The 144,179-nt window shown below is 41.9% G+C and overlaps 2 protein-coding genes across 4 annotated transcripts; one reads left to right on the forward strand and one right to left on the reverse strand.

Annotated features, from left to right (window-relative positions):
- The first annotated feature begins 19,286 nt into the window (after positions 1-19,286).
- On the forward strand, positions 19,287-58,394 carry MED14 (mediator complex subunit 14). 3 transcript variants are annotated; one of them, XM_068425182.1, is made up of 31 exons: positions 19,287-19,677; positions 21,580-21,606; positions 27,392-27,497; positions 28,893-29,066; positions 29,841-29,970; positions 31,752-31,880; positions 32,239-32,346; positions 33,213-33,345; positions 33,895-34,045; positions 36,723-36,834; positions 37,466-37,591; positions 38,482-38,560; positions 40,141-40,300; positions 40,691-40,885; positions 41,472-41,606; positions 42,031-42,107; positions 44,017-44,177; positions 44,459-44,605; positions 44,697-44,788; positions 45,932-46,084; positions 46,306-46,575; positions 47,890-48,045; positions 48,613-48,724; positions 49,372-49,503; positions 50,557-50,739; positions 51,413-51,648; positions 52,323-52,502; positions 52,702-52,809; positions 53,252-53,377; positions 53,994-54,183; positions 57,804-58,394. In XM_068425182.1, the coding sequence occupies exons 1-31, from the start codon at positions 19,496-19,498 to the stop codon at positions 57,875-57,877; spliced, it is 4,344 nt and encodes a 1,447-aa protein (XP_068281283.1). In that variant the 5' UTR covers positions 19,287-19,495; the 3' UTR covers positions 57,878-58,394. The 3 variants fall into 3 exon arrangements, with proteins under 3 accessions (XP_068281283.1, XP_068281284.1, XP_068281285.1); XM_068425183.1 differs by having other exon boundaries at positions 48,628-48,724; XM_068425184.1 differs by lacking the exon at positions 28,893-29,066.
- Positions 58,395-78,631: 20,237 nt separating this feature from the next.
- ATP6AP2 (ATPase H+ transporting accessory protein 2) lies at positions 78,632-91,965 on the reverse strand. Its single transcript, XM_068424902.1, has 9 exons — positions 91,811-91,965; positions 89,069-89,199; positions 86,843-86,971; positions 84,344-84,439; positions 84,020-84,157; positions 83,647-83,700; positions 82,105-82,254; positions 80,620-80,736; positions 78,632-79,742 (listed from the first exon to the last, which is right to left on the reverse strand). The coding sequence occupies exons 1-9, from the start codon at positions 91,878-91,880 to the stop codon at positions 79,548-79,550; spliced, it is 1,080 nt and encodes a 359-aa protein (XP_068281003.1). The 5' UTR covers positions 91,881-91,965; the 3' UTR covers positions 78,632-79,547.
- Between the last annotated feature and the right edge of the window lie 52,214 nt (positions 91,966-144,179).

The following is a 144,179-nucleotide window of genomic DNA, read 5'->3' on the forward strand; positions in this document are numbered from 1 at the left end:
AGTCCCTCACTGAAGTCTGAGGTCGGTGCATCCTGCCTCATGGCTGCTGTGTCCTGTATCCCTGGGCAGGCAGGAGACCTGCTAAGAGTTAAGTCTTGGTGATACTTCTCCACAGCCTTTCAGATATCACTGAGGGACTTCTTACCATACACTGAAATTGCCAGGCACACTCGGGGGGCTCAGGAGCACCTGTGATGGGTCGATGGCTGCAGGACTGGAGGATCCCGTGAGGCACTGGCCCAGTCTGGCCCAGGAATCCCAAGATTTTAGGAATCAGTGCAAGTCACTCGCTGACACTGGGCCTCCTCGCTACAGAAGCATCCATAAAAGCGCCAGTGTTGGAGGGGAAAGGAAAGAGTGAGTGTGAGAGAGGCAGGAAAGCACAAACACTTCTGTATGTAATGCCTACATTTCATAAGGCTTTCTGTTACCATGGCGATGAGCATGGTACAAATACCTAGACAGATCTCCCTTGTGGCAGTGCATTCTGCTGCTCCTATGCCTCAGGGCCAGTCTGTGTGCAGACATTTTGATGGGCTTCTTCAAACCCTCTCTGGTAAAACTGTCAATGAATTTGTTTAATCTCAAACCAATATTCCAGTGGACAAAAGTGCTCTTTCCACTTCATTCACCACAACTTACTTTCTGACCACTCCAAATAAGCAAATAATTTTTTTAACATAAAGATGGAGGACTGGATCCTTATTAATTTGTATTCAGGCTAAATAATCAATAGGAAGAGCTACATTGTGGTTGCTTTAGTTATATTTGAAGTCAGACACAGCACAAGCATTTCCAATAACAATTTAGCACAATCAAAACTGCTAATGCTGTTGAATTCTGAGTTGTAAAGGAGTTTTAACAGATCCAGGTTAGGCAGTCACAGAGAAGCACAGCCTTAAGCTAAGTGCAATAATTAAAAAAAAAAAAAGCACCTGTGTTTCATAACACAGAAACCCTTCAATTGATTTTTCCAGGATGTGTGCAGTCTTGCATGAGATGCAGACAGAAATAGGTGGATTTTGTTTTAAAATATCAAGCATGATCCTACGTATGGAATCTAAACACCTTATTTTAAAAGTCTCACTACCTCCTTATTGATTTAGCAGGTATGGTAATGGCAGTGACCAGATTTTCCAGGACATCTCTTTTCCGTTCACCCCCTGCTTTTTGAGTGCACAACTGAAAAGAGGAAAATGAAACAACAGAAAGATATATATCCTCCCTTATATTACATCTGTGCAGGAAGACAAACTACTTCAGATGGGGAAAGATCATGCCTTCATTTTGAAATGAGCTTTGCTGTAACACTGAGGTAGCTAATTCAAAGTCAAATCCAAGCTAGGACAACAGCATTGGTATTTTCCACATAAATTAGCTGGGTAAGGCACATACAGGAATCCCACATAGGTTAACCCAACCTGTTGCATGGAAAACACAATAAAAATGTCAAGCTACCTGATTTTATCTTATGATAGTTAACAGAAGATCAAGACAAGGCTGGAATGAGAGAAATGTGCCTTGAAATAAATCCATACTAGGATGAATTTCCTCCCATACTCTTCCAGTCTCTGGTAACAAGCGTATAATATGGAAATAGATGGGGCTGGGAGCATGAGAGTCATGGAAAAGCCAGGCAATGGGATGAAAGAAGCCTTCCTGGTACCAACACTGCATCACTTCTGACAAGTTGAAGTTTTCCAGAGCAGCACTTGTTCTCCCCTTAACTTCTGAATGATACAGGGAAGAGGTCAGTACAGCCCAAATGTGAGGGAGAAGAAGAAAAGCAAATGCTCCTTGTAGCTTAATTGGAATGGGTTCGCAGCTGGTATCATGAAGAATAATATTTCATTAATTCCAATTCCTTGGCCCTCTTAAAATGAGTCGAACTTCTTCCTCCAGCAAAAACATTGTTTCCTCACTCTTCATTTCTAAGGCAAACAATTAAAAGTAACAAGGCAGAGCAAGAAAGAGCACCAAACGAGTTTGGAAGAGGAAAATCTGTGTTGGCAGTGAGTGAGAGCTAGTCAAGATGTATGTTTATCACACTAAGAGTATTTGAGACACAGTTCTAATAGAATGGTACAGTAGTCGCATGCTAAAACAGCTTGTACAACTCTTCACACTAAATAATGTCCTGATCCTGCAGTACTTTTAAATTGAAAACTCATCCAAGAACTGAGAAACTAAATTGATCTTTCCTTGGACAGAGGAGAGGTGATTCATACAGTGACCGGAGGGGGAAGGGGACATTGCATGAGTCACTTCTGTTTGTTATATGACAAGCACCTTCTCCTAATTGGTTGCTTAACCAACTTTCATTTCCATCTGCTGCCCTTTGACCACGATAGAGCATGTAATCCACAGTATGTGGCTTATACTTACTTCTTAACGGTGAAATAGATTATGGAGGCTATTCAGTGGAGTCACACAACTTGAAAAATGAAAAGAAAATACTTGCTTGTGCTGACAAAACACTTCTCAGCTGTTGGCTTGTTTCTGATCTGAGACCTATCATCTCAGCTGAAGCCAATGGAGATGCAAAAATTCATGCAAAAATGGTTTCCTCATCACCTGGTTCTTTCAGGCATTAACCACTTCTAACAACAAATATCCCACAGAGTTAGACCTATAGTCTATCTAGCCCAGCACCCCTTTCTCCAGTAACGGCCAAACCTGGATGCCTAGAAAAGTTTAGAAAAACAGGGCAGGTATATTCCCAACATTTCCCTGTCTCTAGCAGTCTATAGCTCAAGGATTTGCCTGTTCTTATATTCCTGGGACATATTTCCATACTGTGAGGGTATTCTTTTTACAGGGACAAGTATCTGCCTGCAAACTGCAAGGACCAGAACTGCTCATTGCTTTTGCCCTGTGTGCACTTCCACACGCTCTCCTCAAGATCAGAGACAGCTTTTGCCAAAGAAGGTGAATGCCGCTCTGTAACTCTGAATGTTCAAGGAGTGCTCCTAAGAGACTTACCTTGTGCAAGGACTTTCCCTAGCCATTTGTCTAACGGCAGAGAAAAGGCAGTCCCTAAGAGCTGAGACTGCTGCTTTCATGAATGAAGTATGTACATGTATACGTACTGATAATGGCTCCATCATCCCAGGTGATGCCTGTTAAATCTGGGCACAGTCCACCAGAATGAAATGATGTTTGTTTGCAAATTGGGATATGCTAACCAGGAACATGGGAAAAAAACTTCAAAAACTTCAAAAACTATACTACACGTAGGCAAGTATTACAATTTTAAAAGTGTACATGTGGCAAATGATAAACAGAAAATACTAGGAATGAGTTGAAGGGGTTTTTTTAACATTTCCTTTCCAGGCGAGCAGAATGTTGTGTCCCTGATGTGCCAATATCACTTATACACTGAGAGAATTTCTCTAAGAAGCGTTTTTTAACTTTTAAGTCAAAACACATGCACCAAGGTGAACATGCTGTTGAGGTAGGAACACTGTCACTTCCCTAAGAGTGACAGTGTCACCGTTGTCTATCAGTGACACACTCTGTAAAAAGACATGTTCTTCCACAAAGCTTTCCCAGTAACTCTGGGAAGCTGCAGGCAGGATATCCTCTGATGTCACATAGTCTGATGTGCCAAAATCAAGGGCATAAAACCCAGGATGTCACAGATATGGTCTTGTGGTTAGCTTGGAGGCTGGGCAAAGTTACCCTTCGCAGGCTTTTGCCTATCTGTCAGAAATGGAACATGGAGCCCTGGAGTCTGTTAGAAAATGGTTTTACAAACAGCAAGAAGGGGAAAGAAGTGGAAGTCTTTCCTTTTCTCCATTCAATTTCAGGACTGTGGCTGAGTTGGGCATGCCTTGCCACAGTCTTTACAGTGAGTAAAGGCATTTTTTCCTCTGCTATTATCACCAAGAGGTGATATTCATGTGACTGCTCTGCATTCAGCTGGCACCTTTGACAGTCTTGCCTGCACTTTGTCCACCGGCACTTGGAAGTGGCCTGTAACCTCAGATTAAAGGGATGACTCTAAAGCGCCTGTTTGTGCTGCTGCCCGACGAGTCTTGCCTGTAGGAAGGTTGTGGTAGCCTGGGAGAGTACTCCTACATGTAGATAGGCACCTTCAGAATAACAGTTTGTGACTATCTGGGGAAAAGCCAGGACAGCCAGTAGAGAATCTGCAGCAAACTGGGACTATACCTGTGGGGATTAGTAAGAGAAACATTTTGCTTAATGTCAGACGAGATTTTAAAATGGACAGAGAAAGGAGAAGTAGTATTTTTTGCAAGATACTAAAACCTAAAAAAAGGAACGATCCATAAAAATATACTCCATAATCCAGGTAAGCGTGGTACGGTTCTCTCCTTACTGTGCTGTTACATCCCTTGACATTAACTATAAAGGCAGCAGTGTACGTGCGCGCATATGGGTGAGCATGACAGCACTTAGGAGGGTGAGAATGGAGCTCCTTTCTTTCTGACTGCCTTTTAATGAATGAAAAATGAAAATTCCATGCCTTGCTGTGTGATGCTGTTCTCCACATTTGGCATCTGGGATTGATTCTGCAGGCCTGCTGCGTGTGGATCCCCCTCCACAGCTCTGCCAGAGCCGCACACACACGAGTGCAGCATCCAGCCCCAGGTGCTGCTCTGTTCCTGCTGCCTGGGAATATCATCTCATGATAGCCAAGAGGAAAAACAAAACAAAAATCCAACTGGGCAGCTGAGGAATTGGCTTATAGAGTTACATTTTGAAATAGATTACAGCAATGCCTGACTACCAAACTATTGCATTTGCTAAATATTTAAGCAGATAATGCAAATAACTGCAGCTAAAAACAATTCTTTCTGAGAAAAGAATACGGAGTGACAGGACAGGATACTGTTTGGCTTGTGTTAGGCATATTAAATGAATCTTAGCTGGTGTTGATAAGTCTGTCAATCCACAAGAGGGAAAAAAAATGCCTTAAAGGATAAGCATAGCAGGAAAAGGAAAATTTGTATTCAGGATGGTGCTCTGGGTACTGGATTGCAGCACTGATGGAGACAGTGGAGGTGAAAGGGAGAAGCACATACTAATCCATATTGCTGTCCTGATTATCAGGCAAGGTGGCTGAGGCAGTGTGAATTATTTAACTTCAAATAGGTGTGTAAATAACAAGTAAATGTTATCACTGATCCTTTTAAGCTTTTTTAATAGCTTTTTTAGATTCAAGAATTGAGAAACATACAAGGAAGCTGACAATTATATACCTGGAAAAGAGTGCAGAGCAGCTACCTCTGTTGTTTCTCATGGATGCTGTATTCAACACAGTGACATGAAGATAATCCTTACCCAAAGGAGCAGAGGGCACTGACAGGGTGGTGTGCTAACTCCACTTCTTTTGTTCTAGCTGAGTAAGGTAGCGTTTTTAAAAGCATCCAAGTGCAGTTCTGGTTGAGAGGTCATACGTCTGAGTTAGCTCCAGACTTAATAACCTCTACTGAGAGCCAATGACACATTTACATGACTGTACAGGCTTCTGGACTGGAGCTGGATACTAAGCCTTAGAGTTATTAAGTGCCATACCAAAAAAATATTTAGACATGTACACATACAAATGCACACTTGATAGGCTTATAAAAGTGCTTACAGAGTTAGGCACCTACTTTTAAATCACTGTGAACCTTATATAATTAAATCCTTCTAGAAATCCCATGAAGCATGGTGTTTGGTCTTCTACCTAAATATGCTATAAGATCTGACCCACTGACTGTCACTGAGGCCTTAAGTACTTGTCTGGACTAGTTCTTTCTGAAAATGGGATGCAAAGTTCTGTGTCATGTAGACACTTTTTTTAATTCTATTGTTTTCAGACACGTGAAGAAGCAACCAAGTTGAAGATAATGCGCATAATCTCTAACAGGGCAGCATTTTTACTGCTGCCCATTTCAGCCTATGGCCAAGACTCACTTCCTCTTCCATTGCTTCAAGACCTTATGCTGTGAGGATGAACAGAGGATGTCCAAGGCAAGGAAAGATACAGAAAGATGGTGGCACATCCAGGGCAGCAAGGAGCACAGCTCCTGTGTCAGTACCAGCCACGGCCCACGGTCACAGGCTCAAAACCACTTGATAGGGCTGGCCATGCTGCTTCACAGCCCCTTCAGTCACCCTGGCACAAAGCCAGCCCATGTGGTATGTAAGTGATGTTGGGCAATTGGGTCCTACAGAAAACAGTATTTTCTGCAGGAGTGGAGGGCGATGTACTTTGACTTGGCAGAGACATTCACAAGTCATTCCTGGAGGCTCCCGGATTCACGTTTATGAGGTTTCTAGTGCAACTGCCCAGATTTTCCTTTTAATTCTCTCCTTTTTCTTCTCACATTAACTTAGGTAACCTTGGACTTACACACCTGCAACAAACTCTAGACTCAGTCACTGGGCTGGCTGTCAATAACAGTCAGATGACAGCCTGGCCTACTTTATATGTTAACAGCATCTTGCAGCTGAATAAAGGGTTGATTAAGAGCAATCACTGTAGAACAATCTGTAGAGACGGTTCTACCTGGGACTGATAAGCAGACTGTGCCTCTTTCTTACCATCTGAGGGATTTGCACTTGACCAGAGTTATAATTCCCTATTCCTGCATATACAATTGCCATGTTTAAAGTGAAAATTGATTCAGAACATCATATCTTCGCAAAGGTACAGCCTGCATCCAACAATACCTCATCCTTTATATCCTATTCTCTCCTCTGCTGCTACCCCAAATACTGCAAAAAATGGAAAAATCCTATTTTCCTTTCCAGTGCTCGCCAGGGGAGTGGATAATCTACCCAAAGGCTGGCTGCACAGCATGTCATTTAGTTCTCCCACACCACCTCCAATGGACAACTGTAAAGAGTAAGTTTGTGTCAGGGCGACAACTGGATCTTTTAGAAGTGATCAGGAACAAGCTACACTTGTTTTGAAGGGAAATTCAGGACAATTTCTTTAGCTCTAGCTCTATTATCTACCATTTGTGAGGGATACCTAGACTCGTATGAAGAGTGCTATAGAGCCACATACTTAGAAAAGGTGAAAGGAAACTGCATGCATACAAAATACACAGATATGGACACACATCTCCAAGCATTCTTTAAAAGCTGCCCAATCTACCAGGTACACTAATACAATCTTATACTCTGGAAATATCATAAAAAGCTTTGAACTATTTCAGAAAAAAAAAAAAAAGAGAGAGGACTGCTGCAGTGTTAGGATTGCTAAGTACTTACTGGAAACACCACTGATAATTAAACCACTTTTTTTTCCTATATTTATCCATTTGATAATGCAAATGTCTTTCTGCAACCAGTTGAGTTCCAGCTGTACATGCCCCATCCTGAAGGGCAAAGCTGTTGGCATGTGTGGTTCTTCAACGCAGCGCAATGGGCACATTTCATCTCTGGGGCAAGATGTGGGAAATCTCAAGGGAGCATTGCATCTCTTCTGCACTGCAGAGTTCACCTCATGCTCTCGTACGGAAAACATCCCAGGGTTCAGTGGCATGGCAATGGGCCAGTGGTTCAGCTATTTGATGAAGGTAATGGCTAGTGTCTTCCATGGAGAAAACGTACCTGAGAGGATACAACCCATATCAACCCTGAAATAACACTTCCAGCCTTGCTCTTGCAAGAGGGAAGTTTCTCCTGCGTTACTTTACCTAAAAGTCAGCAACTCAGTTGCACAGGCCCCTGAGGGTCCCTTGATTATTTTAAAAGGCTCCATGAAAGGTAATTATGGAAAGACTGGTTTCAGGGGAGAAATCCTTAGGGATCTGCACACTAAAAAAAGAGGCTGAAAATCACAGGGTTAGGCTGCTGTCCTGTTCTTCCCTCCTTGAAGCCTCTACTGGCAAGGTATGGTAATGCTTTCAATTATCTCCAAAAATGACAGAAGAGGAAGGCACTCAGCACCTTGCACAATCAGGTATTTAATGTCCTTCCTTACCCTCCCTGGGGCTCTGCCGCTGACAGCAAATGAACTGATAGCTCCTGCTGCTCCCACTAGCCTGGTTCTCTGTGTCATCCACCTACACACACTCACACATCCATTCTCTCCCTCATAATTTATTCATTCAATTTATTTATTTATGTAGGTCATTTTCAGTAGTAGTTTTACTAATAATGGCAGAAGAAGAGAGAAACAAAGTTAGGGAGAGAGCTGGTGGCACACAAGGAATGGCAGGGGGAACTGTACTCTGCTGAAAACAAGATGTACGCTGGAGGATTGTTGCTGATTTTCTCCCCAGGCAGAGCCTCAGCAAATTCCAAGTGACATCAGCTTCACCAGCCTTTGCTCGACGCTGACTTCACGCAGCCAATTTACCTGGTGCTTGTGCTCTGCTCTCTGAATTTACACGGTCTTTCTGATTGTACTTGAGGCCTTTTAGAGCTCTCAAAAGACTACTTCTGCATTTAAAGACCATTACTTTGGTTTTCCCAGCATTTAGTCATTTAGTCATTAATTGTGTTTTAAAGCTTTAATCCACAGGGGTCTTTGCAGTAAAGAACAGGCATATTTACATTGCCTAACCGATGTGTCTAAATTAGATTACCTCCCTTTATTTCCCTTTTAACAACGCTCTAAAGAAACTTCCTTTTCTACATTGACTCCATAGGAACTCTAAGGAAATTACCTTCCTAAAGATGTGATCAGAGAAGGTGAGATTAGCTGATCTTAGGGCTTTCTGTCATTGAAAGAAGCAGTCTTGTTCCTTCACGTGGCATGCTTTTTCCTGTCTTTTTCCTCTTCCTTCCCCTAATTCCATCTCTATGTTGCCCACTCATGCTTCCTTACAGCACTTTTGACACTCACCTGACCCCTCGCTGAGCTGATTCAGCTCACTGAACCGACAGAAAATAAATCCAGAGAAGTAAAAAGTAACAGTTTTCTGATGGGTTAATAAGCTGGATCAGGTCAGTGAATATGAAAGCCCAAAGGTGAGTCAGGATCATGTAGGAGGGAGTGTGAAGAGCAAGGAGGACTGACCCTTTTCACAGCAGAAAATGATCAAAAGAGCTCAGTTTGTCTCCACTAACAGTATCCCTAGTTGGGAATAAAATATGAGTGCCTGGAAATAGAGGGAATTTATCCTCACTGTTCTAGCTGTGCAGTAATTAATATTTCATTTTCTTTCCTTTCTATGCTGTATTGGGTTTGCATGGCATGGTTTTGGTAGCCAGGGGTCTACAGGGGTGGCTTCTGTGAGAAGCTGCTACAAGCTTCCCCCACGTCTGATAGAGCCAACGCCAGATGGCTCCAAGACGGACCTGCTGCTGGCCAAGTCCGAGCCCATCAGTGATGGTGGTAGCACCTCTGTGATAACATATTTAAGAAGGGGAAAAAGTTGCTGCATAACAACAACCTGCAGCTGGAGAGAGGAGTGAGAACAACTCTGCAGACACCAAGGTCAGTGAAGAAGGAGGGAGAGGAGGTGCCCTGAAGGGAGGGACTAAGGCTACTGAACAAAATTGTTTGTTCTGGGCTAGAAGACAGGCTTTCCTGCTTTGGGCAGTGGGGGGAGGGAAGGATGACAGCCCATATCTTCAGTGCTCTTTGCTACTTCTGCACTTTCTGAATATTGTGATTTATGCCTCTTATCGTAGGAGATAATAACGGCCCTGGTCAGGTTCAGCCGTCCCTGCTGCTATGTACACAGACACACACCTCCACTATCTGTACCTGTGCACATGTACAGGAGCAGTATTCACATCAGCTCGTTTGGGCATCAAGATTAGATCCAGTTCAGAGCATGTGAAGAGCCTAAGTTCTCCCATACTCAAGCACCCATGTAAAATACTTACAATTGATAAACACTTGCTATGTCATTCACTTGTCCTTTTGCCTCCCTCTCCAAGAGGTGGGTATACAATTACTAGCACAGTGAAGTCCTAGAAACAACTTCCTCATGTAATGTAATATTACAAACAATGCAGTAATATAATACAAACATAAGCTGTGAATCTCTGTAACAGACACTCTTTGGGGTAAAATGAAGGGAAAGCTCCACATGAGGGCTTGGACTAAGCACTCTTTGGGGAAGTTTTGTTTTCTTGTCACATTTTAGACTGATAAATACATCTTATGTGTAGAGATTTGTTGCCCTTTTCTGACTGGATTAACTGCAATTAAGCCAGAACTTCTTTGCATAGAGAAGTGGGTCTGACCAGCTATTCTGCAGCAGATATTCTGCACTAGAGGACCATGTGGTGTCTTTTCTTTCACCCTTTAGAAACAGATTAAGCTAAACTGCAAAAGGACACTCTTCGTATGGAATGAAAGGATCTATGCAGGGAAAGGTGCAGAATTCTCATGTTTTAAGCACATGTGTTCACTGATTTCCCAGCAGCTTTCCATGTACACAAATCCATTCCTAGGAATGTTAGTTTTCTTTTTATCTACATTCTAGCAAGCTGCAGGAATTGGTTTTGGTTTGCATTCCTTGTTTTCCTCCAGAAAATGTCCAGTGGGGCATTACTGTCCCTTGTTCTAAATTCTTACCCCTTGCTGTACTGGTATTTTATGTACTGTACCTCTGACTAGTGCTCTATGAGACACTAGAAAGTGGAAGAGGTTTTTTTGTGTATGTCTCTGTAAGTAAGCACATTATACATTTAGAAAAAAAAAATCACCAAAAAGACCCCTGTAAGTTTCTCTCTGCTCTAGAGCAGCCTTAACACATACAACCTGGTAAGTCTAGTTTGTATGCTTGTGCAGAGAACAGGTTTCCAAAGGCTTGTTCTGGAAACCCCTGATTAGATAATATGTAACAAAGAGAAAATACGGTTTAGAGGACTTTGTTTCCATTTGCAGCTCATTAGAGGCAGACCAAAGCTAACTTAAACCTCCTGGCTGGGAGATACTGGATGAAGATAAAACAGGCGCAGACAAAATAGGACTGTTTACACTTGATACAGCACTACCCTGAGTTCCCACGTGATGAAAAAATAATAAGCTGCCGAAGGAAGAGGCACTGTCTTCAAAAGCCTCAAACCCTATCCATTCAAATTGCTGTGATCCAGTACTTGCGGGGGTACTTGCACTACAAAACTGGTCAAGGGAGGTAGTCCTCCAGCAAAGCACTCCAGATCTACAAAGGTGACTTTACCCTCCTACAGTTTCAGATTGCAGGAGCTTCAACTAGACCGAACTCTCATCCCGTTGCAGAGGACAGACAGGGGCAAGCGGTGAAGGCAGGCTTTTACCAGTCCAACCTAGATTGCTACAAAGGGCACTCTTTACCCAAATTAAGAAGGCCACATTAGGGGAAAGAGAAGGAAGAGTGTGCATGTTTAACTAATTCCATTTCTAAATTAATTTAGTTAAATCAGTATAACTTTTGTGTGTGAGCAAGGCTTATTGTCAGAAAGCTAATTCTAAATTAAAATGAGAAATAGAGCGGTGTCATCCATTACAAAGGAGATACAGGCTGAAAGTACTGCTGAATTGCATGATGGCTTCTAAAAATAGCAGAATGCAAGGATTAAGTACAAGTGAGTTAATAAGGTGTTAGACTGCATTCTGAAGGCTGCTTAAAATTAGCTGTGAATGTGCTTTTGCTTGTCCTAAATACACTGCAGAAAGACACCTTTTTTTTGCATCTCTTTCAGTCTTTCTTTGAGCTGTCATACTCTGAAAAGTCTGGCTCTGGAGGCACTAGAGGGAGAGAGATAGCTTTGCTGTTGCTCTTCTTTCCAATCATGGTCTCAAGCCTGAAGGAACCAATTTTATTAAGTGACGTACAGAGGTGAACCTCAGTCATTTCCCCATATATTTTATTCAGTGTGCACTACAGTGCCATTGTACAGTGCTGTATGTTCTGTTGCAAAGGCATTTTCACAAGAAGTGCCCATTTTCAGGATCAGATAATTTTCTAAAAAACAAACAAACAAAAGACAGAAGGGGCTATAGCTTTCCCGGCTGAACCTCAAGTTAAAATAAAACGTTGCTTGGATTTACTGAGATTCTACTATGTCTTCTGCATTCTACGGCTGTGCAGAAAATGTAATAATTTTTAGCATTTTGCAGACTCATACAGCACTGCAACAAGCCACAGGCTGTCAATTACCTTTACAACCATTGGGGCTGGGAACCTTCTTCTTCTTCTAAGCTAAAATGTAACTTGCATGAATTGTGGCCTATATGCAGATCTCAGGATGTCGTCTGTGCCCCACAAAAATCTCTAAACAACTGCTAAGCCAGGTGCTGCCTGACCCCACACAAAGCACTGCATATCTCTCTGGCACAACAGGCTGTATTTAGTTAGGTTTGAGAAGTTTATGTTTCCAGGAGAACTAGGATCCTTGCACAAAGGTGATTCCACCCTCAACCTACATTGTCTGATCTTCCAAAACTGGCACTGGCCAGAATTGCTGCCTGTGTGCATGCCCCTATGGCATCTGAGAGCAATCTGCTCCTCTATTCCATAAGCAAAATATCCTATAATCCACCAGAGGACTAGTATTCCTGCATTGCTACAGATGTAACATTTTGCCTTTTCACTGTACTTTTTCAATTTTAATGGACATTGAGGAGTCTCTGGAGTTTACAGAGTCAATCAAGTTTGCAGTCACACAGCTAAACATGTAATCAGCTCTTCAGTCCCTCGAGCCAAACCCATTCTAGCATCCTCTTTTGTCAAAGCTGACATCTTGGAGTTTTGTGACATAGGTAGAGTTTAGGTAAGTTTCCACTTACTGCAAGAAAAAAGTGCTGGTTTATTCTTTCTGAAAAAAAATTGCCCATTCTAGAAGCTGTGCAAGAAGGAAACTTCTTGGATAGCATCTTAACCCAGAAACTTCCTTCACATCCAAAGTCTGGTTGGAGAATGGCAGCTCAGGCATAATTCTGTGTGTCCTTACTTCTGAGAGTGAGGGTCAGTATTGAAACATTATCTGACCACAGCTGCAGATCTACAAAGCATTTGCAATTAAGCACCTTCTGGTATCCACCCTTGTCTTTAGAAGAGCGTGAGAGTTTGCACTGTGTAAATGTCTTAGCTAGCAGCAGTTAAATACAATCGAGCTGTCTACTTTTAAGTTTAGGACAAAATACTTCACAGCTGCAGCCCTTCTCCCACTGGGTATGACTAATCAGATCTACTTCCCTGATATTCTCTCCATCTCTTTAGGTGTTTGTACACATAAATCCTTTTGGCCAAAAGTACTTTCATGTTGAAATAAGTGCTCACTTTGTATTTTTCCAGCATACATGTATTTTTTCAAATTCCGTGAGTAACACTCCAGGACTGTTAGACAGGGAGAAATCACAGGTTATGGATGGTATTGTCAAGTTGTTCAAGTCAATGACTGAACAGTGCAATTCGTCACTTCACTGCCATGCGCTAGATCAGGGGTTCTTTCTCCTTTGTTAGCTTTTCAAAGATGTGGGATCCAGAAAGGATGTTACTGTTTTGCTCCTATTTCAGAATTACTTGTGAACAAAGCATTTTTTTACCCACAGAAAAAATGCAACTTGTATGGTTGGAATAGTAAATTGAGTTGTAATTAACTTAATTACAATAATAATGAAAATATAGTCTTTTGAGGATAGCAAGGCCTTTAGCTAGCTGTAGTTCCAGTCTGACAGAGACAAACCAATTTAAAATTTACAGTGGATATCACCATTGTTAGTAAAGAAGCCCAAAAAGAAGCTCAGACGAATACGGCTATGTTCAACATTTAAAAAATAATCCATTTTGCATTATTATAAGAAAGGGGACTTTTGTAATTCAAATAAAATCAAAGATTCTATTTTATGACTTGGAGAATGTTTCTTTTCTTAAGTTGTTCACAACATATAATTAGAACTGTAGTGTACTTTACTACACACTGCACAAGAGATTCTCTGTCTCACAGTGGCACAGCGTCACTGAGTGACTGACAGAGAACTCTCAATCTGTTATTATATGTTTTCTACCATTCAAAAAAATAGTTGCCAAACTTAATCCTATGAACAAAGTAGATCAAAAAAGAGATGTAATTTATCTTTTTAAAACTTATATTTTTTTATTGGTTCCCTTTGTAGCCCTTTTAATAAACGGAAAAAAAAGCAGAGCACTTGTGCAGTAACCAGCTACGAACCCCCTTCCTCTAACACACACGTACTTTTGCAAAGAACGCTCTCCTGTAGGTCCAATAGCCCTGTACAATTCACAAACCAGTGATTTGTGTCATGAAGTACTGAGTTGCCAATGAATAACGTAATCACTAATAAAGATATAGGCCATAAAATCATTTGTGATTAAAAGGTCATCGATTTTTTTCAACCAGACTTTTATCGTGACATCATCGAAGAAGTCTTCTGTTCATGCAAGTGCTACAATGGAAAAGTCTAAGTATTTTTTGGCTATTGGTATGTGTTTGAGGTATAGTGATGCATGATATCTCATTGGAATTTAAATACATACCTTAACTTTTATTGAATACAAGGTTGAAGCTTTGTAAGTGCATAATATGCAGCATGGCAGTAACTGATATTATGCGTGGGAACTCTCCCACACCATATCTGATTCTCCGACATCTTCTGAAAAGGATAAAAGATATCAAACTCTTATTACTCGTAATTTATATAGGCATTTCGATATAACATTGCTAAATGTCGCACCACTTTATAAATCAAGTGATCAACAAAAAATCTTTGCACTATATTTGTGTGCTATTATTTTTTATTATTAAAAGTATGCTTAAATGTCAAGTCCAGGAGGTGCCTGTGTGATGAAACAGGTCTCTGATAAAAAAAATACTGACAGAGAAATGGAATGACCAAGCTCTAAAACACAAAACCACAGGACAGCTAGGAGGCTGTCTTGTAGAGTGCGATATGGTCTACCTCCCTCCCACTGAACATTTGCCCCATGGCTCCAAAGAACAGTAAATGTTTAACTTCTCTGGAAATAGAAAGTCATCTGCTGTCCTTCCCATTAGTTCAGTAACACTGTTTTAGCTCCACAGCTAAATATGAACAGGTTTTGATCGACCAACAAATCCCCATCTGAAGTTAGGCTTCTAGGCTCCCCGTTATGGTAACAAAGAGGAGCCAATTTAAAATATTTGGCTGCATCCTTGCATAAATATTCTTGTACAGAGGGGTGCAATCACTACTGTAGCTGTTTCACAAATGGGGAAGCTGAGGCCTGGAGAAGAAACGGCTTGCCTGGAGTCACAAAGTACATCAATAACAGTGTTGGAAGGAGAAGCTGATGTTGTGATTCCTCAGTGCTGTCTGCGCTGGAAAGATTTGGCAGTACTCCTGGGCTGGGAATGCCCAAGCCTTTCCTGAGCGCAAACCTCCTCTAAGCTAGACTAAGCAGTGTGTTACACCAGTAGTACAGTCCTAACGTAGTAGGCTACCATGTTGTTCATCCAACCTGGCAGACATCTATCACACAGTGGAAGACATGACGTACGTAGCAGGAGCTGGCCAGGCTGACGTCTGGAGACAGGTTGCAATGCCAGGCAGGCCCTCCATGAGGGCATCACCCCTATTTCCCTTTGTGCCTACCAGACCTCCCTGCCAGGCACTTCCCTGGTTCCCCTGCGGCTCTAAGACCTTGCCCATGCTGCCTGAGGAGATGAGCCAGGTAGAGCCAGTCATCAAGCTAAATGTACGGGCCAGATACGCTCCACACATCAGGTCACTCAAGGTGGACAGGGGTCCCAAGACTGCACTACATGTGTGTGTGAGGTATTGCCTGTCTGCAAGAAAGCCTGAGGCAAGAGCCAACTGCATGCATGAGACTTACCAGGCCTGTTCTCTTCCCATTACTACTAGAAAATTTGTCAATGGCTTTAAACGTCAGAAGATTGAAACCTGCTGAATTAAGAGAATGAACACAAATGAAAATATAGTAGAAGTCTGTATTTAAGTAGCCTGAAAAACCCATACAAACACAGCCATCCTTCTCTGCCCCACAAATGGGCACTGCCTGCCTCTTGGCAAAGAGCCAACAGGAAAGTGTGACAGTAATCTCAAAGACTGTTAAAATGTCACTGCTTTTAAAAAGTGCTCAACAGCAGATTCAGAAGTTTTGATAAAATATCATAATCCTAGTAACTAGGCAGTATAGAAACAGATCAACTATAGCTGATCAACTTTAAACAGAAAAATAAACCACACCTATCAAATTAAAGATTATATTTTATGCTGAATTATCCTCTTACCCTTGCAAACTGCAAAATTCTGTAACTCAAAATGAATCTCCCAGGGCACACAATTTAGTGACACACACTATTGTACAAAAGAATACAGTTTGGATTAAGTTTCAGCATTATTCGTTGCTTCTACTTGACTATTCTCCTGAAATGCACCATTGTATTGTACCTGGAGTCCGTTTCATTGTTTGGAGAACTGCATCTAGAGAGTGCAATTTACCTTGAAGTATTAATTTAAGACATATCGTTATCTACGCACAACAAATTTGCCCGTATAACGACTGCAGGCCTGACCTGCAGTCCACAATGCCACTCCACAATCAGATATACCATTTTTTATCCATGCACTTAAATGTTAAGAAATCGAGGATCTGTAAGATTGCAGGAACCAACAGCCCCAATCAGAACTGAAGCTTCATCATCCTTTTTTACAGCTTGAAAAATCCAACTCTGTTCATCACCCTTAGGGACAACGATGAGGGGGGTATCTATAGTCTACCTAACAACTGTGCAATTCATCAGGTCCATGTGAAAGCACTGTGCAGGGAGCCCTCTCTCCCCAAGAAGTCCTGTTACTCTTTCCAGCAAGCCTTCTGCCCCAGCTTTCTCCCTCCTCTAGTTTTGCCTTTGCCACCCCAATAGACTTCTGAAACCTATTTCCAATTTCTGCAAGCTGCGGTTTTGAATTTAGACACAATGCTCAGCCCTCTAAGAAGCGCTTGTATCAAAGAGTGGTAGTGCTACCAACCTCACAAAGGCAAGCAAACGTATATATTTCTTTTTACACGAGTATTGTGTAGGCCAGTCACTTGATTTTGAACTCCTAATACTCATCTCCAGCTTACTGTTAGAACAACTCATCTTGCCAAGTCTCCCAACAGCATGACTGTTGTGTGCACACAAGTGTAAGCCTTGAGCTTCTGAAATTTCTCTGCGGCTACTCCTCCTTTCTTTGAAAACAGTATCAAGAGCTCCTTTCCTATGCAGCCATGTGAGAGGAGAGCTCAGCATGATCCCTGCCGCACCTCTGATTAACCTCTCCTCTCCAAAAGGAGCGGAGAAATGCAGCCGAGGATTTCCCCTCCGCCTCCCCAGCCAAGGCTGAAAAACTCACCAAGACCCAAGCTTCTCCAAGCAAGAACAGCTCTAATAGGGGCAAAGTCAAATTGCATTACAACAATTTCACACCTGCTTCTTCAGTGACAAAGTCTGAGCCCGTGCCACTGAAATCAATAGGAATTTTATTACGCAATATTTCATTATGCGTGTTTAAGTTGGTATTTTCTTCAATGGTGCAACTAGTTGGCCATAAAATGGGTACACTGCATTTATTCATGCATGTAAAGGGGAAAAAAAATCAGAGTTTATTTAATACATTTGGAAAAAACCATCTTTGCAATGGGGAGGCAAGAACTTACAATACACTAAGCAAATAACTTGTTTGTATCACAACATGATCCAGAGAGATACTATTTGTCATTCCATCCTTTATAGATTTTTTTTTTTAAACAGAAACTAGGTATTTCTTTCACCTGCACTGAAAAAACCCCGCAGTCCTGCCCCTTCCCACCTGGACGGGTGAGGCACTGTGCTCCATTACAGGTGGTGTCTCTTCTCTCCTCAGAGCCAAGGAATCGGCTGGCAGCCTTTACAGCAACACGGGAGCTGGTGCGCCAGTGTGGACATAACAGTCCGTCTTGCTCAATACACCGTTCCACACTCCACAGAGGCTATGGGAGAGCTTGCCAGCCAGTGAAGCTGCTCCTTGTCAGCTGGCAACCAGCTCATAACCTGGAGCAAGAAACATGCTCCTCTTAGGAATGTAACCGACTATTCTTGTGGCCGGTGTACACATTTCTCATGCTGGAAAAAAATGTTTCCTTTTCTTGCTTACTTTCCCCTTGGAAAGAGGTGAGTAAGAGAGAGGTTTTTAAAAGTCTACATTTAATACAAAACAAGTAGGATTTTTTTTTATTAAGCTTTGAGAAGTTTGGATACTTATTGCCTACAACGTGCCTACTTTGGGGATTTCTTTGTAAACATAAGGCAAGAATTTATGATTTAACACTTGAGTGAATCACGACACAAAACGCTCAGGATCTGTACTGTTCTTTTCCTTACACAGTCCACTTTAGTAACCAGTACACAAAAAATCCATCTTCAGTTGTTCACAGACCCTCCCTCTCCCCTCACCCCCTTCAGAAGTGTCAGTTAATCTGAAAGACAGAAATACACAGAAGTTCCCATAGTTTTGTGTTTATCACCAGATCCCACCGACCACTCTGCTGCTCACCGCTCCTTTTCCGAGCTGTAACAGCGACTTCAAGGGAGGATGTATAGCCAGCTACCTCTAGTCTCGATTACCCGGCATCGCTTCGCACCCTTCACAAATGCTTCACATTTCCCAAGTCATTAGAAAGGGATTAGCCAACCCAGCGCCTAACACAGACCGTTGTTTCCTTGACAGCCTAAAGAGCCCCATCAAAGGCTCTCTGAGACGCTGAGTCTGCCACCTGGTTCTCCTTCACCCCGTATTTCGTTAACGCGGACAGATACAATGCCAGAGCCATGCTCGGTTTCCCCCCCCCCTTATCTTTTACAGATGTTTCAATCGCGGCGCTGCCGGGACGCCCCCCAGGGAAGGCAGCCGGCTCCAGCCCTTCTCCCAAGAGCTCGTTCCCGAGCAGCGGCGCCATTTGCCCTTCCGGCCGCTCTTCCCCTCCCCCACCCCGCCGTGCCCCACGACGAGGCAGCCAGGCTCGGCCCCTCCGGCCTCCCCGCCACCACACCGCCGCACGACGCGCAAAGCCGGCCTCCCCGGCGCCGGCCACCTTCCCGCCCGGGGCCTGAGGAGAGGTGTGCCGGGCCGGGCGACGCGCCAGCCCGCCACCGCTCCCGCCCGCCGCCCGGCCCCGCGCGCTGGCCCTCAGGGCGACGCCACGCCACGCGACGCCACGCCCCGCCCCAACGGCTCCGCGGCCGGCGCGCGCTCCCGCCGCCGCCACCTGCCGGCCCCGCCTGCTCAAGCGCGGCCGCGGTCCCGCCCCGCCCCGACGGAGGCTTTCCCGGAAAGGTTCTCTTTCCGGTATGCCACAGCTGTTCGCTTCCGGTTCCGTGCCCCAAACATGGCGGCGGCCCCTGCGACAAGTGGGCTCTGAGCGCTGCGGAGCCTTCTTCGGTGCTGCCGCCCCCCGCCCCAACGCCGGGGCCTGCACCCGCCTCCAGTCTTCCCGCTCCCTCCGTGCGGGGCGAGTCGGGCCGGGTGCCGGTGCCGCCGGGAGCACCAGCCGCCCCGGGCTGCCGATCGGTTCCTGCCCGGGGTTGAGGCGCTGCTGCTGCTGCCGCTATGGCGCCGGTGCAGCTGGAGAGCAACCAGCTGGTACCGGCCGGTGGGGGCCCCGCGTCAGCCCCGGCCCCGCCGGCCCCCGGGGCCGTGACAGCCGCCGCCAGCCCCGGCTACCGGCTCAGCACCCTCATCGACTTCCTCCTGCACCGGACCTACGCCGAGCTCACCGTGCTGGCCGACCTGTGAGTGCCCCCAATTCCCCCCGCCCGACCCCGCGCCTCTCCCGGCCCGGCGGCCAGGGCTGGCAGTGCCGCCTGCCAGCATCCCGGGAGGAGGAGGAGGAGGAGGCGGCCTCGCCGGGGATCTGTCCCGGACCCCAGCCGGGGCTGGAAGGGGGGAGGTGGTCCTTCCTTCCCCTTCTCCCACCCCGGGGAAATGCCCTGTTCGTGCAGGTCTGTTTCTGCATCGGGCTGTATCCAGGGGCCTGGTGAAAGCTGCTGAGTGATCTGTCATAAAGAGAGAAAATGATGGTGAGGAATGTAGGGCAGCTGAATGCGGATTGTCCGGTTAAATGCTTAAGTTCACCCCCAAGTTACTGTCAAAAATCCCAACTGTAGTGTTTGTACTGATACCAAAATACATAAAACTGATTCAGATGCTGCAACTCCTTGAGTTACCTGTGTACTTTTTAAAATACCATTTGATTATTTGCAGGGAATAAAATATGTTATTTACATTTACTTTATGATCTGCTGTGCTGATGTTGTTGTGTTTGAAGTGGCAAAACAAAGGAATGTTTTTGGGCCAAGAAAAACTTTCCTGAAAGCATTTGGACTCAGAATAAACCTGTTTCCCTTTTACTTTGTTTAACCTTAGAGGTTCTTGTGGGGAACCTGTATGTTTTAAGAAGTGACATACAGAACAAATGGAAAAAAATAGGTATAGTTCTTGTAAAATACCATATTGGGTAAGTATGCAAACAGACTTTTGCGTGACTTGGAGTTAAGAGTGTTCAAATTCTGGAAAGGATGAGGAGTTTTAGAATTTTAGTTTGCTTTGGAAGAACTTCCAAAATGTCCGTCAAGAAGTCTCTGCTGTATGTTTATGGTATGTGTAGACAGTAGTTGATACTGTATGCGTCCTTGTAGGAGCATGTGCCTGTGGTGTCTTTTATTCTTGTTTTGAGGTGTAGAACAGGTCCTTTTAACTGAAGTGTATAATTAATGTACAAAATAAAATGGGTGGCGTGAACAACACGTGGGAATGCTTCGGGCACTTTGATTCACCAAGTAGTTTAAAAGCTATGTGACGTCCCCTCCAAAAGCAGAGTGAGCTAAGTTTTTCCACTATATTTCCCCATAAAGTATGGATTTGGCTAGTAGAAAGTCCAGCTGGAGAGTATTCTCCTCCTTCCCTCCTACAAAATGATTTCTTATTCTTTTACCAGCACCAGCCTAGTCCTAGAATAAAAAAAAAAGTAACTTTTTAAATGAGATGCCTGTGGTACCTGTAGAACATTAGAGAAATACAGTCCCCTCTCTGCAGTAGTGTCTGTCACACAGGGTGTTGATAAAGTTCTGGAGTATGGCATTTCTTCACTTTTAGATTGATTAAAAAGGGAAGAGAAATTCATTTCACGCAAGTCAGGAAACAGCCAATTTTAACACCTGCTGCAGATGTTCTAGAATTGCTACTATGAATTAATTAACTCTAGTCATGGATGCTTAGTGAGAGCCATCAATTACAAAGCACAGGCAGTGATACTATGTGGCTCACTAGATTAGCAGAAATCTTGGGGTTTCAGCAGCCTTCCTCAAGCTTTTAAATTAATTTGACCAGTTCCAGCTTACCTGGTACAGAGTTGTGGCAGGTGCCCTGTGGTGCTGTTATACACCTGATTTTATTTTATTTTTTCCCTCCTTAACTATGCTGCTTTCTAGAGCTGTCAAGCCACTTCCTTTATCAAACATGTAATTTCATTGTATTTAGAAAATATTTACAATCGTAGAAATTTTGAAATGCTCTTTGTAGGTATGTAGAAGTTCTTCTTGTACTTAGTTTAAGGTTACTAACAAAATTTCTAGTAGTCTGAAATGTAATAGAATGTTATATAATACGTAATTTTTTTTTCCTTTTTAATATAGATTACCAAGAAAGACTGATATGGAAAGGTGAGTTACAGTAAGACAATCTGTAATGCATGTTAAAATATAGAACTTTATTTAGGATGTTAATTTTAGTATAGAACTGTTTAAATAAAATATTATTCTCCAAATTTTAGATTTTATGCAGGAAAATAAGCCTTGTCTGTCTTGCTGTCACTACATAGTTTCAAGATTTTTCTCAGCATCAGTGGCAATATTAGTTTTTGTTAGGTTTTGGTTTTGTTGTTGTTTGGGCTTTTTTTATTTGTTGCACTGTTCAGTAACATACTGTTGCTGTTATAGTAGGTGAACTCTGTTAAGGGCATTTTTCTCTTCATGAATCTTGAAGCAATGAAGTGACAGTAAATGATGTAAAATGGAACTGGAGAACCTAAATAGATTCTAGTTAGTGTGATAAAGAAACTTCTTGTTCAGAAGAAGCAGTTCAACAATGAAAACAAGGTAAAAACCTCTTTTTTGCTTTTTCCCGTGTTACCTGATCTTTCTTATCATGAGCACTGTTTTCTGTTTGTGTTCTATGTGTTTTTGAGGTGTGAAGCTTATTAGAGAACAAATGTAAGAGACCAGAATAGGCCTTTTGTTTTTTTCCCCCCTCCTCCCACCCCCCAAGATGGAAGAACTTTATTTACTTTTTTGTATCTTTGAATAAATTTTATGGAAGCTGTCAGAAAATGGTTTCCTTTATTTGTGTTGACCTGCTAATGGACCTAATTTTCTTTGGAGACGTATAGCAGCTATGATATTCCTAAGAATGTTAATAAAGATTTCTGTGTACCAGGATGGTCATTAATTCAGTGATCTCAAATCTTCCCAAGCTCTCATAACATGTTGTGGAATTAATCCCATTTTCAGGGAATCATAACCTGGGATGATTCCTTGTGCCCCTTTTCCTTATGCATAATATTTTATGAAGAGAAACAATCTGGGTTTTGTTGTTTGTTTGTTTGTTTGATTATCACTCTATTTGCTGAAGAAATTACATTCAGCTTAGGTCCAGAGCTCCCTCATGCTGGTGAGGGGGCTTCTCCCATCTGGATGTTTAGCATTTTTTGGTAAAGCTGGAATCTGCTTTGTGGGGCACACAGGTCTGGAGCAACAACTTAAGTCCTGATGGGTTACAGATAAAAGAAAATAAGACAGCCTTCAGTGGTTACAAAGAATGTCCTGCAATTGGAATTGTCTTGAAATTAAGTGTTCACATCCTTGTTAGCTTTGACTTACAGCTCTTCTTGGTGAAGTGGCTTTCCAGCTCTTGGAGGAAATCTGTAAGGAATGTAGTTTAACTATCCAGATTATTCTGTTTTTCCTAACTTTGAGAGCTGTAATGACAGCAGTAGTTGGGCTTCAAGCTCTGTTTCTTAAAGCTAGGCTGGTGACATGGCATACATTGGTAAAGATGCGATGGTATTATCCTCTAATAAAGTTCACATAAAATCTTAGTTTGTTACTACAGTGCCTAGCTAAAAGATGCCATAATAAGAAAAAGTGATAGGAAATCATGCATCGTAGTATAATATGGCTTTTCTTTGTAAAGGGTCACTTATTACTTGTCAATGACAGGAATAAATAACTTTTGCAACAAGAAAGAGGTGGTTGTATTAAAAAAAAAAACCAAACCAAAACAAAACATTAATACTGTGGTGTAAAATTAATACTGCTGAGTTCAGGGGGAAATCCAGGGGCTTGCTTCTTATAACGGAGACCTTTTTTTGCTCAGTATTCTTCATCCTTTCCTTTTTTATCTTCCAGTAAAGCGTAATATGTGGGAAACTTTTCTCTAAATACAGTAATGTCTGTATAAGATTTAACTGGAACTTGGATTATAATGACTTTGCAAGGCCCTATCTTCTGTTGTGGGGAAATGGAAGGTAAAACCTTATACCTGCGTTCCTGAATGAACAGTTCCTGATGGGAAGTATTTAAAAGAGAAGTATTGTTAAAATACTTCCAAGAACTATATAAACATACTATTTCCCCTAAAAAAAAGCAGTTTTCCTACTGGTTTTGCAGTAGTCAGTGAACAAGACTGTTACTTCTCAGACTTGCAGCAAAGACTCTATCATCTACACAAGATTGAAAAAAAACATTCAGAACTGTTGTAAAAACATGTTATTCATGACTTCAGCAACAGTGCAGTTACATACCTGATTTTTGTGAAACACTGAGTTCCATTCTTTTCTAATGGCTAAATGTTATTTCACTCCTTTCATAGACACGGATAATAGTTTTGGTTGGAATGGTCCTTTGGAGATACCTAGTCCAACCCTCTGCTTGAAGTAAAAGTTTCAAAGTTGGATCAGGTTGCTCAGGGTCATATCCAGTTGAGTTTTAAGTATCTTGAAGGATGGAAATCCTGCAACCTTTCTGGGCAGCCTCCTTCAGTCTTTGACTGCCTCACTATGTTTCTTTGTTTTCCTAATGTCTAACTAATTTTTCACTGGTTTAGTTTGTGTCTCTTGTCCCTTAGCCTTTTGCACTTTTGAGAAGAGTCCGGTTCCATCTTCTCTATAACACCTCTTTACATATTTGAAGATGGCAGTAGGATCTCACCATGGCCTTCTCTTCTTAAGCTGAAGCAAACACAGCTTCCTCAGCCCCTTCTTATATGTCATGTGTTCCAGCCCCTAAGCCACTTCTGTACAGCAGTATCTTTCTTGGCTAGGGAGTATAAAACCGGACTTAGTGTTTCAGATGTAGTCTCACAAATGGTGACTCAGGGTGAATAATCACCTTCCTTGACCTAGGCTGCACTGGTGCTAATAAAGTCTGTCATTGTTGCAAGGGTGCATTGCTGATACCTGTCCACTAGGACCCCCAGGTCCACTCCTGCAGAGCTGCTGCCCAGCTACTGCTTAGTACTCAGCCTGTGCTGTTGCATGGGATTGTTTGGTTCCAGATGTGGGACTTTGCATGTGGTTTTGTTGAACTTCATGAGGTTCCTCTCAACCAGTTCCTTCAGCCAGCTGGGATCCCTCTGTTTGCTGCCACCAGTTTGGCATCACCTGCAAACTTCCAAAGAGTGCATTCCTTCACATCACACAGGCTGTTAACGAAGGTGTTAAATTGTACTGGTCCCAGTATTGACCCTTAAGGAACACCACTAGTAACCAGCATTAAAGAAATCCAACTAGTAGCCAGTCTTTCACCTACCTTGTAGTCCGCTTAACCATGCCATATCTAACCAGCTTGGCTACAAGGATACTAGGGGAGATCTTGTCAAAAGCTGTGCAAAAGTCAGTGTAGATTCATCTGCTGTTCTCCCCTTGGTCACAGAGCTGGTCATACTCTAGAAGGCAATTACATTGATCAGGGATGGTTTGCCCTTGGCAAATCTGTGCTGACTGTTCCCAGGTTACTCATGTTCATTATTTATCTGGATATAGCTTCTGGGAGGATTTGTTTTATGAATTTTCTTCTTAACTGAGCTTAGGCCAACTGTACTATAGGTCCCTGGATCCTTCTTGGCCTTCTTGAAGAAGGGTATGATGTTCACTTTTTTTTCCAGTCATCAAGACCTTTGATCACCGTGGTCTTTTGAAAATCATAGAGAACAACTTTACAGTGACACTGGTCAGGTCCCTCAGCACCCTTGGATGCATCCCATCTACTCCAATGGACTTCTGTATGTCAAGCTTGCTTAAGTGCTCCTTAAGTTGATATTCTTCTACTGTAGCTAATACTTCACTCCTCCAGACTCAGCCACTAGTCTGAGGGATCTGAACTTACCAGTAAAGACCAAGATAAAGAACCCACAGAGTACCGTGGTCGTTAGAAGGCTTTTTAATATGCTTTGCTTTGCTTTTATAGGCCTTGTAAATTTACTATTTCACAGAATCACAGAATGTTAGGGATTGGAAGGGACCTCCTTAAGTTTCATCTTCCTTGAATAAAATTTTTTGTGCAGCCCAGCATAACGTCCTCTATCTATAATGAAGGACAAAGGAACACAGCAAAATTGAAAGACTTTGGGTTCTTAGAGAAGTAGATGGATGTGAATTCCCAGTGCAGTTGTCATTCAGGGATGATGGTGGTGGTTTGGGAAGCAGGATTCTGTCAAGTAAAAATAACAAGACTTCTGTAACTTCATGCATGTGGTATTAATGGAACAGTTACTGGAGTACTGTGTCTAGTTTTATCAATAATTTCGTTATTAAATTGCTGTGCTTTTTTTCGTTGTTTTTTTTGGGGGGGGGGGGGAGTGGATTGTCTACCTTTGATTTCCAGTCACGGAGCATCAGCTTGAATTTTCCTTGCTATTGTGCTGTTTTCACCACAGAAGTTTGATTGACATAACTACTACATTTTTGCAACTTCTCCATGGAATTTGGGAGATTACTGGCTTTCTGAAGTCTCACTGTAGATATCTTTCAAATCCCATAAAGTTTTTCTGAATCTTTCAAAATTCTCAACATCTTGTTCTCATAGTGTGGTTACTGTTAGAGCCGTATGTACATATAGCAGCTTGTCCAACACTTGAAATCTTAATATCAGGCTGAATGCCGTTCTAAAACATATGCTCTGGAATGCAGAGAAGTTACTGGCTTAATGCCCAAGTTCTTGGATGACGTTTGTAATATGTAATGCAAGAAACTGGACCAGATGGTATTAGTTGTGCTTCTGGCCTAAATGTTCATATGCTACAAGCAGATTATGCTTTGCTTATTGCACAAAAGAGTTAACCTCATTACACCAACACTTTCAGCAGAACAGGCTCTGTCTATATTATGAGTATGCATTTTACAGATTAGGATCAGAAGGAGGTGCAACTTCTGTTTGGTAGAGGCCAATATCTGTTGCACTGATTAATGGGGTTTTTTTGTCCAAATGCTTTTGTTACTTTAGAAAACTGTACCAGGAAAACATCTTGGGTTTGGGTTTTTTTCCAAAGTAACTAGAAAACCGTGGTGAAATCAATTAATTGAATGTGTAGAAAGGAAGGAAAACCTCTGTAAACGGTAGATGAAATGGTATTTCAGAGTGTATGGTATTACAGATCTGCATTGTAGATCTGCGTGTCTCATCTAATGCATCTACAGTGTAGATCTGTAATGAAGGGGGAAAATTTGGGTATGCCCCTGTTACATTCTCTTTTACGAAAAAGAACTCCTAAGACATGCAAACATACACTGCCTCATTTTTACTATCTCATGCAAAGCATGGTGGGAGGAGTACTGATTATCAGTAATTTATCCTTATCCCAATTTCTCTGCAAGGCAGGAGTGGAGAGGAAAGTAAAAGGGTGGGGGCATTTTTGCAGTCTTCCCCACCACCACCCTGTTTCCTGGCAAAATGGTAGCATATTGTAACACACTGTGTAAAGGTGTCTTAAAATTACTAGAGTGATATTTTGTTTCATATCTGACTTATTTCTTGTTTTTTAGTGAATGTCAATGTAATGTTACTGCCACGTCTTGTAACCCTTAGGTATATTGCATTGTCTACTTTAAACTTAATCATAAGCCCTGGGGAAATCTTGTAAAAGGTATAAAAATAATTCAGTTCACTGTGGAGTTGTTTCTCTTAAAAGCAGTGAGTCATTCATGTGAGTATGCTTTTTTGTTTCCCCAGACAGTCTTGGTTGGTTAGAATCCATGTGTGTTGTTAGCATTTAGGTATTCAGAACAGCGAGCTGCTTTTTTTCCCGTGTTCTAGTTAGACAAGCTGTATATTAGTGATGCCTCCATTAACACAATTAGAACTTATCATTACAGCTTTTTTATTGGCACAGTTAAATTGCATCTTTATTATATATCTGAGCACTGACTTAATGTACATTTGTTTTTTTTTCCAGAAAAATAGAAATAGTGCAATTTGCAAGTCGCACTCGTCAACTGTTTGTTCGATTGTTAGCCTTAGTCAAGTGGGCTAATAATGCTGGCAAGGTGGAAAAATGTGCGGTAAGTTAGCAACAGAGTTTGGTGTGAAATAATCTCTAAGTGATACGGGATTTTGGTACACCCTAAATTCTCCTTACTATAGAAGTTAGATTGAGAATGGATTGAGAGCAGCCCCGAGGGGAAGGAGACTTGGGGGTGATGGTTGACGAGGAGCTCAACATGAGCTGGCAAAGTGCGCTTGCAGCCCAGAAAGCCAACCATATCCTGGGCTGCATCAAAAGCAGCGTGGCCAGCAGGTCGAGGGAGGTGATTCTGCCCCTCTGCTCCGCTCTCATGAGACCCCACCTGGAATATTGCATCCAGCTCTGTGGCCCCCAACATAAGAAGAACATGGAGCTGTTAGAGCGAGTCCAGAGGAGGGCCACGAAGATGATCAGAGGGCTGGAGCACCTCTCCTATGAAGACAGGCTGAGAGAGATGGGGTTGTTCAACCTGGAGAAGAGAAGGCCCTGGGGACACCTTACAGCAGCCTTGCAGTACCTGAAGGGGGCCTACAGGAAAGCTGGAGAGGGACTTTTTACAAGGGCATGTAGTGACAGGATGAGAGGGAACAGTTTTAAACTGAAAGAGGGTAGATTTAGACTAGATCTTAGGAAGAAATTCTTTCCTGTGAGGGTGGTGAGACACTGGAACACGTTGCCCAGAGAAGTTGTGGATGCCCCCTCCCTGGCAGTGTTCAAGGCCAGGTTGGATGGGGCTTTGAGCAACCTGGTCTAGTGGAAAGGTGTCCCTGCCTGTGGCAGGGGGGTTGGAACTCAATGATCTTTAAGGTCCCTTCCAACCCAAACCATTCTATCATTCTGTGATTCTATGAAGTTAAAAAAAGCCTGTTTCATAGGCAAATGAATGTTAAATTATAAGCAATTTCTTCCTATTTAGAAATTGTATAATCTTGTCTCTTAACAGTTCATGTTCCCAAAACATGGGAAACATCAGTGGCAAAAAATGAAAGGCTTGTCTGCACATAGTTTCAGGAGTGCTTTAGGTGATAGAACAGTGAAGATGGTGATCTCAGTGTGTTAGTTCTATCACTTTCATCCTGCTCTTGGTTAAATAAGAATAAAGTCCAGAATGTTGCCAAAAACAAGCCCCGAGTGATTACAAACAAGTATGGTTGCATTCCAGTAGCAGTCATCAGATAAAGAGCTGTGAGGCTTTACAGATCCTCCACAGCAGCAGCAATAGCGTGTGGATTAAAAGTGTCCTTGCATAAAAAATGTAAGAAATGTCCAGAATATTCATTCTTTCTTTGTTTTATAGATGTGATTACTTGAATTGGAAGTGACAGATAAAATCATCTCAGTTATGTGCGCTAGATGAACTGAACATAAAGGGGCATTGATTTGTGCATATTTTGGACACATACCTTTTTTTTTTAATCCTTGTCCTCTACAGATGATATCAAGTTTTTTAGATCAGCAAGCCATTCTGTTTGTGGACACTGCTGATCGACTGGCATCACTAGCTAGAGATGCTTTGGTTCATGCTCGTCTACCTAGTTTTGCTATCCCGTATGCTATTGATGTTCTGACAACTGGATCTTACCCGCGTCTGCCTACCTGCATTAGGGTAAATAATGCTACAAGATGTCGGGGCAGGGGGGGAATTCCCTGTACAGTGTCAAATGCATGTTAATGAGACTAATTGTCTATGTGCAAATGGAACTGTAATTTAATATAGGCCTAGTGCCAAGTCTCTGTAGTGTCAGTTTCTCATGCAGAGCACTTCCTATTTGAACAAGCTATGCCTTCCCAGTAAAACATTCTCTCGATTTAAACTAATTCTGATCTAGAATGAGTATAGTGGCAACTCTTCTTCCTTGTTTCTTTAAGTATTTGCACGTGCTAAGCCACCATCCTAGAAAAATGAAGTGTGAAAAGGAGATACTGACATCTGTTGTTCTTAGAGGTTTTGCCTGTATTTGGAAATGTACTGAAATACTTAACAGCTCTCTTTAATGCTGCTGCCTTTGCTTACTGTTAAAATGCAGAATTGCAGGATTTTGTGAAGCAATATAAACAGTAGTAACTGTAGCTTAGATCTATAGCTAGAGATAAGGATTGGCTTTCAAATCTTAGTATTTAAAAACAAGTTTAGCCTGACGTAAAGCCCTGAATTTCTTTAATTGATCCAAGTTGAGCAATTTGTTCAGCGGTCAGTCTCAGGTAAAATGTGATCAACTTGAAAACAAATCTGAGTGTAAGATATAAAACTTCGCTCGTGTGTAATGGCCTGTGGTATTTATATTTTCAGACTTCTAGTCTGGTTAGTTTTCATCATTGCTACTGTCAATGTATTATACGTATTTGAGATATGTAGACTCGTTTGTGTTTATTTTAACAGGATAAAATAATCCCTCCTGACCCAATAACAAAGAGTGAGAAGCAAACCACACTTCATCAGCTAAACCAGATTCTTCGACATCGACTAGTGACTACAGATCTCCCTCCACAGCTGGCAAATCTTACAGTTGGTAAGAACTGGAATTACTTTTTGAAGAATACATTATTGTGGGCTGATTTAAAATTGTTGCTTTAGTGCTAAAGCAAAGCTAAAAGGTAGCTTAGGTGAGACCACTATGTATGCTTCATCTGTTACGACTGGGATCCAGTCTCTCTATGACATGAAAATATGTGTTTTCCCCTTTTGGAAAATGAGGGCACTGATAATAGTGCTGAAATTGAAGGTTGGACTTGATGATCTTAAAGGTCCTTTCCAACCAAAATGATTCTATGGATCTATGAAATATTATTTACTTTCAAGAAGAAATCCTGTGTAGGTAATAGCAAAAGGTTGTAGACATTGTCTTCCTCTTTCAGCAAATGTGTTATGAAAGAGTCTTAGGCCTAACAATGTAGCTGCTTTATCTTAAGTTAATTTTTAAATGCAATTTAATTAAACTGTTAGGTCTTTCTGTAGAAGGTCTCTGAACTTTAGCTTAAACAAGTGACCCTAATGTTGCTTTTTTAATCTGTTTTGATCTTTATCTTCATGCATAGAATTTATTCAGATTTATGGATGCCTTTTGTTCTGTGTCTCACTGCAGTACCAGATCTCTTAACCTGTTTTCAGATCTGTTTTCGTTTAGCCCAAATAGTGGTAGACATTAAGACAACCTTTTTTACAGGATGGATGGCTATAAACTGGACTAGGTTATTGCAGAATTGCAGAGAATAGGGCTGCAATGGAGGGGCTGTCCATGCTTTTAACTAAGGCAAGGTTAGCCATGTGTGAACCATAGCCCACAGACCTAGATTGAAGATAATTCTGAAAAATCTTAGTAATAGTTTTCACTGGTCCCTATGTGAACACTTGCAATATCAGTATTAGAGCCATTTTTGTCTAACGGAAGTGTAAGGGGATGTATGTCTGAACTCTTCAGATTTTTTAGTTCATTAAACATTCAATGACTATTAGTTTCTAGTTTGGGTTTTGGTTTGTTTTAAGAGCATGTCTGGGATGCTTTTGAAAATGAAACTTTGTGAGTTAAAATTTCTATAGGAATATTTCTATATGTCTATAATTGTAAAGGTATATGGCATATTTTGTTAAGTGATTGAGAAGAAGGTTGACCCGCAGGACTTGTACTAAATCGTTTTCTCTGCCACTCATTCTCTTTATGACCTTGCTTACATAGTTTTGACAGTCTTTATTCCCAGTTCTTGAAACAGATAGCAGTGTTCACAAAGGTATGAGGGTATGTATGTCAATTAGATAAATAGTGTACATAATCTTTGCTTGTGTGCATATATATAAATCATGCAAAAGATTATCTTCCTCACATGAAAATGGAGTTATAATATTCTAACGTTAAATAAACGGTTTGCAGTGAGATGTGTTTCCAGAGCTAGATTTCAGCCTGGGCTGAGGTCATGTTCTGAACCTCTTTTAAATATTGCTTGAAGTATTCATTGTTGATATAGCAAAGAGTTGGAAAAATTAAGCCAGACGTTTTGTTTGTGTAACTTGTCAGGCTGGCAGTCAGCTGAATGTTACTCTGCATTATAGTAGCACAAGTGTTAACAGGTTACCATGACTAAAGTACTGCTGTTCAGGACAGTTCGGTATGTCTGTCCATGCTGCTTATTGACACTGGTTCTGCTGTAGAAGCAACTGTGAAGTCTTCAGAGTTGCACAGAAACATATGCAACAGAGCAGAAACCATAGGGGAGTAATCCATTGTGAGAGCCAGGAGCTACCACACTGATATTCTGGGGCATCTTAGGAGAAATAAAACATTTTTTTCTTCCTTAGCCAATGGCCGTGTGAAGTTCCGAGTTGAGGGTGAGTTTGAGGCCACCTTGACAGTGATGGGTGATGACCCTGACATCCCCTGGCGCCTTCTCAAACTGGAAATTTTGGTTGAAGACAAGGAAACTGGTGGTAAAAAAAAAAAATCAAACCTTTACACTCTCTTTTAACGTGATGTTCACCTCTGATGCTGTATAAGTCTTGTTTATACTGGGTCTTTTGCATATCACTACTTAAGATAGTGAAGCTGTATATACTTGTCCTGTTTTCACCTTGCTCTATATGCTTTTAATACCTTAACAATGGTAGACTGTGACAGTGTAGTAGACTGACATTTCCAGAGTAAACTGAGGATTTTGGTATTTTGTTAGAAATTCTGGTATGGAAGTTGCTCAGTACAGTTGTATCTTTTTAATTTCTTAATTTATTTAATTATTTTAAATACCTAGTTTCCTGATGTCTAATGTGAATTACTTTTAATTCATGAAAGATGGTCGAGCTTTGGTTCACAGCATGCAGATCAACTTCATCCATCAGTTGGTCCAGTCACGACTGTTTGCTGATGAAAAGCCACTCCAGGACATGTACAGCTGTCTGCGTATCCTTCTGAAAGTTGCTTGTGAATGAGCTCTTTAATGTAGCCTTGCTCTTCCTAGTAGCTGGAGGTCAAGAAAGATGGATTCCCTGTTAAGCTAGGGAGAAATGTCTGGACATGGAGTAAAAATGATGGCCTTGGAAACAGTTATTCCCCCGTGCCAGCATGTAAAATTTGATTTTACACACTTAATCAGCAAAGGTAAAAGTGAGGTACTCAAAGACAGCAGGTTGTGTGCTAAATCAGTGCAGCAGCAGCTGGCTTCGTGTGCTGATTTCAGAGATAGAATACAGTGATGACCTGGAAGGTATGGGAGCTGACAATTCTTGCTACCAAGAACTGCAGTAAGGTGATGATGGTGTGTTAACTGTATTGCCCCTGTGTGAAATAATAAAATGAGATACAGCATGTGCAGGACGTAGTGCAGTGATTTTCTGCATGCAAAGGGCAAATTGCTTGACAATGTGAAATGGTTTTCAGTGAAACAGTTTCTGCAGAAACAAACAGAATAATGTTATTTTAGGGTGACCATGAGAGATGGGGTTAGTAATAACGATAGGGTGAATTGAATTTCTTTGTTAGTAATCTTATTTTCCCTAAAAGATTATCAGAGTTCAAATGTATAAAGCAAAGCTATTGGGACACTCTTGTCTAACACCCTGCCCTAGATAAGCATTTAAAAAAAAGCAAAAAAAAAAACCTTTGAGAAATATTTTATGCTGTTTATATGTCTCTATGTCTGGATTAGTACATTAGTGTGTTTTCAGACAGCACCTTGTCACAAACAGATTTATGTAATGTAGAGAAACAGATTTATGTAGCGTATAGACTTGTTGGAAGTCTTATATTTTCTTAACTCCGTTCATTAGACTCCTTCTGCTTAGCACTTCAGTTGGAAGTCTTGCATTCACAAACACTAATGTTGATTCGAGAGCGCTGGGGTGACCTTGTGCAAGTGGAGCGATATCATGCAGGGAAATGCCTCTCTCTCTCTGTTTGGAAGTAAGTTAATTTTAAAAGGGCTGTTAACAAACAATAAATGAAATAATAGGAGGGTTTTCATTTACTAAGCTTGAACCAGAATTTTCAGAATTGTACTTTCTTTTTGATGTGAGACTCCTAAATTCTTGTAATTAAGCACCTAAACATGTTGCTTGACTTGCAAAGAAATGAGGTATGTGCGTTAATGTACAGGAGAACAATGGATACAGTTATAAATCAGCTTGTATTTATGCAGATATCTAAATAAATTAATTAGTTTTTATCAGTCTTTTACAGTATTTATTGCTTGACTTGCACTAGACAAAATTCAAAAAAGCAATCCAAATGCCCTTCTGATTGTGTTGAATTTGCAGCCATCTAAAACTTCTTTACATAGTTATAGCTTGCAAACAGTTCTGCATTAAAATGTAAACTGAAGCAAATGCTTTTTTCAGTTCAGCTGTTATAATCTTATTTTTAACCAGAACTCTAAGAATCCAGGATTAGCTACTGAAAAGCATATTTTCTGCTATTCTAGTTACATGGTTTAATTATTCTCTTTGTTTTAAGTCAACAGGTGCTTGGCAGGAAAACAGGGACCGCATCTGTTCATAAGGTCACTATTAAGATTGATGAGACTGATGTCTCAAAACCCTTACAAATATCTCATGAGCCTCCACTGCCAGCCTGTGATTCCAAACTGATGGAAAGAGCCATGAAGGTAAAGGTTTGCTTTGCAGTAGGCATCTAGTTTTATAAATCAAAAACTTTCAAATGCTTTGCATTGTCGGTTTGTTTCACTTTGATTCTATTTAAAGAGCTGTTTCTAAGATTTCTAGGCAGCAGTTACTCTAGGTTGTGTTGTGTTTATGCTGGGACCTAAAATTGTTGTTACAAATTATTGGCCTTGACTCCATCTTGAAAATTACACCTGTTTCACAGTGCATTATATACCACCTACAAGACAGAATGCTGAGGCTGGGGGGAAACAACAGCAAAATTTCAGTTGTGGTTAGTGTTTGGCTTGAAATGCTTTATAGAGAGACAGTTCTTCCCTTTTCTGTCTTGGAGATGCTGTGTAAACTCCCTCTGAAAATCAGCTTCCCCATGTTGCTTGACTGGGCTACCCAGCAGCGCTATTCACTTTAGAAAATCTTATGTTGTGGAAATCTTGTGCAAAAGAGCTAATGTGGTTTACTTGTTGCAAGTGTTAGGTGAAGCTTGGTTTTACATTATCACTACCCAGATTATGTCATGTGGCCTATTTGAATGTGCCTTTCTGTTGTTCAAATTCCTGTATGTTAAAGGTGGCATTGTTGAAGTGATCCAAAATGAGTAACTGCAGTCAACTTCCTACTTGGATAAGGCTTCACTGGTGATAATTCTAGATCTTGGTTAATGATATCTAAGAGAAACTGCGTTCTAGGCTTTATAATGTCTTCTGTAAGTTCTGTAAGTCTGTCTGTGGTATGTCAGGATGTGTGTTTGTCATTATTTCTTACAGTGTTTGAGTTTTTTAAGAGAGCTAATAAACTGGAGTGAATGGTGTAGTTTTCAAACTTTCAGTACAGTTTTTCCACAGGGAAAAACTCCTCAGCTAAAATTCTTCACCTGTCTTACAGAACTTCCTACTGATGATAGCCTTCACCTACTGTACAGACTTTGTATTTGAGCCTCTTGGCCCATCTTGTTCACACAGTCTGACAGACAAGTCTCTATATGGCAAATGTCAAGAACTTCGTATGTTTGGCTTACAGAGGAATGTGGGAAGCTTAGTGGAGCATAGTAGCCGTCTACTCTACTTCTAGAGTAGAAATTCTACTATTAGTACAGTAAAGATATACTAAATTTACTCATTTAATAGCCTAAATTAGCATATTTAGGCTACTAAATATACAGTTAATTTAGTGAAGATACTGTATTTCTGCCTAAATCCAGGAAAACGTGCTTTATCTAGAATATCTGCTGAAGTTCCACTGGAGCTGACACAATCTAAGCTCGCTGAATCAGGTCTACAGACTGTAGATTAAGACATAAGGCCACTGTAAATTTGAGATTTATCAAAGGTAACGCTGACTCGCTTTGTAACTGCTTGCTCTGAGCTTAAAAAATTTATCAGCTATGGTATATACACTGCTGTTCTAGCATTTGAATAATGATCTCAGCTGTAATGACGTAGATAGCACACTGTTTCTGTTTGTTGAAGATACTATGTAAAACAGTGGCATGAACAAATATGTTTGTTTAAGCAGGTTATTATACATTAACCTACTGAAAATTGGATGTCGCTGTAGAACCTGTAGTCACAGAATCCAGAATCGCAGAATGGTTGGGGTTGGAAGGGACCTCTGAAGATCATCTAGTCCAACCCCCAAATCACTTGTTTGTGAGGCAGGTTTAACTCATAGCAGCTGCTGAGTTGAAATGCTCTTGTGGATGGATAAACACTTGATTTTTAAGGCCTTATCTTGGAAAGCTGGTCTTCAGGGGAACGTCATTCTGGTATATGCGAAGGCATGTGCTGAAATTCTGTATAATTCTGTTCTGGTATAAACCTCTATTGCATTTATTTCTTATGCTAGAATAAAATTTGAGTTTAATGCACCCTGAACAGTTTTCAAAGCAATTGTGACGTTAACTAGAGAAAGGTTTTGCAGTAATCTGTAACTTTGCTTATGCAAAGTATGTTAATAATATGACTATAATGTGAATGGATATAAATGCAAAAGCTTTAATTTAGGTTGCACAATTAAGCCATGGTGAATATAAGTGGTGGCATAAGCTTCAGCACTGGCAATGCAAATTCTTCTAGATGCTTTAGGTGCATGACTGTTAGATACTCCTGGGTTCAGTAGGGTTGCTCATATTCAGTGTCTGCCACTGCATCTTCGCTGCATTGTTACCCTGTTAGCAGGACTAAAACTAGAGTGTAGTATTTAATGGTACAATTACATATGTGTTTGTGTAGAGGCAACCATATTCTAATAGAGCGGTGTTCTTTGAGGTTTTGTATGTTTGGGTTTTTTCCTCCTTAGTTTAAGCTAGTTATAAACAGATGTATACTAAGCTGGAAAATGCTCCAGCCTTGATTCAGAACAAGTAGGTCTGCACAGGGAGTGGTAATAGCATATTTGTGAAACTTCTTTTCTTTTACATTTTCTTCTAGTCTTCTCTCAAAAACCCTCCCACTGCCTGCTACACAGACAGAATCTTATGTTAGTTTGTTCCATTCTATAGTGATCCAGATACACAAGTTAACAGTTCATTTGGTTCACCACAGTTCTAAACAAATTCTTTCTGAAGTGATTGTTTTATTAAGTAGCTTTGTTCCAGTGTGCTGATGCATAAAGTCTACATATCAAATTTGCACTTGCTCAAGTACATTCCTTTTTTTACAGATTGACCACCTGTCAATAGAAAAACTCCTAATAGACAGTGTCCATGCAAGATCTCATCAAAAACTCCAGGAGCTGAAAGCCATTCTTAAGAGCTACAACGTTAATGACAATTGTATGTGTTTTCTACTGAAGTTAGTTTCAAGTTAATTGCCATGTGTGCCTAGGAGTGGTTTCCTTTTTTCTTGACGTTTCTTGTTTTCATTAATTTAAATAAAAAATATTAAAAAATAAAGGGACATGTGTCCAGAATTAACAAGACTTAGCTTTAAACTGTTCTGCATTGATCATTGTAAAATACTCATACCTTTAAATGCAGTATAGTAGATGAAGCTGGTAGAGCATTATAGTCTGGGTTGAAGTGTTAAAAGTTTTCTACTGTAAAACTTGTACGTGTTCAGAATTGAAAGCAAATCCTTCACTGTCCTGAGCTAGCTTTGCATGAGACTTTGCTTAAACTGTTGTTGAAACTATTGGGATTTGAACTGAGCTTATAATCATGAAGCAGTGAGTTAAAAGATATCCAAGGATTAATATCTCCTTCAAATTTGGTCTCTTTTCTCATTGTTTTGTTACTAGCACTATTTTCACAGAGAAATTCTTATATTCAGTTCCCTCTTACGTTAACAGTGTAATACTGTGCAAGTGAAGATTGCTTCAAACAGATTCTGTGATTAGAATGGGCTGCGTTTTAATATGATGAGCTTGAATTTTGTGTCAAATTATTAACATCAACTTTTATGTAGCATTCGTTGAGACGGCTCTTCCAACTCTTGTAATTCCGATTTTGGAACCATGTGGTCGATCAGAGTGCCTGCATGTATTTGTTGATCTCCACTCTGGAATGTTTCAGCTGATGCTGTATGGTGTTGGTAAGTAGGTGGAAAACTAGGTTGTATTTAATATCTTGCAAGATTCCTGCATTATGAGGTAATTTTGTGTGAACAGTTCTGTCAAATCTCTGAAGTTCTGTAAGTAAATAAGGGTAATGCAAATGAACACTGCCCTTGGGTCATCATCTAGGTATTTGAGTTTGAGGAGCGGAGAAGTGGATCTTTGTGCTTAAGAGTCACAGTTCAGTTATGTATATTTTAAGAGGACAACAGACTAAATATTGTTAGGCATCATTGCAATGCATATTCTTTACGACTCATGATTCCTGGGTTGTGCTGTTGATGGATGCAGTAATTTCATATGGACCTGATTGCATTGGGTCACATAATACAATTCTCATGTTGAGTTACTGTTCAAGTCTTAACTTCAGGTTTCCGATTACTTAAGAAAAGAAGGAAAGTGAGTTCTTTTAGTTTATTTGCCTAATAACATACTGCTGTGGTTTTACAAGCATTATGGATCATTTCTTGTGTATCTTAATCTCTCTCTTCACAATGAGCCACACAGAGAAGACAAGGGGCAACAATTACAAGTTGCATCAGGAGAGGTTTCATGTCAATATAAGAAGGAAATTTTTTACAGTGAAAACAATCAATCACTGGAACAACCCCCTCAGGGATGTGGTGGAGTCCCCATCACTGGGAGTTTTCAAGGTACAATTGGACAGGGTGTTAGATAATCTCATCTAGGCTCCCTTTCCCACAAAAGGTTGGACCAGGTGATCTTTTGATGTCCCTTCCAACCAGGACTGTTCCATGATTCTGTGATTAATTGTTTGTTAAATCAGATGAGACACTTTCACTAAAAGGTCAAAATTTTGTTTGAAGAGCAGATGTTAAGACCATTCACTCGCCTCATGTCCTTGTAGATCAACTGACACTTGATGACATAGAGAAGTCTGTTAATGATGATATGAAGCGTATCATTCCTTGGCTACAACAGCTCAAGTAAGTGACTTGAATGATTCACTTAGTTTGCATAGAATGAATCACCGTATCTGTATTTTGGATGATCACACTTGCATGGCTTTGTGTTTTACCATGGTAGGGGATATATTTCCTCGCTGTTCTAAGCAACCTTGAGTATTTGCCATCTCCTCTAAATGGGTGGAGGAAATTCTGCTTTTGCTTGGAGTTGATTCCATAGTCCTCCTTTAGTCTGCCCTCTTACATGTAGCTTCATGCATTGCTATGTGCACAGTCTGCATGAAGTCTCTTCACTTTAAGTCAGTAGCAGACCACTTGCTTCCTGAGGATCTCATCTTGTGTTCCTGTTCATTTTCTGTCTCCTTTATTCCATTGTTTCTGCAGCTGACCTCTGCTTGTTTCTCAGCAAGAATGATCTCCCTTCTCACAATACAGAAGAAAAACCAGGAAGTGGCCTGGGATGATTTAAATAATATCTCTTTATCTTCTAACACTGAACCCTTGCTGGTTCAAACCTCTAATCTTCTTCCATAAAGCCCTGAGATTTAAGATACATTTGGCTCCCATAAGAGGTTGTAGCAGATAATACAAACACAGTTTGTATCTGCATGAAAACTAAGTTCCACCTGCTCTGTCGTTTTGGAAATTCCCAGTCCTTGGAGCTAATTGCAGGGTGAAACCTCTATTTGAGGAATTTTGCTTCTAAAAGAAGCATGATGACGCATGAAGCCCTGGCACCCTGGAGAAACTAATCAACCTCCCTTTGTTATAAATAATGTATTCAAGATAATGGCTTGGGTAGTGCTACAGTGTTTGAGGAAAGGCAGTCCTACAAAATGTCTTTTAGGACAGCTGTATCTAACATGTATCTATGAGAATAAATGTGATGTGTCGTGATGGAGAGATGCTGAGCACCCACACTTTCCACTGCTGTTTTCAGTGGAAGTTTGACTGAAAAACCAACCTACACATTTCTAAGCCCCTTTCAAGCCTAGCTAGGCTTTCTGGCCTTGCCACTATAGCCAAAATCCACTGGAGTAGGACAAAGTTTAATTTCAAACATTAGAATAAATTTGATGTCTTGCATGTGGTTCTTCATGTCCAAACTTAGTCAGGTGAATGAGTTTGTTTATAACATGGTCCAGAGTGACATCCAGCTTTGGTGACTTCTTTTACTGTATTGCTTTTCAGCATATGGGAACAAAGAGTTTCTTTTCTATGCCAAAAAATAATCGAAGATTCCAAGTTGTAAAATAACTCTAATGTGCGTGTTTTTTAATTTGTCCCTTGTTTTTTATATTGTAATTTCATATTGTGTATAAAAATTTATTTTTGTATTCCTTCAGCGAATAATTTCAGGGCTTTTTTTCTTAAATTAACAGCTGTTTGTTACTCAAGCTGAAGACAATATGTAAAGATAGTAAGAGAATACAAAGTCATTAAATTTTCTGTGTGATTTTCTGTATACAACTTGTGCAGTAATGATAGATGTTGACTTGGAACATGACTGACTCTTAATTTGACACTAATACTCTGAACAGCAGTATACTAGAATAACATAAAACAGTCTCAGGGTACTAATACTTTTATTTCAATCCAAGGTTCTGGCTTGGACAGCAACGTTGCAAACAGTCTATAAAACATCTGCCTACAGTGAGCAGTGAAACTCTTCAACTAGCTAATTATGCTAGCCATCCAGTGGGAAACCTTTCCAAACACAAATTGTTTATCAAACTCACTCGCCTTCCACAGTACTACATTGTAAGTATCTGAAGAATGCTTCTGTCTTTTGCTCCTAGTCTTGGATTTACCGGACAGTTCATCTGTTGTACTGTTAACTCTAACATTAGGAACCAAGTGATTGATGTAATCCTTGACTCTCCACTCTCCCTCCCTTCTCTCATTCGGTGTGTTTGTTAAGCAGTCAGGCTTATAGAGAGGAGGGGACATAAAGGTTTATTGCTCAGCAGCATTCCCATTCTCTTTGTTTCCTGAAAGTTTAGTCTTCCTTCTCGGATCCCTTTCCTAGCCACAGAATTAATATCTCAAAAGAGATTAATGTCTTTTCCTTGAGGGGGAGAGGATGGGAACTGATGCAGACATATTCTTAGCTTGAGGGTCTTCTCAATTTGTTGTTTTGTTTAAATACAGGTTGTAGAGATGTTTGATGTTCCTGGCAACCCCACAGAACTAGAGTACAAGTACCATTTTCTCTCTGTGAGCTATGCTGAAGGAGATGACAGCCCCGCTACTGCACTTTTACTACAGCAGTTCAAACCAAACATTGAAGAGTTGGTACTAGACACAAAAAGTGCGAAACAAATAAAAAGTGGTGTCAAGCGCAAGGTATGTGCTTCAAAAGCCATCAGGCTAGTTATAGAGCATGAAAGCTAAACACGTGTTCTGAGCATCAATACCAGCTTTAGTAGTGTTGTTTCAAAAGCTTGTATGGCTGACATCTTACTTATATTGCGGCTTGGTTCTCTGGACTGCTTCCCTAAGGAGATGGGAAACTATTTTGCAGCAGTTGTCTTTTAAATAATGCCAGGCCTTCTCAGCTGCTCTAGAGAGCCAAGGCACAGCACTGTGCTGAGGTAGCTAGAGTAGCTTGTATATGCAGAGCACTGGTATCTGCATGATATGCTTTGTGCCATGTAGGTGTAGTCTTTGAAAGACTTGCAGGGGCTGATAAGACTTACTTCTTGGGGTCAGGCTGACATGGCTTAGTGATATGTAAATACCGTTTTAAGGAAGGGATTGTAAAATTACTTTAATTGAATTGCTTCAGTCCTGAAGTGGACCAGATCCTTTCAGGATTTTGTGCTTAAGGTGTGATTCATTTGAAACTTGGATGAATTAAATTATTCTCTGATATCTTTTCAAAAAGTTTACTCCAAATGTGCAAATACATTTGTCTTTATTTTAATTCTAGTTATCTGGTGATCCATGTTCCATAGAACCTAAGAAACCAAAACGGTCGGGAGAAATGTGTGCCTTCAATAAAGTGCTAGCTCATATTGTAGCCATGTGTGATACAAATATGCCATTTATAGGACTTCGTATAGAGGTATGTATTAAAAAATATTTTGTTTCCTTATTCCCCTCTACTATTCCTGATTCTCTTGTCTAGATGTGGTTATTTGGCAAACTTGTGGTCATGTGTTCACTTTGGAGTTCCCCTGCCAGCTGAGCCTGGGTGTCTGACGTTCTACACTGGGTTGCTCTCGTCTTGTTAGAGCTGGTTCTCTAATCCGGGCACTGCAAAAAGATTGAAAAGTTGAGGGAAAAGGGAAAATAAGGGAATGAAAGACACACTTGTGGGAGGGGGTGGGAGACAACTTTATACCAGATTTGCACAGGCTGTTTTTTGGCTTTCCAGTGCTTGAGGATGTGAAACATCTGTCACTTACAGGAAAAAAAAGTCCCTTGAAAAAGTTAGTTATTTTGCTTGACTTTTTGCTTGGGATAACATTGTTCCTGTTCATTCCTAGTTATCTAATATGGACATTCCTCACCAAGGAGTACAAGTAGAAGGAGATGGCTTCAGCCATGCAATCCGTTTATTAAAGTAAGAGGATATGCTTCTGTTTTCAATTTGTTACTGTACATACACTTGAGAGGAAAAAAAGGATTGTTTGGAGAGTAACTAAAAGTATCAGGGTGGGGGGGATTTGTGGGGTTTCTTTGTTTTTTGTTCTTTTATCGTGTCATGCATTCTCATGTGAATCAGTGCTGGAGAAAGAGAAAAATCAGAGTAGACACAGAGCCAACTATAGTTTGCTTCCTTCATAAGCCTAAACAGGGGAGCTCTGAAAACAGTCTGACAGTCCTCAATCCTAAAATCCAGGCAGTGCTAAGGAAGATATGGTGATGATTCATGAACATGTAATTGCAATTTTAGATCAGATCAGAGGCCTACATACTCCATATGTTATTTGACAAGTACCAATATGTGATACTGCGGAGGAAAATGCAAGGTATCCCAGAAACGACAATTGCATGGTAAAAAACTTGTAGAGGAAACATCTGAGAACTGTCAGTAATGTAAGAGTGGAAGTGACCTGTGGAGGTCATCTGGTCCAACCTCCTGCTCAAAGCAGGGCTGAGCAGCTGCATTTTCCAATCTCCAAGGGTTTTTGTGCCCTCCCTGGGCACAGCGATCTCAAAGGCTGACTAGAGGGGAGTAGTCACTTGATTGTCTGGCTAATACAGCCCAAGATGGTCTGTCATTGCTGCAAGGGCACACTGCTGACTCCTGTTCAGTCTGTCTCCCAGGCCCCCAAGTTCTCTTTCTGCAGAGCTCTTACCCAGCCAGCCAGTCCCCACCCTGTGCTGTTGCTTGAGGTTATTTAGGCCCAAGTGCAGGACTTTGCATTTGTTTTTGCTGAACTTCATGGGGTTCCTGTTAACTCATTCCTCCAGCCATCTGAGGTCTCTCTGAATGGCAGCCCTGTCCTCCAGTATGTTAAGTGCTCCCTTCAGTTTGGTGTCATCTGCAAACTTTGCTATTCCTTTGCATCATGTAGATTATTGAAATTGTTAAATAGTATTGGCCTCTCTGTTAACCCCAAGGAATGCCAGCCACAAGGAGCCACTAATTGGACCTGTAACTATTGACCACAGTGCTTTCTACCTGGCAGTCCATCCAATTTTTCACACTTCTTGGAGCCTACTTCAAGCCTCACCAGTTAAACTTTGGATTGTGGTATGAAGTAAAAGATTATATCAGTTTACAACATTTTAAAAAACCCCAAAGACACCTTCTAGAGTAAAACCTTCTTAAGTTCTTTTATGCTGCAGAAACATACAGTGATATAAAGGCATCAGTCTCTAAATGCAGCAGGATCTACCTTTTTAACTCCACATATGAGCAGAGAAGTACTGAGAACTTGTGAGCTGAAGTTAAGGGTGGTACATGAAATTTCTGGATAGACTCTCAAGGGGTTTGAAAAAGCCACATGTTTTTACTTAAGCTCTATTTAGTCTGTCACCTGAGCTCAAGTCTCACATTGGGATATGAATAAATTAGTGGGTACTAAGATAACTGCCAGGTTGTTCATTGCGTTTAGAGTGAGCTTGTTCTAGAAGGTGAACTGATTTATGAATTCAGTTTGCCACAGAACTTATATATTTTCATGGTTTTTGGCATGTTGCTCTGTATAAAAGCTGTATATCAGTGTGCTCTTACTTTCATCAGGAGATCAGGGCAATTCAACAGATCCCTTAACAGTTTGTAATTTGCAGGTGTTGAATCCATATAAAAATGGGTCTTAACTCAGAGTGCTTTGGTAGCACACTTATTACAGTCCTTGAAGAGGAACAGGATGTCTCACTGTGCAGTCCAGCTATCATTGCTGTTGTTTTGTTCATTCTTTTATGTCCAGACTTGGAAGTTGTTCAGAAAATGTTAGAAGGGAGTATTCTTAGTTTTGGAACTGTACTGTGTATAATTGAGATCCTTTTTTCTTCGTGAATAGAATTCCTCCCTGTAAAGGTGTAAATGAGGAAACACAGAAGGCTCTGGACCGGTCTCTTCTTGATTGCACTTTCCGATTACAAGGTAGAAATAATCGCACATGGGTGGCTGAGCTGGTGTTTGCAAACTGTCCACTTAATAGCACTTCATCCAGGGAGCAAGGTACGTTTTATGTAGGAAGACTGGTAAACTTTGTTTCTTTGTGTTTTACATTGTCTGTTCTAGTAGTTCTAATATTTTACTGTTACTGGACAACTGTCTGTTCTTAAGCTTTCTTATAAAGCACAGTGCACCTGAATCAAAATTTTGACTGCTGAGTTGGTGCACTTTTATTATTTAAATGTGCTTCCTGGTCACTTGGCACAGTTCACTCATAGTCTGTAAGCCACAGCTCAGGAACCACTAGTTTAATCAGTATTTACCGTCTCCATTTACCACTGCAGGACCAACCCGTCACGTTTACCTGACGTATGAAAACCAGTTATCTGAACCAGTTGGAGGTCGCAAAGTTGTTGAGATGTTCCTTAATGACTGGAACAGTATTGCTCGGCTGTATGAATGTGTCCTGGAGTTTGCACGATCCTTACCAGGTACAGAAATAATCTCCTTTGCATTAATGTGATGTGTTTCCAGATTACTATGGTTTTCTCACTCTAACTCTTTTCCCTCCTCTCTTCAAAGACATACCCAACCACTTAAACATTTTTTCAGAAGTTCGTATCTACAATTACCGAAAACTTATCCTATGTTACGGAACTACCAAGGGGAGCTCAGTAAGTAACTCCTAAGTGCACTTGAAATGTATGTTTGAAAACAGAATGGGTTGGCCTAGAGTTCTCAGAATTGTGCTACAAAATATTTCCTTCTGTTGTATTATTGTGGAATTAATATTGATGAATGTAGAAAAGAGAGAAATAGAGAGTGCCAGATTAATAACTCGCTGGGTTACTAAATGCTCAGAATTTTTGAGAATTTGTAGAAGATGCTTCAAATCATGGGAAGGACGGTTGTGTGCTCCTGATTGATGAAAGCTGGTGTGGCAACCTTTTTCTGACAAACTTATGGTTAAGTGTTGCTAATGGTCACTGTTGTATACTGGGGTATATGGATGTATGGAAGCTGTGTACTTAATGCTGCCTTAGAAGAAACAACTCGTAGCATGTAGTACTGTGCTTTCAAATGAGGCGGTCCGTAATTATTTTGTAACAGTGCTGTTCCCTTGTTCAGAACTCTAGCTTACTCTTTGGTATTTGAATTTACAGCTTATCATCAGTTACTTTGATAACTGTGTACTTGCTCACACCCTTGCATTAAATGCAAGGTAGAGGAGGAAGTAAGTGCACATTTATTACAGACTAAGAATGTATTTTTGTGTGCAACCGGTGCGAAGTAGCTGATGCTCTTGAAATTTGCTTCCTGGAAGGTTTTTGTGTTCATGTTCTAAGCTGAATTTTTAAGAGTATTTCTATGGGCATTTTCTTGGGACAGTTAATAAGTAGCAAGAGTAGCCATATGGATTTTGCATGTCACTTCCTTACATATTAGCATGTCCAGTTCTCGGTTTTCTGTGATACAACTGAGAAAACCAGTCCACCTCCAGCAACTCATTAATCACTTCTCTGCAGCATGAATCTCAAGTTTGTTTTTCTCTAACTCACCTTTGGCAGAAAAGGCTTTTGTTCTTTCTGACTGACTTGCTGAAGTAATTCCCCAGTTTTGTGGTTGCCAACAATACAGCTAGCTAAATGGATGTTAAAGCTAACAGCACTTTTTTTTACAGAACCTCAACAACTTTTGAGGAAGGTAAGTTAGGAGTCTGTTGAGGTTTGATGAAAAATGACAGCAGACCAGCTTTCTTGTTATAACCTCGTAGTTGTTCTGGTTTCCAAGGCTGTTTTATGTTCTTGACATTGCAGATCAGCATTCAGTGGAACTCCGTACTCCAGAAGTTCCACATTTCACTGGGAACTGTTGGCCCAAACTCAGGTTGCAGTAATTGTCACAATACAATTCTGCACCAGCTCCAGGAGATGTTTAATAAAACACCAAATGTGGTGCAGTTGTTACAGGTAACGTTTTAAAGACTTCTCTCAAGAAAAGTGCAAGATTATTAAGAGCTGAATTCTGCTTAAACTGTTCTCTTCAAAATTACGTGTCTGTGTTATGATTGTTTATGGATCTCATTGACAGAAAGTGGCTTGGGGAAGATTGTATTCCCCCGATGCCCCATTTCCCCTGACCTTTACTTAAAGGTAAGCTACCTGATCTCTCAATATCTGTTCTCTCTCAGGTTTTGTTTGACACTCAGGCTCCATTAAATGCCATCAACAAGCTTCCAACTGTGCCCATGCTGGGTCTGACTCAACGCACCAACACTGCCTATCAGTGTTTCTCAATTCTGCCACAGTCACCCACGCATATCAGGCTGGCTTTTAGGAACATGTACTGCATTGACATCTACTGCCGGAGTCGTGGTGTTGTAGCAATACGTGATGGGGCGTACAGTCTCTTTGACAACAGCAAAATAGTTGAAGGTTTTTACCCTGCGCCTGGATTAAAGGTGACCCTTTCTGTGTTTTCTGGCATGTTGTAAATAAGTGAGCTTCTAACTTGAAGTATGGATCTGATATGAAGAGTTTTGTGAAACTTTTTTTTGTGAAGAGCTGCAATCCTTCCAAAATTCTGAGCACAGAAGGCATTTTCTGATTTATAAGTAGATTTGTTAATTAGTTTGAATTATAACATCTCCTTTAAGAAAACTAGCATCAAATGTCAGGGGTTTTTTCTTATCTATGTAATAAAGTAAGGTAGAGGCTACTTCAGGCATCCTTTTGTTAAAACTTGCTGAAGCTTTGTGACCAGGCTAGATGTATTCTCCAGGATTAACAACAACTGCTCCTCACAAACTATGTTGTGCGGCAGGCAAGTGCTCATATGTTGCAGGTGAGGAAATGCTCCATGTCAGATGATTCTAGACAGAAATTCCTCTTAAAATGGTTTCCATGGGTGTGTGGCCAGAGCCTGTGGCTTTGCTTCTGAATACAGTGGTGGTTTTCTCTCCCTGCAAAATTAATCTGTGCACACTCTTGACAGAACACCTTAGCTGAGGGCAGCTTGTACCACTGCTAGTTATACTGAAATATTGGAAAGTGGCACCCATTGTGAAACAGGGTAGTTTGCTAATTTTTTCTTCTGGTAGGATGCAACTGAACACCGATTCTCTGGTACTGCATTTAGCTGATCCTAAACATCTACCTCTTTCATGAATTCTAAGTGGAAGACTAATGGGAAGAGGAAGGGGATTGTAAATACCAGTGGAAAAGTGTAAGAGAATGAAATTGGGAAGGTAGAGGAGGAAGTAATTCAAGAGGGTTGGCACATTCCTCTGGGTACAAGAGAATGCTATGGAGAAGGTCACCTGGGCATTCTTACCCAAACAGGGCAGTTGTAGGTGTGATACAACAGCCCAGTAGGTTCTGGATACTGATGAGTTGTTCTAGAACAGCTATTTCCAGGTGTAGGCTTTTCCTTATTTTTAAGGAAAAAAGAAAAATGTTGGTATTTCAATTAACTACAGATATTTCATGTTAATGAGCAAGGTTTCTTGTTTGGTGGCCATGCAAGACCCCTTTTTTAAAAGGAGAAGGTAATTAAGCTTAAATATCCACTGAGAAGCTCTGTTTATGAATTGAGGTGTTTTGCAAACTATTCATCCTCTATGTAATGAATGCCCACTAGTAGTTAGTTCTAGAGACCTGCCTGTTTCTTATGTGCTGTAGCTGATAAAGATAGTATTAGAGCTCAGCAAATACTGTTCTCATTTATGTAATAAAATTTAAATGGGGAAACTGCTAACAAACTGTTTTTTCCACAGACGTTCCTGAACATGTTTGTTGACAGCAATCAGGATGCACGAAGACGATCTGTAAATGAAGATGATAACCCACCTTCTCCTATTGGAGGAGACATGATGGATTCGTTGATATCACAGCTTCAACCCCAGCAGACACCGCAGCAACCACAACAGCAGGTACCCTCCAGGCAAAATAAGAAATGTTTATTGTCTTCTACAACTGTAGGTTTTTAAGAACTTATGTTCTAAAAGGATTAGCAGTAAAAAATGGAAAGGAAGACTATGAAACTGCTCTACTGTGGAATTCCCCTTGGGGCAAAATGTATTAATTTATTTTGCCATTTCTCATTCCAGTGTAAACAGCCTATAGCATATGAGCAGCAGCTTTGGAAGGTCACATGAGACTTGTTGCCTTAGAAGCAAAAGACTGAGGGAGGGAAAGCATCTGTTGGGGATAAAAGATGGGAGGGGGAGTCAGGAGGCTTCTCTGTTACAGGGTGGCAGATAAAAAGGAATGAGGTGCAGAGGTATTATGTCTTGAGGAAAAACTGCAAAAAATCCCTGAAAAAAAAATAGTGAGCACTGAACAAGGTGATACAAAGAATCAAATAACTTGTGTTGATAGACCTATCAGATTTCATAGGTGGGGACCAAACTCTCATTAGTATTCTCCTGCACATACTTAACTTTAATTTTAGTACACAGTGATCAAAGATTTTTGTTGTCCTGTGTTGACAATTTCAGCCGTTTGCAAAACAGGCAGGAGCATCAGGAGCATATCCTCTTACTTCACCACCCACCTCCTATCACAACACAGTGACACCGTCTCCGTCTATGATGCACACACAGTCACCAGGTAAGATGGATGAGAGTTTGTGTGCTAATCATGTACTGGAAATACACATGCAGCTCTTTTTGTGTGTGCACACTTTTTCTATTATTTGAGCTGTGTTTAGCTCCAAGTTAGCTGAGAGAATGCACTTTCTATGGTGAAAAAATAGCAAAGCGAAGTCCTGCTATGCATGTTTTGGAAAGTACGTTTTGAAGCTAAAAAAAAAAACATTCAGTGAAACTGCCATCTTTAGCTATGTAATATTTGGGACTGTTTCGTTCTTAGAGCTTACAACTTGCTCAGATCAAAACCTGTTAATTTTAAATACCTGCTTTTTCAGAAAAGCTTTTCATCACCAAAGCTCTGCTTTCTGCTGCCAGCTGTTATAGTGCAACAGCTGAAAATATTTAAATCTGGGGAAGGGTTGGGGGAGGGGAAATGCCATTCTTCAAGCCAAGTAACTTGGAAAGTTTCCTGTGTGTGGTGAATCAATCTGGAAAATATAACACTCATGCATGTACAAAATACAGCCTTTGAGTGCAAAAAACAAATTCTCATTAATCTTGTTTGTCGTCTCCCTAAAAAGGAGATAGCTGTAGCAGTTGATAGAAAAAAAATATAACAGAAAAATGGGAAATTTGTATGTTGAGTGACATGATATCTTTGATTAGGGAATTTGCATGCTGCAAGCTCACCTAGTGGAGCTTTAAGAGCACCATCACCAGCATCCTTTGGTCCAACTCCTTCACCTTCCTCTCTTGGAATCACAATGGGACAAACAGCTAACTTTGCCAGCCCACATGGTGAGTTCTTTACTGGCAGGTGTATATATAGTGACAGGGAGAGCACATTTGCTTCTTGAAATTAAGTCTTCCAGAGCAGATGTAAGTTAATTGAGAAAAATTCATGTTTTGTAATTGGCTTAAGTAGCTGTTTTCATACATGTGGTGACTTTTAACAGTAGTCTAAAGTAAATGCATGGCACATTGAGGCGTTCCTAATGTTTTAAAAATTGACTATCAGTCACTCTTTCCTGGTTGCTAATGTGGGGAAATTCCATGTGGTATTGTAACAGAACAATGGCTGCAGCTTTTAATGAGCATTGTCTCTTGTTAGATTAGTTAATGTATTTTCACTGCTTACATTACAAAATAAGTAGAATAGGTTAGAAATTCAAATACTTGCAATTTGAAAAGGTTGTCAGAGTCATGCTGGTTTGACATACATATCTGTGAGCAACGTGCCTTTTGGTTGTTTCCTTTATTAAGTTTCTTTGGAAAGCTGCCAAAACAAGTGTTTGTTGTAATCACAGTGCATTGGAAACCATTCCATAGATCACAATAAATGAACAGTTCAGATTGTAATTTTAGCACACCAATTTAACTGTCAAGATGAACAAAGTGAGACAGATATACAACAGACTGTTTAAGAAGCTTGTTCTGATCAGTCTTTATAGCGGAGTACAAAACCAAAGATACTTCTCCAGAGAAAACTGCAAGATACTGAATAGATAAGGAACAGTCTAGCTGAGGCTTTCATTTGCTAAGGAGCAGTAGAAGTCCAAGTCTATAGGCAAGAGCTCTTTTTAGTTTAGACCCCAATATGTGCTAAACACACTGATTTGCCTTAATGTTAAATTTTATTTTACTTTTAAAAAAATACAACCAGAAAACCCTTGTATCTGTATCTTGATTCCCCTCTCCCATTATGTTTTTTTATATGGTTGTAAAAGGTAGTCTAAAAGGTTGCAGACACTTTCATGCTTTACAGATTTTAGTAAGCCTTTTTGTAGATTTCTAGATTAGAAAACCTTGTACTTCTTAAAAAAAATAATAACTGTCTTGTAACATCTGTAGGTACCATAGACCCAAGCTCACCGTATACCATGATGTCACCCAGTCAGCGTGCAGGGAACTGGCCAGGATCTCCCCAGGTCTCTGGTCCATCACCAGCAGCACGAATGCCTGGAATGTCACCAGCCAACCCTTCCCTTCATTCACCTGTCCCAGATGCCTCTCATTCCCCACGAGCTGGAACAAGTAGGTTTCTTTATCAATGTTATGAGTGTGAAACATTTCTAGTTCTGCTCTTTTTGGTAGTTTTGTGTGTCAGCATAACAGTCCTTACTGCCCTTGTGCAGTAAAATATCTAAGGAAATGAAGCCTTTATTCTGACCTTGTTCAAGTCTTCTGTAACAAATTGGAAAATGAGTTAAATCATGCAGCATAAACTTCAGCAGAATTGGTACGTCCTGTTGCACTGCAGAAATTAGTCTTAAACTATTGAGCTCTGTGACTGAGAGAAAATTCTTCAGAATGAAAGCAACGATAGGCATATTTGCCTACCCAAATACTAACTTTTCATATCATAGAGTTGTAATGCTGCTCTTGCACAACTGATTTAGCCATCTTTACATCTCATTGAGTTTGTTGTACAAACCTGATATCTGCTGGCATGCTGCAGAAAGAGGAAAAAGGTGTAGGATTTTAATGTTACTGAGACATTTTGCATGGGTGGGGGGGTCAAAACGCTAATTCTTTGACTTTGTCTATCTGTTGCCCATCACTAGGCAGCCAAATTCTTAAATAAGAAAGACGAAGCTTTGGTCCAGAGAACTCATTGCTTGTATAGTGACAACAAATAAAGTGAACAGATATCTTATGTTTCAGTTTAAATCCTTCCTTACTGCAAGTACTTTTTCTGTATCAATAGGTTCCCAAGCAATGCCAACTAGCATGCCTCCACCCCGTAAACTACCTCAGCGCTCTTGGGCTGCATCCATACCTACAATCCTCACCCACAGTGCCTTGAATATTCTGCTGTTGCCCTCTCCTACCCCTGGGCTTGTGCCGGGACTAGCTGGCAGCTATCTTTGCTCCCCTCTTGAGCGATTCCTTGGATCAGTTATTATGAGGAGGCATCTTCAGAGGATCATACAACAGGAAACGGTACAGTTTAGGTTGTTTTATTATTTACCTGTGAGTATGACTTCACAGCTTTTCTTTTTCATGCTTCGGTACTCCATGTCTTTCAAATCGGGCACAAACTGAAAAGCTTCAAATATAATAAGTATTTACTGTTGGACTTGTGCTATACGTCTGAATCTTGCTGTCTAAAGTGTCAAAACTTAGAGAAAGCATTTAATTCTGCTTCTTTTCCACACAAATTACAGACAGAAAACCTGTTTGGTCAGGTGAAATATGATAACAGATATGATAGCAAGACTATGACCAGATTTTCTGATGCCATGGCTTCTGTGAGTTTAGCATGTCTGTTGGGAGTTAACTAGAAGAGCCACAGGGTTACTGTGGTTGCCACTACTTGGCAGAAGTGCCCAAGAAATTAGTTACCAGTTGACGATAACTGTACTCAGTCATGAATGTTGCTTTAGGGTTTGGGACAGACAGTGTCCACCTCTTCACTTCTTTGGCATTGATTCAGTGACAGAGAAAGAAGCCAAAGCTTGCATAAGCTTCATTCTCAAGGCGATTTTACCTGTATATAAATATCACGTTTTTCTTTCTGGAAAGAGGGCAGATTGATCACTAGAGTCTTGGGAGTGAATGTGTATGTGTTCGTGCTGTTTAATGAATGACTGAATGTGATACTTCTTTTTATGCAGCTACAGTTAATAAACTCCAATGAACCGGGTGTAATTATGTTTAAGACGGAGGCACTCAAGTGCAGGGTTGCTCTCAATCCCAAAACCAACCAGACTTTGCAACTGAAAGTAACACCTGAAAATACAGGACAGTGGAAATCGGAGGAGTTACAAGTTTTGGAGAAGTTCTTTGAAACAAGAGTATGTACTCAAATCATTAATGATTAAATTTTTATGCATTGCTTTTAATCTCTGTTGGTGTTTTAAGTGGTTCTGCTGACTTTGATTGTCACGTGTAAGGGCTGGACAACATAAAATTAACAGCTGTGCATGCTGATTACCATACTAAATGATATAGCTATTATCTAAATAGGCAGTATTAAATAGTGTCTTTCTTTAGGTTGCAGGACCACCTTTTAAAGCGAACACCCTAATAGCTTTCACAAAATTACTAGGAGCTCCAACGCATATCCTCAGGGACTGCGTGCACATCATGAAACTTGAGCTGGTAAGTTAACCATTCTATTTAGTTTACCCAACTTCGGTTACTATATTTAAAAAAAAAAAAGGTGCGGTATCTTTATCTATAAACACATAAATTACTCTAAATTTATATAGATGTTATTTAGTATTAATAAAGAAGTTCTTGTTTTACTGTTATCTCTCCTGGAAACTCCCAAAATTTCTCTTTTAAACTGATGATTTTGAGAAACGGCAGGCACATTACTGCACAATAGGCCCATGCTTAGACTGGCTGGAATCTTTCTGCTTGTATTCTTGTTTACCATATGTTCAATTATTTCAGAATTATTCTGACTTGTGCTAAACCTGGCAACATCTGCAAGTTTAGCTGGAGAAGCACGTTCTGCTTTCTAAGACTTCCTTAGTTCATAGCCATCACTGACATGAGACCTTTGCTGTTCTTTCTTTGTACTGCTCTTTCTAAACAGTTCCCTGATCAGGCAAGTCAGCTGAAATGGAATGTGCAGTTTTGTTTAACAATTCCTCCCAGTGCACCACCAATTGCGCCTCCAGGAACACCTGCTGTTGTGCTGAAATCCAAAATGTTGTTTTTTGTAAGTAGAGCTATCTGTTTTAAAATGTTGTGGGCTGCATGTCTTTGAAATCATCACTGGTTAGTAGCAAAACATAAGCATGCTGTATCTGACAACGATAGTAGCTAAAAATATTCTGCTGTTTGGAAGCTTAGGTTTGTGTGCATCTCTTTTGTAATCAGTTCAGATAGTATTTCTATTCTCCCTCCTATAAAAACACAGCTACTCTTCATGTTTTGTGTTCTTGGAGAGATGTTGACAATATATCCTAAAGTTCAGTTCCATCTGGGCTGTGGGTATCTTCGAATGCTCAGCTTCTGGGTGTTTTGTTCTTTGAGTCACTAACCGCCTACTTTAAGTGATATACACACTAGTGGTGCTGGGAAAGGATAGCAGGAATGAGATGTTTAGAACAAATCTATATTAGTGTTGTCTCTGAGGCAATGCTCACTGTAGGGTGCTTTTAAGAATGAAATAGTCTACACCTGATTGATAACTGCTCTGTTACAGAATTGTCTGAAAACTGACAGGGTGGAAGTGCATGCTGTCTGTAGGTCTGGAGCATTTTAACTGTATCGGAAGTTGCGTTGAAGTACATGGTCATTCCATTTAACATACTTTTTTGTTTTTCCTGCAGCTCCAGCTAACACAGAAAACGACAGTCCCACAGGAAGCTGTTAGTATTATTGTCCCAATTATTTATGATATGGCTTCTGGTACAACGCAACAGGCTGACATTCCCAGGCAGCAGAACTCTTCTGTTGCTGCTCCAATGATGGTTAGCAATATTCTAAAGAGGTTTGCTGAACTGAATTCACCACGACCAGGTACTGTACATGTCCAGTAGATATATTCTCTTCACCCAGACTTCTGTGACAAATCTCCAGTGTAAAACTAAATCTCTCTTAAGTCTGAATTCTGGTTTCTATCATACTTCTTTAGCGATTACAAACTCCTGATGTGACAGGCAATACATAAATTAATAGCAAGTACTGTCAACACAGCAGACATTTATGCCAGAAGGTTACACTGATGATTCAGGCTGGATTTTGCTGTTCTGCCAAAGTGGTAGAATGCACCCCTTGTTGGCGCAGCTCTTGCTGCACAGTAGGAGTCATACTTTTTAATAAATGGGCCCAGAATGAGTCACAAGAAATATGCTATGGTCAAGTGTCAGTTTTCATGGTTAATTATGAAGTTATTGAGCTTAACAGTAGAATATAAAGGGATGTTAAAATAGTTATCGGAACTTGTCCACGTGCTGTGAATGATTAAAAAGTAATTGGAGTGATTGTATACTTCTTTGTCAGTGTGTACACTAACAAAGGCGCATACAGTTCTGCCCACCAATCGTGCTGTGAAGTGCTTGAGCTAAATAGGTTGTTCTGAATGTTCATTGGCCTGTAGGTAGTGCACTGTGAGCAACGTTGTGCTTTGCTTTCCCTCGTTTGTCATGCTTTTTGTTTATTTTTTTAATGTGTGAAACATGGAACAACAGTAGCAGGTTCTTTGGGCAGCATGTTGTCTGTAAGCAGTGGTTTGGAGTCCTAATGCACACAGATGGCTCATGAGAACAATAACTTTCAGTTCTGCTGTAGTTACACGCTGAAGAACAAAGCCTTTTTTCCAATAACCCAGTGAATAGATTGAAGTTGTGAATCCAGAGATTGAATTCTGCTTCTCTTATGTATAATATTCATCTCGTTATTATGCGGTAATTCTAACTATGCTTGATGGTTTATTTCGATTGCTAGAACACGAGCAATGTTTATCTTAAATTGGTGTGGATATGCATACATTTCTGAAAATTGTGATGGGATTAAATTAACATGCATTTTCTGTTTAATGTATAGTAATAGTGTAGGTAAATAGGAGAGAGAATAGCTTTGAGGGTGTGTGGGGTTACCTGTAAGAGTTCTGTATGTGGTACAGAACTGTTGTTTGTATAGCACTTCTATTTCAAGATACGTTAACTTCACTTCGGGTGTTTCTTTCGGAAGGTGCTTCCCACGGAGTTCCCCTAGTGTGGGGAAGGGTGGATACTTGTTTTGCTGTTTGTTGTTGCACTAAGTTGTGTTTTAAGGTAAACCCTACACAAAGTACTGCAGCATAGGGAGTAGTTGTCAAAGCTGCTCTTGAGTATCCCAGGTGAGATGTCTTCTGATGATCATTGGACAGATCAGGATAGACAATTTTTGTTTGTCATACAAGTTTTGAAGTAGTTTGGGAGTGCGCTACAGGGAGCGCAGTATAGACAGGGAAAAAAAAAGCATATAAAAAGAGCTTGTGGCCCCAAGCAGGACGTTATCCAGGCAAAGGAGAATGTAGCTAGCTGAGCAGAGGACATTGCTAGTAGTCTTTTCTCTGACTTCTTAAAGAAAGAATGAGTCAGTATGGGTTTATTTGTTTATTTATTTCCACCACCACGATGCAGCCAAAGCAGGGTCTTCCCTGAGAACACTTAAAATGCAATTTCCTGTGTTCTGATTGTCAAAACTTACATTATAACATCTGATAAAAGAGAACAGGATAGCTTATTTTCTTTGCCATTGAAAGGTGGTTTGAGAACCAACAGACGAAAGTGGGTAGTTGGGAGACGACTTTTACAAAGCAGTACATGGGAGATGCCGGATGCATATCCTTTCTCTTGTGGTGCTATTGTGCTGTACCCAGGATTTTCCTACTTGTGTTAGCTCTTCTGCTGCACTAATTGCCATTTGCTTGGTTAAGTGAATTTTTCACTGTTTTCAGTCAGAAAGGACCAGGGCTTCCCATCATGCACGTATGATACTACTGGCACTTTCATTGTAACCCATAATCAGTGTTGCCTCGTTTTGGCTGTATCTTTTTAATCTTTCTCTCTTTGTGAGAAAGTATTTTGTATTCAGCTTAATTTTCCTCTTAATAAAATGGTAGTGCCTGAAAAGTAAGTTCTTTTGGAAGAGTTTTCTTTTCAGATCTGTGGGCAAACACATTCTGCTGTGTTTAACAGTAAAACGTTGACTCATTGTGAGTACACTGTCTTTCTGAGATCACTTTACCTATGCCTCCATGGGAAAAAGAATGTTTTATTTTGGGGAAATAATTACATGAACTGAGATGGAATCAGTGCCCTGGAATAATAGGGTTAAACTTGAGCTGTAAGTCTACAACCTGCATTATGTAGTGGACATCAATCTGGTAAGGAAAAAAAAGTCCCTACAGATGCTGGAGGTGACCCTTCGAGAGGAGCTCAAGGGACTCCTGATATTTCTTAAAGCACTTCACGACTAAGCATTTCTCAGTGTCTGGTTTTCAGTGATGCAGCAGATGGTATTTAAGCCCAGATTTGTGGCTTTGATATGATAATGACTGGCCCAATTTGGGAATCCCTAATTTGGCAGTTAGGATTAATGCAACCCAACAGGCTCTGCTCTTATCTCTTTGCTTGCACTGTCGCTCCTTCAGCAACAAAATTCAATGTCTTCTGATGTCTTCTAATTGATGTTTCTTGAAGTATGCAGGAAAAATTCAGCCCGCAGTGACCAGGGTACGATAGTGGCTATTAATTGTATTCTTTTATTAGGAAACAGTAGAAGAAAGTCACAGCTGCCTAATACTTCGCCTTTTGTTGTTCTGATTAAACCCTTTTGATTCTATTGATTTTAACTTTTTTAAGCTATTTCAGAGTGTGTGTGTGTTTTTTGTCAAAAAAAATGCTGGCATTCAAAACTTGAGACAGCTGTGGCTGGTTTTTCCTCTCTGTATTAGACCTCAGCTGTTTGCAACAAAAGTCCATTTGCTCTGTATTTTATTTTGCAGTTTAGATGTCAAAGGTAGAGCCAGAGCAATTCAGTTGAAAAAAACAGATTTCTGACTTTCGCCCAGTCTTGGAATTAGAAATGTTTCCAAAACTGAGTTAGGGAAAAAAAAAGTCTTCCAGCTGTTTCAGACTTGAATCTTTTGAAATGTTTCATTTCTGCTCTTAATCAATACAAATAGAACTTGAAAAAGTTTTTTTTATATAAGATGTAGTGCTTTTAATTAATAATATACAGAAAAATTCTGATTGCAAAGGGTTTTTGTAAGATGTCGTGCTTTTAATTAATGACGTACAGAAACATACGGATCACAAGTGCCACGTACGATAAATTCTAGCATAGATTCAACCTGACAGTCAAAAGCTACTAAAAGTTAAGAGCTTCTTGCCATTTCATGACCAACAAGAGCGGTCAGACCGCGAAAGCCAGAGCCACTGCAGTTCAAATAGCCACAAATCGCGACGCCCTCGGAGGTCGCGGGGGTTTGCGAGTCGCAGTCACCGCGTATCGTCCACCCGTGCGCCCGTACGGGTAGCAGCCGTGCCGGCGTGGTCGGGGTCGGCGTAGCGGGCTGCCTCGCGAGGTGGTTCGGGTGAAGGCGGCCTGTGGGTGGGGCGATGCTAACCTGTCTCTTTTCCCTGTTCCAGGTGAATGCACAATATTTGCAGCCGTTCGTGATTTGATGGTTAATCTTACGCTGCCCCCTGGTGGGCGTCCGTAGACACTTTTAAAAGAAGGCTGAAAGTGAGACAAAACAGCAAAAAAAAAAATATATAGTAAAGCCTTCGGTTAAAAGAGGACGTTTTAATTTTACCTTTTTTTTTTTTAAGAGCTAACTATAATAAACTGGCAAACTTTCAGGGATGCACTTTCATCAAATGAGTATCACCACGACTTTTGTATAGTGCTGTTGTATAGTGTTTTAATGGGAGACACTTCAGACTAGGTAATAGCTTGAAGTATCAGCTTGCTGGTAATAGATTTAATATTCTGTTTTATACTATAAAGATTATGAAAATGCCAAACTTGTTTGTTTTTCTGTTTTTCTTATGTTTTGGTGTAATAGTCTTTTTTTAAGGCAGGTCTGTCATTTTTGAATACTGTAAAACTGTGACAAACTTTATATTGAAGCTGTATTTTAATATGACTGCTTTGAATCCTTAAACAATTTATTTGGGCTTGTTGTAAACATGTCCCCAAAAAGCAATATTTAATAAACTGGATTAAAAAATCTTAAACTGGATGTTGTATAATCTTAAACTTTATTCCTCTCCACTATAGCCGCTGGCCAGATCTCTTGTATTCACACTTACTTGGCTATCTCTGTATGTGATCCTGTTTCCACACACGTGTGCTACTAACTTAAAAAAAAAACATTACAAAATCTTATTTATTTATTCTGTGGGTTTGATTTGTTCCAAGTCATAGGAAAACATTTGTTCATTTTCCTGATTGTATAAATGACCAGTAATTACTTAAAACAATGCTTCATTTCTTACAGTCATAAGGAACTACACCTGTTCTGTCCCAAAAGCAAAGTTTAGTGGAAGAAAGCACCTTTTTTCTTCTGTCATGGAGTTTGTAGTTATAGACACCTCTATAATAATAGACTTTTATTTGTCTTATTGTAAAGGCAGGTAAGGTAGAAGCTTGAACTGTTTGCCATTAAATTGGAGAGGCTGATCCAAAAAAGCTCACATTTAACTTTTTGAGTTGGATGCATGTAGATAACTTTTGTCAGTGACGACTGAAGGCTCTTGTAATTGAATAAAATTTCCATCGTTAGGAATTACTCTGTCATTTAACCATTTGTCCTCATAGATTGCTATTGTCAAATTTTTATTGAGTTCCAGTTGGTTTCCTGACTTCCTGCAAGAGTAGCTTTCTGCTGTGCTGCCTCATTCCCCTTGCAGAGCTCTGTCAGCTCCCTGCTCAGCTGAAGAATGTTTTAAACTAACTTTAAAAATCTGTTGGTGGTCTAGCCTGCCTGCTTTAAGGCTGCTTCTTCCCCTACAACTGTCGCAATGCTTCATTCCCTATGAATGAATGAATGAGTCTCTCTTAAAGGTCTTGCCATTAGAAATAATCTCTTGGTTGGTGTCCACTTCAGATCTCAGCCTTGACCCTGTGGTTTTGGGTATTGGTACTGTATGAGTACTTCTCTGACCTGTGTGTATCTAACAGATGGTTATGCAGTTTCTGCTTCTAAAATACAAAACTCATCCACTGGAGTGAAAACCCTGGTAATCTTTAAATGCTGCTGCTGCTGCTACTCAGTTGGAAAGATTTTTTTTATTTCTTTCTTTTCACAACCAAACTGATGTTTTAAAACTGAGAGGCAATACAAGGATATCTGAAAAAGACTGGCTATTATGCTGGCTACCAGTTTGGGTTCAAGGTGTGAGCATTCCCATGCCTAAAAGCAGTTTTCTGATACACGAAGTGTCTGCTGTTCGTTGTGCTAAGGGGCAGGTGAGTGTGCTGGCAGGCAAAGGCATCCCAAGAGCTTCAGCACTTGAAAGTAAAAGGGAGGGGGGAGGTCTCCCCACAGGGCAGCTAAACCAAAATATGTAAAGTTGTGGCAGATGGTTGGGAACTGACATTCCCAATCTGAGATTGTGGGAAGGTTGAATTTTATTTTATATTATACACACCACTCCTCTTAACATATGCCACATTTTAAGCCTTTACCCCAAATAATTAAATTCTCAAGGAAAACGCTACTATTAAAAGGAAGCATTTCCCACTGACCAGTGACACTTGTTCCTTTCAAAGAAATGACTGTGTGCATTTACAAGTGCAGTTTTAAGTTTCATTTTTCATATGTTCAGTCTAGTTTTCTGGTAGCCAAATGTTATACCCACCTGCTGCATGGGGACTATTTGTAGATTTTAATTGTTACCGGAGATTCAGTTGTCCATTTATTTCACTAAAAATGCTGCAGTAACTCCACATCCTGTGGTACCCATAGATTGTTCCTGATAAACCTGCCTGTGGGACAAGTGTGAGAGAAATTACACAGAGAAAAACAGCAGTTCTGCACTGATCCACAGATCTGGCATAGCCATATTAGCCAGTGTCAAATGCAACTTTTTAACTATGCAAAAAGCCATCCCAGATGACAGCAATAGACTTTGGCTTTCCAGGTAATGAGTATTGATCAAGTTGTGTTAAAGGTTTTCTTAACATGGAAAAGAGGGGAGAGGCTTTTTTGAGCACTGCAAACACTTGGACAAGGAGCTGAATCAAGGTGAGTTTTTTGGGAGTTGTTTTGCTTGAAATTAAGTTTAAATTACTTGCTATCCTCACACATTGGAGTGTCCTGCAGGTTGCCTTTGAGCCTGCAGGTGTTTTAACTGAGTTTACAAAGATTGCAGGAAACAAGTTCTGATAAGTAGCTGAGACAAAACAAAGCTCCATAAAAGTAGAAGCTGTTTTTCTTTGAAGAGCTGTAGTTTGTCTCTAAGCATGTGTTCAGTTTCATCTATTAGTTGAAAGCTGCTCTAGTTAGCGGGCATTTTAAAGCAAAATCTTCTATATGAAAAATTAGCAGATACAGTAGACTACTGGGAGAATATTTGAGTCATTTTAATGAGATCTATGATTAAACTGTCAAAGCTGTCATTTCAGAAGTTATGCTTTACTGGCTATTTTAGATCAAGTGGTTGTAGTTGTTCCTATGGCCTAAATTTTCTACGTACTCACAGAATTTCCCATGTCTTTAAGGTAAGAATATATTTTAAAAAAATGAGTATGTAATTGAAATGTATTAACCGTACTTAGCATCTGGACTGTATTTATGAAGCTGCAACTGCTGAGTAGCCCTGTAATAGCAATATAATTGAGAGTTTCTTATTTAGGTTAAATCACATTGACATCAAATATGCTGGGCTTTTCGTAAGATGCTCCAACAGCTGCTGTTGGTTCGGCGTTCAAGGGGTAGATCATAATTTTGGGGGAATGTTTTTAAGACTTTGCCTCCAGGAGCATCACATGCGTGGGAAGCAGTACTGTGCTACCCTTCCCTGCGTGACGCTCTCCCTGTGTACTCCCAGCTCCTCATGTTCTTCCAGAGTGGTAATTAACTTCTTTGGGAAATGACCCTGTGTAATAGGTTTTACAGGAAGTGTCCAGCTGCTGCTCTGAAAGATAAGAGATGCTGAGTGAGCAAGGGTTGTGCTCATGTTGGTTGGGGCCCGTGCAGAGCAGCATGGGTGCAGAAAGCTACGTCAGCTGAAGCCTGGACAGCTTGAATTCCTGCCCTGAAAAATGGAGTTCGGAGGGGCCTTCGGAGGCAGAGCCCCCAGAGCAGGACCGTCCCTCGCACTTTGCCGGAGACCCGCTGCATGCAGCCTGGAGCAACTGGCATAAGCGAGTGCTGCAGGGAAAATGGTCTCTGCTGTGTGAAATAGGGCTTTCACAGGGATGAGAAAGTGTGACATTCAGGCTTGTCATTGACTGGTCTTTTTTCTCCTGTGATTCCCCACCAGACACACACTTAACGAGGTTGCAAATACCAAAGCAATGGAGTTTCAACTGCACCTGAGGCTTTCAGCTAGAGAGTAGAGGCAAAAGGAGGGGAGTTTGTTAGAAACTACAAAGAAGTGGTGTGCTAATAGGCCGGTCTGAGGTGGAGAAGGGTTTTGCTGACATCCTTGCTATGTGTTGGGGCAGGCAGCTCCCGGGCCAGAGTGGGTCCAGGTGAGAAGGGGTCCTCTCCCTCGCCTCTGCCAGGCCAGAGAATGCACCTGCCTCCCTGATGCCTAACCCCTCTCAAGGTCACTGCAGCTGATGAAAAATAAATGAGGAGTCCTACCCTACCCTTAGGAAACCTGCACTATGGCCTTGAAGCACTCACATCTCCGCATTGCCATCACCTGATGTGCATGGGCAGGGAAGCCCAGTGCCAAGCCCCCAGCTCTTGCCCAGCCGTCTGGCTTGCCCACGGCCCTCCCGGCCCTGCGCAGCATGCTCCTTTCTGTGTCTTTATTTTTGAGGCTTCCTCTGTGACAAATACAACCTTGAAAGCAGCTGGCAAGCTTGCAAAGCAGCAGGCAAACCATAAGTGCTGCATTTAAAAGAGAGAAAAGCGCTGCCATCCTTTGAAGCTGATTTTGCAGCAGAGGGAGAGAGAGGGTGGCTGGGGGGCTGCAGGCCAGCCTGGGCCCTGCTGCGCTTCCAGCACACATCTGTGCGATGTCAATCCTGCAAAGCGGGGACGGAGCAGGGCTGGGAGCTGCCGGTGGTGTATCTGGTGCCGCTCTGCACGGGAGCTCTGGCCTTGCTCCTCGGGGTTACAATAGAATAGAATAGAATAGAATAGAATAGAATAGAATAGAATAGAATACACTGGGCCAGACTAGACTAGACTATTTCAGTTAGAAGGGACCTACAAAGATCATCCAGTTCAACTACCAGACTGCTTCAGGGCTGACCAGAAGTTAAAGTATGTTATTAAGGGCATTATCCAAATGCCTCTTAAACACTGGCAGGCTTAGGGTGCCAACCACCTCTCTAGGAAGCCTTTTCCAGTGTTTGACCACCCTCTCGGTAAAGAAATGCTTCCTAATGTCCAGTCTGAACCTCCCCTGACTGATGCAGCTTTGATCCGTTCCCACACATCCTGTCACTGGATCCCAGGGAGAAGAGGTCAGCACCTCTCCCTCCACTTCCCCTCCTCAGGAAGCTGGAGAGAGTGTTGAGGTCGCCCCTCAGCCTCCTTTTCTCCAAACTACACAAGCCCAAAGTCCTTAGCCGCTCCTCATAGGACATTCCTTCCAGCACTTTCACCAGCTTTGTTGTCCTCCTCTGGACGGACTCACGAACCTTCACATCCTTCTGAAACGGTGGGGCCCAGAACTGCACACAGTACTCCAGGTGAGGCCACACCAACGCTGAAGACAGCGGGATAATCCCCTCTTTTGAACCACAGCTGGTTCTGCTGTGTTTGATGCACCCCAGGATGCGGTTTGCCCTCTTGGCTGCCATGGCACACTGCTCACTCCTGTTGAGCCTGCTGCCAACCAGCACCCCCTGAAATGGTTGGGGGCCCCAAGAACAAGGGATGTTGTAAATACCTTAGACACTCGACTAACCTAGTTATATAAATAAAGGGGAGCCTTTTTAATGAAGATGGCCATATCTCACTTCAGACAACTGGGCCTTGAGAAGATAGTTTCTAATTAAGATGGCTGTATTTCACTTCAGACAACTTGGCCTTGGGAAAACAGAGGCACGGAAACATAAAGATAAGGGAGTTGCAACAGCTGCCTCGAAGGACACAGCCTACGTGATCCCCGGACTGAGTTTGCGCAGAAACGGGGGTCAGTCAGCGAACACAGTGAGGAAGACTACCAGCCTTCATCTGAAGACCCCTGACAACCACCAGAGAAAACGACTGTGCATGCGGAGCGGACATTTGCATATCTCATGGTTATGTAAATGAGTTCTTGGAAATCCTATGACTATGTATAACTTTATGGTATATATTCTCTGAAAAATCTGCCAAACTGGCAGAAGTGGGTAATGGTGGGTAATTAATTAATTAATTACCCACATGGTGGGTAATCCCCAGTGCTGCCCAGCGCTGCAATAAAGGATGCCTGCTTAATAACACTCTGGTGTTACTGAGTTTTCTTTTGGACTCTTTACCCAGCCGCACCTAGCTTCCCACTTCAGTGAGGAAAGTTAGAAAGCAAGGCGGTTGGGAGATTTCTGATTTTTATATCACCCCACATCCCGTTCTGCAGGGCTGCTCTCCAGCCACGCCTCTCCCCATTTACACTTGTTATCAGGCCTCTGATCATAAAGTGCTGTAATGCAGGAACGTGTCATGATTTTCATGCACAGCTGAGAAGCCGTGTTGTTCATTGTGTACCTCCACAGAAGCAATTCTACAATACTGAACAATATTGCAATTATCACATACTCGTGCTCTTAAATAAGAGCTAATGCTTTGACTTGCTGACCTGTTAAAACATCAGCTAGCAGGCCAGACTAGATCGTGTTTAATTACATCTATCCTCTGTCCTTCTCCCATCAAAAGCTGCAAGGCAAATAAGTGTTTGTATACATTCCCAATGAGCTTGGGGAAAAAAAAAAAAAAAAAGAGGGTAAAACGGATGTATGCCTTAACTGTTTGGACAGCCGGCAAAACTGAGTGTTTCCTAGGGAAAATAGCTATTTTAATAACGTTACTGTGTGAGAACTGAAGTGTAACTTCAAAATACTACTGAGACATCCTCCCCCCCACTGAAGCAAGCTGGTTGAGCCCATCTTAGCCATGAGTCCTGCTTAGCTGTCACCTCAGCGCCCAGAGGAGAGTGGCCAGCTACCAGCTGAGACCTAACCTGTGTCTGAACCCAGCTCTACCCTTTCCACTTACTCTGCACTCTCGGGTTCAAGTTTTCCAGTTCAGCTCTCGGTTAATGTGTCAGGACACCAAATGAGAAGCTGTTTGCTGAGCAGCTCTCCCATCTGCTGCCATGGAAAAACAACTCTTGTGTTCTCCACCCTGTTGCGCTGCACCAGCAGGGATGCAGGAGTTGGCTGGGGAAACCAAACCGCTGACCTCGGCTTTTGCCAGGCAGCTCTTGGGAACCCGCAGCAGTCACGCTGTTGAATTTTCCGCTTAGCAGCAGGCTCCAAAGGGTGGTCTCAGTTCAAGCATGTTTTTCCCTGCTAAATAAAAGTGGGCCAGGGAGCGAACTTGGGCTGGCCATGCTGACCTGCAGAACCTGCAGGCTGGCAAGCTTCCCAGCTCCGTGTGGGACCACTCCAGCTAGCTCTCCGCAAGCTGAATTTGCTCAGGGCAGGTTTGGACACATGTGGGTGTGAGTCAGTCAGGGCCATTTGTCCCAAGGGCCCAGGCCGGGTCCTGTCCCTCTCATGTAGCAGGCTAGGTGCAGTCCCTCACCTTCACAGAGCTCCATGCTGAATGCACAGGTGTAACATGTACGTTTGGGGTAGCTCTGGATGCTCAGAAACATTATATTCCTTTTGATTTCTGTGGGCGGAATTTACCTTGGGAGTGACTGTTGTGCTGGGTAGTGCCTTTCCTTTCATGTTACCTCACAAATAGGGACCAGGGCAAGCTTTAGAAATAAATTCATTCTTTTCTGTGCTCCAGGTGCCCAGGTCTATATATAGTTGTTCATAGTCACCTTGAATTCATCTTAGATTTGAAAGCACACTTGTTGGTCCTGAAATCAGGTTTGTAAGTTGCTTTCCTCTACACGCTTCTGTGTTTGTTTTGCTGCAGATGGGTGCTCTTAAAAAAAAAAAAAAAAAAGGTTTGCCTACACACACACACCCCCTCCCCACCTCTTGCTCGATGCAGTTTGGCGCAGTATGATGCCATCCATATTTAACCCTTACTGCAGAGTAAGCTGCTCAAACAGGGATTTAAGTCTGAGGGAATCAACCTTTTATTCAAACACACTGTTGATTGCAAACAGCACATTCTGGGCATCATGGAAGAGGTTTGTTTCATTTACTTCAGTTAAACAGATGATATGACCTTGAAACATCAGTGGCATTCACGGTCAGGTAGTGATGCTGGACAAAGTATGCAGCTGAAGCCCGAGGTGACCCATCAGCTGTGTCGGTTTTATTGTGCAGGTTTACCTAGCTTGTGGGCAGATGGAAGCTATTGGACCAGTTTGGTGGGGCACAGCAGCGCTCCTCCATCTTTTTAACTTTTACGACAGCCTCAGAGACAGACATCAGCAGAAAGTCACACAGGTCATCCTGACCAAAGTATTTCCAAAGAGCCCTCTTTTCTTTCATAATATGTAGTACTGTACAGCCCTACATTGTGCAAGGTATTTGCGGGCAGCAGTACCAGGGCTGGGCACAGAGCGGTTGTGGCTCTGCAGTGGCACTGCTGCTGCTCGTCACCTTCTCCTTGGGGGACTGGAGACCTCAATGAACTGATGCGTTCTGCAGAAATTGAAGTTTCTTCTTCCGCCTGGCTGAAGGGGTTTGAGAGGGAGACCCGAGATTCACTGTGTGGGTTGCAGAAGGTGCCAGAGATCTGACTGCTTGTACAGCTATAAAAAAAAGGTAAAACAAGGGGTCCTGTTTTGCATTTCATGAGAAATATAGGGGTGACAGTGGCCTCCTGTGTCTCCAAACCCTGATCCATTGCAGGCAAATATGCTGTAAAATGCTGTTTATAAACTTGGCAGGCTCCATCTTAAAGTTACGTGCTTTTGCCTAAACTCACAAGTCCTCTCAGTATCCCCTGAGAGTGAGGCTCTTGGAGATCCTCACTGCTCTGAGCTTTGTGGTGCACTACAGGGATTATGATGTCAGCCACAGAAAGCTGTGAGCATGAGGTGATATTTGTAAGCGTCCAAGGAAAAAACTGCCCTTTTTCCATGTTGTTTCTGTGCTTCAGTCCCTTTGGGCAGAGTAGGACCACAATCAGGCAGCAGCTGTTAAATCGCAATTTTAGAAGCATCTTGATTTATTCTCCTGCAAGAATTGCAACAACAAAACCCACCCGGCCACAGCTCTCTTTCAAAGACCTATCTTAAACTCAGGGAGGATTGAAGGGAGCAGGAGGCAGGAGTGCAGCACAGACTGGCCCAGAGGTGCTCAGCATCCTGGGGAGGTCCTACCACAGGCTGGGTAGAGGAACTGTCCCTGGCTGCCTCCCTGCGTCCCTATGGCCACCCTCCCAGCCCAGGTGCTGGGACAGTCTGCCTGCAACTGGGAGGGAGTGGGAAAGTCTCTCTTGGGCTGGTGTTGACTGTTCTGTTCTGCTCTTCATGCCTTGGACAGCTTTGGTCATTGGGTTGGGTTGTCCATGCGCAGGAGGAGGTGAGGTGGATTGGAAGACAAGATGGGAGGATGCAAGTAAATCTCAGTGCAAGTAAATGAAAGAGGGCAGGAATTAATAAAGGAGAGACTTCAAGAGATCTAGAAGAGCAGGAGAGGCTGTCTGAGAAGGTACTTCCACTCTCCCCATCGAACTCAGTTTATCATTTTAGAGAGATTAGTTTTAGGAAAGCAGCAGGCAGAGAGCTCTGTAGGATTCCTTGCTTGACCCTAAACAAAATATTTGCTGATGAAGGCCTGAATGAACAAAGGCAGGTTTTTAGGTTGCCATGTGACAAACTTAGAGTCCCTCCAAAAGGGATCAGAAATGTTCTCCACCTTCTCACAACTCTCTTGCTCTAGTCCAGCTTGGCAATTTTGCAGACAACGCCTTGCCCGTCCACCTTTGCCTCCGTTGTTCGCACTTGTGAGCTGCTCTCTCGCTCCTCAGTGCAGTTACGCAGCGTGCTCAGACACTTCTTACCTGCCTCTGCCAGCAGCAGAGCTCCTCAGTTAACCAAAAGGGAAGTTATTTTGCTCAGCTTTTTTTGCCATCCTACAGTTTCTTGGAGCTTTTTGTCCTACAGTGAAGATTTTGCATCCATCACACTATGACTCCGGAGGACTTAAGTTAGCAAAGCTTATACAAGGAAACAGTTTAAAAAAATAATAAAGCCAACCTGCCATTGGGTTTTGGAGCAAATGTAATTATTTGAAAGCCTATTTATGTCTACATAGTTTGATTTAACAGTACGACGAAATGTTAAGAACTTTTAAATTCTAAACATTTAAAATGTTTTAAATAAAATTATTACAAAATTAATCTTTTATGCAAATTCTAATTCCAGTGGAGATAGCTGATAGCGGGGTACTGGGATTTGGGGTTGGGTTTTGTTGTTCAGCGTTTTTGTTCAATGTGAACATCATTGTGTGTTTGCAAATCTGAATATAGCAACATTGTACTAATCAACCACAACGAACAGAAAGTGAGGCTGACCAGCCTGTATCGTTGTTTTACTTCAGTGCTTTTTGTAACCTTCGTTTTTAAGGAAAGGCATTGAAGTATTACTCTGATTCTCTTTGACTTGCCAAGTTTTCCTCCCCATTTGAGTTGCACAGGCACTTAAATAAATAAATAAAAGTAACCCACTTCATCCCATCCTGAATCTTTGCTGGGGTGCCCTGCATGCTAAAACACACAGGATTAGCCTGGTTCAGGGATTGGCAGAGCGCAGGTTAAAGCTGACGAAATGAAGCTCATGTAAGCTGTGCAGGAAGAGGCCAGCCCCAGAAAATTAATTCACATTGTCCTCTCGAGTAAGAGGTGTCCTGAGGAGCCTGCTTCTGGCTGGCACCTGCAGGAGGGCGCCGGAGGAGACCTTTCTCGGCAAGAACAGGTCTGGACCCAGGACTGCACGGATCATTTCTGAACTCCGTAAACACTTTGACTGTGGGAAAGACGACTTTTTAATTCGTAAATAAAATTGTGGCTCTGAACCCAGATTGAAAGGAAGATGTGTTTAACCCTTTAGTTTCCAGCTGTGGGAGGATGCTTAACATACGTACACACACTCTATTTTTACTTTAGGTGAACCCACCTGCTGGACCTTGCAGTGCTGTCCCAAATTTGGCTGTGTTTGACTTCTTTGATGATATTTTGCACAAACAAATTGGGTCGTTATTTTTTTTCCCCCGTAATGCCTCTATTTCAGTCTTGCACCTTGAAGTCTTCAGGCAGAAGCTGATGTGGGAGCCTTAGGAACAAAAAGCAAATAGCTGGGGTTCAGTTGTGAATTGCTGCCTTTGCTGGTGATTTCTGACCTCTAATTTTGGATATGCACTTACAAAAACTGTGCTGTCAGAACCCCCTTTTCCTGGTCTAAATAAGACTGGTTTTGACAGTCTCAGCTATTGTCTGGTTAACAGCTTCCTCCAGCCCTCCTCCCTGAACAGCTCTTGGTTGTTTTCTGCCACAGATCAGAAGTTAAATAAAGCTTTTAGCAAATGTGGCATTTCCTCCTCCACCACTCTTCCATTGTCACAGATGATTTGATAGAACAAATCTAATTTTACCTTTAGCAAGTGGGGGTTTTTTGGTTGGGGTTTTTTCTTGTTGTTTTAAACAGCAATTCTCATAATGACAGTCGAAATGTTCTTTTAAATGAAGCATTGATTTTTCTGGGGAAAAATCCTCCAACCTAGATTTCTCTGCAGTCCATGTATTTTCCTAAAATTCGTAGTAGGTTTTCAATTTATATGAGTACTTTTAACCTCATGGTTACTTGGGACATACCTGGATCCATAAGAAAATGAAAATAAATATTTTTCCTTTTAACTGTTTAATATATCACAGTTACGTGCTATCTGGCTCTGGTGTATAATCAGTAGGAACACAGAAGAATCCCTTCAGATGGAATATTTTCACTATTTCAAAACCAAGAATTTGTATTGGAGGGTTTTTCTGCTTCTGTTCTCCTTGTCCACTTTGAGGAAGAGTCCCCACCCTGTGTATGGTCCTCTCCCTTCCACCACCCCTCCCTGTCATGACCATGAGTGCTCCACTGCCAAAATCTGGCATTTCATAGACTTTAATCTGAGAACCTTTGTTTCACTTCACAGATTATCTTCATAAATTTGTTTCCGACATGGAAACTTCAGTTATTTTCCCTGTACTCTCAGCACCAAAAAAATCCTTCTGGTGTTTCAGTGTTGGACACAGCAAAAATTTTATTGTCTCTCTGTTCGAATGCTCATGAAGCTTGGATATGCGGTCCACCACTGGCCCCAGCACATATGCATGGCATAAGCTTATCACTGCTCCCAGGAATTGCCCTGGTAGTGGGAGTTTCTCAGCAGCAGGTTTGCCAGGTCTGAGCAGGCGTTCCTCAGAGCTGGTGTCCCCGGCAGCTCCACTGCTTTCAAGGACAACTGGAGTATAAGCCTGCAAACTGATTTTCTTTTTCAACGCTGTAGCGTAAAATAAAACTTTGCAATCTCAGGAAATTTTCTCTTGACCGTGAACATCAGATGGCAGTTTATTAAATGTTAGTTTACTCCAGCCTGTTTTCAGGAACAGGGCAGAAGCAGTAATCTCAGGTGACCTCAGCAGCCTTGTGCCCACCTTCCCTGTGTGCACAGGCAGGTGGTGAAGCTGCCAGGAAGGGCTCAGGCCATCCTGAGCCAGGGGATGCAGCTGAAAAATGGGGCAAGGGCAGCTGAAATTGCTCTCCTGTTCTGGTAGGGGAGCTCCACCTGCAACGGTGCATTCGATTATGGATGTAAATTATAAAGTGAGGTGATGATCTGTGCCGCAGGTGGCTAGGTCAGTGCCATGGCAAAGCAGTGTCATTGTGCAGTCGGTCTGACTTTGATGGGCTGAGAAACAACTGGATGTTTCACACTATGTATGTCCTGCACCTTACCGAGCCTCTGCTTTCACAACAGCATGTGGTAAAATGCTGGCCCTTCAGATGGAAAAGCCCCAGAAGCTGACAGGTCACAGCCCAAGCGGTTTTTAACACTGGCAGGTGTTAAACAACCTGCCATCACCATAACCTGTTTCAGGGGTTTCCTGTATCTTGCCTTTTCTGGATCCCAACTGATTCTGTAGCCTGTGCTTTTAAAGTCATTTTAACCACTGTTGTTTTTTGCAGTTCATGGGAGAGTCCAAGATCAGAAATGTTTATTTCTGGCTAGAGAACACACAGTTTAGGCATCAGGTATCAGGAAAATTAGGTACTGTGTTCCATCAGGATATTTTTGTCTATTTGTGCTACTCCAACGCTTGCAAGAGATGCAGGTTATAAAGAACTTCTTAAAGGACAGGAGTGCAGAGGCTGCAATACTTAGACAAATAGAAACATGACAGAAAACACATTTTAACAGAGACTGGAGAAGAAGAGCTTGAGGAGGAAAAAAATTCAGGTAAGAATGTAAATGTATTTCTTTTCTAGCTAAGGTTATGTTGCATGTTACCAGGAAATTAATAAAGGAATTTGGCAGGCAATTAGATTTCTTTTCCCCCCTCTGCCAAATAGTTAATTTAGGCTACAGTAACTAATGACTCCTACACAGTGCTGGAAATGATTGATAGCAATCAGGACTTGTTTCACCACTGCCAACAATCTCAATGTTTCCGCAGCTGTGGAATTTGTTAAGAATCAGGTCTGTGGTGTGAAAGTGGCCAAACACAGGGTGGAAAGAAGAAATAAAGGTGATTCCTGTGTGGATGAACTCCTGTGAACCTCTGGGGTAACAGAAAAAGAAAAAAAGAAAGAAAAAAAAGAAAAAGACAAAAGAAAAAGAAAAAAGAAAGAAAACAAGACAACAAAAGAAAAAGAGAAAAGAGAGAGCAGAGGAGGAACTAAAATGCAGAATGGTTGATTGTGATGTTTAAATCTAGACTGTGTATTCAAGACCAGGAAGCCGGTCTCATGATGATGATCATGACTCCTATTGCGACACGTCGGAGGCTGCTTTCCCCAGAGAGGTTCCTGGGAGGGAGCGGTGTGTCGAGCAGCTAGCTCCTCGCTGGGAGCCCAGGAGGCTCGTCTCTGCCCTGAGATGGCAGGGCAAGCAGACTTCGAGGGAGCGCTGCCCTGAAATGACTTTTCTAAAGTTCCAGGCTTTTGGCTGCCATTGGGACAAGTTGCTTCTTGACGGGCCATGGGGAAGCATTGAGGAGGCGGCGGTGGGCTGGGGGCTGCCCGTGCCCAGCAGCGTGGGAGCCCTGCGGGGATGCTGGCAGCTTGTGCCCCTGGGATCCCTAAAAGTCAGGGAAGAGGACAGAGGGGCCTGGCGACCACAGGCTTGGCACGTGTCCTGCGGCATCAGCAGCTGCCTGCAGGAGATGATACCATTTCTTTCAGTTTTGTGCCTGGCCCCTGTGACTCCCTCTGTATTCCCTTTGGTACTGACTCTTCCATTCCCTTGGATAAAAAGCAGTAGTTAGGGGACAAGGTAAAAATTAAAGTGACCACTGTGCTGCAGGTTGACACTGAGGCTGTTACACTTTGACTGTACCGTTTGAGCCCTGGCACGCTTATTTTCCCGATTCGCTTGTGCTTATTTTTGGTACGCTTGTTTTGTTGTTCTCCAAAAGTAACATACATCAAAGCCAGTTTCTGGTAGTCAGCATCACCTTTGGGATGTTAGTGGCCTGGGCACAGTTTTCTTGCAGATGTTTTTACTGGACGTCATTTTAGGTGGATGTATTCCTATTAGTCTTCTGAGTTTATAAATCCTCATTTTTACAAAATATTGTGCATACTTTTTTTTTAAATCTCCTTTAAAATATGGAAAGAATGTAAAAATATTTCCACTTTTTAATAAAAGTAATGTTTTTAATAGAATATTTCATTTATAAAGACAAATATAATTGTGTGTGAGAGTGTGTGTGCATGCACACACGCGCCCTAAAGAGATCAAGACCAATTCACGTACAGAGAGTGCTTATCTTAGTTTTTGCATTTTCCAGCTACGCCTCCTCGCCCCACCCGCTTCTCTGCATGACTGACAGTTGATTGTACTTTCTCTTTCTAGCACATTTTCCTTTCAGTCTACCCAGAACTACTCTGACCATTTGGGTGCCACCAGGCTTCCCTTGGAAATAAAGTCCGCACTCAGCCATGAAACAGAGCCTCTTTGCTCCAAGGGATGTACATAACAGCCTAGGGCACACCTCCCTGAAGATTTCCAGTGGGCAGAGCTGCACATGCATCAACGTGGCTCGGGTTATACTAACTCGCCTGTTTGCAAAGCTGATGACTCTCTCCAGGTTGGCTGCCCCAGTCAGAGGTGCTCCAGCAGCCATGGAGGTGGCAGCTCAGCTGTGGGGAGCACTGGCAGTGGAGTCTGGCTGCCTCCTCTTGGCTCTGTCAACTAGCTGAAACATTTGAGATAGGTTGAATGAAAATAATTGGTACAGCTGTTTTTATGTCTTTTTTCCTTTTTTTTTGTTGTTGTTTTTTGGGTTTTTTTGTTTTTTGTTTTTTTTTTTTCTGCAGCAGAGACTAAGAGTGACAGAAATAGAGTTGAGAGCTGTCTGATCACTTAAAGGTTTTTTTCTTTCCAAGCTGATGCTGTACATTAGTCAAGATTTTGATTGATGACCTACTGTAGGACATAGTTGGAGCTCACGTTTAGCTCTGCTGTGTTCCAAATGCTGTAACTGATTACACGGGTATTGCGACAGACTTTTTTTAATCAATTCCTTGGGTACTTTGGCCATGGTATTTTAAGGAAGTACTTACCTAAGGGGACTGAGCAGATAAGTAGGTAGGCAGCACCGACGTCTTTCAAGTCAGTGACTTTACAGCGTTGGCTATAAGCTACCAGCTAAATTACTATGAATTTATCCTAGCCATACTGCTTCTATCCCTGTTGCCTAATGAAAAGCATATGCTCACTAGATTAAGGGCATGTAAATTTGTCATCATAAATTCATGCACTGGAGCATAATAAAAATGGAATTTGACTGCCTTTATAAAAACATTTGGTGCCACCATGAATCTTGTTTCCCTTATGAAGCATTCTACGTATTTTATGCTGTCTGTTCATGCCAAAAACTTAACTATGTATTTTTGGTGATGTTGGGTGACATCGATGGCATTACTAAATTTGATTGCCAGAGCCCGTTAGTGTGAAGCTGTTCTTCAGCAACAGAAGAATCTCTTTAAACTCTGAAAGCACACTGGCAAGGTAAGTCCCTATTTAAGGATGGGTTTTCTATTCTAAAAGCTGTCGCCAACCTCTCTTGAGTACAGATGCAGTTTGGCATGCCTTTTTGACCTATTCTAGAAAAGAACTCCTGGTAATTTTGTTATAGGCATCTATCAGAATCTCTGCAGTTTCAGAGCACTGCCTATCCATTCCTGGTTTAAGACAGCCTTTCAGCAGGCCCATCTCCTGCCTGTCCTAGACAGGCACCATCTGTAGCAGTCAATTTTCCAGAAGTTCAGGTAGGAGAGGGCACCGGAGCAGGCTATTTGGATGTGTGGCTTCATGCCATCCATCAGCTTCTGCTCTTTTTATTTGAGAGGAACATGGTCACCTGGGCTTTCTGTACACTGTACCTCACCATTGGTCAGGTAGGACACGTGTTACCATTCTATGATATGATTCTATTACACAAGTCTGAGTAGAACGAACAGCACAGTGATTTCACAGCAGCTGCATTGTGCCAAGGCACAAGTCTCTAAGAAGTATGGGAAGGGTTGTAATATCTGCTAGTGCTCCACTGACTACAGGAGATGTTCCCTCCCCCCCGCCCCCAAAAGAAAGAACACAAGCTGAGGGACACAAATTTGTCACTGGACCAGGAGATTGCAGTCATTCACAGTAAGACCAAAGATTTGCCCAGGAGTGGTCCCAGTTCAGAGACCTGCTGTGGTCTGTGGTTGCAAGCAGCGCCTGGAGAGGGTTTGACAGCAGCGGTGCCAGCATCTGTGTCCCCCTCTGCACAAAGGGAGTTCTTGGAGTCTGCTCTCCGATCCAGTGACACACCACATACCAGTCCTGCTCCTGCAAGGATTCGGCTTCTGCGTACACCAGCTAGCTTTCACTCATTTCTCTTCCATCGTTCACACTGTGAGCTGTAGCAGCTCTTTATAGTAGTTGTAGTTCCTCCATAGCAACACCTTGCATTACTGGCAGAAAAGGAGAGGAGATAAACTTCTGGGCTCTCCATTTATTCCAGTTTCTTTTGTTCTGCTGGATTTGAAATCCTATAGTTCCACTTCCATCTTCCTTAATCTGCCTCCTTTTCTGTCCTGCAATGCTTGTGTGGATCCCCTCTCCCCACTCTACAAAGATGAAAACTCTTAAGAATATAGTTAAGGGCCTGCAGAAGAGAAAATCTAAAAATGCAGGACAGTCCCCAACCCTTGTTCAAGCAAGAAATCTAATTTTTTCTAGAGAACATTTGTGAATTTTAGCTCAAAGCTAAAACCCACTTCACCACAGCCAAAAAACAGTGACCGTAATAGGATTACAAAGGTCATTGTTACTGTGTGGGTTTGGTTTTGTTTTGAGACAGATGCTTATCTCCTTACGCTAGACTCTGAGTGTGTCCTTGTCACGTCCATTAAGGCTGACCTGTAAGTCCCAGCAATCACTTGCAACATTGCTCAACATTTGCATTTCAACATGGTTTCTTCATTTCCACTTCCTTTTTTTTTTTGTGTTTTTTTTGTTTGTTTTTTTTGTTTGGTTGGTTTTTGGTTTTTTTTTTTACTTAAACATAACATTTACACATTGCAGATCTGCTTTAGGCTTCCCTTGCCTGTGTGTTGCAACAGCAGTGAGCTGGCTAGAAGAACTCTGAAAGTTGCCATGCCTGCCACAGAGAAGCCTGGAACGTTGAGGCATATGCAAAGCCTAGATTATACCTCCCTTCTGCCAAGTTTAGACTTTGGAGGATTATCTAGAAAAAGCAGCACACTGGCTCTTAAAAGAACCCTTTATTTTATGGCTTACTTTCCGTTTTCAACCTAAATATGAAAAGCAATGCTCAGGCTTCAGTTCTGTCTTAGAATTCTCTCCTTTTTTCAGAAATGTCAGCATTTCATAAGAACAGCTACCCGGACTCTAGGTACTCCCCAATCCAAATACTGGACAATATATGACTAAGCTCTGAAGCAGACCCAAACAAACACATCTCACCCTTTTTGCCAGAGGCCAAGCTCCCCAAGGAAAACGTCTCTTTGGTGACCAGATCACCACTCCCTGCAGCAGTTACATCCTAAATCCTACAAACAGCACTGTATCGAGCCTTTCCTGGCCTGGCTGAAGGTTGACTGCTGCTGAATACTGCACGATGACTCTCCTGCCCTTCTCACTTCGAGCAGACATGATCCCAATACAGGTTGTATTTTCCTTGCATCCCTCTCCCTCCCTTGGCCTTGCAGGAGTGCCTCAAAAGAACAGTGATAACTTCCCTTTGGAAAACAAAACCATGGGCTTCTGTTGCCTTCCGTCACAGAGGTTCACGTGACAGTTTTGTTGCTTTCCCTGTAGCACTGTACAGAAAACCTACAATTTCTGCCGTGTCACATAAATCTTTTTACAATTTATGTTCTTGAGAAGATTAAATTTAAGGAGAATGATCAATAGCAGGTCTAATGGTGTTGACAGCGCTTTCATTCTAATTAATTTAATTCTGAATGTGAAAAGGCTATTCCAGGCTCAATGATCAGTATTGTAACTGCCTATCTGATCAGCAGTTAAGGATCAGCACTGTTGTACAATATAACGTGTCTTGCTTACCTAGCTCAAACTAAAGCCACTGTGCTTTAGAGTGGTTCAAAAAGTAGCTTGTGCTGCACAAAGCAACTGGTATTTAAGAAATAGCGCACATTAAGAGTGCTCAAAAGCACCTTTAGTACCAGCTGGGGGCCTGCAGCCATGAGAACAAACAAATGTGGTACTAGCACGAGAAGTGGGAATTCAAATGTGCCCTTCAGAGGGTGGAACGTGGCTAGTCTAAGACTAGCTTTAAAAAGTAAAATTAGAGCCCACAACAGCAGCAAGCAGCTGGAACAGAGCTGACAGGATGATGACCTCAACAGCAGGTCCTGCATTTAAACAACTTCTATACTGCCAACTTCAGACTGATTACAATATAGCTACCTAGGCACACCTCACATGCAGATGTTAAAGACTTACAATTAATTATACAGTCACTTTAAGCAACTTGCTCCTGTAGAACTCTGCACCAGTTCTGAAGTGGACTATTAATCTCATTAAACCTCTAAATTAAATAAACTAGGAATGCATTAATTCAATATGGACCAGCTCAACTTGAAGTAAATCCTCACCAAAAAGTCTATAGCATGACTAATTTTCAAGCAGTCAACACTTCACTTTGTTTAAAATTAAGAACCCACAGCCCAGGTAGCCTAATGTTGCAAAAGCACTAAGAGTCCTAGTACCAGATAGTAGATGTGCAACCTGGTTTATCCCTTTTCTTACCTCCTTAAAAGGCCTTGCTGAAACACTCTCTACAAAGCTGCAATTTGAGTTATTTATTGCTGATAAAAGCAGGTGAAAGAGAAGATCAAACTTTCTGATATTACAGCGCTTGGCCTATGAGAATCATGATACAGTATACTTTTACCCCAGAGATACTGTTCTTCCATGTGAAAGAACCTCTCTGAGGTTCTTCAGAAAAAGTCTGTCACAATAATGCTTCCCATTTACTTTAAATGAATTATGGCAGCTTTACTCTTGTGGCAGAACTGAGCTCCTCATTTCTAATAGTACATACCTTAGGCACATTTTGTGATCACTGCACGTTGTAGCAAAGATGTTGCAAATGACCAGAAAGTTCATGCAACCAGTATCAGAAATAGAGCTTAAGCATCTTCTTAAGGATAAGGGAATTGATATAAAAAGACTTACCAACTGTAAATTGGTAATTAGGAACTTCAGAGTGATGTAAAATATCAGGGAACCTATTGCGGCATTGTTTTTTAAAGAGTATTTTAACGTTTTAAACTTCTTAGTATTATTTAGGACAAGCAGAATCCCATAAAGGAGCTTATTCTATTTCAGCTACTTTATGTCCAAGACCACTGAAAACAATGCAAGCTTCTAAATATTACCCGCGCCTTTACCGCTGCCTTACCCTTGTGGTTGTTAACCTTTCACTGCAAACTGGTCCCTGCAACCTGACAGTGGTCATTCTTCTTCCTGCCACATAGGTAGTTTTTTTAAGGTACAGTTTAGTTGGAAAAATTCTACTATTAATGTACTACCCCCTTTCTTACTCTAGGTTATGCTTCCTGCTGAAGTTCTGGGGTATTGTCTTCCATATTAAGTGACCTCAAAACATTCAAAGAAATTTAAAACAATACACAGTTTACTTAAAACATTAGGGTTCATACCTATCAAATGGGATGACAGAGCTGTATTTTAATTGTTTTCATAATAAAGTTGTACAGCTTCATCAGATGGATCTGATTCTCATCAAAACACTGCAAGTGTGTTACAAAATGTTCAATAATTAGACTGCACATTCTCGTCAGAGAAACTGGCAGTGCAACTCTTCCTTTCTATCTACTGCTCTTCATCACCAAGATTAAGTGCCATTAAAAGTAATTTCAAGTGATTGTAACATATACTAAACTGGATTTCCTGGCCTTGGGCAAAGCTGCAGCATGTTACTCGAAGTACCGTCCAGGATCTCCAAGACATGAACAACTTCAACCCCTACAAATATGACATTCTCAATAAACAAGACTAATTAACTCAATAAGCAGATCTTTTCTGGAAGCAGCACAAATCTCTCCTAACAATAGGGAAAGTTAAGCACATTAGAGGACAAAAAGATGAAAAAACTAGTTTCCATTCACCTTGCTGTGATCTGGAAGAATTCCTTTTACCGCAACAGCAAATGAGTTTCTAAAATGTACATAATTCTAAAAAAGATTCAATCCAGAGATTAACCATTTAACTACACCCACTATTTGGTTTAGGAAAATTAATCCATACAAGGTGATCTTCCAGTGTTTTCTTTTGAAAGACAGTTAAAACTAAACTGTTACAGACTTAGGCCCACTGTCACATACAGGAGGCTGCCAGCACCTGCTCTATTCAGCTGAGCTAATACTAAATAGAAGTAGCCACACCTATGAAGCCACAAAGAACAAATGCATTCCAGAACAACTGTTCTTCATTTTATTGAATGGTTGATGCAGGACTATAATCCAGGTATATTTAAATCAAGTGTTGGTCCACTCATCATTAAAAAGAATTGATTTAGTTTTTTTATAATAACATCAACACAAATGGAAGGAATATGAAGCATCATAACAGGAACTTTCAACTGTACGTGACATTAGACCATGACCAGACTGGTGCTACTTCAATATTTATAGACTCTCCACTGTATAGACCAGCCACACTAGTGTTATTTACCTCCAAATCATTAAAGTTCTAAGTAAAGGATCCTTCTGTCTACAGCTTACAACCAAGCCATCAACATGAGATCAAAATGCCATTTATGCCACTAGAATCATAGTCTTGTAGAAATATTTCTATATTTAGTATTTTACTAAAGAATAATTACTATCGTCTCTGAAGTTACATAGAGCCATTATAAATATTTACATCAAACATTTACAACTGGTTCATAATATATAACACAATAGTTTAGCTATAATTTCTAATCTTCCAGTGTAAAAGTTTCAAACAACATGTTGCTATCAATTTCAATTTATCTGTTTTGCACACAGTCACAGGCAGTACAGGGCATTTCAAAAACTCATGTTACATTATAAAAAAAATTGAATGATGTTACTTTAATAGCAATTAGTTTGGGGATTGTTTTATTTTGGTTTTGGGTTTTTGTTTTTGTTTTTTTTTTTAAACAAGCAGATTTTAATTTCTAAACCTCATCTGGTGCTACTACTAACATTTAAAATAGGCTTGAGAGGGAAAAAAGAAAAACTTAGAAATAAATACACCTTTAAAAAAATTCCACAATTAACCATGTCAAAATATTTGTTTTCCACACAGTTTAAAGGAGACCTTACTCTTCATCATTTCCTTGCGCTGAAATACAGTGTAGTTCAATCCATTCTTATCTTCTGATTTGTCATCCTATAAATAATGCTGTCATACCCAGGATCCATGTTCCAGAGGTTGTAGGAGATAACTATCACAGCTAAAGCAAGACCTATCATCATCCACAGAATAATGTTGAAGATTACAGAGTAGTTGTAGTTGTATGGATAGGCAAGGTTATATGGATTTTCTGTTTCGCTCTGTAACAAAGAAAAGTGTATTACTTTAAAGTTAGCTTGCATACAAAACACCTTCTGACTACATTGAAAGTCTGAGCAATCTGGGTAGGAGAGATGCATTTTTGCATAGACAATTCTGATGCTAAGGCACAAAATGCAAAAGTGATGATGTGGCTGATGTCAATGGAATCCAAAGGAACGGGCTGACAGGAGCCTCATGAAATTCAATGAGGATGAATGCAAAGTCCTGCACATGGGACAGAACAACCCCACGTGACAGCTGGTCCCCCCAGCACAGGCTGGGGGCTGACGAGCTGGGCAGCTGCTCTGCAGAGAGGGACCTGGAGGTCCTGGTGGACAAGGTGAACAGAGTCAGCACTGTGCCCCTGCAATGACAAAGGGCAACTGCATCCTGGGCTGCATCTGGAATGTAGGCAGCAAGTCAAGAAAAACAATTTTTTTCCCACCCATGAGGCAGGACTTTACTGGGGAGAAAATGGCAGAAATGCAAATTCTAACAAGACATAAGCTAAAAAGTGTTCACAGTGGAAGTGGTTAAGACGTTGGAACAAGCTGTCCAGAGAGGCTCTGGGACTTTCAGCCATAGACTTTTCAAGAACTTTGTTGGACAAGGACCTGAGCAGTCCGATCTATCTCCTAAATCAATCATGCTTTGAGCAGTAGGTTGGACTACTAGGATGACCTCCACAGGCCCTCTTCAATCTAAATTATAACATGATTAAGTGAAGATCAAGACATGTAAGCTGACCTCTTCACACCCATGCCTAAATCATAGTCATATTCTAGTCCTTAAAAAAAGAGGTATGCTCAAGTGAAGACATGATGCAGTTTGAATCACTTTTAATAAATGAAATATAGAAAAATGTGCATGTACTACCTGTGATGACTGGAGAATGGAACGAGTCTTCCTTGTGAGGGGAGAATTAAATGTCTTTACAGCCACCACTTCTACTACTGCATTCCCGCTATACAGATTAAACATCTCATCTGCAAACTGGAAAAGCAAAAGTGATTTAATTTAAAACCTACACTGTAGCCAGGAATTAAGGAGAGTTTTGTTAGCGAGATGTACAAAACCATAAGATGTCAGCTTTAGGAATAAGAAGCTTATGGAAAGTTGTAAAAATTTACACTATTCTAGAATTCCACTAAGAAAGTGCCAACTTCCACCTGGTTTACAACATCTCTGTAAAACCCCTCAACCACTGTTCAGCAGACTGTAGCTTGACTGCTTTCTGCGCTGGAACTCATTCTTTCATCCCTTTTACAAAAGGTCCATCACCATATAGTTTCCCAATTGTATGTCTGTCAGTTTCAACAAAATATTTAGGTTCTCAGCCTTCCACTGGGAAATTATGAACCTGAGTAATTTAATCTAGTCCACAGACTAATATGTCTAGTATTTAAATACATTTGCTTAACTGCAAAGAGGCCGAAGAGTAATGTTTAGAGAAAACAGTTATTTGGCTTAGCAAATTCATGCTTTTACACTTTTCCGTCATGCTTTTGAAACTCTCAAAAGCAACTAGTCTTAAAGATTTTATCTAATGACCACAAAGGACCAGCTAAATAATTACTTTCTTGAGCACATTGAACAGCACGTTATTTTAGAGGCTTGGAAATATAGATTTATACAGCTTTGTGGGCAAGGGGAAACTAACTGCTGTACCCTGGGATAATGATACTTCCACATTTCTGAGAGCCAGTTTTTGTGAGACACACTGGTGGTTTTAAATGCAAGAGGTGGGTGTCAGTCTCTTCTCCCAAGTAAGAAGTGATAGGACAAGAAGAAATGGCCTCAAGTTGTGCCAGGGGAGGTTTAGATTGGATATTAGGAAACATTTCTTCACCAAAAGGGTTGTCAAACATTGCAACAGGCTGCCCAGGGAAGTGGTTGAGTCACCATCCCTGGAGGTATTCAAAAGGCGTGTAGATGTGGTGCTTAGGGACATGGTTTAGTGGTGGACTTGGCAGTGTTCCATTAATGGTCGAACCTGACAATCTTAAAGGTCCTTTCCAACTAAAACGATTCTATGATTCTATATTTATTTAGGAAAAAAAACCATACTGAGCCATGTTGATATATGGTTTCAATATATTCCTAATCCTTAACTCAAAATACCTAACATATTGTAGAATCATGTCAACACTTTCCAGAGTGACAAATTGTAACATTACATTTTACAGCTGAACAACTGCATTTTAAAAACCAAACAACAAAACCAAGCATCAGTCAACCTATCACTAATGAAGTGACAATTCAAAGCAGAAGATAGTCAATAAACTAACTCCCTTGTAGTTAACACAAAAAATTATTTCCTTCGTATTCCCGAGAGTTTTCTTCATTAGGCAGAAAGTATACCTTTTGCAAAGAGTCTGCAAGAATCTGAGAAGCATCCTTGAACTGCTGAGAGTCTTCCCCATATCGTTTTCCAACCTCTTCCAAACCAGCCAGTTCCAGAGAATATAGGTCTGGAGATTGATCTTTGGCTAAGTGCTTGTGTCGAGACAGCTTTGGCACACCATTGAGGGCAGAAAAAAATTAATTCATATATAGGTTACTTTAAAAACACATTTCATAAAATCAGTTTGCTGGGACTAATCCAGCCTCACTTTCCACAGTCATATTTCATATTGATTAGGAAGTGGAATTTCTTGCCAACTTAACTAGATGTCTACGCTTCTTTTCTTATTCTACAGAAGAAAGCAGATGATCATCATGTAGCATCTATTCCTAACATGAGCTTATACACATGTAATATAGAGCTCTACTAAAAAGAAACATTATACTTATTCACATCAGAATCCTTGTTCTGTAATTACCATAAAAATAAAACTTGGAGAAAAAAATACATTAGCTACAATACTTGGATACTACTATTCCCGCCACTGAAGCTGGCCCTTGCAAAACTGAGTAGGCTGCAACTTCTACCTTGCTGTTGCCCATGTACAGAAGTAGTTTACTTAAGGAGTATCATCCCATTGTCATAAAATCCAACCAATATAATCCAAACTATCTCAAAGGAGAGTAGTGATATTCTTGTACTTCTACAGGTGTGAAGCTGCAGCTCTGACATTTGCCTGCACAAGGGAATAGAATAGTCTCTGAAAGCAAGGAATTTAATCTGTTCCTATCTTCCCAGCTACTTTAACTACACCATTTCTAGTCTGCAAGACAAAACCAAGTTGTTCTACCTCATTTTCTCAAGAGGCCCATTTCTCTCCACCAGCCCTTCACCTAATGTGAACTTCTGAGTTTTTCATTACTTTCTTTCACTTTAAGTAGCTGTGGGCTGCAGCTTAAAGGACAAAAACAACAACCAAACCCCAAAACAAACCTTAAACCACAGCAACAAGACAGTAGCTCCTCAGTAGAAAGATCGTAAGAAGCTTTTTGCTTAAAAATATCAGAATTAAAAGCTCACCCCTCCATTGGAACATTTATATCACCACCACTATTCACACTACAAAAGTCACTCCAGTCTTTTCAGATAAAATGTTATGGTGGTATTTTGAAGTAAAATGGTGGACAGGACAAAGAACATGTTCTTAACTACCATTATACTTCTCAAGTAAGAAAACGGGGAAAGCCCCAGCAAATTCTTCATGGAGTACTTCCTGTGTCTTTGGGTATGGAGAAATAGAAGCCCAGAATTCCCCGTTCTCATCAAACACAATACAAAAGAAACTACAGATGATTACGGTTCTCATTTTCTTCCGTCAGCGACGGGGCTGATACAAATAGCTTGGGAATGCACTATTTAAACTGATGCAACCAACTGATGACACACCTGACTATGTATCAGTGGTTGCCAAGTATCCTGGCTATGGCTTCTCTACCCTTAAATGAGATCTGTGAAGTTTGTGACCTAAGATGGGGAAAGTGTTTCAAAAACAATCTTACCAGGCTTGCAATATCATGTAGGACTTGTAGTTCTGACAGAAAAAGCAAATCAGCCTGTGGGAAGAAGTAGGAACAAAGAGATAGGTATTTCCTTTGATGAAACCAAAGTTAGGAAACTCTCATTTTGTTGCAAGTCTCAGTATTTTAAACAGGTTATGTCTGTTACAGCATCAGAACATGCTAGAAGGAAATTACTCTTTCAATAAAGTTACTTACAAAAGAACTTAAACTTACTTCTTAGAATGCAGTTAGAAAAAATTCAAGTGGGCATTCCTAGGCAAAGGGGCCAGGGCGGAGTGGGGGGGAAAGCACAAGGTAACTAAGAATATTAGAAAAAAAGTCGTAAAAGTTCCCACTGATTAAAGTTTTTTACCTCATTGTTTCTGCTGAGGGAGTTGAGAGGAAGGGAGCTGAGAATGGAGTTGTCCTGGAATAAGCGGTTTCGCAGTTGGCGCAGTGTGACAGGAAGATCTTCAAATACAGAGTTTGCCTTGCCCACCATGTACACTCTCTGCAGGAACAGCCATTGTTTAATAACAACAGAGGTTAGTTTTCAGTTTTTCCAGTCACACATTAATAATCAATCATACTTGCTATCTCTCTCCAATGCAAAACCAATTGGTTTTGCTCCAGCCACACAAGTGGAAAGGGGTTTACTATTTAGAATATCTGGAATCAGAAGTGAAGCAATACTCACTTCCTCACTGGGGGCCAGCTGCAAGACCACAGGAGTTTCCTCAGAGAACAAAGTATGAATAGCGTTCGCAACACTGTCAAGACTGAAAGGAACGGCCTGGAAAACAAAGTCTAGTTAGATTTTTGGGTAAAACGGGGCCTAACGATATAAAAGGAGATAAAAACCTATAGAAGTCTGGAAAAATGGGACAACCTCTTTTTGCACAGAGAGTATGAATATTTCAAAAGTAATAACAAATAATAGGAGACAACATGCAAACCAAAACATCAACTGTGTATCTGTAAGCAGACAATTTATTTGTATATATGGCAGACACAATGTATTTTTCAGAACTCCAAGGGGCCATGACTGTATAACTAAGAAGCTTGCTGAAGCTAAGGGCATAGCCTTGTTTATCAGTAAAGCAAGACCAACAAATATAGAAGCAATACAAAAGGGGAAACCAATCTTAGTGCAAATGGAAAGTCATGAACCACAGAAAACTGATGAATGAAAATATCCTAGTAGAAAGATCAACTGCTGAAACACCAAAGAAAAGAACCATATAAAAAATTACTAAAGAAATCCTAACACAGTATAGTGCCATTACTGGCAAGCTAATAAAACTGTTAGTTTTTCTAAACACTTACTTCTGAGTTTCATCTATAAAGAAGCAGAATGGTACACCTCCATTCACTAGTTAAAGAGCATATAAATTTTTTTTCTAATAAATTTTAGTAAGTCTGTAAGCTCAGATAATTTTTATCCAGTGGTCCCAAACATCGACTCAGTGATGATCATTTGAAACTATTCTTGAATACTGGAGTATCAGTACTTTGCCAGCACACATTTGGGGCAGCTCATTTGAAGCCATGGCAGCAGTTAACTGAAACAATTAAAGCTTAGGAATATTAATTCCTATTAATGGGAAATAAAGAAAATATGCATTATGTACACATCAGAACTTTATCAAAGTTACAAGTGCAAATACAACTGAAGACTTCAAGTACATTTAAGGCTTCCGCAAGTTAGTAACGCCCATGCTGATCGGGTGCATACAATCCTAAATCAGTTTTGGTCCAGATAGCATTTCAGCAATGCCAGCGCGTAACTATGCCTGAACTAGTGAGCTATGCTTGGAAGCTGATGTGAAAGCAGATCTGTGTTAAGCTGAACTGGAACCAAGTTCAATGTAAAGCCACATTACATTCCAATTAAACACCAATATTTTAAAATAGATTAAAAGACTGCCGGATAGCTGTAAAAGTCATTTCATAGTGAAATCATCACCTCATCTTGGCGTGTGCAATAGGGTGTCAATATTAAACAAAACACTATTCAACATGGTCACTGATGATTCCACAGTTTGGCTGCAATAATAAAAGGATAAATAATAATTCTTAACAGGAGCACAACAGCCATGCAGAGCCAAAATGCATGGTAAACTGGTGCAAAACAGCTTTCCAAGGTGGGCAGAAGCAGAATTAACTAACTAGAAATAACCTGGAAAACAACTTATTTGAAAAGGGTTTGTGGGTTCATGCTAGACAACAGCTCATCATGAAGAACTGGTCCAATACTGCAGCAAAATGGATTAAAGAAGACAATGTATTTATAAAGGAGAAGTGAGTAAACACTGTACAGTTACCAATATTTTGTAAGTTATTGTGCTCCTCTTAAGATGTGTGTGGACAAAATCATATAACAGGAGAAGAGGCAACAGGCATATATTTAAAAACAGGAAATTCTATCTGAACACAAGAGAAGAGTTTTTTACTGTAAGGGTGGTCAAATACTGGTACAGGTTGCCCAGAGAGGTTGTGGAGTCTCCATCTGTGGAGATATTCAAAACCCGACTGGACACAGTTCTGAACAGCCTGCTTTAGCTGACCCTGCTTGATCAGGGGGGTTGGACTAGATCATTTCAAGAGATTCTGTGATGCTGTGACAAGCGTGAGAAAAAAGTTTCAGCAAAGACAGATAGTGACAGGTAAATGTACTGTTGCTTGTTGGTTTATTTTGATACAGTATAATCGAATCGTGTCTCAGACTGCTATATTTCACAGTCAAGTACTTGAGAAAAAACTCAAAAAGACTGCTTAGAGGGCGATACAGTACATCAAAGAATCAGCATCATGTAGAACACTATCACACACACTTAGCTGAAGCAAAAAAAGCTAATAATTCTGACTGAATCATTAACATGGGAAGCAGTGGATTCTCTGCCTCTTGGTACAAACATATTAAAAATAGATGCCTTTCAAGGAGAACATGCTTGAGTCAAGTTACTGAACTCAACACAGGAGGCACAGGGTGATCTTAAAGGCCTCTCACCTTGTACAGGAGTCTGACTGCATTGTTTATCTATACAGCCTGATCCACTGTTCTACAGGGGTATGTGAACTTCAGGTGAAGTAAGAAATAAGTGAACATCAAGGACTACAGTGGAGAGTCACGTACATCTCATTAGATCACAAGAGTCACAGAAATCGCACGACAGTTCCAAACATGGATACTCACATTCTCAATAGGGTAAGAAATCCCTTTCACAGGCAACGTCAGCTTGTCTACTCCTTTCACTGTTACCAGCACAGTAGCTCGTGGTCTGTGAAACAGATCACCCACTGCAAGCCCAGGCCAGGAAAGCTCCTATTACAAAATAGTAAAAAACCTTGTATTTCACAGGGAGAAAGAAAGGAGCCCTCCCCCACCATTACAGCAAAATAACTTACTAGCTTGTTAATATCTCTGTGCAGGACAGCCTATTGGAAATTTCATGGGGAAGTAAGTTAACACTAGAACGCTTTCATCTTGAATAATGATGTCTCAAGTTAACCATGAAGAAACTGTTAGTTTAAACTGTTAGCTGCCAGTAACTTCATAGCAAAGTCTACACTGAGAAAGCATTATACATATTGCATACATCAGGAGTTATTTTCCATAATTAAACTGGAAATATCATAGGCTGTATTTAATAAGTGAAGGGTGAATTTAAAAAAAAAAAAGCCAAAATCAAACCCTTTCACAAAACACCACAGAAACAGGTTTAGGCACATTAAAACACTAACATCTTGATATTTTCAGTACCAGAAAGAAATGGGGGTAGGGGGAGGTGTCAATCATAGCAACACCCTATTAATCTAAAATTACAATTTGCATAGAAACATAAAAAGATTCCTTAGGAGCTTACTACAGTTATGTGTCGGTAAGAGCACAGTGAAGGCTACCTTTACTCAGGCACAAAACACAAATTCATCTATTTGGCATAAATTCAAACAGATTTCTCTACTTGCATAAAAGACATAACAGCTTGTTTAAGTTTTATGAAACCAATTTATTTGGATTTTAGAATTAAATGTCATTGACATTATGATCTCTATCACCTCAAAGAAACAAAAGAAAAACCTTTTAAAGCATCATCAGGGACAAAAATGAAGTTCAGTGTTATCTTGCCTTAACAGGGGAGGAATACTGAATGATTGTTTTTGAGAATCCCCCCACACAATGTAATGCAGTAAGAATTCTAAATTCTCTACAGTGCGCCTACTGCAGTCAGTTTATGTTCCTAGACTACAGCCTTGATGTAAACCACAAAACGAGTGTTTGGGCCCTGCAGTATTCTCCATACCAGGGCTGGAAGCTGCCTACAGGGTGATCTCTGCCTTAGTGACAATGCTGACAACTTTTCAGTTTCAGGGCTTAACTGAACAGAGAAATTTAAACACTGGGTGTTTGCTGGGTGTCTTTACATGCAAGACACACAATACCATCTGATGTATTGTCTTTTCTTGATAAAATAATCAAAATATACTTCTTAGTAACACTACTCGTAAGAATTTCTGTTACTAGTTTAATGACAAAAAAGCATAATTAATTGACAATAAGATACTTGCAGACAAATTCCAAAATACAGGCTAAACAGACCTGCATTAAAATCAGACTTACCAGACCTCTTGCCTAGCTTCAGTATGGAAGAAATAGGAACTGGCCTCCCTCACCAGCACTGTAAGAATAACCCAGCTCGTAGCTTTGAGTATCTGGCTGCACAGACACTGCTAGAGATGCCTGGCTACTAAGCTTTCACATACTGCTTCAGCCACTCATCCCTGCTGAAGCCCAGCAAAAAATTCAGTAGGCAAGATGGAATCAATCCAAGGGCTCCTACTCACGTGCCCCACTTTAAACATCACTAAAACTATGTTCAGAAACCTAATTTGGGAAAACACTACCACAAATTAGGTTTTCAAGTCTTTGGATTACTTCCTGCTTGGTTTATTTGTTCTTATTCACTACACTCAGCAGACAAGCTTGCTGACCTGACAAAATCCCTGCCTAGCCAAGCCATTTCTCACAATCTTCGGAGTACCAAAGAGCAGAGCCCTACAGATATTGCTCGTAGGCAAGAAATGACAGTGGTTCCCACAGATTTTCAGTATGTAACTACGGATGGGGGGATACAGCATGTAGTTGGATCTCAGAGGAACTGAGGAACATCACAGTTAAAGACTCCACAGGCTTGCTTCCTTCTGCAGCTGATGATTCACATTAGCCAGCTAGCACAGCCTTCTGCTGCCGATATGACTGATACAGCTCTATGCTTGGAAACCACACTTTGACAAGTCATGCATTCCTCAAGACAACCAGGATGGTATTTCGTATATTCCAGCACATGACAAGAAGATTTCCATGTTAAGCAAGCAGGTCTGCAGTTTTAGAGGCATTGCAAACTCAAGACCTGAAACATACATCTTCGACAGAAAAGCCCATGGATAACGCAGCTACATCTGGGATCCGCTCGCCAGGAATGGGCCAACTTCCATCTCGAAAAACAACTGACTGAGGAGATCGTAAGATGTTAAATTCATCACCGCATACACCTAAAACCAAACAAACAAAAGCTGTCAGATATTACAATTTTTCCCTTACATCACAGAAAAAGAGCATATTAGAGCTTAATAAGATTCCTTATTCCTCACTCTCATACTTATCAATTTATGTAACACAAGTAATAAGAACCAATCATTTTAACGCTCTGGAATACGAAATAAGGTTTCTACACAGCGATGACTAAGGATGGAAAAATCCACATTAACAAAAGCAGGACAATTATTCAAGCAACAGCACAGTGCACTTCTGCACACTCACTAGCAGGTTGTGAGCGGTGTTACAGTTCAGACCTGGTAAAGCTAACTCTCAGTAGAGCCAGACAGACTCCAAAAATCCCGTTAGCTCACCAACAGCTCCACACCAACACAGCTCTGTTTGCTTCCAGGACTGCTTGGCATAACACCTCTTTTCATGCAGACAACAGCCTGAGTCACTGAACCCAGAGCCAGGAGGATCAGCAGAGTCAGTGCTGGCTTAAACAGAGCACTGCCAGGAACAATCTGGCTTCTGCAAAACAGCTCCAGTGTCTCTGCTCTGCCTTCTCAAACACATGATGCTGCAAGACGTATTTCTTCCTCTGATGCAGTACTGGACCTAAGCTGATTGGGTGAAGCCACAATCTACAACGCTTCTCATGTTGGGTTTTCACTTATTTGCAATGACCCCTTCCCTTTCTTTCCCATTACCTTGAAAAGCAACGTTGACTAAAAGCATTATTTCTAACCTGTATTATGATGACAGTAATTTATTGTGTAATAAAGCCAGAGAGGACTCCATGAAATAAGAGATGGGCTGCTTTCAGTCTGGCTTCCTATTTTAAAGTCACTTAAGCATAACTGCAATACTGTGTACACAAACATTTATCTAAATAAATTTTTTAAAAAAATTGGTGTATATAAGCATTAACACGCACAATGCAAAACTTCAAACATATCTCCTCCAAGGAGCAACTTCTGCATGTTTCTACCAGAAAGCTAATCTGATGCGAAACTTGAGAAAATCAGGTAGAACAATAAATACTTGCAGGCCACCTAAGTTTAAGTTCTAATTATATAACCAGTCTGACTACATAGTCCAAAATACGTGAATAAGATAACCTTCTAAAAAAAAAAAAACCCAACATAGAAGTATTTACTCCTACGATCACTGAAAATTAGTTACCAATCCAAGCAGCTATATAAAATAGTTTTCCAGAGCATCTGCAAATCTAAAGGTTATTTACAAAAATAATGCAATAGTAAACTGATGTTTTGTGCAGTTATAACTTCCCCTATTGTTAATTTAACCAATCTGACCTTGAAGATGCTGTTTTAAAGCCTGGATCACGATCATGCATACAAATGTTTACAGTAAATCTGAGCTATATTATGATAAACATACTAAAGGAACAAAGTACTATGATGCAGGTTGGGGAAGGGTAGCAAAAGGAAGGAAACAGGCCAAACCAACACATGTGTATGGAGTAGATTCAAGCATTTTTTGTTTTAAATTGATATGTGTTCACTGGATAGCCTGCTATCAATTTTAACGGTGTAGAACTGAAATGTTTCCAGACCTATTTGCTTAGGAAGGAATTTACAAAATTGCTACAAACATTTTTGCTCAGTTTCCAGGATTTCACATGTTGCTTTAATTTTCCACAAGGCTCTACAACAGTCACACACGTTATGTAGGACAAATTGGCTTATTTGGGACAAGGTTGCTTAGGTGGATAAAATTTGAGCATTACCCTTTTTAACCAAATTTGCCTTGCGAGGCTTGTTCAAGGTCTCAATGAGCAAAACTGAACCCGAACTTGGGAACACAAGCCTTTTCCTCAGACACACAATTGCTTGACCACGATACCCCACTGGGCCACATATTCAGTGAAGCCTAGAGAGTAAATTCTGAGATGCAATTCATCCTGCATACAAAAAACTTAATCAAACTTCTACCTTACAGAAGTTGTACCTCAGGAAAACTCCGTCTCTCAAAAGCCTTTGTGAACCTGGCCTGAAGAACTAAGGCGCACCGAGTGAAAGCTACGCGTGGGGCCTGGAAGCCTCAAGTGCACATCCCAAGCCCGACTCACACCGAACGACAGAAGGCCTCCAGCGGTGACAAAAGCAGCTCGGCAAAACATCGAAATTCGTAGAAAGCGACAAAACGACGCGTATCTGCGGAACGCTCCGCACGGCCCTTTGCTAGGCAGGGAGAGGGAAGTCTTGGGGCACGGCCTCTAGAGGAGCTGGGGCGGGTGGGGAGAAGCGGGGCAGGGAGGTGCAGCGAGAGGGCAGCCCTCCGCTCCCTCCTGAAGCTGGCAGACACACACACACACACAGACAGACAGACACCCCCCCTACCCCGAGGCTCTCCCTCCGAGGGTGCACCAGGCGCCCCAGCGCCCGCGCCCGCCCAGGGCCACGCGCTCCCCGGGTCACCCCCGCCCCTTCCCCACCGCTCGCGCGCCCCTTTCCCACCGTCGCGGTCGGGCTCCCCGAGGCGCGCGGCCGCCCCTTCCCCCGCCACGTCCCTCCGCAGCGGCTACGCAGCCCTCCCCCCGCGCCGCGGCAGCCGGCCACGCCAGCGCTCCCCTACGTTGGCTCGACCCCGCTCGCTCACCGGCGAGACAAGCCGATGTCACCAGCACCGCCACCTCCAGGGCCCAGGCAGCCCTGCCGCGCCGCCCCATGCCCGCCGTGGTGCCGGCCGCCACGCTGCGAGATGCCGCTGGGAAGACACCGGGCCACACCGCCAGACAGGGAGCGCCGAGCGCCCCGCCCACTAGGGAGCGCTGACGGACAACCGCCACAGCCAATCTGCAGGTGAGATTCAGCGCGGCTGGGCGGGACCCTGCAGGAGTGACTGACGGAACTGACCATTCGCCAGTGAAGCCCACCCCCACCCTGTCACGGGGCTGACCGGTCAGCTGAGACGCTGTCCCGCCGTGGGGGGCGGAGTCTTAACTTGAGTGGCGTTTCCACTTGGCCAATCAGATCGTAAGAGATCTCTGCAGCATTTTCCTCTCCGCACCCTAAATCCAGAGGGGAGGGGTGACAAGGCAGAGTCTCGCCGGAGTGAGTTGACGGCTGATTCGGCCAATCGGAGTGCGAGGGATCGGGGCCTTGCCCCTCCCACCGCTTATCAGTATGACGGCGGTGGCGTTTGGCGGAGGCGCGCTTGGATCGGGCAGCCTCGGCAGGGGGGAGGGAAGGAGCTCTGATTGACAGTTAAATGCACCATTCAGCGAGCAAGGGCGCGTGCGCCACCCTCTTCGCACCTGTGTAGCGAGGAGTCCTCTGGCTGTGAGGCCTTGGCCGTCAGGGTAGGCTCAGGCTCAGGCTCAGGCTCAGGCTCAGGCCCAGGCCCAGGCCCAGGCCCAGGCCCAGGCCCAGGCCCAGGCCCAGGCTCAGGCTCAGGCTCAGGCTCAGGCTCAGGCTCAGGCTCAGGCTCAGGCTCAGGCCTTCGCCTTCGCCATTCGCCCATTGCTCTTACCCTCGCTCTTGCCTTTGTTTTCAGTGGTTGCGGCAGCAGCCATGCTGGGCATCCCAGTTCTTCCCCTGTGCCCCTCTGGCAGTGCACCTGGTGTACCTGAGGAGGCACAGAGGGAAGGATAAGCATCCATGTTAACGGGGGGCTAATCCCCCTAATGAGGGGGCTTGTTTCGAGGGGGAAGGGTGGATGTTGTTGGTTTTCTTTTTTTGTTTATCTTTTCAATGGAGTTTGAAATAATGGAAAAATAATTTTTGTGTGTTTATGCCTGTCACCTGCTTCAGCACATCACCCCAGAAAGGCAAGCAAAGGAGATGAATCAGTGAGTTGGGCAGCTCCGTATAGTTTGTGGTTTGGATATTTATGGGGGAAGCAGCCTTCAATGTCTTGATTGGGTTCATTAAGCTGGTGAGGGTTTATTAAGCTGGTAACGGAGAGGAGTGAAGATGATAAGTTTGGAAAATCCCTGCCCACTTCCCTGAAGGTTTGCTGTTGAGAAGAGTTACGGTACCGTAGGCACTCACTGCCCCAGCCGTGCTCATCTCACTTCAGCTGTTCTTGCTTGTAATAGAAGGAGGCAGCTGCACGCATGCTGTTCAGTGTACGTATAGTATTCCTGTAATATGCCATGAGTAATCAAGTTGTGAGTATTTCTTGGGGTCTTTGTACACTATTAGGCTCAGGGGTCTTGAGATTCTCTGCAAGTTGAGGCAGAGAAAACTGGGCTTTGAGGGTGAATTGCTAAGACCTCCATTTCATTGTGGAGAACATCCTGTAAGAAAGACTGTCTTATTTCTGTCCTAGATTCCTCAGAAAGCAATGCATGTAAGTTCACAGGAAATCTAGTATTGCTAGGGAGTATTTTATCTGCTTTGCTGGAACACAGCAACTGTGTCATATCCACATGGTAAGACTGTATTTATGTGCTAAACATGCCAGAGATTACTGGCCATAGAGCTATCTGACCAGAGCTATTCTGCTATGCATTTAGAAAATCCAGACAACTATAGAAATACTTTGAAAATCTGCCTGAGCAACATTTCTGTACCAAAAAATGGGCTATGTCTAGGAGACTCAGTAAATGAGTTGGGGAACAGCAGGTAGTAAAATGAAAGTGTACAACAATTAAAGAGTATTTAAGAGAGTAAAGTTATATCCCTACATCTTGCCCCTCATCACACACTATCATGTGGCAATCACTTAAACCTAGCTTTTCATAGTGGCAATAATAATCTATTCCTTGTCTGTGGGATGATTTGCATAAACAAAGAGGAGCTACTGCTCCCACTGTTGTCAGGTGGAAACTACTTTAAATATGAGAACCATGCCAAATATGTAGAGTACTCTAAAATTCAGCAGCCAGACAAGTTAAGAGCACTTCAAATTAATATTCATTTAAATGTTTGTGAGATTATCTGGATACTGTAGCAAAGAGTATGATCAAAATAGTTGTTTCCTTACGGGCTTTTCTGCCTTCAGAATAGGATTAGAAGAGCATACAGGAGACAAGGCCTGGATCACTGAACAACAAAGATATTGAATGATTGCTTTTTCAATGAGCCCAGCCTGTTTTGTGCACTGAGCAAGGCAGGACAATATTTTAAAAATAGTATCGTATCTTGTAAGCCAACAATGATACCACAACATGTATTCCCATGGGTTCTGAATTAAGGTTATATGGGTTACCTTATTTTTGTCATTTACTGGCTCTTGGGCGCTTGACTTTGTCTGTGTATATTTTAGCATAGTTTCACAAAGTTTAACCTATCTGGGGAAATATGGTTCCAGCACCAAGGTGCTTGTAGTAGGTGATCATAGGACATCAAATATGGGTATACACTGGGTTGCCTTATCACAGTAGCAATTGTAGAGCTTGTGTTGTCCCCCTTACCCTCCCCTCCCCCCCACTTCAGATTAGGTCTACACCCAAAATGTTCATAGAAATAAGGTAAGAAGGCTGGCTCAAAGCAGTAAGTCTGTGAAACTACTAGAGAACATTAGGTGGATGTGATCTAGGTCTAGGGAAGAGATCGTCCCTCTGTACTCGGCACTGGTGAGGCCGCACCTTGAATACTGTGTCCAGTTCTGGGCCCCGCACTTCAAGAAAGATGTTGAGGTGTTGGGGCGAGTCCAGAGGAGGGCGACGAAGCTGGTGAAGGGTCTGGAGGGTCTGACCTATGAGGAACGGCTGAGGGAGCTGGGGTTGTTTAGCCTGGAGAAGAGGAGGCTCCGAGGTGACCTTATTGCAGTCTACAACTACCTGAAGGGAGGTTGTAGTGGAGTGGGAGTCGGCCTCTTCTCCCCGGCAGCTAGCGATAGGACAAGAGGACACAGCCTCAAGCTTCGCCAGGGGAGGTTCAGGTTGGACATTAGGAAGAATTTCTTCTCAGAAAGGGTCATTAGACATTGGAACTGGCTGCCCAGGGAGGTGGTGGAGTCACCATCTCTGGATGTGTTTAAGAAAAGACTGGACATGGCACTTAGTGCCATGGTCTAGTTGACATGGTGGTGTCAGGGCGACGGTTGGACTTGATGATCCCAGAGGTCTCTTCCAACCTGATTGATTCTGTGATTCTGATGGTGTTTTAGATGGGAATGTAGCAGAAGGTGCAGAGCAGGGAAAGGAGCGTATGAGGGATGAAGTTTCTCCCTTCATCTGAATCAAGTATTTCTTACAACTATGATGTGTAAAAGAAAGGGGCAGCGTGAATAAGACTGTTTTAAGGAAGTTGTTTCTCTTCTGTCTGTTACTATCTCTGTGTTTCAAATGTTTGTGTGATAGCAAATATTTCAAATTTTGTTATGATTATTTTGACACTGTTTTCTGTAAAGCCTTCACTCTGGAAGTCATGCTGCAACCAGAGTGTGCCGTATTATTTTCTCATATTTGCAGAAGGAATTGTATTTTTGAGACTTTAGGGTTCACATTCTCCTTTTTTTCTGAACTCTTGGTGCTGGCAATACTATAATTTAATTCTAGAAATGGAAGAGAATTCAGAGTTCTGCATTTGGATATTCTTATATTCCTTGTCTGCTACTCGAATTGCTTTCCTTCTTGAAATCACAATAGAAACACGGCTTGTGAAGAATTCTTTCTTCTGTCTTATGTTTTCCTGTTCTCATCTTGGTTTCTTCTTTGGGAAAATAATAAATAGAAGCAATACATTTTATTATGAAACAGTCAAGTCTCACTAACTCTGTACTGTGGTTTTCAGTGCCCACTGGATATATCTGTATGTCAATGAAGCCCGGTATAAGAGAATAATACCATCACTTTACAGGCTGGCAGAGTTCTAGCTATTTTCTCTAGGCTTAATTTAGATGCCAGCTGTGCTTTGAAGAGAGTGAATTTTGTAATCCTGTAAGCAATGAATGTGACAAAATCTACATGCAATAAAATTATTCTATTAAACTGATTTCATTCTGAGTTTCCACTCTGGACAAGTTAAAAAATGAGACAACATGCACATTAGGTCAGGCAAAATTTTTATAAAGCCATATACTGCTAGTAGCAGCCACAAAATCAAAGTGCCAGCTGTAGGCAAAATACCAGTATTCACTGGCTCTTTTGGTAGTGTGCTGTGCAAAAAAGTCTTCGGCAGGAGTTGCTCATGTGGTGTTTGGATGCTGCCTTTGCCTACAGCCCTGTCTGTACTAACAGCATTGAAGATGAAATGATGGTAGAAGAGGGAATATGAGGAAAAGGCTAAGTCAAAGAGCCAGCCATTTGTCTGTGCTGTATACTGTGTTATCATTTGGTTTCATTGTATCACCACTAAATCTAGTGTAGTTGTTAGCAGAAGTAATTGTCTCAACCATTATTTTCAGAATGGTGCTTTAACTGGAGAATATTTGCTGAGCTGCTGCAAACACCAGGTCAGTCGTATCCTGCAGGAAAGATGAATTCCCAGTGCCAGGTACCATTCAGAGTTACCGGGTCCAGAAGCCCATGAAGTGAGCAATATCCCCTTTGGTACTAGGCTTTACAGTCTCACAGAAAATCTATGCACAGAAGCTAAGTGGAAGCTTTTAAAATAAAATTGAGAAGATAAAACACTATTTTCTGTGATGCTTTCTGACCTTGACACGCTAATGGACCGTGTGCTTAATGCAGTATGGTTTTTTGGACACCCTCTGTCCTGGTGCGATGGGACAACAGGACAGGTTCAAAAGCCTCTCTGTTGGGCAGTTAGTTTTGGGGCTGCTAACATACTGGGAGACTGGAGATGATTGTGCCTGGCTTGGCGATTTATACTGGTTGCAACTGACAGACAGGTCTCACGTGAAAAGTTGTTAGTCCCTGCTGCTGAATTGTTTTGTTGTCTCAACTCTCCTCTCCCTGTTTGCAGACTTCATCTGTGTAAGCAGAAATAATTGTTGTTCCTGAAATAGTTTCTAGATTAGTCAAAAAAAAAAAAAGAAAATGAAAGAAAAAAAAGAAAATTAAAGAAAAAAAAATCTTGTTATTGAGCTAGATCATAGGCTGCGTCAAAGCTGATGTGAAGACTGAAATCGTAAGCAGAATGTAAGTGCTGCCCTCTCTAAAAGGTGCAAATGTCTTCTGTACCTCTTTGTGAAGGACAGGAAAAGCCTGTCTCTTCTGTCAGTTAATAGCTGACTTTGGGGTCTTAAAGAGGATTGCTAGCTTTCTCATCTGTGGGACTGAGCTACAGTTAAAGTCTCCAAATATGCATGAGAAGCCCATTTTAGGTTCCTTTTTGCTAGGTTCTATATGCACGTCATATAAAGAGAACTATTCATCTTTTTTGTGTATCAGTACAGATGTCGCAATGCCAGAATTGTGATGTTGTGATGCAGCTCCCGTAAACTCTTAACATTTTCTAACAGTTCTCTCCATGGCCTTGCTTATGACTTTGCCAGCACATACAGGCTCACTGGAGGTGAGAGTGCCACTGTACATGTGTTTTGTACAAGGCAGTCCCCATCCTGCAGTTTGCAGTCTGAATAATGGGTAGTGGCTGAAACAGAGTATCAATGAGGTGACTGACTCACCTGAGCTCCTACAGCAGATCAGTGGAAGGACAAGGAGGACCTTGCCTCTCTTGCCTGTCCTTCAGCCTATGCTGCCCACTCAGACCCTGAGGGGTCTCTCTGCCTTAGTGATCATAGCTGATTTTTAGAAATGTATTTTACAAACATTTTGTTCCTGTACTCAACACTGCAGTCCACTAAGAATATAATTTTCATGTAAGAGTTCTGAGGAAGATGGTCATCTGTAATCCACACAGAAGGGATAACTTAATTTTAGTTGATTCAAAGTCACATTAATCACTACCTCTTAATTAAGTTGGCTTAATCAAAAGACATTTTTAATGTGCTGTTTTAATGGCCTAGAAAGTAGAGGGAGAGAATGATTTTAAGCTTATTTGATATATTGGAATGTTCACAGCTTCTGTATGTTGAGGTGGTAGCACTAATGAGGCAGGAAGCCTGGGAGAAAGAAACCCAGCCTTTTCCTGAAATCGTGGAGAGAAATTAAGAGAGGTGTGTGTGTGTGATGCATATGAATTGTAGCTGATTTGTTCGTTACATTTCCATTCAACTTTTCTCAATAATTTTAGCAGTAAGGACTTAAGTCAAAGCAAAGATGTGCCGGCGGCCTTGGGTAGGTATTTTGAGTGAGCATCCGTAGAGAGGTCGCACTTTGGGCACCATCTGGTGGTGGAAAATGCGGCTGCAGCCTCTCTAGGTTTGTGTTCTCGTGCTCAAACCCAAAGTTAAATGAAACGCAGCCTCTTGGGAGCACTTGGTTTGGTGTCCCCGCTATAGGTTCCTGTTCTGTCCCACTACCCAGCCTTTCTAGTAAACAGTGGCTAAGAGCATCACTGAAGTGGATGACAGAAACTGAGTCAGAACAAAGAAATACAAACATTTGGTGGGAACTGAGGTGAAATCAACATTCACTGTTTCCTTCCAGGTCAGAGGAGAATTTAAGTTATTCTGTCCCACTTGTTTGAGCTTACATGCTTTCAAAAGAGGTAAGAAGGTCATTCACAACAATTTATTAGCTTGTTAGGGGGAACTTGCCTTCAGTAGTGCCAGGCTAAATTTTACAGACAATCTACGAGATCTCATAAGCTGCACCATGGGGAGCTTAGCACATTTTAGCTGACAACACATAAAGCATCTCTGTTCCTAATTCTTGTTAAAGACCGAAGCTGGTACCTTAATCATCCAAAAGTTAAAAGAAAAAGTTAGACTGTGGTTTTATTTGATGTACAGACATTCTTAGAGGTTCTGCGCACTTTCTAGAGAGGCCTTAAATCCTTCCTGCATCCTCTCCATAATAGCTCTGAGTTGTGGAGAGGAAAAACTGTAAAGCAGGAGAGACGCCTTTGTCATATGCCATAGGGAAACACTGCTAATCCTCTTCTCCCCAAAAGCTGCTGTCCTACTTCAGTTCTTTCTCTGGTCTCCCACCTGCAACTTTGATATTCAGTTTTGTTTCTACAATTTCCTCCAATTTCCTGTAAAGGCTAGAGGCTAAACAGCTAGAGAGGAGACACTGCGGCATTGGGTGACTGGTTTAGCCACTGTGAAATGGCATTCCTCCATGTCGTCCTAAATGCAGAACATACACAATGTACCAAAGAGCGTTATCCCTTCTCTGGCACAATTGCCTGATATTAACATCAACAGCCAGCCTGACCTTGTAGGTGCAGGCATGTCAGCCACTTGTCAAACAGTAAGTTGGGGAGTGACTCTCCAGCAGGTCAGCAAGTCAGCAGTAACTACCTATGGGCGTACTCATACACAGCTGAGACAGCAGAGCAGGGTGCTTTGGCTCCCTTTTGGTGAAGGGTAAAGCCAATTTATGCTTTCTTCATAGCTCACAGGTTTAAGAGTTGGCCTCTGAAATCTGCCTTTATCACTTCTCCAACTGAGAAGGACAAGTGTGGTCTTGTATACTTTTGGTTAATGAAGCCTCTCTGCTTTGACCTCCTGTGATAATCAGCAAAATAGTTTTGCAGCCCCACAAACCTAATAGCCTGTTGTGACTACTCAGCCTTTCTGGAAATGCACCTCCTCGTCCAGTTTGAGAAGATTTAGGATGTGATGAGAGAGAGAGAGACTTAAATTTGACATTCTTCCCCTTATGCTTGAAGAGATTTAATTGAAGTTCACCCAGGGGAGAAGTCACTACCAGCAGATAAACACCTTAGCTTGCTGTTTTTACTAAAATGGTTAACAATGGAGTAGTTGTTAAGACTTAAAATATAATTTGTTGACATTAAGCTTTTATGTTATCTCCATCCTGAGCTCAGTAGAAGCCCCTCTTGAAGAGTCCAGGTGCTTTAGATATGTCCTATGTGTTGAAGGTAATCATTGTAACCATCAGTGTGAAGGTGCAGGGTATTGCTGAACTAAGCTTATAGCTCCTTGCTTTTGAAAGGGGTGATGGTGTATTTCTTCTCCCCCAAGTTAGGTTATCCCCTGTCTGTACCACATTGGCTGTGGATCTCCTCTCAGTTTACTGTGTGGTTATTCTGACCCAGCTCTTAGCTCAGCCAAAAACTATTCACTCATTTTTGTGGAGTTGATTTTCTTAAACTTCAGGAAGCTGAACTGACTCGTTGAGAGGCGAGACAAATATCAAAGCTACGGCAAGAGAAGAGGTAAGAGTGTGTGGATGGGAGTGGGGGAAGTGGGGTCCTCCATGTTTCATTGCCCTGACAGCATTTGATTAGCGCAGGCTGCATTGCATCTCTTGGCCTTATGTCTAAGGTCAGGGGCCATGATTAAATAATCATTTTAATCCTGTTGCTGCTGTTGCCAGAAAAATTCCTGGTTCCCTCCCTTGTTTGTGCTGTCTCACTCATGCTAAACGTCAAGTTGAGGGAGCTTTTCTTCCTCTGGTGTGGATCACTTCTCGGTGAGACCAGCTCTGTGAGCTAGGTTGTGGTGTGGCCATACAAACATCAGCGTTGCTGCAAGTAGTGAGGCAGGAGCCACTGGCTGGAGGTAGGACCATTTCAGCATCAGCGTGGATTCATACCTGAATTAAGTGACTAAGCATCCATGGCTTTAAGCCAGATTTTTTCATTTTTATGCCCTTCAAATCAGGCTTCCAAATGAGACAACTCAACACAAACATGCTGACCATTTTCGTGTTTCTCATACTTTCTTTAGTAGTGACTGTTTGGGAAAATCAGGCCAGTTCTATTCATACACAGTTGTGCTGCATCCTGGGTCTTGTTTGTTACTGATACTTACTGTGGGACGACATAGCATGCTTGAGAGCTGAAGCGATGGCAGTATAATAGTTAACATCTGGAAGGCCAAGCAGTGAACTTAAGGGAGATAATGAGAATGGTTTTGGTAATATACCATATGAGAAAATGACCCTTTTCCCATTGCATCTTACCTCATGGAATTTGAAACCACAGTGTACCTACATACACCTTTGGGAGGGTAAAGAAGGATTCAGCATTTCAACTGTAAGCTGCAGAAAGGCTTTTCTAGCTTGCAATATCTTTGTCTCATTTAAGAATTTCTGTAAGTAAGTTTTGGTGCTTGTTTTGGGTACTTTCCCTAACAGTCTCCCAAACTGATTATAGTCTTGTTCAGCTGATTTCCATCTCATGGTTTTCTGTCTGTCATTGAGTTGTTGAAGAGCTGTTGTCAGATTTAAAATAACCATTGTGGGGGTCCCCTGTGTCACCCTTCAAAAAAAAAATCTGTTCACAAAATGAAAGAGAGAAACTGGTCAAAGGGGCTCTGAGCTGTGCGTGAGGGGGAAGCAGTCTTAGCAATGGAAAATGTAGGGTTTTGAGCAGATATGTGAAAGAGCTCTCCTAGCCAGTGTGGACTTGGGATAAGACAGATAACCTCAACGAGGTTGAATGAAACCTGCCTTTAAGTAACTTGAATTGAAATACAAAGGTGATGCATGAAGTGTATTATTCTCATAAGCCCCTATGAAATGTCAGACAAAAATGTCTTTCATATAATTGTGCAACAGAAGCTGAGAATCATGCAGGAAGAAGGGCCCAGGTGGCCAAGAAGGCCAACAGCATCCTGGCTTGTATCAGAAATAGTGTGGCCAGCAGGACTAGGGAAGTGATCATCCCCCTGTCCTCGGCACTGGTGAGGCCATGCCTTGAATACTGTGTTCAGTTTTGGGCTCCTCACTACAAGAAAGACATTGAGGTGCAAAGAAGGGCAACGAAGCTGGTGAAGGGTCTAGAGCACAAGTCTTATGAGGAGCGGCTGAGGGAACTGGGGTTGTTTAGTCTGGAGAAAAGCAGGCTGAGGGGAGACCTTATCGCTCTCTACAACTACCTGAAAGGAGGTCGTAACGAGGTGGGTGTTGATCTCTTCTCCCAAGTAACAAGCAACAGGACAAGAGGAAATAGCCTCAAGTTGCGCCAGGGGAGGTTTAGATTGGATATCAGGAAAAATTTCTTCACCGAAAGGGTTATCAAGCATTGGAACAGGCTGCCCAGGGAAGTGGTGGAGTCACCATCCCTGGAGATATTTAAAAGGCGTGTAGGTGTGGTGCTTAGGGACATGGTTTAGTGGCAGACTTGGCAGTGTTTGGTTGATGGTTGGACTTGATGATCTTAAAGGTCCTTTCCAACAAAAAGGATTCTATGATTCTATATAGGTAGTGGTGGTGTTGTGTGGGGTGGCTGGGGGACGTGGGGGACATAGAGGACATACAGTAAAGCAAAGTACCTCTGCTATGTTTCTATGCCACCGTGCAAGAGTTCTGGATTTTCAACCTATTCTCATTTCTTTCTCCCATGTAAGGTTGCAAGGGCTTGGTCTCACCTCTAGTAACAAATTATTTGCCTGTATTCTTAGGCGATTCTGTTGCTGAGATCTCAGTGTAGTCCCGCTGATGCCCCACCAGCAGGTTGGTAGTAGTCATGAAAGAGCATTGCAGTATTTCCCTGAAGCAGCTTGGCTTGCCACTGCTGCTTGCTCCAGCCTGTGTTTTTACTGTCAACGGTCTCGTAAGAATCAGAAAAGTCACTTTCTCTTGACATTGAACAAGGGGCTTTGTTCAAGTAGAGGTTGCCCCCAAAGCTACGCTGTCTCTTTCATTGGAAGACTTCTGCCTAGAACATTCTCATGTCAATAAACACAGCATTCCAGTGTGGTGATGCTGCGGTGACACTGTGTTGCACTGTACTGCATTTGGCTGTTAAAGAGGGACATTGTAGTGTGGATAAATCACAGTACTTGTCCCAAACACAAAAGCTCATAAAATTCTTGCTAGGATGTCTTAGGCCAATGCTCTGGAACACTGCAGTGATTTTTAAAAGCTGTTGTGGTATTAGTTAATCTATAAATTACTTGTTCTGAGACAGCATTTTTGTAAAACTTATGTAATAAAAATTAAATAATGATAATGTTTTTTAAAAGAGAGGTATTAAAAGTGCCCTGTTCTGCAGACCAAAGCAATAATATGTTGGGCAGCATCAAAGCATTAAACAAGATGGTTTGCATCATTAACACTAAATGAAATGGCTTAACAAGCCAATAAATGATGAGAATAAAACCAAGTTATCACACAATACAGTTTTTGAAAGTGCCAGAAACAAATTTTCTGAAGCAAATAATTTTCCAATAAAACTAGATGGAATTTAAAGGAACGTGTTTTTCTGATTGCTGAATGTGAGATCAAATATCACAGTTAAATACTGTTTTGCATATTCAGTGTACTGTATGTATGGTCTTCATAGCAGACTAGTGATGTAGAAAGGAAGAGTGAGCATTATTTTTCTTATTTTGTAGATCAAGCAAATAAAGGAATTCCATCAGGAAGACTGGAACAATTCTTGCCTCATTCTGAAATCCTTATGGTAGTTAAATCATTAAGTCATGCTTTTTCTTTTGTTTCTAAGTCTGCTTGTTTACATTCCATAAACAAGGCTATGAACAGAACGGTACTTATAAAAGTGTGGGATATTTGAGAACCTGTAGTGTTCCACTATGGGAATTGCAATTTTTACAGTGTGATATATATGTGCATTAAGCTTTACCATTAGAGACAAGAAGATAAGGTTCATGCTCCACAAAGCTTCGTCTAGGGCAAGGATGGGAAATACTGGCTGTTGGCTGGCTGTGACCTGTGACTTAATTTCACGTTGTGGGATTCTTTTCATTTTTAGATCAGGTGAGTGGTAATGGGGCTAGACGAGTCTCTTTGACCCTCAACAAGGAAAAGGTTTCCCACCCTTGGGCTAGCATGAAGTTGGTCAGATTAACATGCTTCTCAGTTCTACTTCATATCTGCATGCATAGCTACTGTCCTGGGAGCTAAATATTTTTCAAATCCAAAATTTATTACTCTTGCTTTGGAAGATATTTTTCTCCATGCCTCTAAAAGGTACAGGTTGGCACAGATGAACCTGAGAGATTTTATCAAACTCATTACTGCAGAACCTGCACACAGCGTTCTGAGACTAGAATATATCTAAGTATACCAATTCTGACCTTTTGGTGTTCTCTGATCTTTTAAAACAAACCTTTGACATACACGTGTGCTCGACCAAATTCAGCCATGGTAGTGCCAGCGTGCCAGGCCTTCTCCAGTGACTTCAGTAGGTTATAATTAGCATTCTACTGCTATTTCCCATTTTCTCTTCCAAACTGTTGTTTAGGAAAGCACTTGTGTAATTATGAGCATCTGTTGAAGTCCATGGTGTAACCCCACAACATCTTCTCCACAAACAGGAGGGTGGGGAAGATTTTTTTTTTTTACTAAAGCAATTGTCTGGGGGAAAAAAATCTGGCCCATTCCTAGAAGAGAAAAATGGGATAGATTGGGTATGGTGGTTTCTTCGATCAAGTAAGCAATAAATCCATGCAAAAAAGTAGCTGAAAGGACTCATGGGATGTTTGTGGATTATACTTGCTTTCAGTTCATTTTTATTTTATATTTAACTTTACATTAAGTACTCAATGTTTTGTTGAAGTGGTGTTTCCATCAGATATTACTTCTCTCTCAACACGTTATATTGAAAGGAATTTTGAGACAAACCCCTTATAATTCCCCAAACTCCTCCAAACACTGCTCTTACGTGATTTGACTGATTTTGATTGCTCATCGCTTTCTTTTCACAGCAAACCCCACCCTCCTTTACTGATGGCCTGGAGAATGCTCCAGAGCCCTTTCCGCTGACAGCACCAGAACTTAGAAAATAATGAGTGGAAAAAGAAAATTCTTCTCTCCTTCTAGCTGGTATTGAGTGGGGCAATGGGCTGCTCCAGTCCTCCACTGGAAGATGACTTTTAACAGAAGTGCAGTCTCGATGGGGAGAGTCCAGGGATTATTTCTCTTGCCACAGGGGAAATCCCCATGGTGGAGGTGACTTCCCTTGCAGAGAAGCCCCAGTAGAAACTTTCTTCTTGTTCTCCATGGATGGGTTCAGGCAACAATTTTTTTTTCCTCCTTGTATTTTTCTCTGAACTGTCGTCATGACGGCGAGCACTTTTTTCCTCTTTACTTATGAGAGTGAGGCTGCACTCTTTCTCTGAGGGGCCTAAGAAACATAGAGTTGGATTTGGGCAAAGCTGAGGGCTTGTCTGTGATGGATGTTCCTTGCAGCTGGGCGTAATGATGCTTTAGAAAACAGTTTTCCACATGAAATTTGGCAGTTTATTCTGTTTTATAATATTTTACTTGACACTTTCTCAAAGACGCATCACAGACCTACACCACCACCCCCCACAGCAATGGCATTCCTTTTCTGATTACAGGGAGGCTTTGAGTCAGGCCCTAAATGCTTTGAAGCTATTCTTGCCTGTCTTTAAAATCAAATGATGCATTGGTTGTCAGAATGAAGAACAAAACAACTGGGACTTTTGGCAATCACTTTCCACCCTGAGCTAATTGTCCAGTGGTGCTCAGTTCCTGCTGGTGCCTGCCCATTGTGGTCATTGCTTTCACTGCAACGTCCTCACTCTCATCGTGTTTTGGTGTGATTTTTCCACTGGTGAGTGCAGTTGAGCTTGATTTTGTAAATGCTTTTAGGATCTTGGAGCATTGTTGGATAGCCTTCAACAGTATGTATGTGACAACACGAGCATCTGGAGGGTTTGTGTGCAGATAAAGCATCTGCGATGCTGGGAAATCACTGTAGTGTTTTTGCCAGACTGAAGTTGAAATGTCCATATCTAATTGAATGGCAGCTTTTGAATCACAAACCGGAACTTTCCATGCTACAAACACACACATGGATCTTATGGCAAAAAGAATAGTTTCCAAATCAACACAAGGAAATTATGCAGCTAACTCCCTAGCACAATTAGAGAGTACTAAAGGCATGTGAAAACAAAAGTCATTTTTAAAGCTAACAAAATAATCACAGGTTGAGGTTTTCCACAGCTTTATAAAATGAAGCCAAGGATCATTTTAGCGCCAGGTAAAAGTTTCAGTCCATAAAGAGCAGCTGTGTTCTGCTACTTTACACAAAACAAATAAGCCAGTGAAGTTTTATAGGACATGGGTATACTAGACTCAACATGCCTAACAAAGAGGCCCCACTAAAGAAAAAAAATTCTGTTACCTAAAAGAACTTGTGTATTTTCATGCTTTAGATGAGATGATTTAAGGGCTGATGTCTTCTGGGTTAATATGCAAGTTCAATACTCTGAGAGACAATCTAACTGGAGAGACTGCATGTCAGCTGATGGATGAAGCTGATGTAATTAAATTCAGGTCATCATAATGTAAAAAGAGTTTCATTGAGATAAATAGTGTCTGCATACCTCAGCCTTGTGGATTGTTGATTATACATCCCCTAAAGTGCTAATCCCAGCCTTTGTTCTTTCTGGAGCTGTGTGGAGTGACTGAAAAGGCAATCATACTTAAAAATTGGACACCCTTTGTGAATTAGCAGTGGTTTACCCATAAATCATCCGTCGGAGCTTTCTGCAAGGTTCCTGGCCCTTTCCAGCTTCTGTCCACAAAATACTTAAGTTTGAACCTGTTTGGTAGAAATAGGGTCCGTGGGAAGGAGTTGCAGGGGCTGCAGTTAAATTATGAGTTTACCTTGACTTTAGCATTTGCAGTAGTCCTGTGTTTAGGATGGAAAAAGTGGGAAATTCCAAGGTCTATCTAGCTGGTTTTAGTGCTAAACAACAATCAGGGCTTGTTCTCAAACCCCTCAGCTGGGCTGGTCAGTCTGGCAATGGGGAATTCTCAACACGCCAAGGGAAATTAAGCTGCAGAGAGGGAGAAACTCCACTCTCTTGGCACTTATCTGGCTCCAGCCTACAGGGACGCTGTCCAGTTCTCACAAGTACAAGCATCCCGTGATGCGAGAGCCTGCGCAAGGGCCAGCATCGTCCAAGAATCAACACGGGCTCCCTAGCATCCTATCCCTTCTCCTGGGACCAACATCTCTTGGCACGGGGAGCACTCTGGCCCCCTCCTCAGAAAGTGCATGTCACTTCTTCCATGTCCTGGGTTGGCTGAGTCCCTCCTGAGTGAGCAGGCGGGTCAGCTTCGCACAGTGCGAGCCATTTTCGCTTGGTTTCTCAGAGAGAGACTGCGTTTCAACTGAATTCAAAGCAGCTGGACAGTCGGGAAAAAACATTTCTTCTTGTCCCTTGTGTCTGTCTAGCTCTGGCAGTCAGTGTTTTAGCACATTATTATCTTTTAATTCCCATAGTTATTGGGGATTGTCCAATTCATAAAATGCAGGCCTGTTTGGATCTGGGATAAGCACGGTGAAAACATGAAGAAAGACAGCAGGGGGGAAAGGTTCTCATTTTTGCTAAACTGTAGGTAGTTATTTCAGGTTTGGAATAAAGGTTTTGGTTGATTCTTTTGTTATCCAAGTGTCACGGACAAAAAAGCAGTCTTGAGCTGGGGAATTTCACAGAATTTAGTTTATTGCAGTTAACATAAACTTTTAATTCTTGATTCCAGTATTGAGAAATAAAGAAGACAAACACTTAGGGAAAATACCACTTTCCTCTGCAAAATCTCTCCTCCCCTTCCCCATCCCCAGTCCCCTCCCTGCACTTCATCAATGCGTGGTTTTCCTTTTCTTTCGCTGCTCCTTGTTTCTTACTCAAATGCTCTGATGAGGTTCCTCTATGGGCCACAGTCCCCTCAGAGGTGTACCTGCTCTGGAGACTCCTCACCCCTACTCAAGCCTCTCCTCTTGCTTTGCCCCTGCTTTGCCCTGGATCAAGCTCCTCTTGTCTGTCCTTTTTCTCCAGCATCTCCCCTGCTCTGGTGTCTCTCTTGCCCCTGCTTGGACACCTCTTCTTGCTCTGTGCCTGCTTGGGCATCCCTTCTTCTCTGGCCTCTCTTCTTGTTTAGTGATTACTTCTTTTCTTAAGTATGTTTTTGCAGAGGCACCATATGCTCCTCTAATTGGTTTGGTCTTGGTGCACAAGTGGGTCAGTGTTGTCTGTTGCGGAGCCAGCTGGAAATGGCTGTGACCAGCACAGGGCAGCGCCTCGTCTCCTCCTACACAGGTCACCCCTGCAGCCACTGCTCCTACCAAAGCCTTGCAATTATGCCCAATATAGTGAGTCATTCCAATTATCTCTGTCTTTAATGTATATTACGCTGATCTCTGTGAGTACGTTCATTCTCTTGACTTCAAGTGCATCTGGCTATGGTGCTCAGCAACTTTCAGAGCTGAGCCCTGAGAGAAAATTATGATGATTGTAGCCATTCGGTCCAATCATTTATTTTGCATGTACACATATCTATAAACTTTATTTGCTGGCAGAGAAGCCTGGGAACTACCCATTAATAAGAGCAAATAAATTAGAATATGTAAAGTAGTTTAACACAAATGTGAGTATTTTTGATATTTGGGGAAACATGGCTAATTTTCAACATTATTTTTTCACAGTTCTCTAGTTTTTGCATCTGTTCATGGATTTAAAAGGCAGTGAACATTACTGTGACATTTCTAATTTAAACAACAGTGAGAAATGTATCATATGGGTATATGTGTTAATACACACATATAAAAGACCAGTTTATAAGGTAAAATTCTGGGATATTTGATCAAATCAGACTTGAATCTCTATATTGAACACAAGCCAAATTGCTAGGTCCATATCTAAATAAATACCTGAACTATTTCTGGGTGATGAGGTACCTGAGTGCCAGACGTACATCCAGCAACCCGTGTGACCTGCTCTTGTTTCCGGTTGCTGAAAGTCTGTTTACAAGTTCAAGTGATCCTGTCTGGTGTCCTCTTTTCTCCCTGCTATTTGGATTGTGGTACCGTCAGGGGCATGGCTGTATCTGACAAGGAAAAGGGAGTTTGTGAGGGCCTTAATTATGGCAAACAGCCATAAGCTCTATATGTGCCCCACATGGTCTTTATTTTATAGCTACATATTTCAAAGCTTTTATCTTTTATCATTCAGAGTAGGTATAAAAAGTTAGACCCGCAGGAGGGCATAAGCCACCACTAGGCACATTAGGTGATTAAGTCCAATATTTAGAGCCTCAGACAGAAACTTACTGAAATGAGACAGTGTTACCACCATCACTGCTTCTTCACAACACCACTCTGGTCCTGCACATGGCACTGGTGTTGACCTCACCCTCCTTGCCTGTGTGGGCAGCCAGGGTACACCAGGCCCCTCAGGCAGTCGCCAAACCACTGTCCCCTTTCCTGGACAATCACCCTTAAAACTACCGACCGGTAATGCTGTAGCTCTCGAGCTACTTGACACTAGCTCACAGCATTGTCTATGCCACTTCAAAATGGAGTTCTGTAGCTGCCAGAATTTCTGAATGCTATCACCTGCACAGTCTAAAACCCAAAATCATTTACCTTAGAAACATAACATACAGGAGTGTGTAATATATGCGTATACATGTTTTTTTAAACTGCTATATATTTCATTTCTGCTGTAGTGCAGGCAGTTGCATGCAAAACTAGCACAGCTCTATTGTCCCAAAATAGCCCTATCCATGCTGTTACTTATTTTAGGAACACATATGGCCTCTCTTTCTTTAGCATCTGAGCATCTCACAGTCCCTGTGAGACTTCTTTGCTATTGTCTCCCATTTTACACGTGGGGGACTGAGACACAGAGATGGGGTGACTTAATATAGCGCGAGGCACTTTGCATTCCCAATGAGGAGATCTGCAGAAAATACAAGTACTGCTCTTGTGCTTCTGCTAGGGTAAGGAATGGACCCTGGGTTTCCTGAGTCTGAACTTGCTGCTTAACTGCTTGACCACGCTTTTCCATGACAAACCATTCTTTCATTTGAAACAAACATCGTGGCTAGTCAGAAGCTGCCTTCTGATTCATTTTCACCATAATATGTAGGAGCAAAACCAACTTTAACAGATGTATTGCAGGAAAAGCATCCTAGTTGCCCTGGTTGCTTTCAGTTTAGAGAGTAATAGACCATTCCTGACTAGGAAGTCAGGAACCAATAATTCTTGTTCCTTCCCTACTCCACACACATTTGCAGCTGAATACATATAAACACTTTAACTCTAGTTGAAAAACCTTTGTCCCATCTTGGGCTTCCTGTCTTCGGCCTCGCAGTGGAGTGTCAGCTCCGAAAATCATGTTCTACCTTAAGCAATCTGATTTCTGGAGCTGTAGTCCTAATGAAGTACAAGACTGGCCAGAATTTTTGACCTCTGCTTCCCCTTTCTTCGAGGTACAAGGGGCCCCTGAGCTCTTGTACAATTCGCTGCCCCTGTGTCACGTTCGTTTCCTAGCAGGACAGCTGCAGAGCTCTCAGTTGAGCAAGACCCGTTGGCGTGCACATACATTTTCCCATTAGCTTTCCATGAGAAAAGTGCAGCTTTGGTTGGCAAGTGCTGGCCAGAGGCCTGGTGCTCCAATTCCCTCCCTTTGTGCACGAGAGGTCTGGCCTGCAGCCACGTTCTCACATTCCCCAGGCAATGGGAGGACTACTGACCTGGGACAAAATGCTGGCTGCAGACCTGGCTTCCAATGCCTTTTCCATTAGAGAAGATTGCTTGAGGCCAGGTCATTCCTATTCTGTATTAAAAATAAGATCTAGAAAGTACAGTTTTATTTATTTACAAATGGTCTAAAATAGAATCCTTTGGATATGTGTAGCACTCCCATCTCTGGATTAGAAAGCACTTTGTAAAGCATTGAATTAATTAAACTTAACAAACACTCAAGGGATACAGAAGTATTATTACCAATATTTTAAAGATGAGGAAATGGAGACAGAAAGAGCATAAGAGACTGGTGTGAGAACACAGGCTGAGTCACTTGTAAACTCAGAAATTAAACTTAAATGCAAGATTTTATATCCTTTCCTACTTGCAGCTAGAATTGGCCAGAAAATGGTGGTTTTCATCTGTGAAAGCATGTGGCCCTTTCTAGTGTAAATAAATAATAAACATTTTTAATCAGAACACTTTCTAGGCTGGATTATATCTAAAATTTTCTATAATGGTCCTCATAAACATCATTAAGTTCTTTGGTACCCATAAATCTGAAGTGTGTGTTCTTGGCTAGGTGCTAAGAGGAGAGTTGGAGGTACAACTTCCCCTGGTGATAAATAATAGGACCATGTTACTGGTAATAAAACCAAACCAGATAAAAGTTTATGTAGGTCCAGAAAATTCAGACCTGTCAGCGGTGAACATGAGAACAGTGGATGCTTATTTTCTCTTGTACCTTCAAATTCTAACGTGCTTACTTCCCACGAGGTACCTTCTCCTAATGACTTTCCTTCTTTGCTCATGCTGGTTTTGAGAATTAAACTAAACTCTTTTTGGCTTGCTTATCATTGCTCATAGTAAAAATCTCCTGGGGTATATAAATTAAAGCTAGAAAATAGAAACAGGTTGCCCATCATCCAGATAGTGAGGTTCTGGAAAAGTGTCCCAGGAAGAGCGGTGGTGGCAAACAATTTAGCTTATTAGTAGACTCTCCTTGGTAATTTTTTGAAAGAGATTTTGTGATGTAGTTTCTATGATAAAGGACCTCAAATTCAATGACCCATGAGATCTTGTCTGCTCCAATGTTATTAACAGAAAAAGTTATTGAAAAAGCAGGACTTGGGATGGAAGTTAGCTCATTTTCTCAGATCAGAGTTTTCTCAAGTGGGCTGGAGGTGCAGTGGTGAGCAGCTGCTCTTCTCTATAAAGTGGATAGATACAGGCTTCATCTAAACCATGGGATCTAAGGGCGAGTCCTAAATTCTGGCTCTGAATGAGCACCCTGGTGATGCCTTGACTATGTGTGGAGGGGAGATATGGAAGCTCACCTTCCTCGCCGAGCCCTGCGTGAGCCCTGGATTCCATGGGTGATGGGGCCGGGATGCATTCGTGGTGCTCTCCAAGAGGTCCCTTGGGAGCAGCTGGGAAATCACAGTGTGCGCTTCAGCCATGAAGCTCCCTTGCCCTGCTGTTTTGGTGCATGAGGAATGAGAAAGTACCATTTTTTTCATAGTCTCTTTTTTGTACTGATTTATACTTGAAGTGTTCTCACTTTTTTGAAATCCCTGTAGAATCGCAGTCAGATTAGCATCAGGGAGCCCTGATGCATTGGAGAAGTTAGGTTTAGTTTCCAAGAGCAAAACTTAAGATTAAAGAGAACAACATAAGGAACAATGATGTTTGAATTTTTAAATATTAATATTGCCATAGAGATCTTAACTGGTGTCCTGCCACTAATGTGTTTATGGAAATAAAGCGCATATCAAGGTAAAGATTAGGAGTTTATTACCTGTTTTAGCATACAGTGCTAAAAGTATTAATTTCAGCTAAAAACACTGCTGCTCTTCTCACCTTCATTAGCTTTGCTCTTTTGACTTAGCCTAATGTTAGAATGAAGTTAGTCCACACAAATTACATCATTCTATAATCAGACTTTTACTACTTTAAAATTAATTTCAATTAACTATTGAAAAAAGGCTTTTTAGTGTCGTCTTTAACTGTGGAAGTATTCCATTCGTGCTGAACTATATATCTCAAATAGAAGAAAATGTGTTGGCAAATGAGTTGGATTGTGGGCTAGACCCAACCTGTAAAATACAAGTTTGAATCCAGATTTTGAGAGTTAGAAAGTATCACATTCCTGTCTCTTTTCGTACAAATTCTATTAGTTTGGGGCTCTTCAAGGGAAAAAATGCTACTCATTGTGAAAGGTATCAGAATCTGGCCCAAGTGGTCAGGCTTCAAAATTTGATCCAACGCGTTAGAAAAATAGGTACCATGCAAAATGCAGTGCTAGGTTTAAGTATGCCAAAGCTTTGAGACCTCATTGCGGTCTACAACTTCCTCACAAGGGGAAGTGGAGGAGTAGGCGCTGACCTCTTCACCCTGGCAACCAGTGACAGAACTCGAGGGAATGGCAGGAAGATATGCCGGGGGAGGTTTAGGTTGGTTATTAGGAAAAGGTTCTTCACCCAGAGGCTGGTGGAGCACTGGAACCGGCTCCCCAGGGAAGCAGTCATGGCGCCAAGCCTGACAGCATTCAAGAAGCGTTTAGACAATGCCCTCAGATACGTGGTGTGAATTCTGGGGCTGTTCTATGCTGGGACAGGAGTTCGACTCGATGATCCTTGTGGGTCCCTTCCAACTCAGGACTTCTATGATTCTATGATTCTATGAGAGTTTTAGTGTAACGTTTGGAGTTTGAATCTAACCCTATGGGTCCATTAGTAAATGGTTTTACTTTTCAGTTTCAGGACCATCTGTGTTGTGGTGAAGGGTAGGGGAAGGTAAAAACGACCTGTATTAATCTAAAGATCAAAGCCTGAAATCCGCAAGTAGGGGAGAGCAAAGATGTAGTTTTCTCCATGGTAACATGGATGCGTATGCACCTTTTCATCTGTGAAACAGAGAATTGCTTTTAATGCTTTGGAGAATCCTCCCTACTTTGGGAACATTTGGGCTTTCTTTTTGGAACAGTGGGCACAGATCAGTTGATTGAACCATCTTCCACCATTTCTCATTGTTAACCCTTCATAACTTCAATTCATGTTGGGGGTGTAGAAGCATCTCCCTCTGAGTCACTCAATGCTTTTTTCCCAGCTGGTAGCTTATGTAGCTGAATGCTCCAAAGGTAAATATAATTTCTCTAGCTAGCTGACATTTCCCTGAGCGAGATCACAGGAAGGACCATGCTGTTACTCTGCATCCTGAAGCTCAGTGAAATATCCTTTTATCATATGGTGACGACACGATCATCAACAATTCATCTTATTTTGCAAATAATTCCACCACTTATGTGCAACTTTCTCTGAAACTAAACGTGTTGTTGATATGCAACTTGCATGATGGAAAGCAATGAAGACATTGCTAGATTTGGATGCAAAGTTTGTTATATATACTGTATAGTGAAACAAACATATGGTTCTTCTAGTGCTCTGTTTTCTTTTGTTACAAGTTTATTTATACTGGGTAAATGTGGTGGTGATTTTGCAGTTACTCATAGTTATTAAATTTTTCTATAAATCAAGGCATCTGTAAATATAGTGGCTCACCTATGTCAGGCAGACTGGCAAGAGCAAGATGATCTTCCATTCAGGGTATCTGATGACTTTTTGCTCAAATACCCCTGCAGTCTACTGGAATGTCAGCTTGGCTAGTATTCATGCTTATTCCCGGCAGAGGAGATGCTATCGCAAGAGCTTTGTTTCTAGCAGCGGTAGTTGGCAATGCCGCCTTGTAGTCTCTTCCCTGAGGCTCAGGCTCCCTTTCATTATGCCCCACTATGTACCTTCTTGAAAATCCTGGTTGTGCTACTATTGATTCCTTATTCTGAATGAGACCTAGTGAAGCTGCTGGCCGAGGGGAAGCCTGTGTTCCTGGAGTCAGGAGTCCTGACACTAAATATCCCAGCAGTGCCGTCAGCTGATGACAAGAGGCCTGGCATGGAATAGCCTTGGATTATTCCTCATTTATGCCAAATCTGTTCCAAGAGATGGCTGGCTTCCCCACCACACTCTGGGAGCCAGCCACTTCTTGGAGAGTCATTTCAATAAAGCCACCATCATCTCTTTTGAGGGGAGTATTCCAGCTCATTGGCTTTTTGATTTGAGAATTCAGCTGTTACTTCTGGATTCTCTGCCTTCAAAGAGCTATGGGAGAGGGGCTGGTACATCATGTATAGAGACAAAAAGGGAGCATTCATATTCGTCAGCTGTAAGTCTTTTAATAAACCACCATCATGTGCTTTCATATTACTTTGCCATTTTTGTCCTATTTTCTGCTTCTTATGTATGTAGCTAAGTGCCAAAGCCCCAGAAAAAAATAGTTCACTTTTATCAAATGTGATCCTCCCATGTGCTGAGCACTTATTAGCTTACAGGCATTTTTCCAATATCACCAAAAGAGAGTAATGTAGGGATTTTAGTCTGAGGTGTTTTAGTAGCAGCTATCACCATAATATCCAAGGCCCCAATACTGAAGACATTACAGGTCAAGCAGGTAGTAACTCTTTCATTTCAGCTCACATGACACTTCCCACTGTAACTCTTTTTTCAGACCTTTTACCAAACTTTAATGGTTGCAATTTTCTGTTCTACATACCCTAAGCTGATCATAATTTTTTGTGGGAGGAAGACAGGGATGATGAGGTTTCACATAAGATAGTTTAGCCATTTTTCAAAATGGGGCTGGTTATAAAACTTTGGTTTTTTTCATGTCAAACAGCTTATGTTCAGTTTATGTAAGAAATTCAGTGCATCTATGAATCCATAGCAGGGACACAGTATTAAATGGGGGAGATCCTTCCTGTGGCAAGGTGCACTTTTTTATTTTGCTGTAATAAAAACAGTCATATTTGGCCATCTCTAAATATTTTTGTTTCTGATCTAGGAGGTTCTGGAGTGTGAAAGGGGACGCAAAGCTGAATTTTTCATGTAAAATGTTCTGTGAAATTACTTTGCTTTTTCTATTGTTGGGGGAAGTAAAATGTTTTTTTCTTCCTGCTGGAAACTCTGAGCCTCCAATGTCCAGAAGATAAGCTAGATGAGAATTAAAGGAGAATGTAGAATATGGAGATGTCAAATTTTTAACTTACATCAGGATCAATGCTTGAAATCAGTGTTTGAATATATAAGTAATACAGTGTTTGAAAATAAGGTATCATTTAATGTTTATTAATTTAAAATGTGAAGGATTTTACTGCTTTTCAAGGATGGAATATACCCCAGTGAACTAGCGATGAATCTGAAAAAATAAAACCAAACATGGTCTTATGATGAGTTACGATTTAGTAAATACCTGGGAAGAAAGTGTTCAGGAGACCCAGCATTGACTGATCAACTTGGAAGATGACTGCAGCTGGATGTATTTTAGGGCTGTCTGGGGAGAATGGAAGAGCAGAGGTCAGTAAAAGCCTTCTTTACACTATAGTTGCTTCATTTTCAAATCTGAGCAAAGCCCGAGGTTGCATCAGGCTTGCCTTTGTCCCATCTGCCTTCTCACCAAAGAGGCATTCATTGCATTACATGGAGGCATTCCTCCTGGGCATTGTAGCCAAAAAGGGATTTCTGTCAGAATATATCATCTCTCGCTGCTGCTTCTACTGCTTTTCCATCTCCATTGGCAATCACATTTCCAAAAACAAGCTCAGTGCCTTTTAGCTTCCATGTTGTGAGACAAGCCCCCATCAGAGGCCAGGAGCTGCTTCTTCAGTTGCTGCCTGCCGTCTTTCACGTGGAAAACACCAGAGTTCATGCACGGCCATCCAGCTGAAATCTGCTTAATGACTCAATCTGTACATGTGATATTTCTGGCACAGTTGTAAAGGCCCTCTTTGCAAATGTGCTGTATGTATTTGTTTACTTGGCACGACACAAGGCCACACTGAGACACCCAAAGTGGTTTTCAGTGGGGCTAATGGGGCCAGGTGGAGCTTTGAAGTAATGCAGCTATACTGCCCCCACTACCACACTAGCTCTCTTAAAACCAGTTTGGTAGCTCTGCAGGGCATCATGTTGTGCAGCACACTCAGGCCTCCGGTGTCCACAGAGTGCCTGGATTAGCAAGAAAAGGACCTTCAAAAGCCTCGTGACCTCCTCGTCTCCTTCTGTCAGAAAAGCTCAGTTCTTTCCTGCCTGCCAAAGTCCTGCACAGAGAGAAGCACCTTTGTTTCTGCAGAGTACTCGAGAGGTTGTCTGATAAAAGTCATTGAGGCAGGGAGAGAGGGGTTTCCCTGGGGAGCTGTGTTGGCTGTCAGTGTATCTACTGGCCACCTTCGGCATGCCCTCCTCCTCATTGGCTAGCATTAGTCGCTTTGCAGGTTGTTGCTTGCCTATCCTTTGTTAGACTCTGAGTGGCTGCTAGACCGGGGTTCCTGCCGATGGAGAGCATCCTAAGTGGGGTTTCAGCACATCCTGGGCAAGGCAAGTCGTTAACGCAGGCAGACGTTGCAGTGGGGAGGGATAGAAGATAATCTGCCTATTAATCTGCACACTTTCACTCTGCTGTCTGAGGTCTGAGACAACTAGTAGACAAGATCCCCATTTCACATGGGGATTACTCTCTTTTGTTATGCGAAACAGTTGGTTTTCTGGCAATCAAATGCAGTCTGACATTTTCACTTCCTCTTTTACTGCTTTATTTGCAAGAAGAGATCATTCTGGCTTTCAGAGCTGAAGGCTACAGCATCAAAGAGAGTGAGTTGCACTCTCCCCCATTTTGCAGTCTAACAGTTAAAAGTGAGTTATAGGTTTTTTAAATAAAACAGATGCTGCTAGAAGGTTGAAAACAGAAGCTGACTTAGATGCATGCTTCCTCAGATAACTTCCTCTGTAGATGTCTGTCTCTGGTACCCGAAGCTGGGACTCTCAGAAATCATGTGCATGGGAAACTTGGCAAGGTAAAAGTAATGCTTCTCCTGGATTCTGTATTCACAAATGACACTTTCAGTGCATTGTAGCTTTTTTATTTCAATGTTTTTAAAACTGATTTGTTCATAATATTTTGTGTGTCTTAAGCTATTGCCCCTCCCGTTAATTCCACATGCATTGCTCCCCTGAAAATAAGAAAACGCAAAAGTCGATGCTGTGCTATATAGAGAAGTGTTAACTGAGTGTTAATGAGCTGCCACATCGGCTCCAAGCCATCTCTGTAAGCCAGCACAGGAAAACAGAATTTAAAGGCTATCAAGTCCATTTCATGGCTGCGAGTCCTGACTGTGTTTTGCGGTGAAGTAGATGTCCTCATTATGCAGGTGCCAGTTAAATTCTGCCAGTTTCACGTGTGCATGGGAGAAGTTACTTTTCTGTGTCTGGAGTGATTATTTTACTGTTCACACCTCAGCTAGGCACTGGTCCTCATCCAGACCACATCTGCAAACTGAAGAATAGTAAAAGCTTTTGGTTCAAGATGAGATAGTAGCATGTGCAGAGACCACTGGGGGCTTGATGTGAAGCAGCTACAGAACACAAGGACAGAATGGCTGGCATGTGATGGTGGCTAACAGCCTTCAAACACATCTAAAAATCTCTTTTAGCTCAGTGTGGCAGAAACATCACTTCAGCTAAAAGCAAGCCATGGAAATTCTGGAAATTATGATAGTGAAATTAAAAAGAAGTCCCATTTACAAGCAGTGCCCCCTCCACATTATGCTACTGACTGCCATGTTCACAACACAGCCATTCCACAAAGCACTATTGAAGGCAACCATGTCTATATTCTCGTGAATGTCTTTTCTCTTCACCTTTTTAATTGAAGTGGGAAAGATGAGTAGTAGTAACTTCACCAGACAGTAGAAAAATAATGTAAGGAAAGGCAGTAAAAGAAAGGAGGACCAAACAAGTTGCTGTTCCTGGCAGCAGGAATTAGGTAGTCATTGAGCAGGATGGTGATAATTGCCCTTGGGATCTCTTTGCAATACCTCCTCTTCCTCTTTCTGGACAGTGCTCAGCTACCATAGTGATAAGCATGTTTGAAGAACCTACATAGGATAAAATTCTCTCTCTTTCACTGCATGAGTTAGAAAAAGACAAAGAAGTCATCTCTTTGGACTCTTCTCTTTGGGGAAGACTAACCAAAATACAGATACTTGGTGAACTTGATGTACAGAGCTGTCAAATCTCAGTTTTGTTGTGGCCATCAGGTGGGCATCACTCATAACTGCATCATTGCGTTGGGTGGACTGTGGGTACGTGGAGGTGCAGACATACTCAATCTACTTCCACCCATACCCATTCTAGTAGATGAAGATCAGGTGAAGGTGCATGAGTCAGCCGTATCTGTGCCAGCTTGTGCCCAGAAGCCATACTGTCTTGCTGAGAGGTGAAAAGTACTTGCTTGGGCTCAGTGCCATGAAAATGTGCTGGTTCTCTGTGTTAGGATACAGCACATCATATATACATCATAACATCTCAGGTCTTTAGCATCTTGGAGATTGCTGTGCTATGCTCTGTTGTGCTGTGTGAATATGACTATTCAAGTACCAGGGGGAGCTGAAAGAATTGGTACTAAGACAGTAAGTTGGATGGATCAGGAGCTAAGCTGTATCACGTGTGAGCTGATTTCTCCAAGCCACTCTGTGTAAGCAGACGTGGTATGTCTGTCTAGGCTCCGTGACTCTGAAAATAGCCTTTCTGGCTCCACGCCTAATTTAGTTGGCAAATTTTATTCTGGAGGTAGTGTTTTTTTGTTAGTTCACTTTAAGTAGCCAGCAGACAACTTGCCACTTCATATGCCTTTGATGCTACATTGCCAACGATAATACTATTGTACAGTTTTACGTCTCTTCAGTGAAGTAGTTATGCACATATGTAACTAACATCTAATATTTGAACTTACATATGAAGTAGGGTACTTATTGAGACCTTGCTATAAAGCTTGTTTTTATCTCAGTTTCTTGCTGCATATCCAACAAGGTAATGATCTAGATTCAAACACTTCGAGTACGCTTCCGTGGAAGGGAGCTTTGAAAGAAGAGTTGCAAAATCTGAGATGTAAAATCCTAGATAAATACAATTGCTGAAATCCATCTTTTCCATTGGGAATGGATAGGCTGCTTTACCAGTCTGGGTTGAGAAAACAACACCCCATTATGAAGTCTTCCCAGAAAATGAAGGGCTAATCTTCTTTTCTCCTTATAAGGAACAAATAATTCTAGCCTGAAGAACCAGTTTTTAATTCTCTGTCAATCAGAGATTTCCTACAGAAAACAATGATTGACAATTTCTTGTACACACGCTGGAGAACTTTTGGTATCATCTGGAGGACAGTAAATGAAATATATTTAGCTGCCTTTCAGCCCTTTGGGCTATGATTTTTCCTTACCATGAAACTATAATTCTCAAATGGTGTAAGAATATAAAATAGTTAAGAGTGTGATTCAGGAAAAAACTTAAGTACCTGTATGCATCTTAGTGAAAACAGCTGATTTCAAGGATATGCTTTTCTGAATAAGGATAGATTTATACCTTTGCTTGGGACACAGTTCTGAGTCAGGGCCTCAGGCTCATTTGCATAGAACATTCAACTTAATTAGTCCAAATTAACTTAAAGTATAAATTGAAAGTGGATTAAGCTTTATAAAAAGCTGAATTAAGACTACTTTAATTTTTAAAAGTCTTTACAGGGTTAAATGCACTTTAACTAATCTGCTTTAAATTAAGCCTTTAGTTAATTTGGATTAATTTTACTGAATGTCTTTGTGAAGACCAGCTCAGAGTTAGGATCCAGCCCTGCAAATACTCACAGAAATACTTCATATTAAAGGAATTATTCGCATGCTTAAAGTTAAGGATGAGCATAATGTTAGATATGCAGTAAGGTCAACACGTGCTTTAAGCCATGCACATCTTTGCAGTGTGCAGTGACTTGAGAACAACTCAAATATCTGGTTATGAATGAGTTTTCACCATGATTTGTCAGTTTGTGTAGTATCAGCAAAAAATACACTGTCAGATTGCTTGCTTTCTTTACCGTTTGAACCCATGCACAAATACTTGGGGACACAGCCCATTTGATATTGTCTCCAACCTCATTCAAACTAGACCTGGAAAGATATACTAGAATACTGGCTGTATGTTAATATTGTATTTCCTTCTGATGTTCGTGATAACAGAACATTTAGTTTCCACGTCCTTACTAGTGATGAGTTTATTTAAATTAATTTAAAAAACCCAATTTTGTGCCCATGCTCTTAGTATGATTGATATATTCTTGGCCTGTTTAATTAGTTGAACAGAAAGGATGAGGTCTGCTTCCACTCAAGTCAAATAGTCAAATACAAAAATTATTTCTATTGAAAATGTTCTGATAGAATGATTCCCATGAATAATTCTTGGTCCACAGTTTGTCAGTGAGGAGCTGATGTCAAAGAATTTGCTGCTGGTTAGTTTTGCTTTGAACATTAACAGGACATTTTCATGCTTAGTCTTAAAAAGGATGTAAGTTCTGCAGTCAAGTGTCCTAGGCAAATAATTCTTTCCTAAGTCCATCAAGTGACATAGGAGTCTAGTAAATTAATTTGTTTGCTGGAAGGGATGGGAAGAAGCTTTCCTCTCCCTCTTTCAGGATCAGTAGAGAGGATGGGGACTCATTCTCTGCGCCATCTGAAAAGCCCCATGTCCTCTTTTGCTCTGAGTGTGCCTTGAAAAGGGAGAATGTGTACCTGTTCTCAGCAATGCATCTCCCTGACTTTGGGGTTTGGGCTCGTCAATGTTCTCCACATGTTCCTCACATACGCTGGGAAAGTGGCAAGCTCAGAGCCGTCTTTCAGAAATCGTCTCACCTGCTCTGCAGGCAGCAGAGAGCTGCTGTGCTAACCTCAGGACAGGAAAGTTTGCCAGCCCAAGCTCTTGGCTGCTCTTGCTCTTTGCAGCAAAGTGGACTCCAGCTCTGACTCCTTTATTCCCACTTGCTTGAGACCACACAGCCTTGCGGTGCATGTGCTGCGATGCAGTTAGTGCCTGCAAAGGGAGGTGGCGAGGGAGCTGTGGGAAGGACCTGGCAGGGCAGGGAAAGAGAGAGCCCCAGAGCCTCCCAGCAGTGAGCTCCGGCAGGGTGGCGAGCTCTGTGCCAAACTGGGAAAGGTGCGCGCTGCACGGCCTCTGGACTCACTGAGTGTATCTGTGCCGCCTCCTGAAAGGGACCCCACGTTTACCAGTTAGCGCTGAGGGTGAAGCTGGAAGCATCACCTCCGGTGAGGTGGGAAGGTGCCCTGCAGCACTGTACCTCCAGGCGTTGAGGGCCTGATACCCCGGTGCACACACCTGAACAGGCTGCCTTTGGGCTGCCTGCAGCGCTCTGCACATCTTCTGTGGTTTGCCCCTGAAGCAGCTGCGCGCGGGGAGAGCCAGAGGCTGGGAGAGCACACCGTGCTCGCTGCCGCACTCGAGGGCAGCCGCCAAGAGCTACAGTCCTACAGTCCCCAGGGAGGGGAGCGGGGCAGGTCAGGCCTTGCGGACCAACGGCTGTGGTTTCCAGCATGTTCTGGCAGTGACGCTGTCTCAGTTTGCATTCAGCTTATAGGTTTTAGGTTGTCCTCACAATGAAAAGGATGGAAGCACAATTAAAAGCTAAATAGAGATGCCAGAGCACAGTTGCATAGGAACGATTTTCACAACTATGAGACTGCAGAATATATATATATATATAACACTTATTATAGTGAAATTGTAGCTAGCTGTAGTCGCAGTTAAGCTGTCTGGAGTGTTTAAAGTCCTGTTCTGGCTGGCAAGCACAGTGCAACACTGGCTCTCCAGCACTTGCTGCACTTGATGTGCAGCACAGGAGGGACTCTTGCTGGAGGCTGCTATCGCTTTTGCTTGTTTGGGTAGTTGTTTGCTTTTTTGCCTGCAGTTTTAATGAGCTCAATGCAGCGTGGACAATACAGAGGTCATATGCAGAGAAACCCATGCAGGGCAGCCAGCAGCAAAGGAGAACAGAGAGAAGGAAAAGTCATTACCATCTCTTTGAGGTAAAAGAAAGGAGTATCTGTGGTACCTCGCTGTCTAGTAAGAGACAAGATTTGGCTCTGGTTGATCTTTGTTGTGTGGCTGCCAATGCTGCACCAACCGTAATGGGAAAGATCTTGCCTTTGCTCCTGCAATGAAGAGGCAGGCCTGCTGCTGGTTCAGTGAAGTTCTGTATTTTCTCCCTGGGGTGAGGAGGGAATGAGGTGAGCAAAAGGCAGTTTGCTGCAGCATGTCTTGTGTGGCCTAACTAATGAGAATCAGCATCGCCAGCACCTCCTTCTGTAACTGCTTACAGCTGCGGAGGCAAACAACTCCAACTATTACTTCTAATACCTGATAGATCCCAGACCTACCCAAATTTGGACAAGGTTCATAATAATTTTATAGGCAGATATTGGCAGGAAAGGTATTATGGAATGTTTCAGTTTATGCTTTCTCAACAAAAATATATATATTTGTATATATAGTTATGGTGCTGACTGATAAACAGCATGCACTGTTTCAAAGTGAAGGTTTTCAGGCTATGTAACAAAATCTGAAGATATTCTTTGAGAGTCTGTATTGATAAGCCACTTAGTGTTGAAAAAATATGGAGTGATATCCAGCTTACAGGTGATAGTAAGGAGATTATGATGTTTCTAAATTTCTAGAGCCTACCAAATTCCCAGCCCACAACCTTGCAAGGCCATATGTGTTTAACTTGGCTTACTTAAATGGAATTACACAAGGCTACAATTTGCCACATTACTTCCTTTAAAAACCCTGAAATGCTCACACCCTTTTTTTTTTCTCTCTAAGTGGGAAACAGTTTTACTCTTGTGGATTTTGAAGGCCTTTTATGAAATTGATGATACAGGAGGAAAGATTATTTTTATAAAGCCAGGGTCCCTTGTGTTGCTCTGGTTTTGATTATTCTGTGTGCTTTGAGACAGACTTCACGGTGAGTGACTCGTTTAAATGCTACTTAGTTTTTAATATTTCATTTGTTGCCTTTAGAGAAAGTGAGATGTCCATAGGAACTACCATTAACATCCTTTACTGTGTTCCCGAAGGTTGCCTTCTATAAGAGAGATTATCGATTGTGACTTTTTGAAGGAGAATTGGCCAAAAATAATCCTTCTTGACAGGATTTCTTCTTGGGATAGGACCTGAGAGGGGGCAGTTTAACAAAAACAGCAAACACAGTTACAAATGAAACATAATTTATTTCAATCTCATGAAGGAATTCTGTGTATTTTGCTGGTTCTAATAATACATCACCTTGCTGTGCGAAGTCTGCTTCCCACCACAGGGTGGTAGAGGAAAAGCTGCTTTTTTCATACCAGGAGTCTTTTACATCAGCAAACGGGCAATATTACGTTCCTTGAGTATTAGTGTTTCAGTGGGTTGACGCAGGAAAGAGGGGAATTAGAGTTCTGTGCCAAAGGACAAGGCCTACTTTCGTGAATCGCAAATTGTGGTAAATTGGCAGAATTGGCCTACGAAACAGAGGCACAACGTTCAGAGCATTGCATTCATTTTCATATGTCGCTCATATGTCACTATGTGTCTGCACTGGAGGTTGTCTTCAGGGATCTGTTTGATGCAGAGTTCTTCCTTCAAAAACACACACTGAAAGTAGTGGCAGGTATGAGAGGATTTTTTTGTTTGAAGGACACAGAGGACTGCCAGAATGGTGAACAAAGCCAAATCCCCTGAGACAAAAGAGGGCACAGCTTCATAATCTCTTAACACGATGCACATTTCTGAAACAGCAAAATCAGGAGACACTGTGGAATTAAAACTCTGACCTCTGGGTCCAAGAGGCAGCTGGTCCTGAGCTAGGTAAGCACTGTTATAATGATTTCCCTAGGCTTATAAATACTACCTCAGATCTTAACCTCCCTTCCTCTACCCTTTTCAAATATCTGCAATAGATAGTACTGGAACAGTGCCGCAAGTCGCGAGCTATTTTAAGCCTTTTGTGACACCCACAGGGAGGAAGAGAGGAGGAAATCCAGGCAAAAGTGGAGGTGTAGTTTCCTCAAGCTCAGTTTACATAGCTTCTGTGAGAGTTAAATGCTGCTGTGAAGAGAAGAATGGACAACTCAAAATATCAGTCCCAAGCCCTAGACAGGGTCTAATTCCTTCAGAATTAATTCTAATTAGACAGGGTTAACTTCCTTCTTTTCAGCTTTAAATAGCTCCTTGAATCCTGTGGAAAAGTCTGCTGCAAAGAGAAAAAGGAATAGTTTTTTCACCAAATCTGGGCTGGGGTGGGCAGGATGTAAATGTTTTAAGTTGCAGGAGCAGAGACTTCCTCCCAGCATCAGGGTAAGAGGTCAGAATAGCAAGCATTACAGTCGATGACTTAGGGAGGTAGGTCTTGAAGAGAGAATAAACAAACATGTCAGAAATGTTTGTAATTTTGCCTCCTGGTCCAAGTATAGATCTCTTGTGGTCTTTTCCTCGGCCCTATTTTCTATAAATCCATAATTCATCCAGAAATTCTTCTCAACTTCTTCTCAACTTCTGCTATAACTTCTTTTTTCCTAGCTCTTCCCCAATACCTTGTTGACTGTTCAGTGTATGTTTGTGGCACAGTGATTGTATCTATATAGTCGTATGGATTTATTATCAGAAATCCTTGTACAGCACTAATACTTCCGATACAAAGCATTTATGTCTGTGAGAAGCAGATCTTTGATTGATCAAGACAATGACAAGATATGTTACAGAAAGAAGAAAGTCTTTCTTTTGGTGGAGATATTTCTGGTTTATTTATAAAATATTTGAGACTTTCCATCACTGGCAATAAAATTCTAATCTACTTGTCTATTAAAAAAGCATTTTAAAAAGACCAAATAATAAAATCCTTTTTTACCTTCCACTGACAGAACCAATCCCTTTACATACACTTTTCTTGAAATTAAGTTATTGCTTCAACATTTCTCATATTCTGGAGTCTTCCCCTAAAGCTACTTCAGAGTGTTTATGATTCAAATAATACTAGAATTATACTGAAGTATCAGAGGAGCAAGTAGTGAATATTTTATATGCATATATGCAATTTTTAAATTGTTACTTGTACATTGTATGACAATATTGTATGACAATGTATGGTTTTGTATAAAAATTGTTAAATGTATTATATTTTGCTGTGTTATTTTATTGCAGTTAAAGAAGATTTGCGTAAAGATGGTAATACCTATTTGATCCTTGGATTTTCATCCTCTTTGTGCATCATATATTGTGCAAACCCTGCTTGTTGCTGTTGGCACCTGTAGTTGGTATTGAATATAATCCTTACTTCACTGAAAATAAGAATTTTTTCTCAGTTTTATTCAGATGTTTAAAATCCTTTTTCATTTCAACTCAGGATGAAAACTGAACTGAAATTAGTTTCTCAGTGGGACGGACTGTCCGAAAATATTTCAATTTGAAGTGTTTAATTTCAAAAAGTCCTCTCAAAAAGTTTTGATATTCCTGGTCTGAAATGCTTGGTTTGCACTTGGTGAAGGAAGAGGACCCATCGCTGCTTAGTGCACTGTGTCTGGCAAGCTGTGGCACCCCAGGTATCAGATGCTCCAATTCTCTGTTAACCGCTTGGCTCTCAGTGGGACAGTCTGTACCTCCCTGTGGTGCTGTGGTCTCTGATGCAGTGCAAAACCAATGTCACATCTCACCTTACAGTGTGGAAGGTGTAGCCTGGCTGACCTGTAACACCTTGATACGTGGTGGCCTGGCTGGGTCAGGGAACTATTCTAGGTTAAAAATTGCCTTTTTTATGTTGCATTGGTTATTTTTAACTCATACCAGTTTTTCAGTCTGCTTCACAGCGTGGCCTCACAAGCAGCTGTTCTAACACAGTCAAGGAGTCGCATGGTGTAGGAGCAAGTAGCAAGGTGCGGGGGCCGCCGGCGTTGGCACTGAGGCTGAAGGAAATGGTCATCAAACTATGGCAAGGTTTTCCTTTTCTCCCTGACTTTGCTAGCAGCTATGAGGGAACTGGCTCAAATGGTGAGTTAATGGGCAGTCTGCTGCTGAGCTTATGCCTAAAACCATGCCCAGGTGCCAAGAATAAGACCTGACACTGCACTGGCAGGGTAAGTTCCCAGCAGGTTGTTTGTATAATATGTAGGGGGCTGGAGGGAGTTGAACTTGAACTTGAACAAAGGCTAAACTAGATTCTAAAAGATGACAAAAAATAAATAAATGACAACTTCTGTGTCGTGCCTAATCCCATCCTGTGTGTTGTCTGGACCTAGAAGCTAAGAGAGGTGATGGTGGTGGTCTTTGTTTAATCACATTTTCACATTCTTGACACCTTTCAAGACACATTCCCTCTCATCAAGAGGGTGTGCTCTGCCAGGCACCGAAAAATGTCCATATAGTATCATCATCATTCCTGATCCTGTGGTAGATGTGATGAGATCAGTGTTTCCTTGAGGTCTGTATAGCAAACTAAGTGCATGAGAACAATGCAAGCCATCTCAAAACCATCTTCAGAGGATGGTATTTCTCTCATCTTGCTTTTGTTTTGCTTCTCAGTGTCGGATGACACCTGTGGAGTGGAGGTGATCATCCCACAGGAGCAGAGGGAACTGGAGACAGAGGCTGTGCTCCTAGTCCTTGCCTGTGTTCTTCCCGAAGGGTGGGAAGCAGAGAAAGAAAAAGCCTGCCAGAGAAGCACCAATAAGGAATTACCTTAGAAAATCTAAGTCTTTGAAGTCTGGAAGTTTAGCAAATATTTGTTCTTGTACCTTGAGGCCAGCAATGTTTAAAATGCTTTTCTTACCCCGAGGCCAAAAAAGTTTATGCTTTGATTTAAGCATTCATTCTGGTCTGTATTTAAGCCAGCAAAGAGTAAACTATCACACAAGTAGGGCTCTCGAAAATGCTCATTGCATCCACCCTCTGGCTTCTATTTTATCACAAGCGATGAAGGACTGAAATTTAATAACAGATAAGATGTAGGGCTGGCCCAGAGGGTTAGCACTGTCACCTGGGCTCTGAGTGTCTGGTAAAGGACTTTTGCCCAGCATGTTTCTCTAAGGCTTGGAAAGCCTACTTCACTGTGCAGCAGTCAAGAAGCACCACAGATAAGCTCCATAGAGAGCCGCCTCCAGACCTTCATAGCCAAGGCAGATTGCTATAAAGAGAAGCCTTTGGGAAAAGGAAGTCTTTTCCAGCCAAATGGATCCCATCAAATAGTAATGTGTTTGGCCATTCCACTGAGTCCTCCTGGAAACATGAAGAGTGAGAAGATCCGTTTTTCATGCACAGTCCATCTGCCTTGCTTTGGAGCAATGAATATGGGCTGCAGCTTGTGAGATGCTCTGGGCTTTATTAACTTTAAAGAAATCCCATTGACTTCAGCTGTGATGTCAAGTGAGTGCTGTATTTTCAAAACCCTTTGCAAATGTACCTCTGCATTCCTAAGATGGTAGCCTTGTCTAATGGTTATAATAATACCCGTGTGTCAAAACTGAGGTGTTTTATAGGTCATCTATCACCAGTGACCGTGTGACTGAGTCTCTTCCTGTATTACAGCATGCCCATTTGTAAAACAGATAATATTTAGTTACATGAGAGAATGGTTTTGTGAGACTGATAAAATGTCTGCAAGCAGCACAGAATCTTTAGAAAGAAAGACTGCTCTTTTCCTGATTAAGCTGTGTATCAACAATTATTCCAGTTCTTCACACAAAAAAAACCCTATCACTTCTGTACCACAGTTGTCAAAGCTTCAATATAAAGTCAAGGCTGAAAGACTTTATCTCTCCTTCCACGCGGAATGGAGTAATACGAATGTTACTGTATGCCTGGCATTCGGTCTAGCCACAGTCAGATTGCCATCTAATTTTGAGAAAAGCAGATTTCGTTTTGCGAGACGGAGTGCTCTCTGGCAGATACCATATTCCCAAGCTGTTATTGACTGCTTGCTCACAAACTGCACTTCAAGCATCATACACAACTAGGTTTTTTTCATAAGTGATCAGGAGACTATCAGAGGAGGAAAGGGTTGCTTCATTGGGAAGACTGTTCAAAAGTGCCCAAATCTTTCTCTCCCCTTCCCCTGAAATTACTGATTTCACTTTTTAGTTTAAATTAGTATTTGACTGGATGTGGTCATTCTTTGCCCTCGTCAGAGCTGAAATGTTGCAGACAAGTAACTATGTCAGTTGTGAGGGTGACTTTTCACCAGTGTTGTCATATCTGTAAAAAAGACCATTGTAGATGTAGTTATATGTAAATAATAAGTGGCATAGTTGTTCCTCGTCCCCTAAGGGAACATCTCTACCAGAACAAACCACATCTGAATACCAACACAACCGTATCTCCAGTAAAGAGAATGTACTGCTTTGCAGGTCTCTTAACTGGGGGAAACTGGGAAGTGAGGGGAAGCATTGTGCCGTGGTAAAGCCTTTCACCATCACAAGACTGAGGTTAAGCACCACATCAGGTAGTATTGGTGTTGTATCCCTTTTAAGCCCATGCAACTGGTAAATCACAGCTGATCTTACACAACTTGAAAGTTAAGTGCAGATGAACCTTTAAATTGTTTTTAAAACAATTCACAGTCATACATTTTTTAATCTAAGTGTTTTCTGGCTGAAGTTAAATGGGTATCAGCCATTCTTGAATTGGACTAGAAAGGGCCTGTGCTGGATAGAAAAGCCAACGTTTGTTTTTTTTAGGCCACTGAGGAAGATTTGTTCGGGAACCATAGTAAGACATGACACTTTTAAAAACCAGACAAATACAGATGTAGGATGTAGCACCAACCATCCAAAGCATTCAGGCTAAGCACTTAAGCAACTGGATAAACAGAGAAGCTATTTCTGAGCATATACACCAGCTGTAGGCATGTTGCTGTCTGTGTGGATTTGGAGACTGCTGACATAGCCAAGAGAGAAGAAGATACTGTTCTTTAGAGTCAGCTCACCAGGAATTGAAGAAAATGGGAACACACAGATTACAGCACCTTACTTTACCAAAGCCAGTTTTCAGTCTTTATATATATGCTTTATGAAACTGCAGGTTTCTCTATCTGTCTATGCCTAGAGCCATACTTTCATGGTGAATGGTTCTGCTGCTCTTCTTCTTGCTGTCCTGCAGCAATTTGAGTGTGGTCCTATGATTTGAACGTTACATCTGCTGCCCGTGAAACTTTGGGATCACAGGATCTGTCCTGTACTGAAAGATGAATTTGGAAGGTAACTGGCCAACAGATTGATTGTTAAACAGTGTTCAAAAGCTATATGCACCATTTTAGGCCAATGTTAAAATAGTCAAGTACCGATTGCTGTGGCTTTCCATAGCCTCAGTCGCTTATTTTAGTGCAATTCAGAGGCATTACCTAGTCTTCTAATGCCGATCACCCAGACGTTCTGAATGTAAAGACGTCACTGCAGTCTCAGATACCAGCAAATATTACATTTATAGCATGTGTCTCAGCAGAGTTTCCTTTCTTCCCTCCAATTATTTGAAGGCTGTAAGCCAACTCCAACACCCACAGTGAACTGATTTAAATCAAGAATTAAATCACCAAGCAGCAAATCTTGGTTTAAATAATAGATTTTATCTCTTTTTGGAGTTGTAAGTTATACTAGTTATATTTTGAAAGAAAAGTTAGCTTTCATGGGTTGGTAACCATTAGAACACCTTGATTTATAACAAGAGGTAGTACTCAGTGTGGTCCGTCTTCTTGTTAACTGGAAGTATTTATCTATGCACGTTTATTATGATGATAAATTAAGAATCACTTCAGCAGATTCTTATCTTTGTCATATTTTTAATTGAAAAATGAAGGATGGTTCATTTATTTACAGGTTTTTTCTTGTTTTTATGAATCTATTTTTGAATGAAAACTAGAATTCAATAAAAATGTCCCGAAATAGCCTCATACTCTCTTTGTTACTTAAATAAACTACCTTAAGTGATAACTCATAAGAAAATTTAAAAAAAACCCACAGACATGCTTTTCTGAATTTAAAAGTAACTAACTGGTTTGTTACTGTTAATAATTAAGTTATCAGTCACTGAAGTAAATCGTAGCTAAGAAATTGCAGAACTCATTGCATGCATTTTTGTTCATAGATTGGGGAAGGAAAAACACGTTCTCCCCCTTTTTTTTAACTTCTCTATGGTTTCTCAACTTGAAATGAACTTGTTGAATGGAACTAACTGAATAAAATGAAGTGATTGCATACTCTGTACGTGCAAAGAGGCTACTGCTTCCAAATCTGTTTTCCTACTTCAGCAACTGTTTGTCCCAGGAAACCCACCTAGTTCATCTGACCAGAACTTCAGCAGTAGCAATATGTTGCTAAATGTTATTTTAATAAATTATATAATTTAGGCCTTTATATGAATTGTTTTAATTTCACATTTAATTTAAATAAACGTATTTAAGTGTTTATTTCATGTAATGTTGTTTAGTTTTTAAGCAATTGGGTTTTTTGTCCACTATGTCAACTACCAGGGAGGGTAGAAAAGGCAGTGGCTTTTGTTCTGGATAGCCCTAGTAATTTAACTCAAGTTATGCAGGTTGTGAATTGGCACAAAGTTTGTGCTCTGAAAAACATAAAACTTCATTAAAATGACCTGGAAACCTCATTCTCCAGAAGGAGGAAGGTATTTTGAGCTACCATGTGACCTACAGCATTACATGCCCTATAGAGTAATTGTCTTCCAGCTAGTATTACCTAGCGTGGCACGTATTCTGTATTGTGCAGCAGGGATGATGCTATGCATCTCCTCCACTACCACTGCTGCTGCATTCAGCTTTGGAGCAGGAAGATGTCCCCATCTCCTTGCTCTTTCTGAGACTCCAAACATGGGACACATACACAGCAGCTCCAAAAAGGCGAAACAAGAACTAATTCTAAGGGCAATCTTCTGGAAAGCTTGTTATTGCACTTCTGATGAGGTGAGCTCCGTGGTCCTTGCCCAGCTCTTAGAGCACCAACCATTGCACTCCTTGTGGTTCATAAGCTTATCTTTCAAAACAGAATAATTTAATCCATTGCTATCTGTGCATTTTGGACAGACAAGCACTTTTTCAGGAAAGATCTGTAGAAATACTTCTTGGTTGGCAGCTGCAGCACGTGAACACAACTGGGAACAATGTGCCGCTAGTATCTCCTGGCCTGGCCAGGAATTCAGAGAATCATAGAATTCCCTGGGCTGAGAAATATCCATCTCCAGCAGGAGCAGCATCTAGCATTGTCCCTGCTCAAGTTCTTTTCTTCCTCTGTATAAAACAGTATAAAGAAGGGGATGGAGGTCATAGCAGCAAATAGCAGTTGAGGCATAGGGCATTTCCCAGGGAATTAATGACTGGCTGGGGTTAATGGCCCTCCAGTTTGCTTTGGGCCATCAACTCTCCCAGCTACTCATTAATCCCTAGGAAATGCCCTGTGACTCAGTTGTTATTGCTTAAGTGGGTAGTATGAATCAACAATATTCTGCATCTGCTCTAGGTGTTTAAGACAAGAATGGAAGGTAATAAATGTGCTTTTATTATGAAAATCTGCTGTATTTGCATCCAGAAACCTTTCGCTCTCCCTCTTAATGTTGATAAAATGTACTGAAAAAGGATTCCTCCTCAGTAAAGTGATGTCAGAGGCTGGCAGAGTACGGACGAAATGGCTCACCTCTTCACTCCAAGGTCTTTTCACTTTATCTTTTCCACCCCCAGCAGCCCATTCGCAGGTTGTTTTATACCTTCGCTTGAGTGGATTTTAGAACATGGATAGTTCTTCTTGTTAACTAGTAGGAAGTCACTTAGCAGGTAGCTGAGTATTATGTTCTAGACAGGGGCTGCTGAGCAAGAGTCCCACTTACACCATCTGTCTGCTTTGCTGTTGGATGAGCCCAGAAGTATTACAACATTATCAGAAAACTCTTGAGACAAGTCAAAAGGAAAACGAGGAGTGATGTGCCTCTCTGAACAAGTGTCTTTGCTGCAAGGAAGGAAATGATCTGAACAGATATAATCAAGACTCTGAGTTGTTTGTAGAGCAGGTAGTATATAGGTGGAAGAAAAGGACATGATATGTCTTCATTGGGAAAAATACTTTATATTTTGACTCTTCACCTGTCATTTATTTATCACAATTTTGAGTTGTGCATTGCAGCTGAGAGACACAACACACCTTGAGCTCCACTGTAAAATGCAGTCCCTTCTGCCTGAGGTAAGCTGAATTCAAAACCTTATATGTGCATATTCTAATTTTGGCACACACGGAGTCTGCATATAACTCACCACGATATGAAATTCCATAACGTTGCTATGGAAGAGCTCTGATTTTGTACTAGTCGCACACACTGCAAAAATCAATATTTTCTTCCCCATCGCTCTTATTTATAAGGAGATAGGTTCTAGGTGGATCTGTACCCACCCTTGTATGGATGGGTTCTAATAAGTTCTGTGGATTTACTCAGAGACTGCTTATTTCGTCTTAGGTGTGGCATCTGCAGGCCTCCCCCTCATCCCTGAACTGAATAGCAGCACACCTCAAAGAAGCAAAACAGCAGAGCTGACTCACTCCCAGATCAGAGACCGACTGACTTGATCTGAATGCATGTCAAAAAGAATTCAGAGGAGACTAGTTACGCACAGATGGGTGCTGGAAAGAATGTTCACAGACATGCTCTGAACCACCTCCAAAGTCCCATGCTGGGGCAGAAGACTGAGTGATGCAGATACCTGCTAAGTAAGAGTGAAAAGCAGATGCCAGGTCTACCTCCTTTTGAAAAGAATTTGGAAAATTTGTTCTTTCTTGCTCCCAGCACACTGGGAGTGGTTGCCCAGTGTTGTTCTCTCCAGGCCAATTGCTTGCCTGTCTGAGCAGACAAGCCTCAGATCACATCAATTTTTTTTTCAGTTTGTAGGCTGATCTACGAGAACAACATGGCTCACTGTCTTTTTTGGCAGAGGCTCCAAGCAAGGCCCCAACAGCCTGGGTCTGGTTCACTGTTGGGTGCTGTATACTGCAGATGATAGATCCTAAGACAAAGCGTTCCCTGTCCAGTGCCTTGTGCTGCTTCTCTGGAGGAGCTGCAGGCCATCAGGCCTCTGGGAAGGCTATTCTTCAGGAGTTGCCTGCACATTATTACCTGCATCATGATCCAGTCTCCCACCTCCACCAGCCCAATGCATTTAAAAACACTCTTGTGGGTTTCAAAAGCCTCATATGACTTCTCTGTTACTGCTACAGCCTACAGCAGAAGAGGGAGCTGGGAAAGGAGGAGAGTGAAGCCAGAGAAGTTACATATGCAGGAAGGAAGCTGAATTCCATGAAAGATGTATTGGACGTATATCTTATGAGAATTTGTCTCGGATACTGTCAGCTTAGATATAAGTCTATGACCCCCAAACTGAGGTAGGCAGACTATTGTTGTTTATGAGGCCACGCAGGACCACATCCCTGTTACCATGTTTTTACATAGAGTGTTCATAAAAAGCAATGGCTGGTGGACTCTGAGGAAACCAGAAGTTTGGTACTGGTCTGTAGTTAAAATTTTCTGCAAGCTCAGGAATATGCTATCCATCACCCTGTTGGGAGCCCAGTGGTGCCTTGTTTAACTTTTTTATATTGCACTTTCGCAGTGGGCCCATACGCAGAGGAGATCATCTTGTTGTAGAAGAAAACTTTTCATTTTAAAAACAAAACCTCAAACAACCAGCAGTAATAGCCCCAGCAGTTTCCACGTGCTCAATGGTGGACTCACCTTGAGTTTTGTGAAGTTAACTGTTGTGCTGGTAACATGGGCAATGAGCCTCTGAAGAACATTAACAAAGAAATGGTTTATTTTTGTGTATTTCACTATGTGTTTTAGTAATTGTCTAAGAAGTAACAACTCCTCTTTACCTTTTTGTTTTGAGATTTGCACCTCTTGCTCTGTTGCTTTCATCTTCCATTTGTAAATTCACCAGGCTCTTACAAATCTCTGTGGTTTTGGACAGGAAGAATATTCTTTGCATGCTAACCTAATAAGCCTAGGTGAGCTTCTTGCTCTGCCTATACCACAGGAGAATCCTTAGGGGCAAATGTATGGCTGTGATACAGGCCAGAACTTGACCTGTAAATAGAGAAGGAGCTGGAGCACTCAATGGCCAGCAGAGTAACAGCTCCAAGTTGTTTTCTTGGCCCTCGTCTCTTGCAAGGCAGCACAGCTGCCTGTGATTTTGGGGACCCAGGATGTAAGGGAAGAAGCTAGGAGCTGTAGCTGGCTCCTGCTGGGCCTTTGGCAAGCTCCCTTGCTGGCTCCTTGGAACAGGCAATAGTAAGCAATGGTGCATGCTCCCTTTCTCTCAAGACAATCGTTTTTTCATGAGGTGTAGGTAAAAGTAGAGCAGTGTTATTTTCCAAGCCTATTGCTCTGGGTAGGAACATCTTCTTACTCCAGACCCTCTGTCCATGTGTAGAGGATCTCAAGATGGCATGTGCTATATGGAGTACATACCAAATCCACAGCCTCTCTGCCGGCTCGGTGGGCTGTTCCGGTCCACCTTTTGTTTTTCTGTAATAATGTGGCTTCAGTAGTTAAAAATGTGTGATGTGTGTGTTTTGAGGAGGCGATTCCAGGACAAATCACAGAAGAAAGGCACTGTTAGCAGTTCACTGAGTTTACCACTTTTCACCTCTGCTCCCGTATATAAACAGCGAAGCTTTAGCTTTTCTTTCATATGGAAACAAGAGTACCTTCATTTCTTAAAAATAAATTATTTAAAATTCCTCTGCAGTCAGCATTTTCACTAACTTACTAAAATATAACTTTCTCTCTGTGAGTCTCAAATCAAAAGCTGTTCCTTTGCCCTGTACTCCTGAGCTCTAAGTTTTAAATAAAAATGGACGTATTGAATTCAAAGGACTGTGGAGCTGAATTTTACTACAAGGCGTAGACCAACACATACATGATTTTAATATCTGGAAATTTGTGGGTTTATTTTATCAGTTAGTAACAGTATGTTATTAGCTATTCCATTTCTGTGCTAGACTGGGATACATTTATGAAATTCCTTAAGGTGACCTGGAAAAAACAAAATAAAATTTAATGGTTGGTGCCATAAACAGCAAATTAGTACACAGATCTGAATTTGAGAGTTTAAAAAAAAATGTGCTATTTAGAGATACATTGAGTGAATATTGATGTTGTGTTACAAACATGTGCGCGTCACCCTGACTTTGCTGTCGGGCTCTCAACATCCTCCAAATATGTGCTCTCAGATTGCAGCCGTAACTACATTTTCAGCAGATAGCCTTTCATGTGGGGGGAAAAAAAAAAAAAAGTAAGTCAAGGAGACAGATTTGGGTTTCTGTTTATTTAAAAAAAGCTACAAAAATATGTTTCTATAGAAGCCATATGAATTTTATTCCTACACGGTCCCCTCCCAAGCATCGCCTGGGCTATAGACAAAGGGCTGTGTTGCTTAGCAACCCCCCTAAAGCTCATCAACACAGACTCAGTATTAATATTTATCCCCTGCCTGAAAAAAGGCCTTACTCTGAAATTTGAAATGGGATCTGTCCTCCCTCCCTTTTGTGCAATTCAAGTAATACTGCTCACTAGTTCCAATTAACGTTACTGGCTAAAGCAAACCATTTCTGGCGGGCAGGCCAAATCCAGCTCTTGGGCAACCGACTGAAATAAGTTACATCGGGGGATGGATTTCTGTAGCAAGGTGTACCTTCTGCTATCAGTCCTTTGTAATTTCTCTTTCCTTTAGATAATCTAATTCCATATGTGCCATCTTCACGGCCTTTTTTTCTGAGTCCTCTCTCCCCATGCCCGTATTGAGGGGCTCCCTCCCAGCTGCACGTTGCTCGCTGCCTCCAGCAGTTCTGGCTTTCTTGGTGGGGCACTGGGAGGGCAGGAGGTGTTCCTCTGCAGCTGCCAAGGGCACCTGGACACCAGGGCAGGTGCTGAACAAACCAGGGTGAAAAAAACCCAGAAAAAAAAAAAAAAACATGATGGAAAACTCAACTGTCTACACTAGGGCTAACCAAGACCCAGCAGATACTTGGCAAAACACTCCTCTACACCGGCAAGAGTCCTTTGCCTTATCTGAGTCCCCTTTACAGCCCATTTCTGAGAATTTCAGTGCAATGTAATTAACACACAGGCCTAAAACAGGAGTGAATGAAAACATCTCTGGAGGAAGCAAAACAAATTATTCAATGCTGTGGAAACATTCTGGTTCATCTCTGGCTTTCTGTTGTATTAAATGGCTGTGAGATCCAAGGATATTCACTTTTCTGCCCTCCAGCCTTTCCAGGGAAGTACCATCACAGGATGCAGAAATGCAGACCTGAGTCTGACAGGCAGCATATACTCCTGTCATTGTATCAAAACACCATGGTTATGTTGGGACTTGGTGTGAAAAAGAGGAGCAGAATGAAAAGCAGTCAGCTGGAGCTACAATGCACTACACACTGCTGAGAAAAGGGCATTTACACAAGTGCCTAAATATATGGGCTTGGTGCTCGAAGTTTTGGTCCCATGTGCTTTCTTCAAAATCTTGGCCACAAAATGTGATGCTCGGCAAGGCACGGACTCTTTCTGGAGTAAGCCGGGATGTATGAGACTGCCTGCCAAAGCCGCTGAAGGATGAGAAAAGAATTGTGATTCTGGAAGCAATTCCTTTACAAAATCATTTTCCCTTGGGAGTGGAGGGGAAATTATTTTAAGGTCAGGAGCAGATGTGTATGGAAAGCTAATTGCAAATGTGATAAAGGAAGCGAGGCACAGGGTCCTTCAAATAGAAGCAGCAACTCTGTGAACAGCAGGCAATGTTGACTTCGGGCTCCAGTGGTGTCTTAATACTATGTATAGTCTTTTTTTTTTTTTCCTTAACTTTTCCCCCTTCTCTCATGCTGAGCAATACTAAGAACCGTTTGCTAATACCAGTGAGACAGGAGTCCACACTCATGCTTCTTAGGCTAAACCAGAATGGGGAGAACATCGTGCAGATGCCTCGCAGCCAGTTCCCATCTGCGCTTCCTATCTGTGAATACAGAGCACATTTAAGGCCCATGCATCCCCTGGAAGGTTACACCAAGGCCTGTCACGTGGACTTTTTTCTGCCTGTAAAATCATGCAGGGTTGTTCTTTAGAACAGCATTAATTCAACCTGGCCAGATCCTCAGCTGGAGCCAGTAAATACATCCATTGCTTTCATCAGCTACACTGCCTGTGACAGCTGGGAATGATTGGTTCTTTAAACCCAAAAACTTTATTTCTTAGAGGTCCTGAAATCTGGAAGCTTCTTACTTTTGATTGGCTTAGCCTCCATTCCAAAGAAAATCAGCTTTCAGCCTCTATAAATTGGACCTCCTTTCGATTCCACTCGTTTTTCACTGGTTTTGCCCCTGTGAATCTCCTTTAGGATTACTCCTGACTTATATTCATATAAAAACAAGAAGATACAGGATGACTAAGTGCATTTAGAGCCAAAATGTGTGTAGCAATTTAGGTGCAAATACATCTCGGCACAGTGAGTACAAATACAGGAAAGGAGAGAAGGGGGATGGGGCAGATGTGAGCAAGCTGTGGTGGCTATTGCAAGGGGCTACGCAGTTTAGAAAACAGTAGAAGCACTGCAACACCTGCATCTCCTCTTTTGCCAGTTGCTGATGACACAGTCTCACCTTAGCTAGCTCTCACATCACTCAGGCTATAAATAGACACCATCTTTTGGATCCAGTTGTGTGAGTGAGCAAGTACTCTTTAGCGCATCGCTGATAGACTTTCAATCCCTTCTGGATGGGTTTGGCAGGAAAACAGCTTGCATAAACTTCCCCTGTTTTACTTTAGGTGAAATATGTAGGCAGCTCAGCCTGTTTATGCCTGACCTTTCCTGCTCTGGGATAAAAAGTGTACACATGGGCTACTCCTTCAGCACATCTGGGAAGACCACACTCTCGTGGGGAGGTGGGCCTGAGGGTAAGGATGCCTCTCAGAGACATTGTTACATGCAGAAGAGACTGGCTGGTTGTCGCTGTAGACACCCTGTTAGTGCTGCCTTTATGCCCAAACACCTATAGCATTGTGAGAAGTTGCAGAACAGCACTTCCAAGGGTAACTAGTGTAACTGGTTACTGCTAATAAACTGCTAAGTTTACCTCTTTAAATGGCACCTTAGGAGAGCTGTTGCTTTTCATTCACTTCCTCCTTTTTTTTTTTTTTTTTTTTTTTTTTGTCAGGAGCTGCTGCTGCTGCTCATCATAATTTCCTGAGCAGATTCTCATCTTCTCTGAGACAGCAGCTCCTTTTGTGTCCTGGACATTTACTTTTGAATTCTTTTAATTTAATTAATGCTGGTGAGAAGCAGGAGGAATAGCTGTGTGATCCTGCCTGTAATCCCAAAGGCTGGATCTAGCCTGGGCAGGGAAAGTGCAAATTTCCTTGCCTTTCCTTGGTCTCTCTCAGAACACCTGAGGCAGCACTGAACTTCTTTGCTCTCATGGAAGCCTGACTGGCATAGTATGTTTTCCAGTGAGGTCCATGTCATGCCTGCTGTCAGACTGACTGGATTCAGAGGTCACCAGACAGTCAGGATAGCTGGCTGCTGACTCCATTGGGCTTGAACCAGGAACCAAGGAAGAGTTCCTACTTGTCCACTACATGCTGCTCATTTTCACCTGATCTGACTTCCAAAGGACTGAAAGGTTTCATGTTTGTGAACCTTTCCGTGTTAGGATGATCTCCCTTCGTCAGCATTCCCACATCCTGCCAGGTTTGAATTATCCAGTGTCCTCAGCTTTTCTTTTCCTTGGTTTTGAGCTTTTAAATTCACTTCTGTAAAGTAGAGGGAGGGGGTTTTGTCCCAAGGAAACAACAATACCTAAAGTGTAAAATGCTTTTCACCTTTCAAGCAAACTCAGTTAACTAATTAATCCTTGCAAAATCCCTGGGAGGAAAGTAAGCGTTATCTCACTTTTATACATTGGGAAACTAAGGCAGAAAAGTGAAGTGAATTGCTCAAGGCCAGTGAAAGTTTTAGTGCTGTAGCCAAGTATGGAGTTTTCTGGCTCCTGGTTCTGCATGCAGGCAACTAGACCAAGTCTCTAATGGGTAAAATAGGCTACAGGTGTGACCTTCCCCTTGACGCAATGGCGTTGCTCTGGGGTCTGCAGCGAGGCTGAGGTTCAGAGCTAGGGAAAGGTGAGGTGGGGCAAGCACTGCCAGGCAGGCCCTTTTTCGTTCCTGGTTTGAGCCCCGGTCCCTTTTAACTGTGCTCCATCACTGCCCCAAAGCTATAACGAGCTGTGTAACGTGTACAGCAAGGGGAGCTGCAGAAAGTAGCAAGAGTTGAAAGGAGTTTTGTGGCAGCTGTGGCAAATCAGGGCATGTAATTTGGAAGCAATGCAGAAGACATGAGTGCGGCATCTCCTGCAAATGAGTCTCCATACAATGGGGTTATGATGTGCTATGCCTGTCTTCCAGGGGAACAAATAAGAATATTCCTCTGCCTGTCTTATAGTTTTTCCATCTCCAGAGAGGGTGTGAGCAACTTTTCTGATAAACACTTTGTGCTGGTACTGTGCTCATTCTGCTTAAAACAGTTCCACTTGTTCCAAAATTACTCTGAGCAAGCAAGCAGCCTTATCGCGGTACTAGACAAGGAGCCAGATTCTGATATCAGTGACAACGGTGCAAACAGAGAAGCCTCTTCAGCGGAGCTTCTCGAGCTTTCTGCTGCTGTATCTGAGCATTGGACTGGCCCAACATATCTGTCTCTAGACCAACTGAGAGAGGAAAATTAGAGCATCTGTGCAGCACACAGCAAGGAAACTTTTCTAAGTCATCAGCCAGCACTGTCAAAGGCACTGCTCTAGGGAAGCTTGCACTGGTGCCTCAGTCTTGCTATTAGTAATGTGCTTTTGCTGAGAAGGAGGATTGGTGACTGAGGAATTAACACTGCCCCACCACGCTCTTCAAACTTTTCTTCTAGTTAGGGGGTCCATGCTTTAAAACAAACAAAAAGAACACCAAAAATATGGCAGGTGCATGCCAATATTTTTTGTTTCTGTACTGAAGCAAATTGTGCCAAGCATTTTGTGAGAGAAGGACAAGAGAGGACAATCCATCAGTGCAGAGTACATCAACGTATTAAAAAAATCCAAGTAGTGGGGAAAGCTTTTAATTTGAATGATATCAGCGCCCACAAGCATGACAATAATTAAAGGTCTGCCAGCACGGCTATTATACATTCTGGTTTAGTGCATTTAATATTTCAGCTGCTTCAAATCACATCAGCCTGATGGCTGGCAAGCATGTTTCCACTCTGGATGCAAATGAAACTCTCACAGAGTGTTCTGAAGCCTCACTTTAAGGGTAGGACTTTTTTGCATCAGGACAGGACAGGCTGTCCTTCGTCCTTGCAGTTCTATGGTGCTGGTACACTTCTGCTGCCCAGGAAAGAGGAGAATAAATTATTCTTCTTAGGGTTAGACTGAAGTGATATTGTACCCTACTTCAGAGTAATTTTTCCTGTTCTCAAAACTTGCCTTCTCCCCTGGCAGGTATATGTTCTGTGAACTGGCTGGGATGCTCCCTCCCTTTTGGGTTGTACTGAGGGTAAGTGAAGGGACGTAGTCCCTCCCTCCTCTCCAGCCCTAGGCTGGTGGCTGACAGGACATATTGGGCTACATTGCATTCAGCTTGCTGTTGGTGGGCTTATTGCTAGACTGCAGCCATCTCTGATGGGGCAGGTGGGCAACCAAGTGTTTTTCCTTCATCTTCTGGTGCTTCCGTGCTGCGCTATTCCTGCAGAGCCACAGGACCTCCTCAGGAAGTGCAGCCCGGAGCAGTGCTGGCACAGAACCAAGGTGGATGGAAACAAATGATGGCTTTTGCAAATAGTAATTTACAACACTCCAAAAACAAGGCAACAACTTGTTTTATTTTCATTTTATTTCAGGGGAGAGGAAAAAAAAAAGAGAGAGACTAACAACCAATGTGACTAGCATCACCATGAATATTCTGCTTACGTGCCTCCCGTTCACCTTCACTTTATCTGCTTTCCCTTTCAGCCCATAACCTCAGGAGGGCAGGAGCTGTCTCTCACTGGGTGTTTATGCAGATCTGAGCACAATGGGGCCTTGGTCCTCGCTGGGTCCTTCTGATGCTACTGCAGTACGGCTGATGAGGAGATTTTTAGACTGAGATGGCTGCTAGCTTCAACTAATAAGAGATTGGAAGTGCCCTGGAGGTCAGGGGGGAGGTGATACATCCTGCTACCTTGGGAACATTAAGGAGTCGAACAATTAGCTGGCTGGAGGTCGGCAGGGAGAGTGCTGGATCTGAAGCCACCAAGCAAAGGTGCGACCTTGTTAGGATTAAAAAGTGGAGAGTTCAAGGGGTTACAGGAGGGAGAGGAGAGGTCAAATGAAGGATATAGGTAGGTAGATGCAAAGGTCAAAAAAAAATCTGGTGGTAGTTTTCTTTCCCAGTTTAGCATCTCCTGTTGTACCAGCTCAGTCACTGGGAAATCACATTTGATCAGTTTTTTCCCCCCACTAAGAGACATGGTAAACAATGGTGCATGAGCTTCTAGACCGCTGCAAATGCAAGGTAAAGTATAAAAGCATTTCAAGGAAATGTTTCACTGTGTATTTGCAGTGGACCCGGAGAGGATGCGTCACAGGTTCATATCACATCAGCTGAGGGGCAGGAGCCCCGTCTTTTAGTGGTCAAATATTTCTCATGCTGTGCTAATTTGATTACTCAGGGCAGCTTTGTTTTGAGGGTGCTGTCGTGTGTGGATTCACTCCTCCCAGAGGAGGTTCAAGTTCATACTGCAGCCTTTCCTTCAGTGGGGACATTAATAGAGCTCTGTCTGTCTGCCCCTTTGCATACACATTTTGGAGGCTGACTAACTTTAAAGCCTTTTGTACCCTGCCGAAGTGTTCAAAAGTTATTAGGAACAGGTGTCTACCTTGGCTATTCAGAGTGCTGGAGAGGTTCTTGGTGTAAATTCTCCTTGCATCCTTACTCGGAGTCTTGCAGTTACACTCAAGCACCCATCTCAGTCACAGCAGTGACCAGCTCAGGGCCATTTCCCACCTGTTGGACCCAACGTTGGAGTCATGCACTGACGTGCCACCCAGAGTGCTCCACTTGCAGAGTAGACAGGAGGTCTTCCAGCTGTTAGTGCTCTGAATTTGTGTGGTCCATTGCACTACAAGCTGCACTGGTACAGATCTCATGGCTGGTAAAGATGTGACGTGGATGTGTGGTTTTGGAACCATAATGGGAGGCAGCAAAATGAACCAGAGTCCTTCCCGCTTAGCATGACCCCAGTGTGTTATGTCGATGTGCCCACAGAGCATTTGAAATCAGGTAAGCTTTGTCTCCAGAAGACACAAACCCAAAAACTACGCCAGCCCCTGTCAAGTGCTGTTGGCTAGATTCGGTTGTTAACTGTAATGAATAGCTTGAAACAGCATCAGTTTTAGTGACTGTTGTTAATTTTAATAAGACTTTTGTTTTATGCTGATCCCCATAATGATTAGTTTAAATATTGCTGTCTGCTATTAATTGGTGACTGTGCCATCTGCCTGGCTACATCCTGCCAACGCAGACTGTGCGACGCGGCGCTGGCTCCCCGCAGGACACCCTGCCAAACACAGCCCGCGTGTAGGCAGGCTTTTACAAAGAGCTGCAGTCTGAAAGGAAACCAGATCAAACGCTTTCAATTGCGTCGTGCCCCTCACCCACAGGATCCTGCTACCCAAACCCGGGCAGCATTTGCAGTTATCACTGTTCTCCGGTGTTGTATCGCCCTGGCCCAGGCTCACACTTCCTATTCCTTTCCATTCCTTCCTTGTACCCAGCGTGCTGGGAGCTACCTGCTGGCTTTTGTACGTTGCAGATGCCCTGAGCCTGCTTTCCATGAGGCCTGCTCCTTTTCCACAGCATCCAGCTCTTATCACGTAGGCTCTGATGAAAGCTCCTTTCCGCCCCACGCTGCCCTTTGGCCACAGGAGGACACCAGATTGCTAGTTAATATCTGGGGAGAGCCGAGTGTGAAACTGGATTTGGGGAAATGCATCTGAAGGCAGTGTCTGGATCAGAGCACCTGGAAGAGGCTGTCTAGTGAAAAACTTCAAGCACAGGGAATAAGCTGGAGACAAAGTTGGTCTAACAGCAGCTAGATGATGCTCATTGGAAATACGGCAAATCCTACTCTATCTGCCCCCTTGTAACGGTTTTGACAAGATGATACCCCATAACCTTGGTTGCTTTTGCTGTGTGGGCATCCAAGTGATTTTGGAGACAGTACCATGTTCCTTCGTCCTGCCAAACGTGCCACCACTCTGCAGCCACTCTCTGTAATGAAAACTTTTTCTGCTAGTCCTCTGAGGTCAGACTGGTCTCATTATCTCACCGGTGGGCAGCATCCTCAAAAACAGTGGAGGTCAGACACAGGGTACAGTGTGAAGTAAACAAGTAAACACCAGGTCCTGTCATTGCCTGACACCCCCCTGATGCACCCCATGCCAGTGTTTGTGAGTGCGCTGTCCTGGCTGGGCAAGCTCTGTACGAGGGAGAGAAAACACGCAGCATACTCATACGTTTGGCAAAGCCTGAACACACAGGGATGACACGGACACAACCCATCAATGTCCCTTGCTA

The sequence above is a fragment of the Nyctibius grandis genome, chromosome 2, assembly GCF_013368605.1.
Source record: "Nyctibius grandis isolate bNycGra1 chromosome 2, bNycGra1.pri, whole genome shotgun sequence".
Classification (NCBI taxonomy): domain Eukaryota; kingdom Metazoa; phylum Chordata; class Aves; order Nyctibiiformes; family Nyctibiidae; genus Nyctibius; species Nyctibius grandis.

Coding starts and splice junctions, on each gene's coding strand:
- MED14 (XM_068425182.1), top strand. CDS start 19,496: ATGGCGCCGGTGCAGCTGGAGAGCAACCAGCTGGTACCGGCCGGTGGG. Junction 19,678..21,579: donor CTCACCGTGCTGGCCGACCT/GTGAGTGCCCCC, acceptor TTTTTAATATAG/ATTACCAAGAAAGACTGATA. Junction 46,576..47,889: donor ACCCTGCGCCTGGATTAAAG/GTGACCCTTTCT, acceptor TTTTTTCCACAG/ACGTTCCTGAACATGTTTGT.
- ATP6AP2 (XM_068424902.1), bottom strand. CDS start 91,880: ATGGGGCGGCGCGGCAGGGCTGCCTGGGCCCTGGAGGTGGCGGTGCTG. Junction 89,200..91,810: donor GACATCGGCTTGTCTCGCCG/GTGAGCGAGCGG, acceptor GTTTGGTTTTAG/GTGTATGCGGTGATGAATTT. Junction 84,440..86,842: donor TTTCTTACCCTATTGAGAAT/GTGAGTATCCAT, acceptor TTTGTTTTCCAG/GCCGTTCCTTTCAGTCTTGA.